Below are 144179 nucleotides of genomic sequence, written 5' to 3'. Positions count from 1 at the left end.
CCTGTGAATAAGCATTTCAAGAGAGTTAAGAAAATTTCAAGCCAAAAATTATAATGTTTGGAGGTGTTACAGATTTATTGTATTTATTTATTTATAAACAATTGATCTGATTTATATAAAACAAAATGTTTTTCTTACTTTGAATTTTTGTCTTGTTTCTAGTCTAAATAACTTCACTTCGAAGCTAAAACAAGATTATTTTACTCACCCCATTGGCAGATCATTTTGCTTCCTTTAAGGAACAACTATTCATTTTGACTTGTTTCTTCAGTTTTGTTCGTGAAAACAAAAAAATATTTTTACTTGATCTAAGAATGTTTAGATATTTGGATTAGAAATGAGGCAAAGCAAGCTAAAGAAAGCTTTTTTTGCGTTGTTTATTCAATTTTTCTTCCTCAGTACTGTTAGAAAACAGTCAAACAGTGCTATTCAAACTGGCTTGTGAAACTGTGTTCATATCACAGTATTTATCACTGAAATAAATATCACAATATCAAATTTTTCCAATTTCATGCAGTCCTACTGCTGAGTCAAACTCAAAACACTGTATGGGTTTTCTATAGGTGGATTTATCAAAGGATTTAACTCACTGGGACGGCCTGAAGTCCGAAGAGAAACACTTCATATCACATGTATTGGCTTTCTTTGCGGCAAGTGATGGGATAGTCAATGAGAACCTGGTAAGTGCATCTCATTCTAACCTTCATTCATCAATGTGAGACTTCAGGAATTTTGATTGTTTACCAAATCAATGTTTTTCGGTGAACATCTTATCCTCTGACAGGTCCAGAGGTTCAGTCAGGAGGTGCAGCTCCCCGAGGCTCGTTCCTTCTACGGCTTTCAAATATTAATTGAGAACGTGCACTCAGAGATGTACAGCATGCTCATTAACACCTACATTAGGGATCTGAAAGAGAGGTGAGATGAACATGAAAAAAGCTATGTCAGTTCTGGCTTATAATACAGTTGAAGTCAGAATTATTAGCCCTCCTGAATTATCAGTCCCCTGTATATTTTCCCCAATTTTTGCTTAAAGGAAAGAGCTTTTTTCAGCACATTTCTAAACATAATAGTTTTAATAACCAATTTTTACTGATTTATTTTATCTGTCATGATGACAGTAAATAGTATTTGACTAGTTGTTTTCTAATGTACTAGTATTCAGATTAAAGTGCAATTTAAAGGCTTAATTAGATTAATTAGGTTGAGTTCAGCAAATTAGAGTAATTAGGTAAATCATAACCGCGGAAAAAAAAAAAGCTGTCAAAGGTTAGAGCTAATTCATCAAAATTAGCTATATTAAAATACAGCATGTATGTTACTACAGGCAGAGTGTGAACAAACTCAAGGTGAGGCTAAGATATCTGTTTGCCTTTTAATGCATTTAAAAAGATTTGCTCCCTTTTTATAGGCTACAGGCTACTATGGTGTATAATAATAAATAGAAGTTTATTAATACTGTATTAGAGCTTTGTCTAAAACATTCAAAAAGAGTCTTTTCTTTAAGCAGGTAAAATTAAAGGTACAAGTTTTTCTTGTGTTGTGAAGAAAAAATCTAATTATGTATGGAAAGCATCGTCAATGCACTGTGATGCACCGAGATATCGAATTGAACTGAATCGATGGCATGATAATTGTAACCGAACCATGAGACCACTGTAGGTTCACACCCCTATAAATAATTGTATAATGATGGTTTGTTCTGTAGAGAATCCAAACAAATATATTGTCTAAGGCATTAACAAAATTGACCTTAAAATTGACCTAAAATTTTTTAAAACAATCAAGACTTTTTACAGAAGAAAAAATATTATAGGAAATACTGTGGGAAAATTCATTGCTCTGTTAAACATAATTTGGGAAATATTTCAAGAACAATTCACATGAGGAGAAATATTCTGACTTCAACTGTAATTGTTTTCACACAGGTGACAGGTGCAAGATTCAGTTGCACAGTGTTTTCTAAAATCTTCCTTATGTGGTTTATGAACAAACACAGCAAGATGTGTTTTTATTCAGCCACAGAAATATGCACAATACACATGAGTGTATAATAATACACATAAATGTCATTGTCAAATTTTACAAAGTTTATTTTGTTCGTGCACTTTGTTAGTCTTGAGGCTTGTAAACAATGGGTTGCTTTGCACTCAAACTTATCGTCAGCTTCTTTTGAGACATTTTTATGCATTCAAACCATAGACTGTAAAAGATATGAACATCGTATCCGTGGTGTCACCCATAGGTTTTTGAAGAACGCAAAAGAAGCTACCAGTAGGCGTGACCAACCGTTGCCATTTTTACTGGGGAACACCCATACACACTCATTTACACTTTTACACTACAGCCCATTTCGTTTATTCAATTCACCTATAGTGCATGTCTTTGGATTTGTGGGATCAAACCGGAGCACCCGGAGGAAACCCATGCGAACATGGGGAGAGCATGCAAACTCCACACAGAAAAGTCAACTGACCCAGCCAAGGCTTGAACAAGCGAGGTTTCACAATCAGTTTGACTAATGCAAGTTACAATGACTAGAAAATTTCAAACTTTTAACAATTTAGAACAGAAATTGTCATTTACAGTGTACAAATGAGTAAATCATGACCTGAAGTGTACTGCAGTAATGATGACATGTAATCGCAGTAATTGTTGTTAAGCTAGAGCATTTGCGCATGTAAATCTATGGTATTATTTGACCATATTTAATTTGAATCAAATTAATAATTCAATATTTAAACGCATCCACAGCATACAGATGCTCTTATTTTACTGAACATAAATTTACATCTACATTTTGCTTTTAATGTCAATAAATAAGCTTTTGTAATACAAAAAAAGTTACACAGAATTTGTAAAATGTTCGGATCAAAATGCGGGATCATCCGCATGTCTAGCAGGTATATAAGGTTACTATACCATGCAGTTGACCAGCCAAACATTAAAGCGTAATTTGCAGCGATCGTCGATTTCCCAACGTAATCGGAGCGATCTACTGCACGCACATTGCTATAAAGGCGCCATCTGAAGACGAATTTGCATACGTGAATCAGAAACATTTCCATTCAATAAATTTGCAAATAAAATGTGATGTTCAAATGCGCTTAACATAATACACACACTTATGAATGATTCCTACATGAAGAGTAGGCAAAATCTGATATGTAGTGGTGGAAAAAACAAGAATAAGTTCATCAGACGCTGGATTCGAACAGAGTCCATGATTGAACGTGTCAAAACATGTTGCCATGCGCTTTACGAGCTACGCCACTCACGCTGCTATAGACGGTACAAAATTTTACAGCTTTACATCAGACCATTTCTTTTTTAATTCACTCACAGTGCGATATTCAGACCCAACTGCGTTAACCATGTCAGCTAAACTCTCCCACTCTATTTGTTTTCCTTTTTTATTAATTCCGGAGGACGAACTTGCATATAACACCGGTTTTTTCCGGTCTACCTCCGATAGGATCACCTCCAATTCACATTCTGTTCAAAGTTTCTCTTTTTGCTTGATTTTGCCATTGCTGTTTGTTTGGTTTTGCCAAAGTAGAGTCATTAGCATATTCATAAGGGGGAGGAGGCAGGGAGGGGTTTTGTGCTCGTGCTCATGCACGTGCACACAGTTTCACATTAATTCGAATATGCGTGGGATTCTGCGTACGGAGTGTTTCATACATCTGATTTTTTTTTTACTGCATACGCACATTTACAGCTTTGTGCATACCCAATTTTTTAGTATGATTTCAACGCAAGTCTTTGTACATGAGGCCCCTGATGTTTGTTATTTTATGACAATGAAAAGGTAGTTTAAATAAACAATTAAACTTTTGGTTTCCACAATTTTCATAATGTAGAAAAAAAATCTGCCATTAATAGAGAAATACATAGAGACTTTTTATTGTGATAATGAATTATATTTAGTATGACTGGAAATGCTTTGATTATTTTTGGTCCAAAATGAACTACCACTGGATTTTTATTTATTTTTTATTTATATTCATTCTGATGTAATGATTCATTCTAAATCCAACCCTTTTTTCCTACAGGGACTATTTGTTTAATGCAGTTCAGACCATGCCCTGCGTGAGGCGGAAAGCAGACTGGGCCTTACAGTGGATTTCAGACACAAACTCAACATTCGGTATGTAGAAAATGTCCTTTTCCCTATAACAACGGAACATTATCCATTACCACACCTGTTAACAGCAGTGCTTGTGTCCTGTTGTTGTATTTTCAGGTGAGCGGTTGGTAGCGTTTGCAGCAGTGGAAGGCATTTTCTTCTCAGGATCATTTGCTGCCATCTATTGGTTAAAGAAAAGAGGCCTGATGCCTGGACTCACCTACTCCAATGAGCTCATCAGTAGAGACGAGGTTGGGAAATGCACTATTGTTATCAGTAGAACCCACAGGTCATGTTTTGATCAAGGTTTCTCCTCTTGCGTAGTGATAAAAGTGTCGAGATAAAGTGAAAAACTAATCATTCATGCATTGATTGTGGCTTTTGAAACTTCACAGGGCCTACACTGCAATTTTGCCTGTTTAATGTACAGTTACTTAGTGAAAAAACCTTCTGTTGACCGAGTGAATGACATTATCGCTAAAGCTGTGAGCATTGAACAGGTTGGTACATTTTCCAGTACTCTAATAATATTATTTCAAGCCCAACTGTAAATACATCTGTTTGTGCTTTAAAGGAGTTTCTCGCAGAAGCTTTACCAGTCAATTTGATCGGGATGAACTGTTCTCTCATGAAGCAGTACATTGAGTTTGTTGCTGACCGCTTGCTGACCGACTTAGGATTGCCCAAAGTCAGTATTTTATCAGTGTTGGCTAATGATTTTGGGTCTGGTAATCTTTATAGTTTTATAACAGCGCTTTATCATTTCTGTCCCAAAAGGCTTACTGTTCAGAAAACCCCTTCGACTTCATGGAGTCCATTTCATTGGAGGGGAAAACGAATTTCTTTGAGAAGCGAGTGGCCGAATACCAGCGACTTGGAGTGATGTCAAATGTTAAGGATTGTGAATTCACACTGGATGCAGATTTCTGAAGAACTAGATGATGTTGTTTATTTATTTGGATGCTGTTACATTATGTTCTGAAAGTGAGAAATTATAGTAAGCTTTTAAGGTTTGGTTTTATGAGTTTTGTTATGAGTTTTTCATCTGACCGGTGTAATGCTTCAACTTTTAAAGGTGTTTTAGATTAAAACGCAGCCAGTATTGAGTGCGAGCATGATGATAACCCATGATTACATTAACTGGGGCTACAAAAGGCTTTGGATTGAAAATGTTCTGTGTGAAATTCTATTATTTTGTAGGATTTGATTTAAAAAAAAAAGTGATTTTTATTTCCTGGAACAGCAGGAGACAAACTGATTTTGATAATCTCAGGTACCGATTATGTGCTTTAATGTTCATTTTGTGTGGTCTGTAGTACAGCCATACTGAAAGCGACAATGTAAAAATGATACCATCTTGAAAATGAAATGAATACATGAACATTAAATCTTTACATACTTTGTAAATAAATGTCATTTTATTTGTACATTTATTGTCTGTTCAGATGGTTGCATTTCAAGACGATTTGAGGGTTTTGCCCTCAGACAGTTCATGTGTGTGGAACTAGTTTCTTACATCTTCTATTTTGATTTGATTTGGACAGTTGTAGGCTGTGAAAGAACTAAAATCATTCAGTGTAGTGAAATTGAACTGTAATGCAGACTAGGCATGGGCCAGTCTTAGATTTTGACCGTATGATAACCTTGGATAAATATATCACGGTATTGAGATTAATGCTCTAAAATAGATTCTTCTTAAATGTCCGGGTAAAAAACAAAAACTTTATTCTCTTTTAAAAACAATATATTTTATTTGAAAGATTTAAAATATTTCAGAACAGTAAACATTCACTTCTGACTTCTGCTGTTTTCATTAGTTTCAAAAACATAGATTGTTAAACGGCATCTTGGGATTTTTTTTTTTTTTTTTTTTGGTAAAAATATTGTACTAAAAAAAAACGTAAATAGAAAAATCTTACATATACTGTAGGAACGGTATTTAAAAAAAAATAAATTGGCGTTTTCCAAGCCACGGAATACCTTGAAAATGGTTTTCGTCCCATGCCTAATGCAGACAAGACCTGACTGGAGCTACTTTAGCCATGTGAATTACTGAAAATAATTGAACACCTTTAAATGTTCATTGGCCAATCAGAATCGAGCATTCAACAGCCCTGTGGTATAAATCCTTTTAATAATGTTATAAAATAATTTTGTTGCAAGTGAGAACCAACCCTTGCCATTTTTTAAAATATATATTCTTGTCATGTCGGCTATGGACAGAAAATGATGCATTCAAAATTGCATACTTCTCTATATAGTACACAAGCACACAAAACAGTATATGACAGACAGAAGTGATTACAGCAGTAAATGCAAAATGTATATGGATGATCAACTTTCAGCAATAAGCTATTGCTGAAAAGAGGTCATATACTTTTGGCAGCTGCTAAGGCATTTGTTAGAAACCCATATATGGGCTTATTTTTTATCCAATTAGCCAACAGGTGAAGATTTGTGAATGGCTGTGAACTCCTGCCATTCACAAATCCTGCCATGCTGCTTGTTCCTATAAAGTTTAGTATTTTTCAACAGGCACAAAGTTACTAAGTGTGCAAAATATGCTAATTATATTGGTCACATAATTCCATGAGTATCAGAATTTGGTGTAGCTAAAATCTCTTCATGGCTATAATTGTCCTTGAAGTGGAAGGTGCGATGTCAGTCATAATTTTTTGCCTTCTCCTCTGGGTTAAAACGTTGCAAATTAAATTCAATAAGAAAAACAAAGTTGAAAGAAATTATAAGATATTGAAAAAGATAAAGAAAATACAGAAAAATATATAATAGGTTTGTAAATATGCTCATAATGCAAACCTTTTGATTGCATTTTCTTTTAATTCTAAAAAGTGTATTCTTCCATATATTTTTTTTTAAATGTGATCTTGACATTGGTTCATGGATTATTTAATGCAGTGTGCAACCACACATTTATTAATGGATGACAAATTTGACTCTTAATGAATCAAAGCAATTTATGAATCGGAGAGAATTAAAAAAAATTTCCTTCTTTCAAAATCATTGGTTTCATTTTGTAAGGCAATAAATGAAGCAAATGTTGTGTATGAGACATGAATCAATGTCACTGACTCCCCATTCAACATAAGAGCAAATTCAGATTGAACTTTTGTCATTCAATAGACTTTTGAATTTTTTTTTCTCTCTTTGTCTTAAACGTTAAAGTAGATTTCCCAAACTACAGTCCAAATGTTGTTTTCAAAGGAAAATGTAAAGGTAAAATAACTAAATTATTCAATAATAATAATAATAATAATAATAATATGAAGATCATTAGGCACATAATCATAATATGGACTAATTACATATTTTGATAAAATGTAATCTATATCACACCCAATTAGTTACTTTTGTGTAATCTATTCCTGGTGTGGCATTTTTGTTGCAAAGATGCCAGATTTTTGATAGATTTATGATTACATCTTTTTGTTGAAACCTGAATTTTCAGTCTACTAATAAAAGTAGTATTTTATTTAATTTTAAAACATACTTCTTTCTCCGAGTATTAGCAGTAGCTTTGTGAAAACTACTTACAATTCCCCTGCGCCCTCTTATGACGCCCAGAAGTGTTGTCTAGGAAGTCAAATCGATTTGCTTTGAGACACAGCCATCATGTAAGAAGGCGAGAAATTTGAAAGCCACTCCCTCCTGCCGTTCACTCTATCCCGCTGCCAGCAGCAGCTCTCTATCCGTCTCTTAGTGCGGTTCTTATCCGCCTGTTTAAAATGGATCAGGACTGGCAAGCGTTAGCCACACAGCGAGCCGAATACGTGTCTGACCGTATCCGCGGGCTGCTGTCCTCCGGCCTGGACTTCCTCCGGGCCGAGCTCGGGGTTGATCTAGGGATTAAGCCGGAGAAGTGTCCGTCGTGGCTGATTCTGAGCGCGGCGCTGATCGGGCTGCTCTTGCTGGTGGTGCTCGCGGCCTGCGGACGGAGGAAACGCCGAGCGGCTCCCGTTACCGCGAGTCCTAGAAGCATCGCCGCCGCGGCTCCGGTGAAGACCAGCGCACTGCCGAAGACCGTGAAGACCGAGCCGAGCGAGCCCAAAAAGAAGAACAAAAAGAAAGCAGCCGATAAGGTGAGCGGCCTGTGCTAAAGAGCTCCTAATGCTAATGGCAGCATTTTAAAAAGCAGTACAGCTGCCTTCATAGACAACGTTCTTTAACACTTATATGATCCCAAATGGTGGTGTCTAGCAAGGCATATTAATACGTTTTAAGAGTGTCTTTTTATAAAAAACATTTCACTTGAGTTTGATAGAGATTAGCATGCATAGCTGCTAATGTGCTAACCTGTCAAAATCACTTCGAAACAGTTGTTTGTATTAAAAATCGTTCTATATTAAAACAATTGTTACCAAATGGTGTTTATATGAATTAAAATTAATAAATCTGATATTGTTTCATAATCAGATTGTGTTTTATTGTCAGTATCGTGATAAGACGGCTTGACACGAAGGCGAAGTGAGAGCCACGTAGCACTATAACTACGTTAGCTGACTGGTTAACTCGAGCTTTCGTTAGCTGACTGGATAACTCAAGCTCTTATAAGTTTCGTTTATGCTGAACACCACCTTTTATGAGCCTAACTCGTTTTAGATCTATGCAGTCATAGCATTATTGGTCTAAGGTGAGGTTACATGCTCTGTAGGTTGATAGAGGAAGAAACTGTTGAGGTTGATAGTTGGTGTGTAACTGTCATGTGTGTCGCAGCAGAAGGCCCAGGCTAATGGACAAACAGTGGCTGAACCTCAGGAGGAAATCAAAGTCACTGGGGAGAAAAAGAAAGCACCTGCGCCAACTCCGACTAGAGCACCTGCGCCAGCTCCGACTAGAGCACCAGCTCCAGCTCCGACTCCAGCATCAGCTCCAGCTCCAGTTCCAGTTCCAGCACCAAAACCAAAACAAAAACCAGCGCCAACACCAGCACAGCCACCTGCTGATACTAAGGTGAATCCAGCCACTGTTCATGTTGGTTTTTGTTAAGGAAGTGTGTTTGTTTATATATTTGCAGTAACAATAGATGTAGTAATTAAGGTTGCCGTCATGTAGTTTAGCTGGTTTAGTTTAATTAAAACAAACTGAAAACAAATGCTGCCACCTGAACCCTGGTGCACACCAAATGATTAAACACAGACTACTGAATAGATAGGACTCAATACATTTTAAAAAGCCTCTGGTACATTTAAACTAAAATATGAATACAACACACATGGGATTCATCTAAACCAGGGGTGCCCAAATTCGGTCCTGGAGGGCTGATGTCCTGCAGATTTTAGCTTGCCTCAGCACACCTGCAGGGATGTTTCTAAAAAAACCTAGTAAAGCTGCGGTTACACTGCACTTTTCTCCCCATAGACTTCCATTCATACGCATGCCAATGCGCCAGACCGGAAATGCAAGGTTTTGCATCAAGTTTCGCAGTTCGCTGTGTTGGAAAGTTCAAGCTTTGTGAACTCTGACAAGCGAAATCGCATCACTTGACTGCGCGAGATCAATCGAATATCAAAACATGACCTCTCTGGACAGAAATTGAAAACATGGACCAATCACTTGCTTTTTTTAATGTCTAATCATCTTGTTTAATCCCGCCCCTTTTCGCAGTGCCTTACAACAGAATTTCTCAAGCACAAACACCAGTGTGACCGCAGCATAAGAGCTTGATTAGCTGGCCTAGATTTGTCTGATTGAGGTTGGAACTTAACTTTGCAGGACACTTGCCCGACAGGATTGAGTTTAGGCACCCCCGATCTAAACAAACCAAAAAATGTAATCGATGTGTCCATATAATGCTGAATCGCACCTAATCATAGTTCTGATGTTGCCCATTAAAGTGTGCTGGAAGCGCATCTCTATGCAGCAGATTTTTACTTTTGACTCCATCACATATTTCATAAACTCTAAATGAGCTTTCAGCTGATGAAAATACATCATGTGTACAAAAACCAATAGAAAATCAGTAATAATGTTGATGTCGAATGTGCTCTTTCGTTGGAAACTTTATTTTACAGTCCTGCTTCACATGCACACTTTGTATACTTGGTGTTTCATAAACTGGCTCATGAATGTGTACAAAATCCGAAACTACCCATTTTTGTTTTAACATTTGAAAACTAAAGCATTTGATTATTAAAATGTTAGTTTTGTTACTCTAACTTTAACTTTAAAGGCCATGGAACCCCCCCCCCCCCCCCCTTTCTCTCAGCAGGATGTTTTCAAGCACCTCTAGTTTTAGTTCAGCTCTGTTTTGGGAGAGTGTTGAGTGGCGAAAGAGGGAAGGGTTGGCATAAAAAGGGGAGTTTCAGTTCGAGCACATGCTGATTTTTACTCAGTCAAAACAACACACAGACGGAGAAAGACAGTGTGTTTACATGGACATCAGTAATCAAATTATTTGCCAAATTGTTCATATGTCAACTTTAACTGCAGTTTGGCACTTTCACTTTCATTTAGGAACCATTTATGCATGCCCCCCTTGACAAACAAGATATTGGATGAGAGGAACTGCTGGAAGAGTGTAGTTTTAATGTAATGTTTGATACCGCATGCCGTATGGGAGAAAAAAAACCTCTGCATTTTTCGGTAACTTAGACTTAGATGCACTCTGTAGTTAGTGTCAGAAAGCCGTGTGTGTATAGACCATCCTGCCACAAATGCAGCGAAAATCTCACACAACAGTAATAGTTTGATTAAGGTCTTTACATTCGGAGAGCAGCATTTAGAGCTGATCTTTCAGTCCATAATATTGTAGTGATATTAATGTACTGTAAACTTAGTAACTAAATCATTTTGACTAAGGTATGTCTTTAAAAACTGAAAGAGTACTGCTTACAATACAAACTAACTTTGTCTCTGAATAAACATAAACAAACAAAGATAACTGATCACACACTTACCAAATCTCTAGAGACAGGACAATTAACACGAACTGGAACTGCGTCTTTTTTTTTTTTTTTTTTTTATAAAGATGAGCGGCAAATCTGGATTTCACCATTCCCAGATGTGAAAAACTTTCGGGTAAAAAATGTTCCTTGCTAACGTATTTTTTTTTGCATGTTGGCAGACCACTGTAATCCCCACTATGAGAGCGCAGCTGGACTCACATGTGGAATTAAAAACAAAACCTTTGTTGCAGCATATTTATAAACGCAACACTGATGACTCGTGTCTCCGAACAATTCTTCAATTGTTTTAATTATGGTTGGCAACACAATGTGGCATCTCTCTGCCGTCAGAACACTGTAACGGGTAACGGGTCTTCGAAGCTATCATGCATATTAATGAAGTTGCGCCTTATTCACAATAGAGCGTGGTGATTGGTTCAAACTAAGTCTATCTTTTGAATTAATGCTGAAAGCTCAAAGACGTCACGTTGTACTCGCCGGTACAGACATCCAGTCTACACCCTGGAATTCACACAAGGATCTAATCGCCGTGACACAGCTTCTAAATTTCTTTTCAAACCAGAAGAACAAATTTGCTTGAAATATTTAGTGAAATCTATGCATCCTAATATTGTTTTTAGCAACGTGGGACATATACAGTTGAAGTCAAAATTATTCGCCCCCTTTTGAGTTTTATCTTATTTTTTAAAATATTTCTCAAATTTTCACAGTATGTCTGATAATATTTTTTTTCTGCTGGAAAAAAGTCTTATTTGTTTTATTTTGCCTAGAATAAAAGCCGTTTTTAATTCGTTAAAAGCTATGTTAAGGTCAAAATTATTAGCCCCTTTAAGCTATATTTTTACTGAGTCTACAGAACAAACCATCGTTATACAACAACTTGCCTAATTATCCTAACCTTAACCTAATTAACCTAGTTAAGCCTTTAAATGTCACTTTAAGCTGTATAGAAGCATCTTGAAAAATATCTAGTAAAATATTATTTATTGTCATCATGGCAAAGATAAAAGAAATATGTTATTAGAGATAAGGTATTAAAACTATTATGGTTAGAAAAAAATCTCTCCGTTAAACAGAAATTGAGTAAAAAAATAAACGGGTGCTAATAATTCAGGAGGGCTAATAATTCTGACTTCAACTGTAAATGACTGTCAGCATCTCGAAAATGTGTTTTGGTGTTTCGTGACTCCTTTTAAAGTGAAATGTATCATCGAATGTACCATGTCTTAATAAACAGCCATCAGAAAACCTTGAATATGTAATTGTAAATGTGTCAAATTTATAGAAATATTAACTTAAAAGCCATCATGGATTCAACAGACAAAGTTATAAATAAACATTTTATAATATAATTATGAGTTTATTTGTGTAAAGTTTCCCTATTCCTATATCATATATAGTACAAACTGTGAATATGACACGTACTGTAATTGGGCTTGGCATTTATAACTGCGACATTTCGAATTCTATTTTAAGGGAACGTCATACTTCTGTACACCGTTTTATGAAGTGTGTTTAACTTTTTTGGTCAGTGGTGCAATGAAGGTTTACGCCATCCTTTGTTCAGTCTGTAAACAGTGATTGGGAGAGGTTGGGTGTCTATATCAGCCTGTAATTTGAGAATGCAAATACAGCAAAAATAGGGTACATCCAGAGGGGAAACTGTACTTTGTCCAAGGCGTCAAATTTGATGCATAGTTTTTGTGAGACAAAATAAGGGTTTACAATCTAAATGTCTGAACTAACACTCTGTGTCAGTGAGAGTAAGGCGAAGACATTTAAAGGTTCTAAATGAGTGTTTTTGGTTTCTTTTGTAGACCAAGAAGAACAAGAAGAAAGCAAAGCCAGAGGTGAAGACAGCCCAAGATGTTTCCTCCACTGATGGAAAGGAACCCGATGAAGGTTAGAAACTAGAAAATCTTTAGTACAAATTAGTGATTCATCTCAGTGGTTGAAACGCAAACCACTTTGCTTTAATGAAATGTAAATGAGCTTCTTGGAGAAGATGATCTTTCAGTATGACTGTTCAGCAGGTGCTTGGGAAACTAAGGTCAGCAATCGAGAGAAACGTCAGCAGCGAAAAAAAGAGAAGGGCCCTGGCGAAAGCTCTGGCAGTCCTGAAAGCGGAGATCGTGCCAGCATGAAGGTGGAGCAACCTGTGGTTACAGCCACAGCTGGCAACAAGAAGAACAAAGGTTTGCATTTCCTTTATTTGAACACATTTCTGCAATTTATGTCCATGTTGGCATGTAATAAAATGGTAAAACACAGTTGTTGCCTATAAGCTTGTTTTGGTCATTTGAGTTCTCTTTTTTTTTTTTTTTTTTTTTCTCATTCATTATAGAGTCATCGCGTGTCAAGGCATCGAAGGGTGATGCCATCATTGCCCCAGGTAAAATGACCTATAGTTTTCCTATACTGAATATAGGATCTCATTTAAAGTGCATGAATTACCTAAATTTGACTTTTTTAAAAAGATATTATGGGTTCCACTTAGTTTTAAGTGGCTTTAACTAATATGTACTAATTAGTAATTTGTTACAATGTACTTATACATATCTTTATATATGTACATAGTAGCTATGGCCGCTTAATATAAAGTGGGAACATTTTGTGTACTAAAAATTAATTGAAAAAGAATGAGGCATTTGTTGAAAAATATATTTTTTACTCTAGATGAATGCTGCAACTACAGGACATAAAAAATAAAACATGATTTTTTTTTCAGCTAAATGAGATCAAATAGTTACAGTTATTGAAGATATCTAAATTTTTAAATACAACACACTGCACTTTTACTAGCAACTAAAAGCATATTCATAATAAATAGGCCCTGGTCAATTTTAGATCGATTCTCAAAAGCTGTAGATCAGTGTTTTGTCTATTCCAGTTCTGTTTTTTTCCTTCTTTTCATTAATTTATAATTTATAACCTTAGGCTGACTTATATTCTAGAAATCTCAATAGCATTTGTTTATAATCTACAGTAAACATATCTACATGAATTAAAAAAAAGAAACTACCCCTCAATAGTTCTGAGCTGGTAATTTAGAAATGAATGAAGAAATGAAAGAATTTTGTTAAAACTAGAATATAAGGGGTGTACTTTAACTTTGTTCATCAAGGAAAGTATTACCCATCCCCTTCCAAAAAATGTTCAACATTAGTAATAAGAAATGTTTCTTGAGCAGCTGATCAGAATTTTTATTGCATATTAGATTATTAATTAAAATATGAATAAATTAATATAAGTGATCTTAAAGGGATAGGTATCCCTAATGTTGGAAAAAGAAACTTATACGTTTTTCATCTGGTGGGATCAAATAGTTTTTCCTTTGTTGAATCGGTCACTACAGAATGACTCACAAGTTTTTAATTATTGTAGAAAATTCTCCCATAAACTCTATTTGTAAAATCTCTTTAAATATGAATCATGTGTTATTAGATTATGTTGGTTTTAATTCTGCAAGGAATTAATTTGATTCAGTGCGTTTTTTTTAAAAGATTTTCGAGTTTTCGAGCCAAAATAAATAGTAAAACCTTAATATAATCAATTTCTCTAGTACACATTTTCTCTGACCTGGCATAAAAAACTTTAACTTAAAGGGACAGTTTACCCAAAAAATGAAAAACTTAAGTCGATCTAAATCTTTAAGATTTAAAAAAAAATAAAAAAATTTTACACAAAATATGATATTCTTAAGAATTTTGTAAAAAGCTGCCAAAGACATCAAGAGTAGGAACAAAAATGACTATTAAAGTCAAAGACTATTTTTCCCCCAACATTCTTCAGTATATCTTCAATTGTGTTAAACAGAATTATCTGAATTTGCCTTAGAACAAGTGGATGGATGCATAAATGATGACAGCATTTTCATTTTTGGGTGTACTTTCTCTTTAGGAGAATTTGAAAAACAATATGCCTTTAACTTGTACAACCCAAACATTTAAACAGTAGAGATGTCAACACACTTTAAAAAATGCCTGCTTTTTTCATTTTAGTGACGTCTGCCTGGAATGATGTGAACTCTGTCAATGGTGGTGGTTTGACAGAGGTTCCAGTGAAGCAGGCCATCCAATCAAACGCTTTAAACAACGATAAATGGTCTGCTGGGAAAAAGACCTCAGGGCACAAGAACCGTGAAAACTCCACCTGGAAACAAGAGTCAGAGGGTGAGACAGAAGAGCTGTTTATTACCATGCCTTGACATGTTTATTCCAGTTTGTATTAGTGTTTCCTGGCAAAATTGCTGTTAAAATCCATGATTGTGTAAATGTACCCAAAGGCTATGTGGCTGAGCATGCTGTCTTATCTAGTCGAAGTCAAAAAGCATTAGCCCTTCTGTGAATTTTGTTTTCTTTTTCAAATATTTAGAGCAAGGAATTTTTGACAATTCCTATAATATTTTTTTCTTCTGGAGAAAGTCTTATTTGTTTTATTTTGGCTAGAATAAAAGCAGTTTTAAATTTTTTTTTAAAAACAATTTAAGGTCAAAACTATAAATTTATCTAATAACTGTAACATTCCTTATTAACCTGGTTAAGCCTTTAAAATGCACTTAAAGCCGAATACTAATATCTTAAAAATATCTAGTAAAATTATGTACTGACATCATCATAAAAAGTCTCCAAAATGTTGGTTTAACTGTGGTTGTAACAAAGCAAACCATTCAATGTGCTAGAACGTCAATGTTAAGCTGCTTTGACACAATCTATATTGTAAGAGTGCCATAGAAATACACATGAATTTAATTGAATTATATATTTTGGGAATGTATGTATTTTTAAGAATACTGGAAAGAAATACAGGAGGCTCTTGAACATATATTTGAAAGAGATATGCCCCTAAAAAGTAAGTAGTTATATTTTGGCTGTGTAAATCCAGATACTGCAGACAATAAATACCTGATACGTGCACTCATGGCTGCCTGTAAAAAAGCAATCACATGCAAATGGCTACAACAAGAGCGACCAACCTTAAATCATTGGATAGATGCAACTAATGAGATTTATACAATGGAAAAATCACTTTTTTGTTGTTTTAAAGAAGGATATATTGTACAGTACCTTGAAATCATCTCTCAGTTAAACAGAAATTGGTAAAAAAATAAAAATACTGAGGGCTAATAATTCAGGAGGGCTAATAATTCTGACTTTAACTGTATATATCATTTTTTTTTGCTATTTTTTATTTAAGAACACAACATTGCTAAAATACAAAAGTATTTAATCAATTTTTAAGCCGTCTTATTTTTTTTGACAGGGCCATTGACTGGTTTGGATGGTAGAATTAAGGCTGAACCGAACCAAGTGAACTTGACAATGCTTGGACTGAATCCATCAGGTGTTTAAAGCTATTCCTTTTCAACAAGATGTTGTCCTTCTATGTCACTCAATCCATGTATAAACATGAATCCTCTGATGTGTTTCCTAGGTGGAGAGACTGGAAGTAAATCTAGCATTGAAATAGGGAAATGGGACAAGACCCCCGTGGTGGACAGTGAATGGTCCAGTTTCAGTAAGATCAAAACTCATTTAGTCTCAGAAACAAGCCTCAGCGTTTGCATAATGAAGATTTTAATCCAAATTACACTACCACTCAAAAGATTGCATTTGGTAAGACTTTATAATGTATAATTGTTGTATAATTTGTCTTTATATAGTATATTTCTGTATAGTGTCTTTTACACTTAAAGCTGCATTCATTTGATCGAAAATGCAGGAAAAACTGTAATATATTATTTTGATACAGTTGCTGTAGGGTTTTTGAATCGGAAGTTTATATTACATTAATACATTACATTTGTACATGAGTAGAACAAATTGACTACCATAGTTAAGATAAGCCAAATATTATGTTTTTATGACATTTTTAATCAAAGCACTATTAGTACAAACAAAATTAATAACTTAAAACATTTGTAGAATCGAATGCCTCTAGCAAAGGTACTTGCATTGTTATTAGAGCTGCATGATATTGGGAAAACTCACATTGCGATTATTGAATTTTTCTGCTATACATATTGCGATATTAAGGTTACGTTGAACAGATTAAATGAGCGGCTCAATTTGGATAGGATTTACAATTCTAGATTGATTGAGCTGATTTTGTAAGGGGCCAATCACACTTAACACGCTTTTTTGCATTGAGAGGCGCCTTTTTTCTGGGATTTACTAACGAGTGTATTGCATGCTGCTCATGCACCCTGTGCACCTCGCATTTTAACTCGCGTTTTTGCCATTGCACAATGTGAGCTTGCAGTTGAAAAAAGTCAACTGAGCGGAAAAAGCGTGTTAGGTCAGTCGGGTCTTTGTCATTCTCCAATTAAAGGAAAGTAAAGGCAGGGTTTCCGTTCAGATGACAGCAGTGTTTGTGTTGTCAAGACTACGGATGCACCAATCCTTTTTTTTGGAACCAATCTTGATACCAAAATTCTGAGTATCGATCAATACAGATCTGATCCTTATACTGTGCGGGGTTTTTTTTTTTTTTTTTTTTTTTTTTTTTTTTTTTAAAGCATAATACAGTTTCTATAGCTCCGTTACTAAACTGAAATAATATATCTTTTTTTAGTAAAAAATAACATCTATAGGCCTACCGTATATAACAAACAACACTAATAACATGATGCTTGCTGTAGACTAAGCTGCAATATTCAAGCATTCATTATGACATTGATCTGTTGTGGTCCTTTTTTGGTCTTGTTGTGTTTCCATTTTTAATATTAAGATTTTCCTTTGATATCTGTAATAGGCTACCACTATTGACAGTAATTGTTATTAAAATAATCAGCCTTTTAGCAAAGCCTGATATTTTCCTGCAGGTTTGACGCAGACTAAATGCAGTCTGATGCCAGTTTTACTTTAATCCCTCGCCAAATCTCGATGTGAGACCGATAAAGTTCAAAACAAGTTCCACTTATATGCTTCAGCGCCAAAACACAAACTGGTCTGTTAAATAAAATTTTGATATAAATAAAATGACAGTGAAATATTCACAGATACCGAGTAGCCTATATTAGGCTAAATCATTTTTCTATTAACAACATTCCATAGTGCGCCCGTTAGTTTCACTTTTATTTATTTTATCAACTACTTTGACCACAATGTGCCAGACTTTACAAACTATTCGCAGCATTTAAAGTATTACCCTCGGAAGAATAATCTCAGTCAGACAGATGAGAGAACAGAAATTCATTGTGAGAATAATCGTAAGATCTTAAGAAGCAGCTAACATCGCGTCTGCAAAGCCGGTGCGTAAATGGAGCACTTTATGCATCGGAGACACTGCGTGCAGCCCTTCAGTATCTGCGGTCATTTCCAAAACAGCAGCTTAAAGAGAAGAAATCAGTGCGTTGAGGATTTGTCCAATGCATTATTAAGCATTTTCTAATTAAACATTTCAGGTAGGCCTACTTTATGTGTGAAGATCAGTTAATAACCCTCTCTTCTCCAGTATTGCGAATGCAATCTGCTGATCTAACAGACACAGTGCAACATGATTTTGAAACTCCTTGTTGCAGGTCAAAATAACCCATTTAATGCAAAACTAAATGCATTTTTCCACTGATTATTTAAGCTAACTGAAACAGATCGTCTTGGAAAAAGTTTTTTGAGTTGTCATGAACACGACGCGCAGTTTGAATTGTGAATGAAGAGAGTTATTGACGGGCACAGCGGCGGAAAGCGCTGAACTGAACATGATTGTAACCATTTAAATATTTATCTGTGCTTCTCATTAAACTATAGAATGCTTCAGAACATTTGGCATACAGTAGGTCTACATGACAAGCTTTTAGTGCCTTATAATAGTCTACCTTCATGGCTTAGTTGGCTTATAAACAGAATATAGTGCACACGCAAGATTGGATTTGGATCGGTACCACCTGACTGATACCCGGTCCAGCAAAAACATGCTGTATCAAACCGATATTCGATCCTTGTATATCGGGATCGGTGCATCCCTAGTCAAGATCACTACGGAGAGTTTTTAGGATGTAGTAGAGACTAGTGGTTATTGTTTTGAGTTATTCAGAGCTGTATGACTTCACAAATGACTTGACATCAAGCTTGACATGCTTATGGTGCAATCACACCATACATGGATGAAGCATCAAGCCCAAGTGATTTATATGTTAAGTCAGTGCAAAGAAGTAAATAGACGCGAATCGTGTGAATGAAGTCTCGCGAATTGAGCGTTTTGCTTTTTTGACGTTTGAACTCGAGTTGGAAAATGAACTTTAGTGGACATCGCTTTAAGCAATCAGGAGCTTGCTCTTGTATGGGCGTAATTATGACATGGCGCCTGTTGTTGATGTCCCAAGGGGAAATTCTGCTGTCGACATGAGACAACAGCTTATCAAACTGGGCTCCACTGCAAGCCTCCATCATCCAGAAATAGTTTCTGGAAGAGTTTAAAAACTCAGAACTGGGTGAATCTCTAAAAGAATCTAGTGAGATCCATGTTAGCCAATTAGCAACAAAACTAGAATCACCAGGTGGACTGAAACCCCGCTCATGATGGGAATCTGTGTCTATTGTGAAGCGAATTTCAGGCGCAAATAAAGTGAATTTGACCCAGACCCCAATTTGACCCAATGAAGCCAGTAAACTTCATGTTCAAGCGTCTATTTACGCGTGAATAGTGTGATTTATTCATGCAAGTGGAGTCTGGTGTGAACACCCTATAAGTCGCAGGCCATAAAAACACATGCAAATAATAAACTAATTAGTAAATTTATGGTTAAACTTTGCAATGACTCCACGAATTATCACTCTTCATCATTTACTGTATGCTTTCTTCTGTGGCTCCTGGTAAACTTCTAATCATGATTCCACATTGAAGAACCTATTGCGAATGTGCACATCGTGATATCAATGCTGAAATGATGTATAATACAGCCCTGATTGTAAGCAAAATGTCAATTTTACTTCTTTTTATCAATTTTAAATATTTTAAATCTTCCAAATGAATAGTGCTTGCTTTTCTTGGTTTTATATTAAGCTTTATAAACCTCATAGAAACCCTGACTGACATTGGCAGTGTCTTTATTTGATTTCAGATGGTCTTGGCTCTGTGGATCCGAGCTCAGACTGGAACGCTCCAAGTGAATTATGGGACAATTTCGAGGCCAAAGTAGATGCTTCTGCTCTGAAGGAGATACCAGTTTCTAAGCCGCTTGTGGTATAAAACAAATTCATGATCAATTCTAAATGGAGATGTACTGTTGTTTGGTACATCGACAAGACCTCCCTAAGCATTTTTTTTTCTGGTTGTAGGAATCAAATGATGACAAAGACAAAGAAGATCCTGCAGGAGGTGGAAAGTCCAAGCGAAGAAAGAAAAAGAAGAGACCGGAGGAAGAAGGATCAGCTGTTGAGGTAAGAACAAGTTAGAGCAGAGTATTGACGGGTGAGCACATGATTGTATTGACTGACCATAATGAGTTTATGTTCTTCCTGCAGGTGATTCCCGAGGTTTCTGCTCCGGCAGAGAAGAGTGTGACTGTCAAACCTCATCCTCCTCCTCATGTTCCAAAGGATGCTGGATCCAAGCAAAACATCCCTCCGCAGTCTTCACAAAGTGAGTAAATCCTTACACCCCGTTGGGGAAATCTAATGATTGCTTAAAACAGTGTGCATTTGAGCACATGTTGTAGAGTAGCTCCAGAAAGGTGGGACCAATTTAAAAAAAATTAATCCTAAAGCACCCTAACGCCCCATTCACACGGAAGCGTCAGCCGTCAGATTGCTGTATTCAAATACACCAGTTAGACAGTGGGCTACTGCTGACTGAATTTTATTGGCTGACGCTGCTATGACGATCGCGTTATCCCCAACTTAAGACACGCCTTCAGTCAAGTGTTGACACTGAAGCCCCGTGTGAATGGGGTGTAAAAGGCATAGTTTACACACAAAAAATAAATAAATCTGTCAGTCCGGGTGTCTTAAAAAATCGTACATTTTCAAAAAAAAACTTTAAAGTCTTAAATTCATTGAAGTATTGAGCTGAAGGTCTTAAATCATTTTAAACAGGTGCTAATTTTCCTATGTTCATGTGAAGCTACCCAATCAATACAACCAGCAATCCATCTCAAAAAATGTATAATGAAAGTTGCATTTTATAAACATTTTTAAAATATTTAACCAATATTGTTTAATTATCTTACTTACAAAACATTAGTTGATGACTGACCTGGACAGACTGTTGTACATATGGTTACTTTATTAGAGTTTTTAAACCTGGACTTTTTTTATGGAGGACCAGAAGTGCCAGTTAAAAATAATTATTAAATTGATGATTTGATTCTTCATTTTGAGTTAAAATTAAAATGTGTATGAATAAATAAATTTTAATAGACAAATAATGGATTTTAAATGTCATTTACTAAAGCAATAAAACTGTGAATTGGGTATGCTAAAATTGATCTTAGTGCATGTGTAGTGTAGTATGACTGAGTGTGTATGGATGTTTTCCAGTGATTGGTTGCAGCTGAAAGGGCATCCGCTGCGTTAAACGTGCTGGATAAGTTGGTGGTTCATTCCGCTGTGGCGACCCCGGAATAATAAAGGGACTAAGCTGAAAAGAAAATGAATGAATGAATGAAGCAATAAAACAATGCATTTATCTGCTGTTGAACACAGAAGACGATATTTTGAATGATGCTAGCTGATTGTACCCATTGACTTCCATTGTAATTGTTTTTCTACTCTGGAGATCAATGGATTTCAGCAACCAGCATTTTTCAAAATATCCCTTTTTATATTTTCTTATGCTTTTTCACGTTTATTATTTTAATAAATTAATAAATTTTTTTTATTTACATTTCAAATGTGAACTATCCCTTTAAGACCCTGGCGCAAAAGAAACATTTATAATATCCAACTTCTAATGATCAAGCTGAAATTAATTCTTTTTTTTTTTCTTTTTTGCTCCCACAGAGAAATCTGATCAGAATTGGGAACCACCGAAGCAAGTTCAGAAGAAAAAAGTCAGAAGGGAAACATGAACCCGCGAATGACACCCAGAATAGCTTATGCAACTAGATTGTTTATGCAATAATTTCACAGTACAGAATTTTATACTGAGGAAATTTACTGTGCTTTTAACAAAAAAAAATCAAATCAAAATGAACTGGGTTAGAGAACTCGGCGCAAAAAAAAGAGAGAGAGATAAAGGCAAACTCTAGAGTAAATGGTGAGCAGTCCATGGGCTGGAACACTACTTATGTGCACTATTACGCGACACTGAGGTTTGTTAAGGAAAAAAACAGATCGTCCTTGATATCAGACAGGCTTACAGTGGAGCGAAAACATTCATGATCATTATTTTCCAATCTAATTTCGAAGCAAGAGTGAGGATCTACTTTCTTCTCGGTCGATTACTGTCGCTGCTGTTACTGTTAGCGGCCACAAGGCGGCGCTGCGAGTCGGCGTCTCCTCCAGCAGCTCCGGGTGAAATACTGTAATGTCGTGATGGAAAACCAGAGAACGGTTTTATTACAGAGACCTTTTTTCCCAATGCTAGACCTATTTTCATAGTGCTTTTCTTCCGTCCTGAGTATATAAATCTATATTTTACCCATATAATTGGGTACGTGAATCTTGAAGACGTAACAACTTCCCTTTTTAATCAACTCCAGTTGACTCTAATGCTTTATTTCCTGCAGACTAAAGTAGAAAAAGCCACGCCATATGTATAGAACAATAAGGGCTTTTTTTCTATGGTAAAACTCTTTGTAATTAATTGCACTGTGCTGAAGGTTGTAAAATACCATGTGTATTTACTTAATTTTTCTTTTCTTGCACAATGTGAACATTTAATTTCTTTTGGTTCATGTTTGACTGAATAGATTAGTGTTTTTTTGATTGGGAAAGTCGATGATTTCTGATGATTAGCGCAGCTTTAATTCCACGACACTAAAACAGTCTCGGTATCAGGAATCTGTTGCCTTAATCTTGACTTAAGTAGTGCTTTTCTGTTCTCTTCCTCGAGTCGTTTTTTTTATTTTTTATTATTATTTACAGGTTTGGCTTTGCTGTTCATTTCAAATTTGATTGATGTCAGTGTTGCACTTGCATGAATTTAATATCCATTTATAATGATGAACAACGTCCTGATTCTCTGTCCACTCGTGCAAGTACCGCTCACTGTAAATAGGCTTTAATGAATGATGACGATGATGATGATGATGAATGGATGTTTTTAAATGCATATTCATATTTGGGTTGACTCGGTGGTGTTTTGCCCATGGTCGGTTTTTTTTTTTGTAAATTTGACTAGATGATGTGTTTTCTGTTTTCTGAGGCGTCAGATTGCCTGCCTTAGGTTATCATTCTAGAGGTTACAAAATGATGTATTTCTACCGGTTTCTGGATTTGCGGATGATCATGTTTACTTCAGTCGATGCAATATTTCTATGTTGATTTGTTCAATAAAAAGAAGGCCGCTGTTTGAGCTTAGAGCTGGTGATTTTGTTCAATAAAAGAAAATGAAGTTTGAGCTCAGATGCGTTTTCGGGTTTTGTTTTTACTTTTTCCTAAATTTTAAGTTTTATTTCAAGTCTGCAAGTATTTCAGCGTAAGCAATTTTTGCTTTAATAAATTAGTTTAAATTCAAAGAATCTTTGTTTTCCTGATTAGCTCTGTACTGTTGGGGATGTTTTTATCCACTGATTTTGAGTCTTAATATGGCCATAACTTTGTTTCAGCTAGAAGGACTTTCAGTGACAAATTTTATTTCTAAAGTTCCCACTTAGATATGCTTGGCGTTTTATAGTAGGTTTGGCATGCTCTCCCGTGAGAGAACCTTGAGCTCAGAGATATTTGAGCCCAAGCCTCCCGCCGGGTCAAATAAGCATATCTGGAGATCTGACATCAGGTAGGTCTTGAGAGAGCTCCCCCTTGGAAAAGAAAGGAAAAGGAAGAGACGAGGTGGAAGGAGGGATTCTTCCAAAACGAAGATAGAGCATTAGGGAGAAAACGATCTATTTATTGTAAATCGGGTCACTCTGATTAGATTATTACTGATTACTGATGAGCAGCCAATAGTGTTCAATCATATCATGTGCTCCTCTCGAAATTAGTTTATGAAACTTCACCTTGACACACATTTCGAATTTTTAGAAAAACTGAACGATACATTCTGGGCAAATGTACTACACCTATGTTGGAAATTCATCGCCTGAATTTAACTGACATAAAAAATGCAACATACATTTTTATTTTTTGCATAAATCTTTTAATCAACCTTAGTCCTGATTAAAACTACTATTGCTTAGAAAATTACAGGATTTTAATTTTACTCTTTAATTGCCAAGTTCATAAATGATGTCACTGATTTTGATGTAAAAAAAAAAAACACAAAATATAGCGTATTTTCAATATATAAAGTAATTGTGGACTATTTTTATTACCTTTTCTCAAGTCTTGGACATGTGAATTAACATTGCTTTTGCATTGTTTGATTCATTTAAATTTTTTCTCCCTAATTTACTGTTGGTGGCTGGTTTTGCTCTATTTACCTCCTTTATAACCACTTTTTTTATTGCAAAACCATGATACCATATAATCATCATGCAGTTTTGATTGTTGGTGGTTTTCCCTGTTGGGAGGTAAAATTAGTACAATTAGTCATTTTTACAATTAGTCGTTTTTACTGTTGATCGTCAGTTGGCACCTTTAACCCTTTAGATAGGCCGGTGCAAAAAATAAAAAGCTTAGTCCTGATTTAATATGGCAAATTAAAGTGTAAGTGTGTCTGAATGTGTGAGAGTGACCTTTATGCATTTACATTGACGTGTCTGAGAAAATTAAAATGTACATCTCAGCTCTCAGACATTTCTAAATTGAAATTACATCAATATCACAATGTAGATTGCCTAAATACTAAATCCTGCAGTGTAAGTTTTTTTTCCAATATCGTGCAGCCTTTATATTTATATATTGAAGTCAGATTTATTAGCCCCCCCTGAATTATTAGCCCACCTGTTTATTTTTCTCCCCAATTTTTGTTTAACAGATTTTTTTAAACACATTTCTAATCATAATAATTTTAACTCATCTCTAATAACTGATTTATTTTATCTTTGACATGTTGACTGTACATAATATTTGATTTGATAGATATTTTTCAAGACACTTCTATACAGCTTTAGTGACATTTAAAGGCTTAACTTGGTTAATTAGGTTAACTACACTGGTTAGGGTAATTGGGCAAGTTATTGTATAGTGATGGTTTGTTCTGTAGATTTCTGAAAAAATATATAGCTTAAAAGGGCTAATCATTTTGACCTTAATATGTTTATTAAAAAATTAAAACAGATTTTATTCTAACCAAAATAAAACAAACAAGACTTTTTCCAGAAGAAAAAATACTATCAAACATTCCAAGAAACCAGGAATAAAAAAAAAAATTCAAAGGGGGCTAATAATTCTTACTTCAACTGTATATATAAAACTTAAGGAAAACAAATATCTATCCTTTTTTCCTTATCTAACACATTTTAAAAAGGAATTTTTGAACATGATTATGTATGCTAGTTGTCCACATGAAACATCTTTAAAAATAATATTAGATCAAGAGTAATATTTCAGATGTTCTAGTTGAAATTAAGCAAATTTGGACTGATTTGAAGCAATCAAAAAGCAGTGGCCAAAGAAATATATAAAAAAAATTATTAACATTAATAAAAATAATTGTGTTTCGAATGAAAACATCCACTGAATTAAACTGCTGGAAAAATACATTCGATTAATATTTTTCAACCTTTTTTTTTCCATAAATTTGTTAATCAACCTCAGTCCTGATCAAAACTACTAAATTGTAATTAAGTAATTGTGGACTTTTATCACATTGTACATGTGAAAGATTAGTAACAACATTGGCTTTCGTTTTTTCTCTCTAATTTACTGTTGGTGGCTGTTTTTGCCCCATTGACTTCAATTAAACCACATTTGATGGTGCATAAATACAGTCTTTGAACTCCATGTAAAAGATGACTAAACAACTCTATTTGAGAAGAATTCACATCATAAACATCATGTAACAAACAAATTACTATAAGAGAGTAAAGTAGAACAAAGATGCAAATGATTTATGGTTTTCTGGATATTCTAACAGTATTGAGGTAAAATGTAACATAAAAATGTAATGTAATCAAACAATCCAAAGTAAATAGACACGGACATTGTGGTTTTTTTATGGTCATTGTAATAAAACATAAAGAATTTTTCTTGTTAAAGCTACATATAGTATTTTATCATTTCTTCTGACCAAATGATTTAAATTAAATTGAAATCTTACACAAGCATGCCTTTATTCTATTATTATAAATGCCTTTATATTGACAACATCTCTGAATGCCTACAATATGAATTAGAAACACAAGCGTCCACTAGAAAATAATATACTTGTACTAGACAACTGATGGTTAGGATTTGCACGACAATGATTTGTCACATGTAGAGACAGACTGACCTCTACTCCTGCTTTCTCTTTTCATTTCGTATCTCTGGCACATTAATCCTCTTCTATTGAGTTATGAAGGGTTTTTGATTGTTTTAGCAAACATCCTTTGCGTTAGACATGACATACTGCTGTTAAAACCTGACAAAGAAATATACGCATGAATGATAATATTTAGGGTTGGTGAGATTTAAAAATGTGTTATTGTTTTACTGTTGTTGTTGTTTATTTAAGTTTTTTAATGAAAATGTCTTCTACGTAACAAGGCCATTTAGCATAAAATAAAAAAAATACAATTTAAAAAAATAGATGTGTGTGTGTGTGTGTATACAGTTATAGTATTATTCTAATATTTATTATTATATGTTTTATTATGTTATTATTGAATTATATACAGTACAGTATATGAAATTATTATAATAATATCTCATTTCTTTGGTCAGACAAATGTCTAAAACATTAGTGGCAAATGAAGAGTTAAAATCTTGTTATCAAACGCTTCTAAATATGCTTGACAAGATTTTTTGTTACATAAACTGTTGTTACACAATGGCATATTAGCGGGTGTCCTCTGCACATGATGGCACATATAAATGCTGTTCATGATTGTTGTTAATCAGAAAAGGCACAGTTACGCATAATATCTTGCAATATATATATATAAATAGTTACAATTCCAGATGAAGCGGAGAAGATTTCTCTTGCCACCATGTTGTTTTGCTGCTGTTAAATGTACTTGATTGGCTGTGAGCTGTAAATCCCCTGATGCAGAGATGAAGCTGCCGCCCACAGAGGCTTACACACACAAACACACACTCTTCAGTGTTGACCATCTGCTGTCTTTCTCTGTCACGTACATCAGGTCTCGTCTGGTCACTTCTTTGATGTCACTGTATATATTAATAACTTCTCAAACTGGCCTCAGACCTGTTATAGAAATTTTTAATTGTTATTATATTGAACAAGTTAGAGATTTCAATAAATCTTGTTCCAAGACTGTACGGGTATTTCTCATATTTTTGCTGTAATAATACCTAATTGCCTAAAAATGGCTTGCTTGACTGATAGTGACAGTTTTTTGTATCTTGAGAGTTGACAGTAACAGATTCCAAATGCAAGTAGCACACTTGAAATTAACTCTGGACCTTTTATCTGCTCATTGTAATTGGGATAATGTAGGAATAACCATGGAACAGCTTAGAAGCCAATTGTCTTATTACTTTTGGACCCTTAACAAGTAGGAGGCACAAACAGTGCATCCTGAAAGTATTCAAAGCGCTTCACTTTTTCCACATTTTTTTTTTGTTTTGTTACAGCTTTATTTTTAAAATGGATTAAATTAATTTATTTCCTAAAATTCTACACACAATACCCCATAATGACAATGTGAATAAAGATTTCTGGAAAATGTTGCAAATTCATTACAAAAAAAAATCCTGAAAAATCACATGTACAGAAGTATTATTCACAGCCTTTGCTCAATACTTGTTTAATGCATCTTATGCAGCAATTACAGCTTGGCATACCTGTCTTTAGGAATTTTTGCCCATTCCTCTTTGCAGTATCTCTCAAGCTCTATCAGGTTGGATGGAAAGCGACGGTGTACAGCCATTTTCAGATCTTTACAGAGATCTTCAATAGGATTTAGGTCTGGGCTCTGACTGGGCCACTTAAGGACATTCACCGAGTTGTCGTGAAGCCACTCCATTGATATTTTGGCAGTGTGCTTTGGCTCATTGTCCTGCTGGAAGATGAACCGTCACCCCAGTCTGAGGTCTAGAGCAGTCTAAAGCAGGTTTTCATTCAGGATGTCTCTGTACATTGCTGCATTCATCTTTCTCTCTATCCTGACTAGTCTTCCAGTTCCTGCTGCTATAAACATCCCCACAGCTTGATGCTGCCACCACCATGCTACACTGTAGGGATGGTATTAGCCTGATGATGAGCTGTGCCTGGTTTTCTCCAAACATAACACCTGGCTTTCACTCCAAAGAGTTTAATTTTAGTCTCATCAGACCAGAGAATTTTGTTTCTTATGGTCTGAAAGTCCTTCAGATACCTTTTGGCAAATTCCAGGTGGGGATTGGCTTCTGTCTGACCACTCTTCCATACTATGCCTGATAGGTGCATTGCTGCACAGATGGTTGTCCTTCTGTAAGGTTGTCCTCTCTCCACAGAAGAACGCTGGAGCTCAGACAGAGTGACCATCGGGTTATTGATCACCTCCCTGACTAAGGCCGTTCTCCCCCAATCACTCAGCTTAGATAGCCTGCCAGCTCTAGTAAGAGTCCTGGTAGTTCAAACATCTTCCACTTACAGATGATTGAGGCCACTGTGCTTATTGAAACTTTCAGAGCAGCAGATATTTTTCTGTAACCTTCCCCAGCCTTGTGCCTTAAGACAATCCTGTCTCGGAGGTCTACAGACAATTCCTTTGTCTTCATGCTTGGTTTGTGCTTTGACATGCACTGTCAACCTTGGGACCTTAAATAGACAGGTGTTTATATGCCTTTAAATCATGTCTAATCAACAGAATTTACCACAGGCGATCAGTGGAAACAGAATGTACCTGAGCTCAATTTAGAGCTTCACGGCAAAGGCTGTTAATACTGATGTACATGTGATTTTTCAGTTTTATTTTTTATTTTTAATAAATTTGCAACAATTTCAAAAATCTTTTTTCACAATGTCATTATGGGCTATTGTGTGTAGAATTTTGGGGAAATAAAAGATTTTTTTTTTTTCAAATTAAATTAAAGAAGACAGTTAAAGCACATCTTGTTCGTTTTCCACAAAAGACATTGTGTTGGTGTGTAGAGCTAAAAATTATCATTTGGAAAAGGTGGATTTTTCTGATGAATCATCTGTTGAACTGCATCCCAATCATCACAAATACTGCAGAAGACCTATTGGAATCGGCATGAACCCAAGATTCTCATAGAAATCAGTCAAGTTTGGTGAAGGAAAAGTCATGGTTTGGGTTACATTCAGTTTGGGGTGTGCGAGATCTGCAGAGTGGATGGCAACATCAACAGCCTGAGGTAACAAGACAATTGTGCTGCCCATTACATTTCAAACCACAGCAGAGGGCAAATTCTTCAGCAGGATAGCGCTTCTTCTCATACTGCAGCCTCCACATCAAAATTCCTAAAAGCAAAAAAGGTCAAGGTGCTCCAGGATTGGCCAGCCCAGTCACCAGACATTAACATTATTGAGCATGTCTGGGGAAAGATGAAGGAGGAGGCATTGAAGATGAATTTAAAGAATCTTGATGAACTCCGGGACCTGACTTTTGTCAGGTCGCGTGTTAATAGTGTTATTATATAATAATGATTATTTTTGTTATTGTTTTTTTCTGTACTTATTTTGTCTTTAAAATGTTCATTTATATAGTTTAAATATTAAAAGGTTGATATAATTTATTATTAATGATAAAAAATACTCAGTGTTAGTACAGTTTTTTTAATAACGATTATTTTTGTTATAATTTTTTTAACGTACTTTTATTTTTACCCTTAAAATGTTCCACTGCAACAACTTGCCCCACGCAGGATGACAATAGTATAAGATGTGTTCAAAGGACTGTATCTTAAATGTTTTATGAGAGCTCGTCTGTTCTGGAAGAGCGACTTGCATCCTGACGTCACTCTAAATCCCCCTCCGGTCACGTGGTGCAGAGATGAGCTGGATTAATTCGAGCGAGCGAACGGGACGGAGTCGGAGACGGGAAACGGAAACAACTCAGGACTCAACGGCAACCGAATGAGCCGTAGCTCCCAAAAAGCCATCTAAATATATTTAAGATAACAATACTGCATCGAGCTGAAAAGGCATACATGTACTAGTCGTGCTGCGTTTTTGGAAGGAAAGATGATTTCGCCGTGGGACAGATGGTACACGACCAGCTGCTGCCTGTGTTGTCATGTACGGACGGGCACCATTATCCTGGGCATCTGGTATATGGTGAGTCCAGGCAACTCTTTTATTAAACAACACGAAACAGGTTTTAATAGGGTTCATAGGTAATAATTATTTGTTTATTATTTAAGTTCCTTTTCGCATACGTTTAATTGCAAACAAATACATTAAAATAGTATGTAATTAGTAGTTTATATATTAGTATTTTAGTATGTCTTCTAAAATGTTAGTTTTAAATGTGCAAATTTCTGTGAGTTTTTCTGTACAGGAATGTCATTTATCTGCTTTTCAGATTTTTGTTCTTGATTAAAAACACTTTAAAAATATACAAACCCTGCCATTGTTCAGTAGTTTTGTTATGCTAAAAACTGTTATTTAGAAAAAAAATACTTCAGAAATATCACATTTGAGTTGATATCATTCACATCAATTAATTAAAAACACAAAATTATCAACAAATTCAACAATTAAATACTACAAATATATAACACAAATACATTTACATTTGTCCCCATGTTTCTGTCAGTGTCACATTTGCCTCAAATCTAACATAAAATGTGTGCAATACACATTTAAGGCAATGACTCAAAAGTGACATCATTTAATAGAGAAGCTGACAGTGATCAAAGATGCTTTCTATCATTAAATTGTAGCACTTTATGCTTGTTTATGTTAGATTTTTTGAGAACGACAAGCTAAATGCCAGCCCCAGTCACATTTTTATAAGTTAAAATTAGGGATGTCCCGATCAGGTTTTTATGCCCTCCAGTCGGAGTCATTTGACTTTTGAGTATCTGCTGATACCAAAACCTGATCCCATACTTCTATAGTACATAAACAAAGAATAAAGAAGAGGGAAGAAAGAGATCCAGGATATTTCTTGTGTTTTATATAACATACCATATTTTAACATTCAACAAATGTTTGTTTTGTCAAATGAAGCCTTTTCCTTTCCACCTCTTGCGATCCCAAGATTACATATCTCACAGTGTGCTATGGCAATGTTGTCGTCATTGACTTTATAATACGTCCAGACCACAGACTTACTCGAACTTTCCGCTTTAAGCTGCTTTCATGTTCTACTTTGCCGACATTTAACCAATAACATCTCTGCAGTGATGTCATGTGTATGTGTGTATATATATATACACATACACACACACACACACACACACACACACACACACACACACATATATATATATATATATATATATATATATATATATATATATATATATATATATATATATATATATATATACACACACAGTTGAAGTCAGAATTATTATTAGAATTTTTTTCTCTTTTTCTATTATTTCACAAATAATGTTTAACAGAGCAAGAAAATTTTCACAGTATGTCTGATAATGTTTGTTAGATAATATCTGTTTAATGATCAAGTCTTATTTGTTTTATTTCGGCTAGAATAAAAGCAGTTTTTTATTTTTTTAAACACCATTTTATGGTCAAAATTATTAGCCCCTTTAAGCTATAATTTTTTTTGATAGTCTACAGAACAAACCATCGTTATACAATGACTTGCCTAATTACCCAAACCTGCCTTGTTAACCGAATTAACCTAGTTAAGCCTTTAAATATCACTTTAAGCTGTATAGAAGTGTCTTAAAAAATATCTAGTCAAATATTATTTATTGTCATCATGGCAAAGATACAATAAATCAGTTATTAGAAATTCCAAATATAGATATAAATAAAACTGCCTCAATACAATAGGAAAAAAATAATTTGTTAATTTGTTAACCAATTGATAAAGTGTGACAATAAAAACAAATAAAAGTGTATTTTTTTATTGTTTTCAATAAAATGCGCTAATAAAACGCTATATGAAAAACCAAAACTGAAAATAAACGTGTTTGTAATGTGTCATCATAAATTATAAAAAATGGTTGTCTAAAAATCTTGCGTGTGCTCAATCTATACAGTATTTTTTGACTTCCTTAATACATTCTACACTCGTATACGTTGCCTAATAATACTCTCTTATACCATTTGATGCCAAATATAAGAACTGCATGTAACCTCTGAAGTATTACTTAACAAATCATGTTTGCTCTTATTTTGTCATATGTATTTATAGTCGTAATCTAAAAATTGAGGCTTTGTTTTAGAAACCTGAGCTCATTTTACATGGTATAAATAGAAAGAATAATCCTTCATCTTATGTCTGAAAGTGTTTCTAAAGGACGTTTTGTCTTATCAAACTGTACGAATGCCTGGAATATTCTAGTCACCTCCGGTTTCTTCCGGAGCACAAGGAACGGCAGAATTCATTAACCTAAAAGCAACGGTGTTGTTTATTGACACAGAAAGGAAAATGCCTCGACAGACAAAACATTTTCATAGACGAGGAGTGAGGATAAAGGCAATGTGTGTCACAGATTAATTTAATTTTTAATATAAATGTCTGATGGTGGGAGCTAGAGTGTAATATGGCAGATGGGACTTAACGATGTGTGTGTATGAGTCAAATATAAAAAAAATATAAAAAGGGTAATACATATTTGTTTTTTGCCCTATACATTAGATTGCATCCTGTTTAATTGTGTTATTATTTATTTAATAATGTTTTTATAAATATATAAGAAAATTATGCTGTGTTTTTACAATCATTTACAAAAGACACACTTTAAAATGTAATCCGGTGCAAATAATAATTGATATAGCTACTGATAAAACATCTTGCTTATATAAAATCTGTATCGTTTGATGACATGTTATGAAATGACATATAACAATTTGTTTTTACTTATTTGTCAGTTTTTTTTAATCAGTTAAAATGTAATAACATTTATAATACATAAATTTATATATTGAAATATCGTCAGAGTTATGATATATAGTCAAGTATGTTGTATTATTTGAACAGAAATCATGACCGCATTATTTCCCTCATATTTTGACATTTTATTTTCATGAGCATATTTGACATTGTAAAACCAATTGACACACTGGCAAAAGCATGAAAAAAGCCAACAGCAATGTTTTTTTTTTTTTTCAGAAATTGAGGGAAAGCAATGAGTTGTCTGTTGAGTTTTTTATAGGGATAAAATAATTAAATAATTGGCAAAAAAAAGAATCTTTACAAAATAGTTTGTCAGAAACTGATTTTACATTGTGTCTATGAAATTCCCCTGAGTGAAAATAATTGATTGTAGCAAAAACTAGCAAGCATTGTATATAGGCCTGTCACAATATTTATATTTTGTTGTATGATATATTGCTCTGAAATATATTGCAATAAACAATATTATTGTCATTTTAAGACCATTTTATGCCACTCATTATATAATGCCAGAATGCCAATATAATATCAATTCAATTCAAGTTTATTTTTCAAGTTTATTATTCAAGTGTATAGGGCTTTTTACACTAATTACTGTTTCAAAGCAGCTTTACAAAGGTGCACATTAATGCATTACAATCAAGTTAAGTTAAAGTTACAATCAAATATAAATTATTATACATAAACATATTTAACCTGAAGTTTTATGGCATATAGGTGATGTCTACATGTGACATATAATGGAAGTACACTGCTTGAAAGAACACACAATATTTTATTTTTAAGAATATTTCATTTAATTTTTGTCATTTTACTATTTAACAATTATTGGAATTAGAAAGTGAAAACGCATATCCTAAACAAATAAATGTTAACAAAAAAGTGTAAGGTAAAAAGTAACAGAGGCTGTGACATCTGCAACAAGATTTATTTGTATTTGTCAGACACTCACATGAAAATATACTATAGTAATTTATAGTAAATACTATAGTGTTTTTAGCCATACTGACACCTCCGATAGAGCTAGAGATGTTGCACAATCAACTAAATGTTGCTAGAATTGGTTTTTATGCATGGGCGATATAGATTGCATCACCAAAAATGATTGAGGTCATGTCCATGTGTTGTGCCATGAGTTGATGTATCGATTATTGTGACTGGCCTAATTGTATACCAGTAATCAAGCAACAATAACGGCCAATGGTGATTTGTTAAAATCGGTACCGATATCAGGAAAAACTCAACTGAATAATCTTTGTTATTTACAGCTCATCAATGCAGTGGTTTTGTTAATCCTGTTATCGGCTCTTAATGACCCGGTCCAGTACCACTACCACCTCACCAGCTCCGAACTTGGCACAGATTTGGACGTCATGGATGATGCAAGTATGTCTGAGTCATTTAATCCTCCATTTACAACAGTTAGTAAAGTACAGGTGAAATCAAAACCAACTGTTTTCGTTTTGTTAGCTCATATTGCTAGTTTTGTGGGGAACGATTCATCTGTGCATGTTTATTTTTGTACGGGAACATTTTTTTTGCCCTTGTAATCTTGATTTAAAATGGGTCTTAAATGATCTTAAATGGGTTGTTGTTAGAACAGATATGGTTGCGGCTGGAAGTTAACGAAAGTGATTTATATTATTTATTAAATTTCCTATTAATTGTATGTTTTTAATGTCTACCACCACACCAACCCTATACCTTACTGTCACAGTAACGTAAAAACAATAATTGTACAAAGTATTAATTATGTTATCTATTAAATTACCCAATAAATTGTATTTTTTAATATCTACCCCTACCATAACCCTAAACCCAACCGTCACAGTAACGTAAAAACAGTAGATGTGCCGAGTATTATTTATATCATTTATTAAATTACCCAATAAATTGTATTTTAAATGTCTACCCCTACCCCAACCCTAAACCCAATCGTCACAGTACTGTAAAAATATTAATTATTGTTACACAGCGTCAGAAAAAATGCTGCTATATTGATGTGCATATCGCACTTCCGGTGTCATGAGAAATTAAGTCCCCCTGATAATTGAGTCCGCCTATAGGACCCAGAGTGATATTATTGTTTTATTGGAGTTCTAATAGGTATAGTTTGTAGTGCCTAATTATAAAGTACAGTATATGAAATCACCTTCATAATTAAATAATGTAAAAAGCGGGACCATTTGATTTCACCATTAAATTGGCATGTGTAAATGTTATATTGACCATTCCTTATACTTGTGTATAATTAAACGCATGCATAGGTTAAGAAAATGAGCATTTATCTTTTAAACTGTTAAGTTAGCCTAATCATAATCATGCTAGCGTAAACATACCCCTACCATTAGCTTCCTGGCTACAATAGGGTATATGCGGAAATATGCTAAAGGACTTTTAATTTGTCAGTAACCTGGGTTAAGCGCTTCAGGGAACTGTATGCCATTGCAAAATCGGCGCGTTTAAGGTCTGTTTTCTTTAAAACCGAAAACCACCCAGCTATAGAGTCCAGACAGCCTATAACAAGCACTGCATTAAATTATGTTCCCCCCGCCATGTCTTTAAAATATGAACATTTATTTTACCCCAGTATTTTCAATGGAGTTTCTGAACTAGCCTGCCAATTCTGACAGGCGCGTGTGCGAGTAAAAGGTTTTTTGTCTCGTTTTACGCTTGAGCAGCTAAATTAATGGCAAAGTCTATTTAACTGACTGCTAAATATAGGGGGTCTCGATTTCTCACCACACTGGCCAGCCGTGTATCCTTTCTAGACTTTACTCTAAAAATCCACTTCCTGTTTGTTTTCGGTTAAATTCTCAGATTACGTCAGTCTAAGCGTATTGGGCTTATCCACACCCCTCCGACTGTCAGTTTTGACATCACATTGACAAGAAACAGAAATGATGGGGATGTGGTGTCTGTTAGGATATAATAACTCTCCTGAAGCTCTTTTCCCAATCTTTCTTAATGAAATGACTACTTTTCTGCATCCAATCAGCTCCCAGTAGAAAAAACAAGCCACGCCCACTGTTTTCTCAGTCAAAATTAAATTTCTCTATTCGATTTGCATCACAATACAGGAAAAAAAATTGTTGCAGCTTTTGGTTCAAGCACACTTTAAAGACATAGCTCACCCAAAAATGAAATTTTACTCAATATTTACTCACCCTCAAGTGGTTCCAAACCTTAATGAGTTTCTTTCTTCTGTTGAACACTAAAGAAGATGTTTTTAAGAATGCTGAAAACCTTTATCCATTGATGCCCATAGGAAAAACTATTGAAGTCAATGGTTACAGGTTTCTGGCTGGCATTCTTCAAAATATCTCCTTTTGTGTACAACAGAAGAAATAAAGTCAAATAGGTTTGAAACAAGTAAATGCGAGTGAGTAAATGATGGCCGAATTGTACATTTTTGGGTGATATGTCCCTTTAAATTCCAGCACGAGCAAACAGATCATCATCAGCTTTTAAATTCCGCATGAACACGCTATCATATTTCCCAGTGGTCTCAGCATTGCTGTCTGTGTGCCTATAGATTCTGGCTCTGGTGACTTTGATTAAAAGCGACTCCCATCAGCAGGATTTAAACTCTGATTCCTTGTAATTGGTGTGGGCTTCCAGCATCTGGGCTCTGTTATACGACGCCGGTTTTATAATGGGTGCTGAAGTGGACAGGCTGTACAGTGTGGTGGTGTACTTTAACATATGGAGTGGATTAAGTGGAGAGATATATTTCAAAGATCAGCACCAGCGCTCTCGATATACTTTTAATACAGAGAGCATGAGAAGCTCAAATGAATGTATTACAGTTTCCCTTTTATTAGTGTCAGGGAGTAGGAAAGCTCTGGAATATTAACTATGCATGAACTGTAATGAAATGTACATCTATGGAAAATGCTTGAAAGTACTCGCTTTAGCTGGATTTATGATTTATGCTTATGTAAAATGTGGATGTACACATATTGTACTCATGACATTTGCTTTGCATTTAGTTTTTGTGTATAGTTTAAAAGTGCTATTTTGTTTTTTAGATCTGTTTATATTCGATGCATTAAGTGTTTGCACTTTATAAGAGTTCAGAAAATTGGGTGAAATATCCCTGATTTTCAGTCACAACAAATTATAACATGGTAAGATTTGTTGTTACATGGCTTTCTGGAATACTTAATTGTCATTGGCCAATCATGGCATTCAGAGATATGTTATACTCCGATAACAACATGGCAATTGTGAAGTTTCTTAAAAAAAAAGAAAAGAAAAAAAAAACCTGTAAATAACCTTAATAATATTAAACAATTATTACCATTTATCATATTTGTATTAAATCCATACATTATAAATATGTACATAAATAAATAATTAAATATAAGTTAATGATAAATAGGTAAAAAAATATTTAAATAATTACATAAATAAGTAAATTATTAAATAAGTAAATAATAATAAATAAGTAAACCATGAATAAATAACTAAATATAAGTGAATAATACATAACTAAATTCATAAGTAAATAATACATAATTTAATAAATAAGTTAAAAAATAATAACTAAATAAATAAATGTGAGTGAATTAACAATAACTCACTAAGTCAATAATTAAATGTAAGTACATAATTAATAAATAAATAAATAAATAACAAGTAGGTAAAGATAAGTAAATAAATAATTAAATTTATTATAAATGTATAATATGTAATTAAATAAGTAAATCTTAAATAATTTAATAAAAAGTAAATAATTAAAGTAAATGATAATTAGGTAAATAACAGTACATACGTAAATTGCAAATAAGTAAATAAATAAATACTTAAACAATTAAATATCAGTAAATTAATAAGTAAATAACAGTACATGCATACATTTCAAATAAGTAAATAAATAATTAAGTAAATAAGTACATAACTAATTAAAAGTAAACAAATAAGTAAATAAAAATGAAAAGTTAAATAATGAAATGGGTAAATAATAAATGTAAGTAAATAAATAGTAAATAATAATAAATAAATAAATAGCAAATAAGTAAACAATAAATAAGTAAAAAAAGTTATAATTTAATAAATAAGTAAATTAATAAGTAAATAATAACTAAAAGTAAATAACAAATAAGAAAACAACAAATGGGTAAAAAAATAATCAAAAATATTATTAGTGAATAATGCATAATTATATAAATAAGTAAATAAATAAATAACAATACATTACTAAATTAAAAGTACATAAATAATTAAATAAGTAAATAAATAAATATAAGTAAATAAATACTTAAGTAAATATATTAATAAATCCTTAATAAATAAGAAAATAAATAAATAAATCAGTAAATGGTCAATAATGAATAAATAGTTAATCCAGCAGAAATTGAGAATTTTCAACCTGCTCTTATTATCATTTTTTTTTTCCATAGCAGTATAATAGCAATTCAAAATAAGCCCTTTCCACAATACTCAAACAGTCTCTTATGTTTCCTCCACTTTCAGCTTACAGCCTTCATTGTTATCCATAAAGCTTCTGTGCATGCTGCTTTGTTTGTATTGCTCAATAATATGAGATATGTGCCTGTGTTTTGGAGAAAACGAGAGTCTGGCAGTTGTTTTGAACCAAAGCACTACAGATAGTAGGTCAGGTAACTAGTTCACCAGTGTCTGTGAGGTCTTACGGGCACTAGGCTGAACCGCTAAAAGTTTAATGTAGACAGGCAGTGTTACTGGATTATATTTCAGTCTCTTGACTCTTCTGATGAATTAGTGAGTTTGTTCTTAAATGAATTATTCAATAAAGTTAGCAGGCACATTCGGGAATAGAGAGTGATTTATTCTTAATGTGTATAATTATAATAATAGTTTATATAAATAATATTATTTTAATTTTAATGGATTTTGATAAGTGTTTCAGTGCTTAAAAATAGGTTACATAGATCTATTTGAATGCATTTTTATAGAAATTTCCACAACACATTTTTTTAGTTTTACATAGATGTTGCAATGTGTTTTCAGAATAGTTTTACATTTTACATAGATTTAAATGGACTGTAGGCTACACATACTGTACACAAAATTTACTTTAATGCATTTAAAATTAGACAAATAATACAGTACACAACATTTTTTCAATATTGTTCTACAGGAATGAGTGTTTCTCCATAGTTTTAGAACTACATTGATGATCCACTTCAAACTACTGTAGCAGATTATGCTTAATAAAATGAATTCCAGTCCACATAGATCATATTTCAATGAATTTGCTTAAACATTTTAGTATAACATTCTTTACATTTAATTTTAACCACACTTTCATAGTCATCTACATACACATTTTAAATCTTAAAATGTTAGTACTTGGTAATTACACGAATTTACTGATTTTCATTGAGCTTGCATTTGAATACTATTCAAATATATTTTATAGATTGAAGATTAAAAAGAGTTTAACCTGAGCTAGGTTTATCTGGGCTTTCTTTATGAGCCGAAACTGTAAACTGTACAAGGAAACCTCTGACTTAGCATTACATGAATTTTACAAAACTGTTCAATTCTGTAGCATTTTAGTTGACATTCAATTAAAACATGAGTTTTTTTTTTTTTTTGCAGTGAGCTGAAATGCACAGTGTTCTGAATGCCAAATGATGTATATCAAAATTATATTAATAATAAAATTTAAATTCAGTGATTTAATGTGTAAGAATTCATTATTAAGTTTTTAAAAAATCTATATGTCCATTCAATCCTTGGTTAAAGAGGATTGGTGAATGTCAGCTATTAGGCGCAATATCCCTTACACAAATCTGATGTCATGTGTTTTTTCCTCCACAGACATGTGCATTGCTGCTGCAATCTCGTTGCTGATGATTTTGATTTGTGGAATGGCAACCTACGGTGCATATAAGGTTTGACAACTTATTTCTTAAATTGACCCTAAACATAAATGAGCGTTCTGCCATTATTTAATCACCAGCACGTGCCGTTTCAATCCATCATGTTTTTACATTGAACACATACATGAGGGTTAGAAAATTAGACTGAATTCTCATTTTTCCTTGAAGGGTCCTTTTAAAGGTTAATTCATGTAATGAATGCAAATAAAAATCCAACATAATTTCTTTCTGACCTTTCAGCAACATGCTGCATGGATCATTCCTTTCTTCTGCTACCAGATCTTCGACTTTGCTCTTAACACACTGGTAGCAATAAGTGTTGTGGTTTACCCCAATACCATACAGGACTATCTTCAGCAGTTGGTAAGCATCTTAAGAACTTTGAATTAGTATGTCATTCTGGTATTGACTTAGTGTGTCTCTGTTTTAACAGCCTGGGACCTTTCCATACAAAGAGGACTTGATGTCCACAAACAACATGTGCCTAGTACTAGCAGTGCTCCTCTTTGTTGGATGCATCTTAGCTTTCAAGGTAACACACAAAACATTAGTACTTTCTTGAGGTTTAATGGAATACACAAGTTACGTAATTTTTATTAAAACACATTGCGTCTCATGTTAAAATGAAACTAAATTATAATTACTTTTTTTTATGGATAAGAAATCAAATGCTGAGAACTGCACTGTTTGTTCAAGCTACTTATTTAAAAAGAGTTTTTTTAAAGAGAGTTTTTTTGAGAGGACAACTTAGTTGTTTTATGTTCAATCTACCTAAATTTGTAAATCCTAATAGGTTAACTTAATTCCTTCATTTTGTCCCAACAGAAATCGATTGTGGGGAAAATAAAGGGTTGCTTACAATTCATCCATGCTGTCACAGTACACTGTAAAAAAGTGATTAGTTACTTAAAGCGAGTAAACCAATTGTTTTAAAGCAACAAGTTGACTTTACAAAAACTAATGTAAGTAAACTTGTAACTTGGAGCTGTTAACTTGACTTATTTTATATTATTATGCAAATTATATTCACTTAAAAAAAACACTTTTTAATACAAATTTATTATATTTGTTTTTTTTTTCCAGCTTTTCTGTATCTAGCAAAATGACAGTAACTAAAATAAATCTGCTCTTCCAGACTCCAGTTTGTCTTCTAAATTCAATCCAGGCTATAATTTTGTAGACTTAATGAAGCATTAAATAAGTAATATTGTAATAATTGCAGTAATTATTTGAAAACATACATGCTGAAATAGTCTGACACTGTAAAAAAAGATTAGTTGACTTTAAAAAGTGAGTACAATAAGCATAATTATAAAAATTCAGCTTAACAGTCCCAAGTGACAATGGGTTTACTTTTATAAAGTCAACTTGTTGCTTATAAGGCCTCTTAGGTTTACTCGCTTAAAGTAACTAATCACTTTTTACGGTGTACAAGTCCATTAAGTTAAATTTGTCCATTAACTAATTGAAATGGATTAAACATAAAACAATTATGTTTCCTCAAAAAATCTCCAGAATTGTTTTGTTTCAGCTCAATTTAAACAGGTAGTTTAAACACACAGCAAAAATCATTATTTGAGTGTATAGGGAGCCACTAATTGTAAATGAGTTTAAAATCATTAAAGGTTACAATTAACAAAAAAGAGCTAACTATAAAATTCTGTTTCTTTTAGATATAAAAATCAGCTCTTTAAAATAAAGTGTATGCAGACATTTAAACTGCACAAATGGCAGCTTTACATTAATATCCAACTAATAAGTGCCAAATAAATAAAAAGTATTAATCGATCAAGCATATTAAGTATAGATATGTGGCATATAATATTTAGTTTTTACTCTAATTTTTTTTATTGAAATATAACTTAAAGGGCTTACAGCAAGAAGGTTGCTGGTTCAAGTGCCAGCTGGCTGTGTGTAATTTGCATGTTCTCCCCGTGTTTGCATGGGTTTCCTCTGGCTGCTCCAGGTTTCCCTACAGTCCAAAGACATGCACTATAAGTGAATTGAATGAACTAAATGGGTCGTGGTGTATGAGTGGGTGTGTGAATGCGAGAGTGTATGGGTGTTTCCCAGTACTTGGTTGCAGCTGAAAGGGCATCCATTGCATATGCTGGAATAGTTGGTGGTTCATTCCGGTGTGGTGACCTCTGATAAATCAGACTAAGCTGAAGAAAAATGAATGAATGAACTAAAATAGGAGATTTCATAAGTTAGTTTTAATTAAACACAAGCAGTCGCCCCTAACATTAATTAAAAATGTCCAAATATGGAGTTTATTTTTCCAGCAAACCAGCACCGAACGACTTGCCTAAGGGAAATGTAATGCTACAGAACGTGACATACTTACAGTTTACAAGCTGTTTTTCTGCTATAATAGTGATGTTTCATTCACTCAACTGAAACCGTATATATCAAAAATGGATTTTGGAATTTAAGAATGGGTATTAATTTGCTACAATTAAGATATATACGTAAAACTACAAATTTCACAGTGTTTGGTGGACATGCAGGACCCCACTTTCTTTTATTATGATCTGTAAGATAAATTTGGGTTCACTATAGCTTGATGTGATGCACAGTGGCCTGTAAGATGACTTCACACTCAAGTGCTTCGGACGAAACCCTGTGTCCTTCTAGAAGGCTGACTTTTCCAGTAGACTTCAGATGTGATACAAATCGCTTTATGACAGCCTGCACGCATTAGAGAGAGGCAGATTACTGGGCTGGGATAAACACTGTGCTAAAATTAACCTCTTAGTTTGCCTCCGCGCTGTTGTACTGTACGCTTGAATTTAATGGCATGTTTAATTCACTGAGAGAATATACATTATTATTGAAGCTAGTGATAAATGTGTTGAAAACTATACAATTCTTGCTATCTATTATGTGTTCTATTTATATCTATATTATTCCTGCCTCGTTTTTTGAATGATGTTGTATGTTTTTTTTAATGTTCTTTTGATTATATAGTTTAACCTGTCCATCCAGTTACCTTGACATGCGCACACACACAAGCACACACACCTGGCTTTACCTGACTGTTTTAATTTTTCTGTTATTTACTTTTTTTCTGTTTTTTATTTGCATTTGACTCCATGTCATTTGTGTACCTCTTTGCATTATAATAATAATAATAATATTAATATTCGCCGGCAGCTAGCTTTCTGCAACTCTCACATGGTCACCCACTGAAGCTAAGCAGGGCTGCGCCCGGTCAGTACCTGGATGGTAGACCACTTGGGAAAGCCAGGTTGCTCCCGGAAGTGGTGTTAGTGAGGCCAGCAGGGGGCGCCCAACCTGTGTTCTGTGTGGGTCCTAATGCTCGTGTATAGTGATGGGGACTCTATACTGCTCAGTGAGCGCCGTGTTTCGGATGAGACGTTAAACCGAGGTATCTGACTCTCTGTGGTCATAAAAAATCCCATGATGTCCTTGGAAAAAGAGTAGGGGTTTCACCCCGGCATCCTGGCCAAACTGGTCAGCTGGTTTCAGTCTGGCGCAAAATGGCTGCCATCGAGTCAATGAGGAGATCCCCTCCCATTGTGTAAAGCGCTTTGAGTGTCTTGAAAAGTGCTTTAAAAATGTAAGAAGTTATTATAATAATTATTTTTATTACTATTAATAATTAATTTGTTTATTAATTTTCTTTTCGACTTAGTCCCTTTATTAATCAGAGGTCGCCACAGATGAACCATCAATTTATCCAGCATATGTTTACACAGCAGATGCCCTTCCAGCTGCAATTCAACACTGGGAAACACCCATACACTCTTGCATTTACACTAATACACTACAGCCAATTTAGCTTATTCAACTTACCTATAGCGCATGTCTTTGGACTGTGGTAGAAACCAGAGAACCTGGAAGAAACCCACGCGAACACATGTAAACTCCACACAGAGATGTCAACTGCCCCAGCCGGAGTTTAAACCAGCAACCTTATTGCTGTTAGGTGATCGTGCTACCCACTGCGACAGTGATGCCAAAATAATTATAATAATAATATAAATAATAATTATAATAAATATATATATATATATATATATATATATATATATATATATATATATATATATATATATATATATATATATATATATATATATATATATATAAAATGGTAAAATCAGATATTTGGTTGACCATTTTGTGATTTGTCATGATGGAATTGATTTTCATCAAACTGCAGAAAAATTTGGTCACGCCACCTTTTGGTCAGGTATTTTTGATGCATTTACTAAAGCCCTCAAAATCAGTAAAGACCCTGATTCTTTGCTAACCCTCTTTGGAGTATCCCTTGGTGTAACAACTCCCTTTTTTTCAAAACTTTTAATCCACAAGGAAACACAGCATAAAGAGGATGCGTGATTCCAGATTAGTCTAAACTAAATTTATTTATAACTAAACAAAAGCGAATAAAGAATTAAAACACACGTTCTCCAACAAATATCCAACGCTAACCTAAGACTAACAAACCCAACAAATAACAAAGCATAATAAAGTAAGACTTCGTCTGTCCATATTTATAGCCAATTTGCAATAATAAAAATGATTGTATGTAAACTTTTTCTTGACAAGTACATACAATAAGATTATTATGCCTCTGAAAAAGCTCAGATGATGGTGTCAAGGTTTTTGGACTTTTCTGATTGGCTTATTGACAACATTTGAGTTAATTGGAGGCACAACTGTAGAATAGTATTTAAGGAAAACCTCAAACACACTGCTTTCTTGTGTGACAACATGGGAAAATCAACAAGCCAGAATCAACAAAAAAAGCCAGATTACAATTTGCTAAATTACACTGGGAGACACATTTTGGAGAAATGTCCTGTGGTCTGATGGAACTAAGATTGAACTGTTTGGCCATAATGACCAGTGTTACATTTGAAGGATAAAGGGGAAAGCTCACAAGCCTATGAACACCATTTCAACTGTGAAGTATGGGGGAGGCAGCATCATGTTGTGGGGCTGTTTTGCTATAGGAGGGACTGGTCCACTTCACAGCATACATGGCATCATGAAGAAAGTACATTATGTAGAAATATAGAAAATTTGTGGGCAGAGTTGAAAAAGCTTGTGCTAGCAAGACAGCCTACAAATCTGACTCGGTTAAACCAATTCTGTCAGGAGGAATGGGCCAAAATTCCTGCCAACTATCATGAGAAGCTTGTGGAAGGATACCCAAAACATTTGACCAAAGTTATACAGTTTAAAAGCAAAGATAAAAAGAAAATACCAAGGAAATGTATGTAAACTTTTGACTGTCTAGAAATTAATAAACAATTCTCAAAAAAAAAAAGTTCTCTCAATATTCTGGCAATTAGCAAATGTAAATCATTTAGGTAATCCTAATGGACCTAAACTAGTAGACATTTAGTATGATTTACTATCAGACGTGTAACTGTGTGTGTGTATGTATGTATGTATGTATGTATGTATGTATGCATGTATGCATGTATGCATGTATGCATGTATGCATGTATGCATGTATATATATAAGCGGATTAAATATACACTATAAAATATGCTGGGTTCCACACAATCGATTTGTGTTGGAACAACATAAAGGAATTAAGTCAACTTATTAAAGTACTATAACAAATTTAAGTGGATTGAACATAAAAAAAATTAAGTTGTCCCAGAAAACCTCAAGAATTGTTAAAGGATTCAGCTCAAGTAGTTTGAATAAATGTCATTTTTTGTGTGTGTATATTTTTGGGACTGCATAAAGAAATTAAGTTAATTCATAATTTTTTTTTATTTAAGTGGATTGAACATAAAAAGATTACGTTATCACAAAAAAATATCAACATTTGTGCTCATTTTAAAATAAGTAGTTTGAACAAAAAGCAAATATAATTTTTGAGTTTTTGTTTTTAACAGATTTATTTCTTGATATTTGTCTCATATGTTCTTGTTATATTTATTTGCTATCCGTGAATCAAACCGTGTAGATGAGCTACAGTACTTGTGGCTCATTTTTATTGCTCAGACATATGTGTATGATTTATGGTGGTGTTTTATTTAGCATCATCGACGGCTGTTCTTTCTCTCTAGGCATACCTTATTGCCTGTGTGTGGAACTGCTACAGATACGTCAGTGGAAGAAGCACGACTGAGGTCCTGGTTTATGTCACTACAAATGACACTACAGTAAGTCAAGGGTTTATTTGACCATTACTGTTTAATGGAGTCTGTTTAAAGTTTTTTTACACTCACTTTTACGAATGTTTTTAGAATCATTTTCATTAATACTTTTATTCAGCAAGCATATATAAAGTTGTGAAAATTCACAGTAATTTAAAAAAATAAAATGATAAATAGATTAAAATGTGGCGAGCATGTTTTAAAGATGTTTCCAATAAGTTTTGGCTTGTTGCTGCTGACATGTTAGGGTAGATTCTTTGAGGTTAGGGTACAAACTTTGGGGTTAGTAAGAGATTTGGTTTTGAGTAAATTAATACTTTTATTCATCAAGGTTATATTAAATAAAAAAGGTGACAGTATTTGTATTGATTAAATGATTAATAATAAATTTAAAAAGTTGCTAACATGTTTTAAAGATGTTTCTCTATGTTTTATCTTGTTGCTAACATGTTTTAGCTTGTTGCTAACATTTTCTAGCATATTTTAAAACATCGTTTCATTAAAATCACATTTGCAAATGTTTTTGGAATAAACACACATAAACACATACTGTTACAAACTTTGAAATTAGAAAAGGTTTTGGTTTTAAATACATTCATATTTTAATTCAGCAAGAAGGTGTTAAATGGTAAAAAGTGATAGTTTTTTTAATTAAAATGATTAATCATGAATTAAAATGTTGCTAACATGTTTTATGTTTCTAATGTGTTTAGCTAACATGTTTCAGCTTGTTCCTAACGTTTTTCTAGCATATTTTAAAACATTGTTTCTTTAAATGCACATATTCAAATGATTTTTTATAATGAATACATCATTACATTATTAAATAGTAAAAAGCGACAGTAAATTCCTAGATTAAAATGTTGCTAACATTTGTCTAGCATATTATAACACGTACACTCACATTTACAAATTGTTTTATAATAAATACACATGAATGATGTTCCAAACTTGTTCAAATCAGTACTTTTATTCAGCAAGGATGTATTAAATGGTAAAAAGTGACAGAAATGTATTTTATTAAAAATGTTCTGTCATGTTTTACCATATATTTACTGGTGTGTTTTAAAACTGTTGTTTTAACACGCTTTGCATGCATTGTTTTAGCATATTGCTAACAAGTTCTGAGCTACATTTTAGCCTATATTTTAGTTTATTAGGTTTTCATAATTTCAAGAGAAAAGAAGAAATATTGCTTTGGAATTTATCAGAAATAATGTTTTTTTTTTTCAAGTCTTGGTTTTTATTTTCGAGAGAGACAGAGAAAGAATGGCTTCACCTTAGATTTTAATGCCATCTGTAACTCCAGAGAAAATGTCATCCTCCCTACACAGAAATAGACCAGCCAAAAACATTGTTCGTGTTATGAAAAGGTGAGCTTATTAGTAATCTGGTCATGAATGTCCCAAGGGAATCACATTCTCACCTTGTCAGGATGGCTGGAAAGCATCAAGGCAATGGATTTCGAATGAACCAAACAAGTTAGGACAGTTACGTAACAGCCTGCAGCTCAATGTTGAAAAAGCCCTGCGCTCCTCAATGGCCTTTTATTTAGATTCTTTCTGCCTCTTTTTTTTTAAAAAAGCATCCAACCGCTCATTGTGCTGGAAGGAAATCTGTGGAATTCAACTGAACGAACCAGGCAATCCAATTAGTTTGATCACCCGACTGAAGAAAAAAAGAGACTTGATTAAATATGTACAGCTAAACATATACAGTTATTAGCCCTCCTGTGAATCTTTTTGTCTTCCAAATATTTCCCAAATTGTGTTTAACAGAGAAGGGATTTTTAATAAATTTTTTTTTTCTTTTGGAGAAAGTCTTATTGTTTTATTTTAGGTAGAATAAAAGCAGCTTTACATTTTTTAAAGCATATTAAGGCCAATATTATTAGCTTCTTTAAGCAATATTTTTCAATAGTCTACAGAACAAACCATCATTATACAGTGCATCCAGAAAGTATCCATAGCGCTTCACTTTTTCCACATTTTTTTATGTTACAGCCTTATTCCAAATAGATTAAATTCATTTATTTCTTTAAAATTCTACACACAATACCCCATAATGACACTGAAAAAAATATATTTTTTAAAACTGTTGCAAATTTATTAAAAATAAAAAACCTGAAATTTACAATTACAGCCTTAAGTCTTTTGGAACATGATGCCACAAGCTTGGCACACTTGTATTTGGGGAATTTTTGCCCATTTCTCTATGCAGTACCTCTCAAGGTCTATCAGGTTCGATAGGAAGTGACGGTGTACAGCCATTTTCAGATCTCTCAAGAGATGTTCAATAGGATTTAGGTCTGGGCTCTGGCTGGGCCACTCAAGGACATTCACCAAGTTGTTGTGAAGCCACTTCATTGATATTTTGGCAGTGTGCTTTGGGTCATTGTCCTGCAGGAAGATGAACCGTCACCCCAGTCTGAGGTCAAGAGCACTCTGAAGGCACTCATTCAGGATGTCTCTATACATTGCTGCATTCATCTTTCTCTCTAACCTGACTAGTCTTCTAGTCCCTGCTGCTGAAAAACATCCCCACAGCACGATGCTGCCACCACCATGCTACACTGTTAGCCTGGTGATGAGCGGTGCCTGGTTTTCACGCCAAAGAGTTTAATTTTAGTCTCATCAGACCAGAGAATTTTGTTTCAAATGTTTTAAATTCCAGGCAGGCTGCCATGAGCTCTTTACTAATGAGTGGATTCCATCTGGCCACTCTACCATACAAGCCTGATTGGTGGATTGCTGCACAGATGTTTTCCTCTCTCCACAGAAGAATGCTGGAGCTTTGTCAGAGTGACCATCGGGTTATTGATCACCTCCCTGACTAAGGCCCTTCTCCCCTAATTACTCAGCTTAGATGGCCGGCCAGCTCTAGGAAGAGTCCTAGTGGTTTGAACATCTTCCACTTATGGATGATGGAGGCCACTGTGCTCATTAGAACTTTCAGAGCAGCAGATATTTTTCTGTAACCTTCCCCAACCTTGTGCCTCAAGACAATCCTTTCTAGGAGGTCTACAGACAATTCCTTTGTCTTCATGCTTGGTTTGTGCTTTGACATGCACTGTCAACCCTGGGACCTTATATAGACAGGTGTTTGCCTTTAAATCATGTCCAATCAACAGAAATTACCACAGGTGAACTCCAATTAAGCTGCTGAATCATCTCAAGAATGATCAGTGGAAACAGAATGTACCTGAGCTCAATTTAGAGCTTCATGGCAAAGGCTGGGAATACTGATGTACATGTGATTTTTCAGCTTTTTTATTTTTAATAAACTTGCTACACTTTTAAAAAATAATTTTTCACAATGTCATTATGAGGTATTGTGTGTAGAATTTTGAGGAAATAAATTAATTTAATCCATTTTGTAATAAGGCTGTAACAAAAAAATGTGGAAAAAAGTGAAGCACTATAAATACTTCCCGGATGCACTGTACACTTGCCTAATTAACCTAGTTAAGCCTTTAAATGTTACTTTTAGCTGAATGAATATTAGTATCTTGAAAAATATCTAGTAAAATATTATTTACTGTCATCATGGCAAAGCTAAAAGAAATCGGTTATTAGAAAATAGTTATTAAAACTACTATTTTTAGAAATGTGTTATTCATGTTCAACAGAAATTGGGGAACAATATACTAATAATACAATAGGGCTAATGAGTCGGACTTTAACTGTAAATCTCTATGGGGAAAAAACCCGACTGTCAGATGCATAAATGTAGCTCATCGTATAAGCAAGTTGTCAGTGACTGTAGGGCTGTAAGGGTCAGCAGAGCAGCAGGACAGACAGACAGACAGACAGGCAGACCGACAGACAGAGAGAAGCAGTAAGACAAGATTACCTCTGGCAGACAGTACTGGATTAGAGGCAGAGCAGGCACACAGCACATTGCCCTCTCTAATGCCCTCCATAAACACTGACTCAACGATACAGAGGGCATGGGGAGAGCGTCATCATCCTCCCGCTGTGATGCACGTCTCAATATCCATCTAAAACTGCACAGATAAACCCCACAGCATGACACTCGCGTTTCTCAGGACTGGATTTAGGAATGTCAGACATTTATTGACGTTATTGTTTTGTTAATGTGCAAGCTGTTGTTATCAAGTATGTCACTCATATCGCGAATAAAATTGCTTACAATGTTAACAATGATAAAATGCCATTGTTTAAAGATATGAAAGCCAAAATGATTCCTGTATGACCTTTTGTATTATATGCGACCCTGTACTACAAAACCAGTAATAAGTGTTCAGTTTGGAAATTCCCCAAATCAAAAAATTAGGACATAGTCTAGAAAACACAAATACAAAAAGAAAGTAGTGATTTCTAAATTTACTTTGACTTGTTTTTTTTATTACAACAGGCATTATTTATATTAATTTTATTGTTTATTTTAAAAATAAACACACATTCCAATTTTGGTTCCTGCCCACAAGGAACAGTAAAGCATTTACCACTTTGTAATGTTGCCATTCCTTTTCACAACAATTAAAAAGATGTTTAGGGACTGAAGACACCAAGTAATGAAGTGTTTCTGGTGTAATTTTGTCCCATTCTTCCTGCAAACAAGTCTTAAGGTGGGCAATCTGTCTTCGTTGTCACATTTTGTCACATTCTTAATTAGGGACAGGTCGTGACTGTAGGCAGGCCAGTAAAGTACCTGTATTCTCTTCCTCTGCAGCCAGGACATTTGTAATGTGTGCAGAATGTATTGTCTGCATTGTCTTGATGAAATATACATGGAACGTCCCTGTAAAAGAAGACTGCATATTGTACTGCAATATTGTCCCATATATCAATAAAACACATAATTGCGTAACGCCATAGAAGCAATAGTGACATTTTTTTAATCTTGGCATGCGATTTTGATTTCATATAACAAATCAACAGAAAATAATACTGGATTTGGTAATAATGCAGTAATAATTCTTCAACTGTAACGATGGTTAACGATGGTTTGTTCTGTAGACTATCGAAAAGTAAATTAGCTTCAAGGGGCTAATAATTTTGACCTTAAATTGTTTTTTATAAAATTAAAAAACGCTTTTATTCTAGCTAAAATAAAACAAATAAGAGGTAATAATAATGTCTGATTCCGATCGAGTCTTAAACCGCATGATCAGGCCTGATTTCCAATCACATAATTAGATCTGGACCTCCCTATTATGTGCTGTCATCATGGCAAAAATAAAATAAATCAGTTTTTAGAGAGGAGTTATTAAAACTATTATCTTTAGAAATCTTCTCTCTGTTAAACAGAAATTGGGGAAAAAATAAAACTTTTTTAGTGTAGTTTTTTATAATATGTTCAATTTCTTGTACTATTTATCAATCTAGTTGCCATTTCCATTAAAAAAACAACAATATTTAGTCTTAATCATTACACCCCAAACTATTATTTTACTCCCTATTAATAAAGCAAACAGAAAAGTGGTAAAAACATTGTAAACAGGAATCATCTGAACACTAATCTGTACTTGTGTGTTTTTTTTCAGGTACTACTTCCACCCTATGAAGAGGCGATCGCTATCCCGCCGAAGGATCCACCTCCTCAGTACGTTTCGGCTTGAGGATCGCACGCTCTCTTAACACAACACTCCTCCAACAAACCCTCTCCAAAGAAACAATCTTCTCTCACGAAGCCTATTGCGTCGCCCCGGTCTGCCGTTTGTCTCAGTGTGACGTAAGTCTCTTTCCTCTTCTCCGGAGGCAGCGGTTTGACTTTGAGATGCCCTTCCCTTCTCTTCGACAAGGCTGCCCAGCTGTCCTGGCAAACCCAACGCTCTGCGTCAGCTCCAATCTCAATTGCACTTTCGGCGATTATGTGTGGCACTGGCCTTTTCAATACTGTGAACTTGTCGGTAGTGTTGCCGTCTACTGATATTCCTGAGATTTGAATGCGGTGTGCATGATAAACACAGAAGTAAACATGTAAGAGCACTTTTTTTCAGATGGGAATTAAAAATATGCTGAATGTAGGAGCCGGCGTTTTCGCGTCTATTTCGTTGTACTGTACGAATATAAAAGGAAAATTTGCATCCGGTTAAACTAAATTGATTAGAAATAATTGTGAATCATTTCATCTAACAAAGTCTTCCTTTATTGACTTGATATATATATTAGGGCTGCACGATAGTGGAATAATCTGACATTGCCATATTTTATTTCGCTGCGATTTATATTGCATTATAAAAAAGATATAAATTAAAAGAAATAAGATACAGTAATACAAAACGATACGATAATGACAATCACAATATCAGCGATTAATCACAAGAAAACCATCCACAATATATCATGATATTTGTAAACGAAGAGGGAAAAATGCATCAAAAAGTTATAAGATGTACTTCTTTTATTAACAGCACATTTATTTTTAAAAATTGCAGCATTGATAAATGTTCGATCTGCCATTATGAGAAGCGCCACCTCATGCATTTGTCCTGCCCCTATTATTAAATAATGTAATGTAATTTTAAATGGAAACACTGTATTCATTGCTGATCAACTATAATAATCCCAGCTCCACATCGCAGATGCAGTGATGTGACTATTGCAAATGCACACATTGCGATTTCGATGCTGAAACGATATATTGTGCAGCTCTAATATATATATTAAAAAGTTTTAAACAAACGATGCAATCATATTCTCTTTTTTGATTAACCAATTGCTAATTATTACTTTTAGATGGTGTATAATGTGGCAGAGACCGGATGATTCTGCTGCTTGTGAGCTGTTAAAAAGCTGTAAACTCATAATATGTGACGACTCTGGTTTAGGTAGGAAATCAAGTTGAATTTTGATTCTGTTGACTATTTTTGTTGATATTAAAGGACTTGTCATTTATTTTCTTAAAAAAAAAAAGAAAAGAGATTAGGGTCAAATTTTTTGTGAATTTTCATAATTTCCAGGCATTATGTAGTTACAAGAAATAAAAAAAATGTTGATTAACATGATTTAAAAAAAGAAATCTTGATCATATTTTCAGTCCGGTTTATTATAGTTAGCTGAAACCATTAAACAACATTTTGTTGCTTGAAATAAATGTTAACTGAACTGAAAATTGATCAAATAAAATGTACTTAGTGTCAACATATTTATAAGTCATTCAGTTTAAAATAAAGCTAAAATAAAATAAAACTATATTACAGTTGTATAGACGTCTTTAAAAAGTTACAATGACCAAAACACATATCCAAATTAATAAAGCTTTAGTCAAAATAATAGTCTAAACTAATGTAAACAATTAAGACAAACTAAAGTCATACTAAAAACACAACTATGTATCCAAATAACTGTCATCATGGCAAAACTTGAAGCCTAAATTCATAAAAAAAATTAAAAAAATAAAACTAATAATGCACATTTTAATAATAAAATAAATGTTTCTAAACGTGATTTTTGAAAACAAGTGGCAAGACCCTTCATATTTGTGGTAATCAACAACATGCCACAAATACTGTCAACAAAAGCATTAAACCAGGCAGTGCTCAAATGAATAAATGGGAGTTGTGTATGTGTGTGCGCGTGTGTGTGTAAGAAAACACATCATTGTTGGGGGTTATTCTCTTGGTCTGAGAAGTAGCGTCCCTTTTTTTCCCTGTCATCATTACTATGTTACAAGTTGTGACCGCAGACTGCAATATTTTTGCACAAATGAATATTATTCATTCATGTTGTTGTCTGTGATGAACGATGTGTGTGTGTTAATCACGAAAAGCAAACGATGTGACCCTGACAGTAGATCTATGACACTGGCATTTCCACCAGTCCACCTTCTAGCTTGACGTAGCTTCTATTATTGGGAACATAATTGATTTCTTTTTTATATACAGTGGCTATGCAAAGGTATTTTGTAACATGTATCCATAGCTGAAAATGACTATGTCCTTGCATTTATTCATCACAGTTACATTTAGATATTAAGGCGTTAAGAAAAGTGTTCGAAACTGACAGATGTAGACATTCACTTTCATTGTTCTGTGCGTAGATTTTCATTTTTAATTCAGCATTTAGCGTTCAAAATGTTTGGAATATCGCTTTTTGGAATCGAGCGTGACCGGTCCGATTTGTTATAATATTCTCACGATATTTCTCAAGAAAATGAAGTAATTATCAGTGGATATTACTAAATGAAACCCAGAACAATGTTTGTCAGTAGGTAGAAAGTCTGTGAGTGTTTGTCTTTTGTCTTATTACACATTCTGTATTGGGTTGACACTGGCTTATGTCTCCTTTGTAAACAATAAAATATTCCAGTAATGCTTCATTATGGCTGGGCATATTTTTATACACACACACACACACACACGCTTGTACAGCTATCTTCACGAGGGCTTCTCTTAGATGTAATGAACTGTATATTTCCCCTCTACTTCATCGTCACGAGACACAATCTGCATTTTTACAGTTACAAAATACTTTATTCTGTGTAATTTATGAGCCGTTATCCTCATGGGGACAAAAAAAATGTCTCCGCAAGGTCAAAATTGACTGGTATTGTAGTAGTTTTAGACATTTGGATCCCTACAACATAAGGAATAGAAGGGACACATATACACACGATAATAATGACATGGCAGCCCGGAGTCCTGAACTAAACCTGATTGAGAAACTGTGGAAAATCCTTGGCAATAAAGTTATGTCCACAACTAAAATTCCATCAAAAATACAAGGTACGGACACAGTGTAGATCAAATTAGAGAGCAATCTACAATTTCCCAAATTTCAAGTTTCGAAGTTGTCCTGACACATGTGAAAGAGCAGATTTATATGCATATTACATGAGTTACATCCATTCCGAAGCACAGTATAAAAACTTGAAACATGAGATTTGGACTTAGGGCACAATCAAATTAGAGAACACTTTCAGATTCATATTAGTTGTTGTTAATCTTCACCTGACAAACTCGAATTTAATTGGCAGCCTAAATTTTCAGGTTTTATTGACTGCACTAGATGGAGAGCTGTTCTGAAAGCCTCCAACAGCAGGTTGTTCAGATGAAAACTAAAGAGACCATCCTTTCAGCCACAGGAAGAGAAATTAGATTGTTCTAAATCTGTGATTTACTGAATATTACATCTTTACATTGTCAAAAACGCCTTCAAATCCTCCAAAAAGGCTGGTCGTCCATGAAAGACAAAATACCTGAGAAAACAGGATAATGTGGAGAACGTTACTGGGTTCAACACTGATCATCAGATCAGCTCTGAACACGATAAAGATCTTCTCCACACACATGGTCTGAAAGTTCAAGAGAGTTTAGACTGAAAGTTTCTGCGGTGACCCAACCTTCATCAGCTGAAAGAATCGCAAATCTAACCTTTGCTGATGAGCGTGTGGATCGAGAACTGCTCCAAAGTTCACTTTAGGGATGAAAGTATTTGAGAATCTCATGTTTGTTGTCATACTGGGGAGAGACTAAACCTAAAGTCTGTTGAAGGTGGTGGTGGTGTCATAGTTTGGTAAAATGCGGTTCCTACCGTGTGCATAGGTCAATCGTTTTCAAACAGGATGTCAAAACAGGTAAAGCAAAACGTGCAAAGCAGCTTCTTGAAGTTAGAAACAGCAAAATAATGAAATGGCAGCCTGGAGTCCTGATTTAAACCTGATTGAGAAGCTCCACAATTACAGTAAGTGTCCACTACTAAAATTCCTTCAAACTTTGAAGAATAGAGCGACTTTGGAAAACTTTTTTTTATTTAAAACATTTGGTTACACAAGTTTAAGGACCAATTCTCTAATAACTAGTGGCTTATATTACCTGCCTGTTACGTATAAAGTAGATATTCTGCATGCTTTTATTCTAAATCCCTAACCCAACTAAAATTATGAGAGAATGAGGAGTTTATTGAGCTAAAACCAATAAGTAATGTTTTGTTAATATAAGAATTGTTGTTGAAGTGATTACAACTGAAATCTAGAAGTGTGTCGTTACCTTTGCGTGACAGAGACAGATTCACCTACATTCTGTGCTGGATAAACCAACATTTCTCTGTCAGGGTTTCCGCAATTACTTTAGTTGCAGGAATTTCCAATACACGATCCTCATCCTCTGACCTATTTTCAATGTATTCCAGCAATAAAACTAAACCCAGGGCCTGAGGTCTTTTCTGAAGCTCGTGTCCATCACTCCAGTTCCCCATTTATCTGTTCATTTCAGCTAGCTCACCGAACACGCTCGGCTGAGGCTGATTATGTTTATCTGTGTGGGTATTTAAGAATTAGACTTCAAAACTGACTGACTGCACGTGACTGAGGAAACTGGGGCAATCACTTCAGTGAAGAGCGTTTGATGTTCTATCTGCACAAGCGCTTTAGGCCTGGCAGATTTTTATTCCAGACTGAAAATCCTTACAGGAAAAAAGTATGTCAATGCTGCAGCACGTTTCAGATGCTTCAGCCTGATCCAAACGAGTTTATTTATGGGGAATGGTCATATATTTAATATTAAATGTATATTTGATATTACATATATTATTTAATTAAATTGCCATTTAGAGCTTTTTGTTCCAGAAAATGACTATCAGAATAACGTATTTTCATTTGTTGCAATTTGCAAATCAGTTATTCCACAGAACGATAGTGGTTAGCACTGTCGCCTCACAGCAAGAAGTCGCTGTTTCGAATAAACCAATAAACTAAACTAAACTAAATTGGCCGTATTGAATGCGAGTGAATGAACGTGTATGGATGTTTCCTAGTACTGGGTTGCAGCTGGAAGGGAATCCATTGTGTAAAACATGCTGGAAAAGTTGGTGGTTCATTCTGCTGTGGCGACTTCTGATGAATAAATAGACTAAGCCGAATTAATTTGGAATTTCAACCAAAAATGAATACTACAATTTCCACCAAACTCTCCTCAAGTGAAAACACTTCATCTAAAATCTATATAAACACATATTAATGTTTACTCAAACATACATAAATCCAGCAAATCTAGATGTTTTAAACATTTGTATTTATAATGGTCAAATTGTTGCGTAAACGCATGCCTGGTTTACAAATTACTTAAAACATGACTTTTGCTGCATCTTTAAACTACTTTTTTAAAATGAGTTGAAAAAACAGTTATGTTGTCTACCAAGAAACCTTAAGAATTGTTTTTATGTAAAATCCACTCAATAGAGAAGTTAACTCAATCGAAGGAAGGGATTCTGTGGAACCCAGCGTTTTAGGTGTATCCTGTTTTATTTTTTTACTGCACAATCCAATGATAGTGACATCACTGCAACATGAGGTAGGCTATAAAAAATGTGTTTCAATTAAAATTACTGGAATGAATCTACTCAAATGCTTTGCCTTTTTACCATCCTACTTTATTTCATTAACATAAATGAAAAACAAGCAATGGAGCAAAAGGTAACGATTTATGTTGTAGAACGTTTTAGGCTATTTTACCAAATGCATGACGTCTTTCATAAACATTTTGCGACTGTAAGAAATAGAATTCACTCGGTTTTGAAGCGAATGCATGAAACAGTGCGCCCTCCAGCGGCAGATCTTTAGTGCATTATTGAAAGAGTTTTTTTTCCCATTTGACTGATTCACTAAAAGCATCAAAATAAACCTATAATACTTGCTTGTGTTTATGTGTGCATCTTTCAGTGAAAAATACTTTAACCTACATTTTACTATGCTTTGCATAATACACCAAACAAACGTTTTACATATTAACTTTGGTATAAACATTTTAAATTGCAATTAACAATTACAGGCAAAGTCATTAAGGCAAATGGCTATTCTATAATCTTTAATACAGGTCAGAATAATTTTCAAGTTTTGATCAATATGTTGTGCTGAATGACTTTTACTTCCCATCATTTCTTTGTACACTATCACTTTAGTAAATTCTCTTTTAGTTTAGTAAACTCTACGTCTTTAGTATTCTATTTCAAGTTTAAAAGTAATACCAAAAATTAATTTAAAAAATATATATAACAGATAAATAAAAAAAAATGTGATTCTAGTTTGTGAATAAAATGATTCTGAATACTTTTATACTTGTAAATTGGTAAAAAGCATCTCAAAGCAAGAGCAATAGTGTCAAGGTGATTTTAATAAACAAAACTGATCAACAAACACTGTGGCTGAACATGTGGGACAAAAACTTCAGTTTCCCAACATTATCAAAAATTTGGTTTAGTATTTAACAGTGTCTAGCAAATAAACACGTCATGTATAAACAGAGACAGAAACCACAGTGACCGTTTCAACCAATTTTATTAGCAAGCAATAAGATGTGGTGGAAAAGGCTCTACTTCTCGCCCCCCTGCTGCTGGTCTGGCATACTCCTGATGATGTCAGAATCACCTGTAAACAACAACACAAACACCTTCAATACACAACACAAACTGGACACCTCACCATTCGGTCCGATGGCAAGCAGTTTTAGCATTCACAGCAGCAGTACTTTCACTTTTCTACTAGTTTTCCTATTATGTATGAATTCATTAGCTACCAAATGCTTAGTCTTTAGGCCAAATCATTTTGCAAATGATCCAATACAATATCTATGCATTTGATTAATATTATATATTAATTAGATACTAGTTCCTATTAACAAGATTATATAGTTAAATTATTCATAAGATACAAAGTACAAACGCAATACAACCGAGTTACGCTTGGTTTTATATTCGCACATTTGTTCATTTTAGAACTTGTGTGACCTCAAAACAACATTAGCACTATTTAACTAACTGAATAATGTTGTACTTTAACAGTCAATAATTGCGAATATAATTTTATCATTTAGAATTTGCAAAGAATATTTTTCTGAAATTGTATTACTGAAAAAGGGCAACCAAGCCAATATAAAACAAACTTTACCCTAATATGCAATGCACACTAGGCAACACTTATCTGATACTAGTATTATTTACAGAGTAGGATGTTTTGCAATCATTACTAGCTCTTTTTTACACTTGTCTTAGGAATATCTAGCAAGAATAATAACAGTAGAGCTTAAGCAAACAACGGGTGTTTTTTAGCTTAGGTTGACAATGAACTGCAATATATACTAGTCAAATATGAAATGAAAAAAGGACAGATCCACAGAAGTCAAAGGCAAAAATGTTTTTAACCTTAACTATATAATAGTAACATCACTAGCATCTAATGAATATAAACTGAAAATACTATGTAATGATTAATACTGAAAAAATGAACTAAAACCTAAAGAATAATCACTAGGGGCTAATTAATGGAATAGAAAAAATACTAGTACATATACACCTGTAGTATGAGCACAGATACCAGCACATTACATCATTTAAATGTTCATAATATATAATATAAATTGATACTTAATATTTAACTGCTTGCCAAAGTCTTCCGAACCCAAGCACAAAATGTAGCAACATTTTAAATTCGTAATGACTTTAACATGTTATTACCAATTAATCCAAATCATCTGGGTTTTTTTTTTACCCAGATAAATGTCTCCTTGTTAAGTGGATTAATGAACCTCCCAGTTTAAATCAATGGCTGCCTGCAGTCTGCAGCATAATCCCACTTGAGGCTAGAGCTGGGGGATGTCGACCAATTTGGCAACGTACGATGTCTTATGTAAAACATCGCGATGGAAGATGGCATCGTGGCCATAGGCGGCGGTGAATTAAGTATTTACAAATAATTAACTACTTATTTGTAGCCTACCATTTCAACTACTTGACCTGCATGGTTTTTGCTTTACCCATAAAAGTGTCATCCAGGTGGATGCTGCACACTGGTGGTGGATGAGCAGATTCCCTCCATTGTGTGTAAAGCGCTTTGAGTGCCCAGAAAAGCGCTATATAAATGTAAGGAATTATTATTATTATTATATTCACTCTGGCATGATTAGGCAGAGTGATCTGTGTCGTTATAATGGCATCGATAAACTTGGTTGGTAAAAAACAAAACAAAAAAAAACTGCAAAACCAACAAGAACAAACCAAGAGTATCTGAGGTTATTACTAAAATGACTAAGTACAAGTGTAAAAGTGAAAGATTGAAGCAATGTTGACGCTGTGACACGTAACCTGATATATTTAAAAGACAGAGTCGTTAGATAGAGTCAAGATTAAATATCACGTTTACCAACTATAGTGAGACGCGATCCAGCAGTACATCCTTGATAAACTGTACGACGTGCACTGCTCTCTGGGCTGACTGCTGGAGCTCAGACGCTGCAGCACATGACAGAGTTTGGGGTCACGTGATTTGCGTTTTCAGCAATATAGTGTGGACGGAGAGATCTTTTCAGAAATGCTTGATGAAACGTCAGTGTGGACGTGGATCATTTTTGTTCTTAAACGCCAATTCAAAACGAAGACGCATTAGTGTAAACAGGGCCTTAGTGTGTATTTTTCGCAAGCTGGATGATGCTGTGAAGGGGGCAGGGCGGAGGATTGCGATGCTGGCTCAGCATCGTGATGTCTATCAGCCATCGGCAATGGCATCGTCTATCGACTCAACCTCACTTGAGGCTTTCTCCACAACTATGAAGAACAAACCTTTCCCATTTTATCGGACCTGAGATCCTTTCTTTGGTATCGGGGAACCTTTAAGTATCTAATGCCATTCACACTAGATGTGGCAAACGCAAATCAATCTCACTATTCGCACATAAATAGACACGTTAACATTGAGTTTACTCACTTCGTTTCGCATGTCAACTTTGCTTCAATTGCGTGTCAAATTCACTCCACAATAAGCACAGATTCACATCCTGGGTGGGGCTTCTATCTGCCCAGTGACTCTAGCTTTGTTGTTAAATGGCTAACATGGATTTTATTGAGAGAATAGCTGTTTATGTGCTTCAGAAAGGCTTTATTCATTCGCCGTTGTGTACTTCTGAATGAACCGAGCCCAGTTTGATGAATGGTTATCAAGGTGTCGAAAACAGGATTTCATCTCATGACACCAACAGGCACTAACATCATAATGACGCTCCTATAATAGCAAGCTCTGATTTGCATCGCCTCATTCACGTGAATCGTGCCGCAGGATGTCTATTCACATCTTTGCATTGACTTAACATGTATATCGCTCGCATGTGATGCTTCATCCACGTATGGTATAAATGCAACATAAGACTAAAAGCCTGTCTGTTAAGACTCAGCCAGGACAAAAAGAAATGTAATCTGCCTTTTTGTAAAATAATTTTGCATTTTATGTCCTTATTTTATCAGTTTAATTACAATTTAATTTTATTATTATTTTTTTAATTATAATTTCTCATGCAGGGGGTCAGGATTCAAATTATATAAACAATGGATATTATCTAAAAAATGTAAAATTCTTACATGTTTTGCACTAAACACTTTCAATAAAATATTTAAGCAAACAAAATAACTAATGATCCTATTTGAGTCTGAGTTCTATGGATTTTCTGACTGAAAGTAGTAGTGATGCATGAACACACACCGGGGTCAATGATGGCCAATGTGCAGACCCTGTAGTATTTGCCACAGGCTGTGCCGAGCTCGATGTTGTTTCCACTGTAATGATGGACACCGGTTTTTGCCAACATGGCATAGTACTCGATCTCGGACTTCCTGGGGAACAAATATCAAAAGTCGTTTATATCGACACTCATTAATATCCTCAGTATGGTGTAGGCTTCATGAGCGCAGACGCACCTCAGAGCGGGGCAGTTGTTGGCCAGGATCACCAGCTTGGCTTTTCCTTGGCGAATCATTTTCTGCGACTGTTTGTATCCAAGAACGTATTTACCGCTCTTCATCACGAGCTGCAGTCTGGAGTTGATGGACTCCAGGGACTTTTTCTGGAAGGATTGAAAAATTAAACCATGAATAACACACACCAACAGCACAGAGAGATGAGAAATAATCTTGCGACTAACATGTTTTACTTGAGATCATTGCTTCCATATGACTCAAGTTAATCAAATTAAATTTGTTAGACTATAAAGTTTTCCAATTAAATTGTAAAAATAGCATATGAAGATTAAGTATGTATTAAAGGCATCCAATAAAAAAAAAAAAATCTTCACCCAAAATGTAAAAAGGTCATCGTTTATGCACCCTACACTTGCTAAAAAAAAAAAAAAAAAAAAAGTTGAACTATGTTGGAAACCAGTAATCATTCACTTCCATAGTATTTGTTTCTTCTATGTTAGTCAACCTATTGAGTAAATATTTATTTTTGGGTGAACTATCCCTTTAATACCAAGCATCACAATAACACAAACATATGAAATAGTGTTTCAGGTATGATGGAAAACTTTTTTTATTACTTAATACTAGACATGCGATAAATGTTTTCAAGGTAAACTGCTGTAAGGGAAAAGGTTTTAAAACCACAAAAGGTTTTGCTATACTGCACCTATGGTACATCTAAGATTTTCTTCACGTTTTTTTGACAACAGTATCTCCAGCAGAAAAGATATCCAATGATGCTGTTTTAAATTGTAAAGAAATATGTTTTTTAAAGTAATTAAGACAGCACAAGTCAATAACGTTTAATGTTACAAAATACTTTAAATGTTTCTTAAAAAAAATTATATTGTGTTTAAAGCGGAAAAAAAAAACTTTACATTTAAAAGAATATATTTTAGAGCAGTGGTCACCAAACTTGTTCCTGGAGGGCCGGTGTCCTGTAGATTTTAGCTCCAACCCTAATCAAACACACCTGAACAAGCTAATCAAGGTCTTACTTGGTATACTTGAAACATCAGGCAGGTGTGTTGAAGCAAGTTGGAGCTAAACCCTGCAGGGACACCGGCCCTCTAGGACCGAGATTGGTGACCCCTGTTTTAGAGCATAAAATATTTTAGAGAATATATATTTTTAGATTATGACAATATTGTAAAACAATGATATTTTTATTCAAAGTTATCATACAGTAAGGATCTTGTGCCGGCCCATGTCTATTTATTACTTTACATACTTCAGGTATTACTTTATGCAATATGGCTCATCAAATCTGATCATTTGTAATGTAGCGTGCCAAACATCTTCCCAAGTTTTTATTAATGTAATTAGAATCTGGTCAAGTAAACAAAAGCATTTCAAATATGTTTAGTCAGTTAAATAAAAGCATTTCATGGTTTAACGTATACAAACAACAATTTTTGTGGATATTTTGTATGTAACGTTACTGCAAAATATGTATGCGAGTAAAACCAGTTTAACGTTAGTCACTTTTAAACGCATTTACAAATGATAAGTGATAAATTAGTTGACATTACAATAATTTACATGATTAGTTGAAATATAATTTGAGAGATCAGTAAAGGAGATTTTGGCACCATGATACTGTTTATAGCAAATACACAACCTCACTTCACGTGTATCTGCAAATCAAGTTATTTTACTGACACTGGAGGCATCTTCCGTGCTGTATAACAAATTTTGACGCGGAAAATTACTAATCTACATGTGTGTTCATTAATATTCGTATCTGATAAAGCCTGATTTAGGCAAATACAATAATACGAATAACGTTACTCTCACACATGCATTTCCTGATCTATAAACTCGCTGTCAAGCAGCTGCGCTCGTCGACTATCATACATACGACCTACACAACAACAACATAGCAGCGACCAGACACAAACACATGCACAATACAAAACCTAATATAACACTTTAACCGCCTAACTGTAACCACATATATCAATATTTCTGCGTGAAAACTGTGCGTCTGTGTATTCAGGCCTGTATGGCGCTTCCACGTGAACTTCTGCGCTCCACTTACCGTCTTCTTTGCGGCCACCATTTTTCCTGATTAGTCCGATTTGGCCAACCTGAACACAGAAGAGCAACAGATCAAGATTCACGCTTTCACAATATCGCGTGTGTACTCTTTCTAAACGTCTGAAAGATTAATATTTTTGTAATTTCCACCAGAGCCGCGCTCACCTCCTGATCACACCAAGATGGCCTCGTAGAGAAAGGGCTTCCCAGCGTGCACCGCGTGGCTAAACCTCACGCGCGCGCATCGCGAGAACTCGGAGCATCGAGACGGCTGATCTCAGAACAGTCATTCTGGGACATGTGGTCAATGTAGTTTAGGGTTAAGTCTCGCTAGGGACGGAGGTTTGGTGAAAAAAATGTTCTATTAGATTTTTGAGATAGTGACTACCACGTTCGTTCTCCAATATTTGTCATAATCTAATAATATGGGCGAAGTAGCCTACAGCCTACAATCAGGACTAATTTTACACACTTCCTGCACTTAAAAATCTTGAACTATATACAGACACGACAAAAGAAGAAAAACTTAAATATCAGAAATATGAACTTGACTTTTTTTAAAGTGTAACCATCTAAATAGGCTATTCAACTGATTATTTTAGTATTAATAATAAATTATAGTATATCTTATGCAATAATGTTTTTTTTTTTACTTTTGCTAATTTTTTTATTCATTCATTTTTTTCCGGCTTATTCCCTTTTTTATATTAAGTTAAAGATTAAATCAACATTAAATTAAAAATGTTTAATTTTTTCTAAATTGAAGGTTTTAAAAAAAGTTTTCCATTAAAATTCTATTTAGATTTCAGAGATGAAAAGCTTCAAAGCAAGAATCACAACTACTGCGCCACCACACCGCCCCTAAAGCAAGATATTTGTACTTTTTATCAGAGCATTTTGCTTTTGATTTTGTAAAAGCAAATATTCCTCTGAAGAGTTCGGCTGCAGGTTATGATGTTTAAGGAAGGATGAAATTAAAATGTTTTTCTAAGAATGTTCTTGTCCAAAATGCCCCAAAGAACATGGGACAACAAAACCATTATAAAGTCCATCCATAAAAGTTGTAAGATATTATTATTTATTCATTCAGTTTCTTTTCGGCTTAGTTCCTTTATTAATCTAAGGTCGCCACAGCAGAATGAATCGCCAACTCAACCAGTATATTTTTTATGCAGCACATGTACTGGGAAACATCTACACTCATTCACACACATATACTACGGACAATTTAGCCTACCCAATTCACCTGTACCATATGTCTTTGGACTGTGGAGGAAACCAGAGCACCCGGAGGAAACCCACGTAAACACGGGTAGAACATGCACTCCACACAGAAACGCCAACTGACCCAGCCGGGGCTTGAACCAGCGACCGTCTTGTTGTGCTGCGATTGTGCTACCCACTGCGCCACCATGCTGCCCCTTATTATTAATTTAAGTTTAATATGTCATTTTTAGGGCGAAGCAGTAGGTAGTGCTGTCGCCTCACAGCAAGAAGGTCGCTGGGTCGCTGGTTCGAGCCTCGGCTCAGTTGGCATTTCTGTGTGGAGTTTGCATGTTCTCCTTGTTCATGTGGGTTTCCTCCGGGTGCTCCGGTTTCCCCCACAGTCCAAAGACATGCGGTACAGGTGGCTAAATTGTCCGTATGAGTGTTTGTGTGAATGAGTGTGTGGATGTTTCCCAGAGATGGGTTGCAGCTGGAAGGACATCCGCTGCCTAAAACATATGCTGGATAAGTTGGTGGTTCATTCCACTGTGGCGACCCCAGATTAATAAAGGGACTAAGCTGAAAATAAAATGAATGAATGAATGAATGAATGAATGAAGTTTAAGACAGCGTCTCTTGAACTAATTCATCTCTTTTGTACATGAGGAGGATTTCATAAAAAATGTAACTTGTACCTTTATTTATAAAACTTGTATTTCTCTTTGATTGTTTTATTTATAAAACTTGTATTTCTCTTTGATTGTTTTATTTATAAAACTTGTATTTGTCTTTGATTTTAGTATAGATTTTGTACAAATTTCATACTGAAAGTCCTGTCTTGAAGATGATCTTTTTAAGGGAAAACCATTTATTAATGCTACCATCTCTTAAAAGTCTTATTTTTCAACATATTGCAATTGAAATCTTCAATACTCAATGTAAAATCTCGATTTCTGAAAACAACAAAAATGTCCTTTTAGTCGTTTCTAAATCATGTATTTTGCAGCTGTACTCTTCAAGACGCAATATAAAACATGATATCTCAAAAAATTTGGGAGTTTAGTAGACTGGAATATTATTTAATATTTTTGTCTTTACTGATTAACTATGTCAATGTTTGTAATTAACTATAAAGACCTGCAGATCAGTTGAAACAGCCTATTTTTTTTAGGTACGTCAGTGTAGGACTTTTTTATGTTGATTCTTATTTTGCTGTCTGATTTTGTCCTGCTCCCAAATTTATCATGCTATTTGTCTGTTACTTTCTTTATGTGATGCATAATTTCCATCCAAAGTATTGATTAACTTCTTCATTATTAATCAATTTTCTTGTTTGATCTCAAGCCTTGGCTACATTTTTATGATGTCATGATGTTGACTTCTTCCAAAGTATTTTACAGTATTTTAAAAACACAAAAAATACAAGACAATAAAGTATTTTGAAACAAAATATTAAGCCATTTTCATTAACAATTCACTCTAAAAACCTTGGGTTATTTTTTAAATAATAATAATAATAATAATAATTGGTGCTTTGTTGAGTTATTTTTTAACCTTTATTGGGTTATTTATTAATAATTCAACCAGTTGGGTTAAATATTTGGTGCTTTGTTGGGTTATTTTTTAGTTTTTATTGGGTTATTTATTTAATAACTAAACCAGTTGGGTTACATTTTTTAATTTTAACAGTCAACTGATTTAACTGACACAAAACAGCTGTATTTATATGTTTGCATAATGTTGTTTTTGCATTATAAAGTTTATTCAAGCTCTAATGCAATAATATTGTTGTTGTTTTTTTATCAGATTACCTCTCCGTGTTGTGTTTGTTATATCTGTTTCACCAGCACTCTTAATTTTATGATACAAACACACGCTTCAAAACGCTTTATAATGTTTTTTTTTTAGGAAATGATGCACATATTTGAAATATTCAGCCATCATTCTCGCCTTTAGGACCCAGCAGAGACATCAACCCATTAATAACAATAATTTATTATTATATAGTAGTTAAGCCAGTTTTGTTGGCAAAATAACCCAACAAATAAATTATTTTTGTAACCCAAATTGTTGGGTTAACCTTAACAACTCAATGGACTGGGTTAAAATAACCCAACAGCATTATTATTAACCCAACAGTTTCCTGAGTGTAAATGCAAATGACAAAATACTGTTTTGTTTTTAAAATACATTTGAAATACATGTATCATAAATACTGCCCATCCCTTATCAATGTATACAATTTTTAAGAGCTACATGTAAATCTCTCTCTATAGAAGGGTCGTTCACCCCAAAATAAAAATGATATTTAATCTGTTTGACTTTCTTTGTTCTGTTGAACACAAAGGAAGATATCTTGAAGAAAGTGAATGGTTACAGGTTTTCAGCTTTCCTTAAAATATCTTCCTTTGTGTTTAACAAGAGAAAGAAATGGGTAAATTTGAATAGACACTCGAGTCGAGGGAGAGGAAATATTGAGTAAATGTTCACTTTTGGGTGAACTATCCCTTTAACGCAGCTCTCTGCTAATGAGCTAATGGTCTGATGCAGGTGTTGTAATTAAGCACTTGACAGAGACCAATATAAAGTGGGTCGCTGGTAGGCTACAAAGTCCAAAAACAACTATTGAAAGTTTACTCACGACAAATCATTATCAGATCAGAAACAGCGCTTAATAAACAAGATAACGCCATGTATGTGGACAAATCTATCTTGACCGAGGCGATCTCTGCCATCACGGGAGTCACCGTGAAACTTAAATCAGACTGTAAAGATTTAGATGGAGCCATTCAACTGCATATTGTCAATCTGCCATCTCTTTCCTTGCTTAATAATGAAGCTCGCTTGGTCGAACCCGACTCGCTTCTGGCCTCTCATATGTGGGGTTTGAGAATCCATGATCGGTGGGACTGGGACACAATAGAAGAAACCCCTATGAGAGAAACCTCGAGATCGTCACTCAGAAAGCAGTTATTTGTCATTTCAGATGACTTTTTCGACCCAGCGTATGACTTTGACTTCACCAATATGTCCGAGTTAGATGATGATTCTGGTTGTATGCGCGGGGGCGAGCCGTACATGCGGCCCTACGGGTGGATGCGGTTCGCGCTGAAGGTGCGGAACAAATACCCGGACGGGAACGCTTGGCTGGGAACCGGCGGATGGAGGAACCGTTCCGCGCCGGGTGAATGGCCAGTGTCCTACCATGGAACCGATTTGAAAGGAGCTGAGGGCATCATTCAGTCTCACTACAAGGCTGGAGACCGAGAGGCTTACGGAAGAGGGATCTATTCATCTCCAGACATCAATGTGGCAGATGGATACGCGACAACCAAGAAATTCACATCGCAAAACAACGGAAAGACTTACAAAGTCATTATGCAGAACAGAATCAACCCCCAGAAGAGGGAAATCACTATTAAGAAGAACTTTTGGTTGGTTCCTATACCTAAAGGCACTTCTGCTGAGAAAGAGAGGGAAATAGTGGAGAGCACAATCCGTCCTTATGGGCTTTTGCTTAAAGAGGTGTAGTAACAAGGCTGGATGAATGATGATTTGGCCTGTACTCCCAGTAGCTACTCGAGCTTGCTTTTGGCTTTTTTTTCATAGCCTATCTTCACATCTCCTGATTATAGGCCTATAGGATGACATTTTTCAAGAAGTTCCCTTCAGAATTGTCTTATAGCCTGTTTGATATCCACATTTTCAAATTTGGTCACAGAACTAGCCTATAGCCTAAAGCTTTATCATAAATTATTATTCCAATAGGCCTATCTGCTAAAATATAGGCCTAAATATGTAATATGTCTGTGTTATGTTCTGTTAAACTAAAAAGCCCTTATGTAGAGGGACAAAATGTAAACGTTGCATTAAAAACAGCATATGAAATTTTGTTTGTTTTGCACCTTATTATGGAAAATATTTCTATTCAAACTAGAGTTTTTCTTTAGAGTAATTAGGCCATCAAAAGTCTATTGGGATGCCAAAAAAACATTAAGTAAATTTTATTTGTATGTAAGAAGAAAGATTAAAGCATATTGCCAACATCGATTAAATAGTACAATTTAGAAGGGTCTCTCTCTCTCTCTCTATTTTTTTTTTTCTATTAACCTTTTAATTATCTAAATATTTTTATTTAATATATTTATAAGCGTATGCATTATTAATAAGAGCATAAAGGTCTTATTTTGACAAAAATAATATCTTTGTAGTACAATACCTTAGACCCGAGATGCCCAAAGTTTGGCCCATGGTAACCTTTGATCTGAAAAGAGTGGAAGAATGGAGGGATGGTTTAAGAGATTGTCATTTCAAATCTAATATTGCCTTTCGTTATATTGTTAAAATCTAACTGAAATTAAATGTTTTGATTAAATATTGTAAATTAATCAGATTTAGTTTAAATGCACTGTCACGTGATGGAGGACAATGCAGAGACTTTGGTAAGCAAATCAAGGCTAACTCTACTGTTCACTGTTAAGTGTTTATTGCAATAAGTTATCTTTTTAAAAGTTATACAGCATTAGTTAATACAATTTAAAGTAATGTTTACTTATTTATTTTTAAATATTATGAAATAAACTAGGAAGTTAACCATGGCAACTTGTGAAATATGGTTTGGTATATACCTTCGATCCACGGCTCATAATGGTGTTTGGTTTTGGCCCTTCATATAAAAAAGTTTGGGCACCCCTGCCTAATAAGACTAAAATACATTATTTAAGTTTTGACCACTGCCAGTCCAGATGTCGCCTATAGATGTCGCCAAAACCTTTACTTACTACGTGATGCCATTAATTTTAATGCATTTTCTCTCATTTAAACAAGTATTTTTTAAGTTTAGATAATTACTACAATAAAACTCACGTTACGCTTAAATTATCACATATACAGCCAAATTATTTACAAACATTTATCTTTTTAAATTAAGAATCGGGCAAGAGATGGATGGGTGCTTCAGCGTTAGCAATGCAAACTGAACCGTGACCTGTAAAGTTACCTCGATTAAGAGCAGGTTTGCATATGAACGCCACTCAGATACACCCAGTGTGTTCCCTGAGCAGGGAATGACTGCTGTCTCTTATCAAGTGCGCTTCTTCCTGCACTTGAAGTGGATGTGTGACGATAACACTCACTGTCAAGTGCTCGACTTCAGTCCTGTCAGAGGAACAGGACACGATGGGCTGCACTTCCAGCACTCAGACCACGGCTCAAGACACAACAAGACCCAAACACGATGGATGCGCAGCAGGTAAGACTTAACAGCACACAAATTCCCATTTGAGCTTTATTTGTCTTTTTTCTGGACTTTCTTGAGGTTCAGGAAGCATTTCAGGTATTTGTGTCAATGTTGACCATGTGAATACAATGTATACAGCACCAGCAATGACAAAATGGATGATGGGATGATTTTGTTTTAGTTACTTTTCGGATCCGGACTCACACTAACTTGAAATGAAACACTCAACCTTTGTGTAAGTCACCCAGATCTTTATCCAGAGGGCTGTCATCAGTTCGCCATGCAGTTTAGATCTACTTGACTCCAGTTTCTCTTCCAGAGGAACTACAGTATTCATTACACTGAAAGTCTCTCTGGTGAATCCTAAGGTTAAATGGCTTGCCCAGATACTAAAACATTACACTTCAAACGAGTATGAAGAAATGCATGTTTTATGGTTAAGGTGACAACTTCAGATTTCAGATTCTGCTTTTAAATATAAAACAGCAGGACTGTAATATACAGTTATTTTATGTAACGCAACATCCTGACTTACCAAAAACTAGTGGTTATGTGAATTCACTGGATGACCTAATAATTGTGTTGTTAAAATAAAATATAGATAAATATTGTAAAAATATAAATATTGTAGTGTTTATTGTTGGAATGTTTTACTGTTTTCTTCACTGTTTTATTTAGTTCTTTGCCTTGTAGAGCTTTGAGTCTGAGAAAAGCGCATTACAAATAAAATGTATTATTAAAATAAATGTTAAAAACAGGTTTGAACAACTTGTGTATATAAAAATACAATGTATTATTTTAAATGAACAATCAAATAATATGCATCCATATGTTTAAAAAGCATTATAAAATGGCCAATTAGTGATGCATTTTCTGTTAAACCAATCAGGGAAGTTTACATTTTCTCTTGTTCCTATTATGTTTATTCTCTGAACCATCATTGTTGTGAATTTGTGGAACTTAAAGTATAAAAACATAAGTTTTTTTGTTTTTAGAGTGGTGCCATAGAAGAAACATTTACACTTTTCATTTCACTGACCTTAAAAATTTCTTTCTATTTTTGAATTTTTAACAACATACAGAACGCTTTGCTTAATGTAAATGTTCTGCGGATATTAAAAGATCTTCACTGATGCTAATAAAGATATTATATTTTTAAGAGGGTGGTCAGAGGAGATCCTGAGCCCCATCATGTGTCCTGATGCATGTCAGCGGTGACATTTAAACAAATAGTGTTATATATGGAGCTGAGAAGAAGGTTTCATGTAAATGTTGTGTACTTTCAGTCTGATGTCATAAACCTCTGCTAGTTTGCCTGCTTTAGTGCATCCTTTCTCTCTAAGCACTTCAGCTTTCATCATTTATCCAGGATGTCCATGTATTGCTTACAGTGTCATAAAATTAATCAACAATAGACTAGTTTAAGGGTTTCTCATGTATTTTAAAGGTCACTTATGAAAGAGTTAACTTGCTGATACAGAATTTGAGAAAGGTCATGACATAAAACATTGTGTTTATGAGACGAGAATTCTGTGGAAAGTATTTAAATATAGTAAAATGTGTTGAACCGAGTATACTTTACACTCAGATACTAAACTCATACTGGCTGATAAAAAAATTATTAAATGAAATTTAAATTGAGCCATATTGATACAGCATTTTGAGACAGCTTTATATAACATTTCAATATGCAGTTATGAAAAAGACTGAGAATAATCACACGTGTGTATCATGGCTGTTTTAAATCTGTTCAGTTTTCAAGTGAATTTTTGGTCACAAAATGTATATAAGCCTTATTGTAAGCTATTTAAAATCTGCCTAAATGTGTGATCAGTAAGATATTAGGCCGATAATAGTGACAATACACTTTATTAGTATTATTACTTTGATTAGGATAATCATGTTAGGGGTAAATTGTCAAAATGCTATTTTATTATGATTAATATGCTGCTGTAGATTTTGACAGTTATTTTTTTTATGTATCGATTTTATATAATGATTTTGCTGTGTGTTATTATTTTAAATAACATTTAAGGTAATTTTTTAGTACTTACAAAAATTCTATATAATTTTATTTGCTGATTTAAATCAAATCTTAAGTAATAAAACCATTTTCCTTTGGGTTGACATTTAATTACCTTGTTATTTGTATTAATCTCTAAGGAACGAGTAATGAAAATGGCGGCCCTGCAGGAGACAGTGAGACAATCCTAGACCTAAATGAAGAAGTCCAATGCTCTGCTGCTGCTTCAGCTCACACCGAACCTGAAGCAGCTGCTGCAGAGTCCAACCCCGACCAGCCTGAATCCAACCCGCCTGCCACAGCTGAAAATACTGAAGATCCAGCACCCAGTGGTATTGTTCACATTTTAAATGATATTTTTCCCAGGTTTCATTGCTTAAAGAACAGTAACTGCAGTGTTTTAAAAACCAGGCTCAGAGCAATTCTTGCACTTAAGATACATTGTATTCTTCCTCGCGTGGGTGCTTGTATATGCAAATGACTTTGGTACTTTTGAGGGATGTATCTCTAGATGCAAAACACCTCTATCATTCACTTTAGCATTGAGGGCTTGAAGTAACTTTGTATCAGTTGACCATTTTACACATTTATACTTAACATTACACTTAAAGCAAAAGGTGATGGCAGTGTACTTTAAGTAAGCTGGAAAGTGTCCTACTAACTGTTCTTGACCCAATAATTCAACTCTGCCTTTCATAAATGTAATGTGTATTTATATAGCACATTTGTTGTGTATGGCTATACACCCAAAGCACTCCCCAATCATGAGAGGGATCCCTCCACACCAACACCAGTGTGCACTTGGATGATGCGACGGCAGCAACAGGACAACAGCGCCAGTGCGCTCACCACACACCAGCTAATGGTGGAGGGGAGAGACAGTGATAGAGCCAGTTCTGTGGATGGGGATGATTGGGAGGCCATGATGGGTATGGGCCGACTGAGGGAATTTGGCCAGGACACAGAGATTACATCCTTAGAGAAGTGCCATGGGATTTTTAATGACCACAGAGAGTCAGGACCTCGGTTTTACTGTCTCACACCTGTTTCACACCGCAAGCGTCAGCGGCGCGTGAGCAGCGCGTATAAGTCGAGCAGTAGCAGCACGCAGGCGTTTGCCTTTCACACCAGCTGCGTCTGCAGCGCGCAGCTCTTCGGCAGCTGCTGCAGAGATCAACCTATCTCTGTCTATTTTATCGAGTTACCCATGTCTCTCTATATACAAATACACTTTTTAAACTTTTCATCTGTCCAGCGGCAGAATAACAGCTCGTTAATTCATGCTCGTGCAGATGATGAGATGGACAAAAGTTACCAATGCATGCCATTCTTTTACTTATTTTCGTGTTGTCAGATTCACAGTGCAAACAGCTCCCGGTAGGAATAACTCGAGTGAACATAAAACAAAGCCGATTAAAACTTTCTTCCTCTGCTCAGCTGCACAGCACACAGCGAGCTCACATAATCCAGTATGCGTGTCGCACTACACTACCCACAATACACTTCACTATGGACTACAAATCCCGTAAATATTCTATTTCCCCTCTCCTACAACACTAGTGTGCAACTTAAGCAAAACTGATACTAAAATTGTTTTACATTTGGTTTTGTAGTTCGGGCCTAAATAAATGTTTGTTGCCGTTTTTAATCGTTTTAAGTTCATTTGAATGACTATATGTATACCATTTGACATTATCAACGTATTTATTGGGTAAAATTGCTACTTTTTACTGTCATTCATTGTGTTTTGGTCATTATCAATGCACTGTCACTTTAATTGAGCGTGAGCAGCGCGTCAAAAATAGACCCAGCGCCGAAACTATCGCTGCACAGCTGCTTCGGCGACGCTCACGCCTCGCACTGACGCGCTGCTGCTGCGTGCGGTATGAAAGCTCTAATCTGTTAACATGGATGCCGAAAACACACGCGCTGCTCACGCTCTGCTCACGCGCCACTGACGCTTGCGGTGTGAAACAGGCGTCATACGAAAGAAGGCGCTCACTGACAGTATAATGTTCCCTTCACTATACTGGGGCATTAGGACTCTAAGGCCACAGTTTGAGCACCCCCATTGGACTCACTAACACAACTTTCAACAGTAACCTAGTTTTCCCATGAGGTCACCCATGCAGGTATTGACCAGAATCAGCCTTGCTTCAGTAAGTAGCCGGTCTTTGCCTGCAGGGGGATATGGCTGTGGCCATTTCATAGTGTTATTTTCCAACCCTTGTAACTAAACTTTTTCTAGTATTTCTAGCATACAATTACGCTTCTATCTGATGGTCTGACAATGTTGCGATGAACTGAATCTTGAAAAAATACTCTACTAAATCCAGGTTATTAATGGTTTTAGTAGTAATTTCGGGTTCAGACTACACAGTATTTTTGTCATGTAAGTCAGATTATGCAATTTTATTTCTGAAGCGTGTCATGTTGTGCATTAGAAACATCAAACCACACATCGATTCCTGACTAAATGTTGCTTGCCATCTTTAATGATGTGTGATGTCATCAAAAAGGCAGAACTAGTGACAGACTTCAAGAAAGAGTGCATAAACAATCTATGGCTATAGCTGTAGGGTTTTGTAAGGGTCCATCTATTAGTCCTATGACGGAACTAACAGCATGGGTGAAGGTTAAATGCGTGTAAGCCTTTTTAGCAAATGTGAAAAGAAATAATTTTATTCATTAATTTATTTTAATTTGTTTCCAACTCTGAATTTTAATCTGACTCCAATTTATAATAATTTTTAAATTTTGATTAATCTAATTCAAGCTGATTTACCCGAAGTCGTTTCGAGTCAGTATGCTGGCCAGTTATATCTGCTCACAGACACATCCTCGCCAGTTTTGGTTCTTAGATAGAAGATAAGCTAATTTCTAAAGTAATAATAGGCCGCCCATGCTTGCTTATACTTAAAAAAAAAGTTTGATTTAGCTTAGCTAGAAGATATAACTGTAAGCTAATTTCCTTTAAGTAATAATAGGCCGCCCCCATGCTTGCTCATACTTAGAGAAAGTTTGATTTAGCCCCTAGATTATATCATACCAAGTCAGTGATTGTCAGAAATCAACAGGTCTTTAATGCTCTGCCTATGCTCCTTCCATTGAGCCTGAATGTATGACTAATCCTGGCCGTAGGCTGCGGAAACATCAGCCTAAACAATCTACTAGACTTTACATTTATTTTACAATTTTACATAAATTTTTCAGACAAAGATATTCCATTCCAGTTCACACAATTAAACAAAAAAGCCAATTAAGATTGTACAACATCAATTACTCAAAGATACATTTATAAGTTAGAGATTAATACCTGACCATGTAGAAATACATTCAGTGCTCAGAGACTTATACACTGCAACGGGGTATCCTGGCTACAGAATCCCACAGACACTTCTCCACATTTCCCTTAAATACTTAATTTACCACAATGTCAAGACAATAAAAGCTTCACCAAGACTCTTGCCTGGTCATGAGTTGATGTGAAGACCATTTTCTCTGGAGTAGAGAATCTGGCAAAGATCTTATCAAAGTCAAAACCCAAATTAATCGATATAAGAGAGATTGTAAAATATTACAGTGAAATTAGAACCACTTTACCAATCACACAGAGACCTTTAAAATGACACCAAACATGAATATAGAGCCATAAGATGCACCATATTAAAAACTTGGACATTCCGTGTGGAGCTGCTCTGGTGGAGAAGGTAAAGTCCAGGGAAAGGAGGGGGGATGCATGATTGAGACAACCTGAACAACTGGTTTCCTAGCTGCTCTTCTTCTCAGATTAGAACGTTTATTGTTTTAGTGCCTGACCATTCTCGTGGTCTTGTCTCGTGTGGAGTTCCATAACAGTTTTCAGGGTTTAATATTATGGAGAGATATAGCCGTCCTTAGTTTTGTACTTGCTGTCTTATCAGAAAAGCCCCCATAAGAAACAAATCTCATGATTTTCCCATAGTAATTCCTCATAATAATAGATATTTTCACGTTTGAAAGCCGTTTAAACAGAGATATCCCAGATGTAACCACAAGTGTGTGTAAGTCCCTGGCAAGGCAAGTCATTTCACTTGACGGCCATCTTTAAACCGCCTCTGCAGGCAGTATGCTCGGGGATTCTGCTTGAATGGGGTAACATCAAATTCTACAAAATAGATTGCCAAGCGTCCGATTAAATTTCATATTATGATCATTATTTAAATTATACAACAACTGTCACTTCAGTTTCATTTCTAAATGTTTGATTGACACAAAATCTGCAGAAAATCACATCTGGTCCATTTGTCTCTTCCGGAGAATCATCAGTCTATACCGATCAATGATTGGCTCCTGTACTAGTAGGTGGGGCTTCATTTGCCAAATTGACTGTTAGTTTTCCCCATTCAAATCTTTATAAGTGACATGTCTTGTGTATAACTGCAGCCCGGACACCTTAAGTGGAATGGACTTAAAACACAGGTTTAAGGTTAGATTGGATATAGCTGTGGCTTTTAGGTATGCGGTGTGCACTGTAGTTTATCAGTATAGTGTAATTTTTGTGACCATGTAAAACAAGAATTACTGTAAGGGGTAGATGTTAATAAAACACAATAGGTAGACTATTAAGACATATAAATCAATCAAAAGCCTTAAGAAATTTTGTACAGAACAATTAAAGCTCAAGTCCTGCCTATTTGAAGCAGACCTGCCCAATTGGAGCTGGCTCTGACCTCTGCTTATACATGACTTAAATGACACTTTACTGCACTAGATAAAAATATACTTTTTTAAAAATTTTTTTTTTAAAGATTTATTTTTGGCCTTTTTGCCTTAATTAGATAGGACAGTATTGAGACAGGAAGCGAAGTGGGAGAGAGAGAGAGAGAGAGAGAGAGAGAGAGAGAGGGGGGGGGGGTAGGGTAGGGAAATGTCCTCGAGCCGGGATTCGAACTCGCTATTGCACCATATGTCGGCGCTAACCATTAGGCTATTGCGCCGACAAAATGATACTTTTTTATTTAGATACCCAGTTTTGCCCATTTCTGAATTAACCCGATAACCTCATCAAACACTAAACACAAAAATTGGGCTGATATTGTGTTGCTTGAATCCACAATTAGACTAACAGGTTTCATTTTGTCCTTGTAGATTTATTACAAACAACTGAATTTGGAGTAGTGGATTCTTAACAGTCCTTCTTTTGGGCAAATCTTCAATGTGGCGAGGGCCACAGCATGCCTCGCTGTCTGAATTTCAAATGTAAATGACAGATTATTCACTGATGCAAACACCTTGGTCGGTTGGGTGCAATGTGGAAAAAAAGCTTTGACATTTCCAAATACATAATGAAAAAACCACAGAACAGAATACAAAATCAAATCATGCATCTTCTGGATTCAGCAGGTGAATTAAGAACATTTTATACTAGGTTTAACCCATCATTAGAGACCAGAGAAAATAAACCTCGCTTTGGATTGAGATCTGCGGACAGTGGAGTGTTAATAGCAGCCTCCACAAGATGGACGCTGTACGGATGGATTTGGGTTGCAACAGTACACTTGTAGGCTGTTGAGCTTAAATGATGCTTAGCTTGTTCTAGGCATGCCAAAAAAAAAATGAAACCCCAAACCATTACATCACCAGCAGAAGCACAAACTGTTGATTAAAAACCCCAGGATGGACCCTTTTGATGCTGTAGTTCATCTGCTTCAAGTTTTGGCATGTTGTGTGTTCAGAGATGCTCTTCTGCAGTTGTAAAAGGTGATTATTTCAGCTTCTATCGGCTTGAAACTGTCTGATCTTTCTCCAGTGATATCTGGCAACAACAAGGCCACTTTGTCCTCTTTTTTTCTGACCATTCTCTGTAAACCCTAAAGACAGTTTTGTAAGTTCATCACAGTAGATCAGCAGTTTCCCGTTTGGCACCAACATCTCTTGTTAACATGTTAAAATCTCTTTTATTCCCTATTCCCTATTCTGATGCTCAGTTTGAACTTAAGCAGATCTAGATGCCTACGTCAGGATGACCACATCTAGATGCCGAAACGTTGCTGTCAAGTGATGGACTGTGTCTATATTGTTTGCAACTTTATGACTAAAGTTGAAATTGAAAATTAGAAACAACATATGGAGTTTTAATTAATGATGATTACATCTCTATTTTCACAGAAAACGCAACTGTAGATCAAGCAGAATCCTCTCCTCCAGAGGAAACACCAGGTAAGTAGGGTAATATGATGCAAAGACAGATCTAACAACGTCAGCTTCTCGTGAGGATAAACGTCTGATTTCCCATTATTCTCTTTCAGCCTCTGGTCAAGATGGTTAAATGTGCATTAACTGGCATGGCTACTACAGGATCCAGATTCTACCACCTGTTTTTGGATTTCATGCGAATGGTTTAAATATAAAATTGAACATTAGTTTATTATATGCAGTTCAAGTCAGAATTATTTGCCCTCCTGAATTATTAGCCCCCTTTATACCCCCCCCAAGATTTTTTCCCCCAACACAAATCTAAACATAATAGTTTATTATCTGTAGTAACTAATTTGTTTTATCTTTGCCATGATGACAGTACATGTACATATTTTTTCAAGATACTAGTTTTAAGTGCAATTTAAAGGCCTAACTAGGTTAATTAGGTTAAATAGGCAAGTCATTATATAATGATGTTTTTTTTTGTAGACAATCGAAAAAAAAAAAAGATATTGCTAAAGGGGGCTAATAATATTGACCTTAAAATGGTTTTTAAAAATTTAAAAACTGATTTTATTCTATCCAAAATAAAACAAATAATAAGAAAAGTTTTGTAGGAAATACTGTGAAAAATTTCTTGTTCTGTTAAACATCATTTGCTCAATATTTGCAAAAGAATAAAAAAATTACAGGAGGGTGAATAATATTGATTTCAACTGTATATTATAGATATTGCTTGTCTGTTGCCAAGATATAGACCATGTGGTCTTTAAAGACTTTGTGCCTGTCTTTATGTACACTAAATACAAGCACCCCAGTTATAGTTTTGTGAATTATAATGGCTGCCTTCAATTAATTTTCCCTTCCTAACATTTCATATTAGTGGCTCATTGAGAAGCTGTACCTAGACCTGTCATGATATCAATATTTGTTGTACAATATATTGCACCAAAATATGTTGCGATAAACAATATTACTGTCATTTTATGGCACTAATTATATAATGCCAGAAGGACAATATAATGTCATCACGATGCAAGTACAGTCTTCAAAAGAGCACATCATATTTATTCATAAGAATATTAATTAAAGTTAATTTGAACTATTCAATAGTTTGCCATTGGAATCAAAATGTGAAAACGCATATCCTAAATAAATAAATAATAATAAATGTTAACAAAAAGTGCAAGGTATACAGTAAAAGAGGCTGTGATATCTGCTACCAGATCTATTTTGTATTTGTGTTATCAGGCACCCACATGAAAATATACTATAGTAGTTTATATAAATGCTATAGTGTTTTTTTATCATACTGATACCCCCATTAGAGATAGAGAAGCTGTGCAATGTTAAAATCTTGCTAGAATTGTTTTTTATTTATGGGCAATAAATATTGCTTCACCAAAAATGATTGAGGTCATGTCCGTGTGTTGTGCGAGAAGTCAATATATTGATTATTGTGACAGGCCTAGCTGTACCACCTGAATAAAAGTTGCAAATAGCCAAAAAAATAGATAAATAATGGAAATTTTTCAAATAAATGTTATTTATATATGTATATTGTTTAAACTGTTACTGTAATCATAAAAATCATAATTACATGTTGTATACATTTACAATGACAATATTTAATAAACAGGCCTATATTATATGTATGCTAATGTTTTCCAGCGAATAACAGAAGAGATCAGAACGCTACGAATGGAGGAAATATTTTGTGGTGGGGTTGGATCTCATGTGATATTGACAGATTTGTTGGAGTTAAGAAATAAAGTTTAACTTGAACGTTGTTTGAATGGTTACTGTAATAAATCAAGTCCATATAATGATGAAAGATCAACAATAAATCACAAAGTAAAAATCTTTTAATGATTAGTGAAAAAGGCCTCAGATGATGGAAGGGAATGATTTTCTTTCTATGGTCATCCAGTCATGCTGGAATTTGTAATGCGTTATGTGGTTAATCTCCAAATAACGAACTGTATTTACAATTTGTGACGCATGCTGGGATCATATAGTCAGGAAGCCTCTGTAATTGGTCCCAGTACAGCGACTGCTTCAATCTCAACAAGCCCCCCCTGTGAAACAGAGTGAAGTTAAAGCACAAGTACTATATTTTACTGCATTTTATAAATATTAGTGGAGTCATCACACACACACACACAAAAAAACATTTTCCAGATTGCAGCTTGTAAATTTTCAGACATTCCATGATCTGAAAATAGATGATTTAGAAGTTTGTAAATTAGGCTATATATTATTATTATTATTATTAATATTAATGGGTGTTTTTAGTAGTGCAAAGTTTATTAGACCATTTTATTTCTTTTTTAGAGGTCTTGTTGTTCATAAAAATACAGTGAAAACCCTCCTGAATCACGTTTATGATTTTATGGAGAGCTTTATAAATTAGATGTATGGTTTGTTATGACAGGACAATATTTGAGTGTGTCCTCGCTGCAGCATGATGGTGTATTGGATCAGGTCCAATATGAAGTGACCGTGCATGCATAGGCAATTATTGCGAGAAATGTGAACTATTTCTTTTAATTATTGAAGTGCTCATTACATGGTGTGTTATTAATATGTACACCAACCCTAAACCCAACCATTAAAGTAGCATAGTGGGTGTTACAGTATGTATTGAACTTTTTGTATATCTGGGTAAACATTTTTAAATGACCTTTACCAAATTGTCCAAATTCAGCTCTTAGCAATTCATATTAATTAAAAATATCTATATATGTTTTGATATATTTACATTAGGAAATTTACAAAATATCTTCATGAGACATGATCTTTAGTTCATAGTTCAGGAAAAATCTATAATTTTGACCAATGCAAGGTATTTTTTGGCTATTTCTAAAAATATACTTGTCAAATTAGGAGTGGTTATGTGGTCCAGACTAGAGATAATATTAAAATATAAAATAACTGTTTTTTTATATATTACTCCTGCAACTGCTTAATCAGTCATGTGATCCTGATTGGCTGCTCTTTGGAAATAAATGAGCAAACTATAATACATCATTCTCCAACAAGATTCTACAATGTATTCTACAAGTATTTTAATACAGCTGCAGTAATTTGACATAATTTTTTTCTTAACATTATCAGCGTCTTTCATTTTCGACAAATAAAAAAAATTCCTGCAAGCACAATAGGCCGACTTAGGACTTAAGCTTAGGACTTTAGGGTTCTTTTGTACTCAACACAAAAATGTCAGTGAACAACGGTCTTGAATCCAAAGTTCTTCGTTTGACTGTTTAATGGTAAATCTTAAAGCATAAATACGTAGGATATTTATTATATTTAAATATTATATTTATTTATTTTCTTACAAATTAACTTTGCAGTTAGCATAGGTCAAAAGACTGTGTTACTCTAAAGTCCAGTGCCTTCTGACTGATTTGCGGGGTTCTAAATCTAACAATCAATCAAATTACGTTATGCTACATCACTGGTTAACTGTTCACATTACAATTTCTACATTTCATTTGCAACACATGGACTTTACTAAAACTCTAAATATTATTACATCCATAGAAATGGCTTCAACAATTCATTTATGATCAATAGTTAACTGGTTCATTTGGCAAATGCCTCAACTAGTCTGCTCTTAAAGGTCCTGTGAAGTGCTTTGAAATATGGATTTTTTATTTTGATTATTGGTGTAATCTCAACTAAAAAACATAAAGAGGGCAGGACATAGATTAGCTCCTCCCTTTTAAAAACAGCAGCCAATAGGGTTTTGTTTTATCGCAGCTCTGCCGGTGAGAGTGGTTGAGCTCAAGAGCATCAAATGAAAAGAAAATGTCAAGCATCTTGAAGAGGGCGGGGCATGTTAGATACTAGAGAGCATCTGATTGGTCAAGATTTGATGAGAAACTGAGGTATGCGGTGATGTGAAAAAAAAGTTGATCCATATAGTGGCAAACTACAAGCTTTACATCAGTTTTATATATTTTAAATGTGAATGTTGTCATTGTTTTGTACCACACTAGCTTATAGATATCCTTAGAAGACTAACATACTAATGCTAACATTTAAAAAACATTATGTTAATTTCACTGGATCTTTAATACTTACTCTGGGCAGGGCCACGACTTGATAAGCAGCTCTAGCTGGGAAATTGCTCTTGAAAACTAAGAAAAACAACAGAATGTAAATAAATTGACAACTTCAAGTCTTGTGAAATAATAAAAACAATCCTTCATCACTACATTCATATGTCTAATCAATTACATGATGAGTATTAAAGCGAGAGTCGGCACGAGTGTTTGTTCAAGCTGTAGGTTTTGCATGTCATGGAAAGTTCAGTGAGGTGGAGGCAGAGATGATGGGCTGTCCTCATTGCAGAGGAGGCTTTCGTTTCACAGAATTGCACTATATCCTTTTACACGCAGACAGGATAGGATTACCCATCGCCATTGTATTAAAGAGGAAATACCCGGAGGGCCACACGGAGGCATCATTGTGTGACATTTGAATAATCAATAACTTGCTTGAAGAATTATCACCCAAGTGCATGATGGGAAGCAAAGGTATTTTAGGGAAGGTATCAACAGGAGTCGTGTGTTTTTGAAACCGCAGCAATTTATGCCAACATCATTCCTGATTATGTGGGTTTCTAGCTTAATTAGACTATTAAAAGTGTAAGGAAAGTCTGTGGTTGTGTGTTTAGGGTTAAATGTGACACTGTGGTGGATTATGAGTCCTTCATTTATTCATACTCACACTGCTTGTAAACATCATTGACGGTATTGAATTCATTAATGTCTGTCATCAGCACTGTGGCCTTGACCACTGCAAAAAAAAATATTTGACTTTATAAAGTGCCTGAAACTTGGAATATCATGACAGGTAAAGCAGGTTAAGCTCAATGACTGACCGTTTTCATATCCACATCCTGCAGCTTTCAGAATCTCCCCAATGTTAATGAGTGCCTGTAAGGTTGTAAGGTAAAACAATGTTTAAATGAGCCCTAAGGACATAATTATGAAATGATAATGAAAAATACACGCTTTATGCTTAAGTTGTTCCTAATACTTTGTTTTTTTGTTTTTTGTACTTTAAAAAAACATATTTCTATGTATTATTGTGATGTATAATAGGGGTTTGGTGAAAAATAAACTGAATTTCAACGTATTATTTAATGAAAATCCTGACATTTATATTTTGTTGATGACTGTGTTTTTGTAAACAAATTGCAAAACAACATCTGTAAAATATGTCATGTTCTTAATCAAAGAAGGAAATAATGAAGGATGGGGCACATACAGTTGAAGTCAAAATTATTAGCCCCCCTTTAATTTTTTTTTCTTTTTTAAATATTTCCCAAATGATGTTTGGCAGAGCAAGGTTGTTTTCACAGTATGTCTGAAAATATTTTTTCTACTGGAGAAAGTCTTATTTTTTTATTTTGGCTAGAATAAAAGCAGTTTTTAATTTTTTAAAAACAATTTAAGGTCAAAATTATTAGCATATTTAAGCTATATATATTTCTTGGTTGTCTACAGAACAAACCATCATTAACTTGCCCTAATTACCCTATCCTGCCTATTTAACCAAATTAACCTAGTTAAGCCTTTAAATGTCACTTTAAGCTGTATAGAAGTGTCTTGAAAATATTTAGTCAAATATTATTTACTCTCATCATGGTAAAGATAAAATAATTCAGTTATTAGAAATAAGTTATTAAAACTATTTAGTTTAAAATGTGTTGGAAAAATCTGCTCTCCGTTAAACAGAAATTTGGGGAAAAAAATAAACAGGGGGGCTAATAATTCTGGGGGGCTAATTCTGACGTCAACTGTAGCTTTGGAACAATATCAGGGTGGCTAAATAATGACTGAATACAGTGTGTGAATTACACATTGACAATTGGGGCACCTTTTTTGGTAATGTTAGTTTATGTAATACATGCTTCAGTGAATCAAATGCATGTGTTTATTTAAATTACATCTCATTTATTCATAGATTGTATTTAAGTTTTCAGTGTTTTGTGCGTTGTTTCTTACTTTAGAACAAACTATGAGCCTATTTAGGCAAAATGTAGAAACACACATCTATTTTATGGAAAAACATGGTTTTCTCCAAGTTTTGTGAACTCTTTCGGTGTCTATCGGTGCTCTACATCTGCCAGTTTCAGACTGCTCAATGACTTTTTTCTTGCATGGACTGATTGGCATTATTATGCATTTACAATGGTATGAACCATTACAGGGGTGCTCAAATGGATGTCTATCATTTTTATTTATAAAGCACATTTAAAAGCAGTCACAAGACTGACCAAAGTGCTGTACATGAGACAAGATAAAAAATAAAAGACAGAATATAAACACAAGCAAGCGAAACGTCTGTAAAGATGTAAAAAATTAGCGATAGAATGAACTATTAAAATAATCTTAAAAAGCCAAGCTAAAAAGGTATGTTTAAAGACGTGATTTAAAAGTGGATAATGATGGAGCCAATCTAATCTCAAGGGGCAAGGTGTTCCAACCGAGGACCTGCCACAGAGAAAGCTCTGTCCCCTCTACGTTTTAGCCTAGATTGTGGAACTGACAGAAGATTCTGCTCACTCGACCTGAGAGATCTCACAGGAGTGTAAGGATGAAGCAGCTCTGCGAGATAGAATGGGGCTAGATTGTGGAGGGATTTATAAACCAGTAAAAGCACTTTAAAATCAATTCTGAATTTCACAGGCAGCCAATGAAGGTCTCTTAGAAGAGGGGTAATGTGGTCATACTTTCTGCAATTACATATAAATCTAGCAGCAGCGTTTTGGACCAGCTGAAGGCGTGAAACCTGGGATTTTGACATGCCACAGTAAAGTGCATTGCAGTAGTCTAATCGTGATGTGATAAAAGTGTGGACAGCCATCTCTAGAGTTGTGGGATTTAAAGTGTTTAACTTTAGACAGCAGACGTAGTTGATAAAAACTGGAGCCAATAACCGAACTGATCTGTTTGTCTAGTTTCAATGACTCATCAAAGATGACACCCAGATTGCGGACAGATTGATCAGAGTGATCTCAGATTCAAAGCGCTTACCACACATCTTGTTTTACGTCTTTCAGGGGGGATCAAGCCTTAATTAGGAGGGTCAATTCCCCCAAACCCCCCCATGTAATCCGCTTGTTAAGTCATGACATATGGAATACTGTTTTCCGGGTTCAAGTCGCTACTCATTTGAATTGAGAAAATATTAGTTTATGATAACTTTTTATTCATGTCACACATTAAAGTGACTTTTATATAAAATCATGTTTACACAACAGTCTTTGGACTTGCTGCATCACAAATACCAGAATGTTAACAATTTATAAAAAGTGAATCACTTTTTAGGCATGGATATATATATTTTGCGATCGTGATTTTTGAAAGCATTACAGCGCTTTGTAAACGTTTATTATTACCATTTGACAAGTCTCCTCATACAGTTTGATATAGTGCTTGGACCCAGAAACAATTAATAGTTTTCTTCTCCCTTGAAAGTGTAAACATTGAGCCTCCCTGGCACTATCAAAACGTTTGAGATTTAATTGGCAATCATTTTTATATCTCGACCAATAGCATGATTTTGGGGGCGTGGCTATAAATAGCAGGTGAGTCAGACTTTTGTTGTTACTTATACTGACTGACATTACATGAGGAATTTGCTTATAGAGCAAGTCAGCAAGGTAAATATTAAAAGACTACAAAATTTTCAGAGGCAGACTGTTGAATTAAGCTAAAACTAACAATGCTTTTACAAAAATGAGAAATTTAATGTAATGTTTGGGTTTCAAACAAAAAGTTTTCATTAACTTTTTATCAGTGGTGTGCTTCCGAAAACCATCATTAGCCAACTAAGGTTGCAAGTTGCATCGTTACAAACATAGTTCGCTGATTTGCCGTTTCCCCAAATCCGTCGTTTTAACGAACATTTACAAACTGCGTTGCAAACTTGTATGCTTGCAACTACACCTCTGGAGCTGTAGTTAGAAACATAGCTCCTGGCTGTGTTCTATTCCCATTTGCATGTGTCAAATTGTAAAAGTAGACTTTTCAAAAAATAAAAAATATCCTACCTAATAATAATCGTTACTATTATTATTAAAGGAGGATTTTTTTTTACATTTCCCTTATAAATAATAAATATAAAATTTCATTTCTTAATAAATAGCCTGATTATTAATTTATTTATATATGATATTAGAACATGTGTTAGCTTTTGTAAGTGATTTTATGTTTTAGAATAGAATATGGAATGTTCTCAATAATATTAATAAAGGAAACATAAGCCCTATACGTGTAATTTATATCTTTTTCAATTAATACTGAAAACGAGTGCATGTTTTAACCAAAACTAATGTTAAATTTTTTTTAAATGCTTGTGCGTGTAAAACAATACAATTTGCACAAAGAATTTATGGGGTTATTCTCTAAAGAAGTTATTACTCCACCCTGTTTAGAGCATCATTATAGGCATTTTACGTTATAACTAACGCGATTTTAATGATGGATAGGGATTCAGCGGGATTTAGTTTTTGGGCTGGAATTAGTCAGCTACTGCTCTGGCAACCAATGACTGTAAAAAATATGGACGATGCGACAGCCCCTTTACCCATTGAACGCCTTGAGGGCAAAACGCCTGCTTGACGGGCACAAACTGTCGCAAAAGACTGCTGAAATTGGAGCCTTGACATGCGCAGAAGGACTGTCTGATGGAGCCAGAGGAGGAGCCGCGAAAATGAGCGGAGTCGAGCTTCCAACCAAACGCTTTATGTAAAATCAACCAGGCCCCTGAACTTCTCAGCATGCTGAGATATGTGCTGTCATATCAACACAAACGGATGTAATAACGTTAACAAATATGTGGGTTTTATATATTCAATCGCGCCAGCTCCGGGCCGCAGCGCATAACCTACTCGTGGCGTCGCGGGCTGATTGCGGCTCGCATGCGGCAGCACCGGCTCGCTCGGCCGCCGCATCTGGCTCGATTGACTCGGGCTGGAATCGGGCAGTAAGTCCAGGCATCCGGAGTAGGTCCAGCAGAGGTAGTCAGTCTGAGCTCTGAGGGGTAAGTTTCCGGCAGGCGAGAATCTAGCCGGAACTGGCCCGAGTGTATTTTGCTATCTGGGTGGCTAGGCGTGTATCAGCAAACTAGTAAAGCCCGAAAAAAAGCCTCGACCTTAGCGAATAAACAGTGTTCCACCAGGATCATGTATGTCAGAAATTATAGTTTACTGCTGAACTTATTTTGTCAAGGTAAAATAACATAGAAATCGAATAATAACACTTCAGTCTCCTGCCGAAGCTCAGACGCGCTGCTTTGAGAAACTGTCAATCACAGCTGTCAATCACGATGACACGCCCAGCATTAAATTACTGCTGAAAACAAACTGTTTACAAAAATGAAGATCTGCACCTATTTCAGCACAATAACCAGTGCCTTAATCGACCAGAACCATCTTTCGGGACATTTTATTGCAAGTGTAATTATTTTTTTTATTTGGGCTCAAGTCTCCTTCATTAACACGGAGGAGGCGGGCTTTATGACTTGTACTGCAGCCAGCCCCCAGGGGGCGATCTAACGGCCGAGACCTTCACTCAAACGCAGGCTTGCGGCACACTTGCTGGCAACATAGTAGTCACTAACGTTACATCATTCATTTCCCAAACGATACATCGTACTATGATAGTTCAACCGAGAGTTACGTCGTTGTTTGGGAAACACATCCCAGGTAAGCACTGACTAAGCTAGCACGTTTTTTACCAAAAGCTAACTTTCACTGTATAGCCCTATGTAAAATAACTGTTAAAAGGGTAATAATAATCTTATTAAAGAACAGGGTTTATGGGAAGGGTCGTCTCTCGACTTCAAATGTTCTGAAAAATATATCTGCCTCATAGTTTACTCTGCTGTGTAGCACAGAAACCATACGATAACTTTAATAAGTCCTAGTATGTGATATTGCGAATGATTCATTTAATGGTCTTGTCACCTGTTTGGTTTGAGCCTGAACTCCCGCCGCCAGCTGTCCTGATGCTGGATCCATGCCCAGCTGTCCTGAGATGTACATTGTGCGGTCCACCAAAACAGCCTGGCTGAATGGGAAAGCAACATTATTTCAAGCGTGAGTTAAATATTTGCTTTCATTTTAGACAAATACGGGTTTGATATACTCAGAAAATGATGTGCTATTTCGCCCACTGCTGGTAGAAAAGGTACATTGCTGTTATAAACAGGTCACAGTTTTCCTTTCTTCATTTTGTAAACAAGATAGTATAAAAACTAATACTGTAAAGTTGTCACGATGTGTCACTAGTTCAGCTTAAGATATCAGTCCAAGACAAGACTAAGTTTAAGTTAATATGTATCTAACACAAAATCAAACAAGAACGTTAGATAATTATTAATGGCAGTTGTTTGCAACTGGAGAATTATCACTTTGACCATTACCACATATATTTCATGGCTGCACAATATATCGTTTCAGCATCAATATTGCAATGTGCACATTCGCAGTAATCACACCGCATAGATACCAACATTATGAAGCTGCAGGCCCGAAGACCCACCTGCATGCTTAGACCTGCAATTCCAGACCTATCATTTTCCCAGGCAGTGCCACCTGCTTACATGTTTTTTCTACTATAAAATATTACGCTATGATTAAATAAATTATTATATAAAATATTAACCATACTAGATTATGATTTAATGCATTAATTTTGTTGTGTTTTTATTAATTGTATTTGTACTAAGAAATTGTTTAGTTATTTTTTTATATTATTTTATAAAGATATGCAATGTCCATTCTGAATTATAGTTCAGACTGTATAGTTCACTATTACTTCCGGTGGCGCTGCACTGCTGGCGACACTGACACATGTTGCTGCTGACATCTATGTGTAATTACTTTTTAAATTTACTAGTATAAACATTTATAGTGGTAATTGTTTTTCTGTTTGTTTTTATAAAATGTCTGCAGCAATGTGGTGATTCCCATAACAAATTTCCTGTCAAAGACAATCAAGTTTTACTACTTTACTACTACTAAATTATAGTTCACGAGGAGCCAAATAATTGTATTTAATTTCATGAAGTTGATGCATGCAAAAACAAAAATTCTTACTTACATTTTTTTTGTCTTGTTTCTATTCCAAATATCAACATTTCAAAGCAAAAACTAAATTATTTCCCTTAATCCACTGGCAGATAATTTCCTTAAAACAAGCAAAAAATCTCATAATTTTTACTTATTTCTTCTGACTAGATTTTTACTCTCAGAATTTTTCGATATTTGGACTAGAAACAAGACAAAGCAAAGTAAGAAAAGCATTTTTTGCATACAAATTTTCTACCTGAATACTGTTAGGCTCTCCAGGAAACCATCAAATAGAGCGACTCAAACCATCTTCTAAAACTATATTCATTTCAAAATATTATTCGCAGAAAATTTTAATTTCGCAATATAAATTTTTTCCAATATTGTGCAGCCCTACTACATGTTTTTTATGTAGTGTAAATGTACTTTGCATTTCCTAATGGCTAAGCTGAATTTTCCTCATTTTGTCTTCACCGTAGTTTCATGTGATCCTTCAGCGTCTGTTTACTATACCAATTTAGTGCTCAAAAACCATGAAACATTAACAAAATGTTTAAAAGCTTAAAGTAATTCAAAATGAATAATACTACTCATTGACCAAATATGCATTTACCCTTTAATTACACCACCAAGAAAAAAAAAATGTTGGATGGCATTTCGTAACTCCTAATGTCGCTAGTTAACACACTCAATGCATTTTTTTTTTCCAACACATCCCATAATTTCTAATATATCAACCTCTACCATATGGTTGTTATGTCGGTTCATGGTAAAAGTACCGGAATTAATACATTACTATGAAAAATCTGAAAATATGAATTGTAAGATACAAATAAAACATTTTTGAATACTTAGTCAAATTTATACAAATTTAAAATATTTCCGATTCTCATTTACATGTCTTCTTGGTTTTATGTTTTTTTCAATAAAAACAAAATCATGTCTTGTAGTGCAACAGGATTATGTTTGTTTGATTTTTTGTAAACCAACAATGCTGTGTGTAAACCATTGTTTAAAACAGTAAAAACATGGTCAACCTTTGGTAAAGCGGCAGTCAAACTGATAAAAAAAAATTAAATATCTTATCTATAATGTTGCAAAAGTTGTTTTTTTCCACTCACACACACACACACACACACACACACACACACACACACACACACACACACACACACACACACACACACACACACACCAATCATTATTTTGTTGCAGAAATGAATTACTACAGCAAGTTTAAACATAACCAGAAGCCTCACCTTTGGTCAAGTCATTGAACCGGACACCTCCTCTTACTGACTATTGGTTAAACCACAAACACCCTCAAATGTGACATTCAAGCATTTTATTTACAAATAAACAATAATACAAATTAATCATTTTTGATTTTTAATACTGAGAAAATGCAAATAAAGGCAGCGTGAAGAATTTACAGTACAACATTCTTTATTAATTCTCTGTCAGCTTAGTCCCTTACTTATTAGGGGGTCGCCACAGCACAATGAACCAGCAATTATTCCAGAATATGTTTTACACAGCGGATGCCCTTTCAGCTGCAACCCAGTACTGGGAAACATCCATACACACACTTTTACACACACACATACACTACAGCCAATTTAGTTTATTCAACAACATCTTTTAAAACACACGTCTTAAATTTTACAATTTAAAATTTTAAAATTACTACAATTTTCTGAAATGCTACCTTTATTGTAGAAGAATCTTACCTGTATATGCCTGATATAGGCGTGTTAGGTGCATGTATGATTTTTTTAACAGAAGACATTTCGTCCAGACGATATGACAAGTTGCACCAAAAAACTGTGTGTCAGAGTGTCTGAGTGCGCTTTCTGAAGGACCGCCCCGCACAAATAACTGCTACTTTGGCTGACTGTTAATGCATAACTGCCGGAGCTTTGATAAAATCAGACTTCACCATATGCCGTAGCATGTCACGTGTGCGTTTATGGAGGAACATGAACAGATTCTCACCTGTAGGGCCCGATAGCGGCTGGAGCAGCTGCAGTGTGGATGATCTTCCTAATAATAGCAGACATATCTCAACACTCAGAACTTAACTAAAAACAGAGAAAAGCGAGTGTCAGTGAACCTCCAGCTGAGCAGATGAATGAGTGTAGCGCAGCAGGTTTGTAGGGATTCACTTCCAGTGTGTGTCAGCGATTATTTACCGTAACGACACACATAGAGACACTGCATATATAGAGAATTTCGCAGTGGTCACTCGAAAGTATACCTTGTAATGGTTTTTGGGAAAGGAATTGTAGACTTCATATAAGCAAACATGCGTCATTTTGTTTAGATATACTTTGCTAAAGTATGTTAAAAGTGTAATAGGTTATATGTAGTAGGGTGATTACGGTAATTCTTAAAAAACCACTTTGACATTTTCGACAATCCAGGCTGGTGAAAGGAGTGTTTTTTAATGTGGACCTTTTTGCAGTTATTAGCCTCATTTTCTATCAAATTATAAGGTTTGAATAGTTTCTAAGCACATTCTCTTGCTGGATTAGCTTGTCAGATCAACCACGATGTAGCCTACCAAAAACATTTCCTAAAGTAGAAGAAAAATATATGATAATAATACTTATTTTTCAGAAAACAAACTTATTACATCATACATGATTAGTAAAAAAGGATGCTATTTAAGTTTAAAATTAAAAAGTAGCCTATTGTCATTTATTAGGCAATCTGGCCAGCACATTCAACTTTCCTCAGTCACGTTGAAGCAACAGGCAGAGAATTCCGCTTGGTCTTAGCCTTATTTCCATGGTTATATTCACAATTTATTATGGCATAAAAGTCAAAATAAGTCAAATCAGCTCATGTATGGGACAAAATCTGGACCATTGTCAATGAGGGGTCACCCTTGAACCATTGTTTGTGGGTATATTGGAATGGCCTTGATTACTTTCTCTAAACGAGGAAGATTACATTTAGCACATACATCGCTTAAATGTAAAATTTTGCCACAATTATCCATCAAATGTGATACAATTCGTATAACGCATCAATAAATTGTGACAAGTTCATATTTGAAACAATTTTAACAGAATACGCCCATTATTTTGCTGATTTTATTTTTTACATTCATTCATTTATTTTCATTTTGCCTAAGTCCCTTTGTTAATCTGGGGTCGAATGAACCACCAACTTATCCAGCATATGATTTATGCTGCGAATGTAACCCCACCGGTCCTACTGCACTCAACCCACTCCGAGCTGGGATTGAACCAGCGACCTTCCACATGGGAGACAGGTGCTCTAACAAGGAGGCGAAAGACCATGGCCTCTAGCATAAGTCGCTAGAGCACCTTTAGAGGTAAGAGGACTAAGGTTTACCTGCACAGCACTTACTAGCAGGCCTCTGTTATAAGGATGCCCTTCCAGCTGCAACCCAGTACTGGGAAATTATTTTTTACATAGTTTTAGCAAGTAATAGTTAAAGAATTGTGTACATGTATGCATATATATATATATATATATATATATATATATATATATATATATGACTAATATTTAAATATACATATGATTTGAATGTAACAAAACAGTTTTGTACACTGTAATGACATCTGTCAATGTATTTTGTGTTTACTGTTTATTTGTGGTTGTGAATTGCATTATGGGACGTTGATCTCTGCGTTCTAGACTTTTGATGTTAAAAATTCAACTCTACAGTTTAAAGTGATATTTATTGACATTTTAGTAGCTTAAAATAATGTAGCATAATATATAAGACAAAAAAAATATAGAAATAAATCTGTTAAATATCAGAAAATGTACTGGCGGCTTATTACAAAGTTTTTATCGTAATATACAACCCCAAGCCAGATTATGTATCACTTTAACTATTAAAAGTGTTAATAAGTCACTTTTTCCAACTTTTCAAGGTTAAAGTTGTCAGAGGAAAGATCAAGGTCCCATGCAATTCAAAAGCATAGATAAATGGGAAAAATAAAAACATGAATCACAAAATACGGAACAACTGCCAATGTCTGGATTATTAATTAGTCTGTGTATCCCATATCCAAAATAAATATATAATACACACACACATTTTTGGATGTGATTGATCAGTGCCCCGCATCAAAAAACATTCTAAAACAGTGAAATTTGATTTTTCCAAGACAGGAAAACACTTAATCTCTCTGTTTTGGTGTTTCTCGGTATATTATAGCCAAAATGTATTGTTGTTAAATAAAAGTCTAAACACATGCTTAAGGGAGACAAGTAACAGACCTTTATTCAAACTATGCAGAGTGCAAAAATAACATACAATAAGAATAATGCACAATAAATTAGAGTGTTCAGTAAAAATGTGCCTATGTAAATGTCAGAGTATGAAATAAACTGATATAACACAACTGCAGGAAACGTAAGGCATTGGTAACATCCCTAACTATCTTACTAATACGCTTTTGTAAAAAAAAAAAAAAAAAAAAAAAAAAAAAAAAAAAAGAAAAGAAAAAAAAGAAAAAAAATTAACAGACTATACTTCAGAGACATCATCAGTCCATAATAAGAGTTCTTGTGAGACTTTTAAGGTCTATTTAAATCAACTCATCCTTCTCTTAAAAGAATCAGCAATGTTTGTAAGCCATTTACATTACTCGTATTGTTACATTACTACATCCTTGAGTTACCGTATTGCTTTTTGTAGGTATAGAGAGAGACTCAATAGGCCTAGTATTGATGGTACCATTACCATAATCGGAAATGCAAAATCACTGCATTGTTATTATGTAGAAAGAGAGACAGTTCAAAGCCAAGCAACCCCTGAGATAAAGCGAGAACTTAAAAATGGGGCACGGGAAAAGTAGTTCTCACTTCCTCACACAGATATGACCGTGAAGCAAACATAGGGAAGACGTCACACAGAAACATTCAGAAAGTGACATTCAGCATAAATAAGCCATGCATATTTACAAAGCCGTGGACTGATGTGTTCAAAGCTCACTTTGTGCCGAAGAGGGAAAGATTGCGATGGAATGGAAAGCATTTCTCCTTCTCTTAAACTTGATTCCAGTAAAGACGTTGTACATTCTCTACTGTAACATGGTCCCATATTATCCGAATACCACCTTATAGCTTGGCGATGCAAACTTCAAAAATGAGGGTTAACACGCGCTCTAAGGCATTCTCTATGTCTGATTGTCTTTGGTTTAGTAATCTATTCACACCTAAAAAAGTTCAACCAGCATTTCGTATGAATCCAGCCACAAAATCTTCACAGTTATTTTTCAACTTTGTCTGATTTACAGTAATAAGAAAGTATTACCCATTGATGCTAAAATGGCTGAATCGGAAATTAAAGAGCAACCGAATTGGCTAAACTTCATAATAATAACAGGGTGAGACTGATTAAGATTGTGAATGATTTTAACTTCAACTAATATTAAAGATCTTTGAGTAGGAAAAGTGATTTGAATGTGGGAGCTTCTTCAAACGTACAAACAGCAGGAATCTAGAGTAAGATGCAGATCAGTACAAAGATTAAACACATTAGATCTCTTCTAAGCTTCAGCAATAGTTAGAAGTTTTGCTGCCGGCGTTTCTTTGCATCCATGGCGTCTAGAATGGGTTGCCTCTTGGCTGTGTAGCGCTGTCGCAGCTCTTCGATCTCTCGCTCCATCATGGGATCCAGAGCAGTAAGACGCATTTGGAGCTCCTCGAAATCGAGGTTTTTCAGCTGCGTAGACAGAAACAAATGTCCTTTTAGAAAGCGAGTCATGAAAACAGATGTAATTAAGATTACTATTATGGCACTTACGAAATCGAAATCTCCATCTTGAGGCACTTTCCAGTTATCAGGGAAAGCAGTCTTGGAGATTAAACACGGGTCCTGCTGGTTGTGATTGAATCCTTCTTGTGCTTTGTTTGAGTCCTGCTTGTCAAAGTAGTCCATGAAAGATGGACGCTGGATTTGTTGAGACGTAGGATTTCCTGTTCAGAGGATAAAACATCAGATTAGTCTACTCTCAAAGTAGCACAAAAATGTGATGATCAAAACATTTCAACCTTCAGTGAATCACTTTAACAACAATATTTGTTAGCTAATGCATGCTAGGTTCAAACTACACAATATCAGCCTGATTTTTTTGGTGACACGATTGTAAATGACTGAATTTGCCGCCAACTAGCTCTGCAACTCTCACATGGTCGTAAACTGAAGCTAAGCAGGGCTGCGCCCGGTCAGTACCTGGATAGGAGACTACATGGGAAAGCTAGGTTGCTGCCGGAAGTAGTGTTTGTGAGGCCAGCAGGGGGCGCTCAATCTATGTGGGTCCTAATGCCCCAGTATATGAATGGAGACTTTATACTGCTCAGTGAGCACCATCTTTCGGATGAGATGTGAAACCGAGGTCCCGACTCTGTGGTCACTAAAAATCCCAGGATGTCCAGGATTTGCCCACAGGCATCTGTCCATCATGGCCTCCTAACCATCCCCATATCATAATTGCCTTCATCAGTCTGTCTCCTCTCCACCAATCAGCTGGTGTGTGGTGAGCGGTCTGGTGCCGTGTCATCCAGGAGGATGTCGCACACTGGTGGTGGATGAGGAGATTCTCCCCCAATGTGTAAAGCGCATTGAGTGTCCAGAAAAAGTGCTATATAAATGTAAGGAATTATTATTTTTATTATAATTATGAATAAAACAAGACTCAAAAAATCCTGTTTTATCTGGTATACCATGTCATTGGGGAAAACAACCAACATAGTCACTAATTCCACTTTCTTGATGACATCACACAACCTATTAAAGACAGCAAGAAATTACTGGTCAAAATGCAATAGCTGCGTTTCCACTCCTGGTGTGAAGCTTAAGGTATTTACTGTACTCTAACCTGACTTGACTTCTGCAATGGCATTTGGTAACATTAACAAATATTATACATGTAGGAAAAATATAGTGTTCACAATAGTTTACCGTTTACTCACCCTCAGGATGTTTCCAAAATGTATGAGTTTCTTTTTTCTGTTTTAGATATTTGGGAAGATATTTTGAAGCATCTTAGAAACATTCACTTCAGTTGACTTCTATTGAAAGTCAATGTCTTCCAGCTTCTCAGTAATCTACAATATATCTTTTATGTTCACAGAAAAAAGAAACTCAAACTATTTTGGAATAAGCAGAAGAAGAGTATATGATGACAGAGTTGTAAATTTTGGGTGTGCTGTCCCATATGAGTCATATTAAAACCTAAAATGGTTTGGGGAATATTGGAAGAATTATTATACATGACTTATCTGGGACATTCTTCGAGATGTTGACAGTCATATGTGTCCCACACTGCTAAAAAAACACTGTTAGGACACATATTTCACAAGAAAAAGTGAAAATTGGGTCATCGTTGTGTTTATAAATGTGCCACAACGAAGGTTTTGTATTCAATTCCTCGGTATGAGCCCACAGCTGGACTCACATGTGGATTACAGTGGTCTGCTAACACGCGACAAAAATAAATAAATGTCAATGCTGCTCTCAGAATGTAAACATGTAGTCCATACACACACGGCTTTCTGACACTATTCTTTGCACCTACCGAGTGCATCTAAGTTACCTAGAAATGCAGAGTTTTTTTCCCCCCTATATTTACATTGCATTAAAACTACACTCTTCCAGCAGTTCCACGCATCCAATAGCTTGTTTGTCACAGAAGCATGCATGAAATGTTCCTGAATGAAAGCGAAAGAGCCAAATTGCAGTTAAAGTAGACAAATTAATAATTTGGCAAATAATTTGATTATTGAAGTCTATGTATACATAGTCACTGTGTCTGTGTGTTGTTGTGCCTCTGTGAAAATAAACGCATGCTCAAACTGAAGCTCCCCTTTTCATGCAAACCTTTGCCTCTTTCGTTACTCAACACTCCCACCTAAACAAAGCTGGATTCACCCACTTTCCTGACTTTTTTTAAACTAGAGGTGTGAAAACACCCTGCTGAGACAGGGGTTTTTATGGCCTTTTAAATAAAAGAAACACGCTCTCTCATGACATCAACCAATAGCCAACCACAACCATCCATCCAATTAAACTCAACAGACAAACATCAAGCCCCATCCTACATTTTATCGAGACATACACTAGGTTCCAGTTGGAAGGGCTCATCCCTATGTCCTAATCTCTGTAGCATGTCCCTTTGAAGAGATTAGAGCATAGGGATGAGCCCCTCTGAATGGAGTGGAGTATGACACCAAACAACTACCTGGCGTTTTGGTTTGGAACAATAATTCAATATGGCGGCTTTGATTTTTGCACTCCTAAGTGCCCTTCAGAGGGCAATATACAGTGGTCCTACTTTATTCGTAGGAGTTACGTTCTAAGAATAACCCGCAATACACAATCCATGCATTAGTCAGCTTTAATATTTACAATTACTATAGATGCTTTAGGGCGGTAAAACCTCTTATTACACTTTATACACTTTTCTCAAAACAGGCATTAACATTTTCAAACTTTACTCTCATTTACACAGTCTTAAAGTTCAAACCTTCGTAGAAGATCTAGTATTATAGAATGAAACCAAAGATCAAAACCATTTGATCCTCATCTATCTATTCCATAATAATGCCCTACAGCTGCGTAACTTCTACCTTCCTTTAGCATGTCCAGAAGTTCAACTTTTTATGCGATGGTTAGAATCTTCCTCTGCCTTTTGGGTGCTACCACAGGTGCCTTTGACGGCGCAGAACATTTCGTCGACATTGTGGGGAGAAAACATGTAAACATACAGTTCAGCACTTCAGAATCCCACTGCTAGCGATCAAAGATTTATGTAAATTCGGCAAGCTGAACGCATTCTGAGCTGTACAGGAGACACGACACAAAGATTGATTGACAATGGTCTACAGCCAATCAGGACGCAGAACACAATGCACTAATCAGGACGCAGAACACAATGCACTGTAGAAAAAAAGCACGTCAAATTGCACGAAAAAAAAATTTCCGAAATTGCAGGAACACAAAAAGTGAACTGTATTATAGTGAGTGAGGGACCAGTGTATCCTGTTTTTGACATTTTCGCTTCTATATGATTTAAAAAAACTACAGAGTTCTCACTCTTTCATAAACAGCAGATTCAAGGACTTTAAAGTACCATTCATTTCAAATCAAGCACATTTCTTAATTCCCTCAGCATATGTAGCACCATGAAACTCCTGACTGTTTAAATCAGTCATCTTTAAAGGACTTTGATAAAATGTGTTGAATTCAATACTGGTAATTTTCAAATGTGGTTTGTGAAATATTGCTAAAATGTGCATTATTTGTCATAGTTCTTGTATAATATTGAAAATTAAGATTTTTAAATTAAGAATTTATCATACAATTTAGAATATCATATAATATAATATCATATAACAACATATCACATAAATTAGTTTTGTTTTTGACAGCAGCACAGTACAATTGCTGAAATATCATAAGCTAATTTTATTTCAAATTTCATATAAGCACATTTAATGACCTATCTTTGTTTTTAAGAACTATGTATGTAAAAAAAAATAATTATTTTCAAGTACTTTTAAGAAGTGTGGGAACCCTGATACTATCACTTCTTTGTCTTAAGCGTTATGCTAAAAATTTTATCAAAAAGAAAAAGGCATAAGCGCTCACTTCTCATTGAGCCAAGATCTTCCTCTTCTTCCTCATCATCGCTGTTGATAACCATAGTGCCCAGGTTAGACTCCAGCATGGTGCTGCCATGTTCAATCATAGTCTGAGCCCCGTCACTCATGGTTCCCGTGGCTCTCATAGTGCCAGCACTCTCGGAACCAGACTTCACCATCGTGTGGGAATCAACTTCCACTTCCTCCTCCTGTAGAAGCCAGTCACATTCAATATTAGCTGAAACACAAATGCTTTGCTCATCGTAAACCAAAGTAATATGCAATGTCAGTGAATTCTCTCACCGAGTTCTCATCATCCTCCTCCAGCTCTCTCTGCTGCTCCTGCTGTCTCTTGGCCTTCATATCCATCGCCTCTGTGATCAGGTCACGCAGGATAGACACCGGCTTAGCACCGACTATAAACGGATGCTGCAGGAGACAAAATGTGAAGTGTAGGAATTTTTTACAATCATGGTTAGTTTTGTTTATTTATTTATTGTGACATCAACAAGCTATCACTACTTAATGGCAAGATAAATACAGATTAGGGCTGCACGAAATTAGAAAAATGTAACATTGCGATATTTTGCATTCTGCAATATGGATTGTGATATGAATACAATTACACCAGGGGCCTTATGTTTGAAGACTTGCGTTAAATTCATACTAAAATATTGCGTATGCACAAAGCTGTAAATGTGCATACGCAGTAAAAATTCTGATGAATGAAACACTGTGTATGCCGAATCACACGCATATTCTCTTTGTACATCAGAATAAACGTGAAACGGAGCGCAATATGCACGAGCGCAAAAACCTCCCTGCCTCCTCCTCCGTATGAATATGCTAATGACTCTACTTTGACAAAACCAAATGAAGAAGCAATGGCAAAAGCAAGCAAAAAGAAAAACTATGAACAGAATGTGAATTGGTGGTGCGCCTATCGGAGGCAGACTGGAGAAAATCTGTGTTTTTTGCAAGTTGGTCCTCCGAAATTAATAAAAAGGGAAAAAAAAGAATGGGAGGGTTTAGCTGACACGGTAACGCAGCGGTGTCTCATTGGACACCTTGGAATGAGCTAAAAGAGTGATAGTTGAGCAGACTTCAGCAGTGCGAGTGACGTAGCTCATAAAGCGCATGGCAACATGTTTTGACACTATCATTCCTGAACCAGGTTCAAACCCAGTGTCTGATCAACTTATTTTTCTTTTTTTACCCATTACATATCAGATTTTGCCTACTCTTCATCACAAGGAAGTAGGAATCATTCATAAGTGTGTGTATTACGTTAAGCGCATTTGAGCATCACATATTATTTGCACATTTATTGAATGGAAATGTTTCTGATTCAGGTATGCAAATTTGTCTTCAGATGGCGCCTTTATAGCAATGTGCGTGCAGTAGATCGATCTGATTACATTGGGAAAACCGGTGATCGCTGCAAGTTGTGCTATAATGTTTGGCTGGTCAACTGTATGGTATGGTATGGAAACCTTATATACCTGCTAGACATGCGGATGATCCCGTCTCATACAGCTGCTATTGCACAGCTCAAAGGTGCTTTGTGGTGTGCAATTTAACATAATTGCCTCTCAGAGTCGCCAATGGAAATAAAACAAACACACACAAGAAATGCACGTACGCCAGGCATGAAAATAGCGTGGACCAACGCACATTCTCACGTTCATTTCATCTTTAGCAAATTTAGCAAACTTGAGCGTGAAACCTGGCGTACGCAAAGTTTTTGTGCATACGCAGAATTGATACATGAGGCCCCAGATGACTTGAATACCTCTTTGGAAAGAATTTATCATTTTGGATTGATTGGGATGATGCAGTAGGGCAGTGCATCTGTAAGTAATCTCCAAGCATAGATAAACGCAATAAAATACTGCATAGTCTTTGTTTTATAAATAATCCAAAAAAATGAATTGTTATTAAAGTTACAAATAGTGCAATTTCTTCGGCCTGAATACATTTGATATCCTCATCCAAAGCCTCAAAAACACATGCAAATGATAAATTATAATCCAAACTCAATGTTGCAGCTCCTGCGATGTGACAACTCCAAATGAGCACATTATGATATCAATGCTGAGACAATATATTGTTCAGCCCTAATAGAGATAAACATATATTACATATACATATATTACATTTATACATATATACATATATTAACTTCATAACTCACACATAAATTAATTCTACAATAAAAAGCTTTTCATTCATCATAGCACACGTGCTGCTGATGATGTGACAATAAAAGTGATTTGAAAACATTATATATGATTTTTCAATTTAATATATGATAAATAACAAAATTCTTCTTGGGGATACTTTTTTTTAAAAAAACATCCAAGTATCATGGTTTGATGGAAAGCATCCTCTCAAATAATAAATGAGTATCTGCACGAGTCACAAATAGGAACTATTGGTTGGTAATACTGCGGAGAATATAAAAATTGAACCTGTCACCATTTTTCTCAGAAAACATATTTCTAAAGGTGCCGTTGACTTCCCTAAATGTTTATAACAACTAAAGAAATACATATATGCAAAAAAAACATCTAATTAGTTTCAAATTTAGTTATGCAAAATAAAATTAAATGACGCAGGGAAAAAGTATTGAACACATGAAGAAAGGAAGGTGTAGAAAGGCAGTGAAAGCCCAGACAGCAGCTTAAATCTCAGTAGTTTTTCAGCAACCCTCTGCCCTTCCTCATTGTAAATTAATATTAGCTGCTTCAGTCCAACATTTACATTACCAGGATGATGAAGATAAAACCAAGGTGGACATTTCAGCAAGACAATGATCTAAAACACAGCCAAGGAAACCTTCAAATGCTTTCAGAGAAAGAAAATCTAGCTGTAGAATGGCCCAGCCAATCACCTGACTTGAATCCAATAGAAACCATCAAGATTTCTACACTCTGTTGAAAAAACTCACACCTGAGCAATTCATGCGACTTCAGTCTCCAAATGAGAGGCATCGCCAAAAAAGCCTTTTATACAAAGTGTGAAATACGTTTCAGTATTTCAGTACTTTCTCATTGTGTCATTTTATTGTAATTATACAACTAATTTTTCAGATTTTTTGTTTTTGTTTGTATTGTTTGGGTTTTTACCAAAATCTGGTTCAATTCCATGTCAATAGTTCCTTAGAAATATTATTCCCAGGAAAAAAACAGGACGTGTTTGATGCTTATTTCCCCGCTGTATGTGGTTCTTAGTTCTCATACCTGCAGCAGTTGAGTTGCCGTTGCTCTCTGTTCTGGGTTTTTCACCAGACATTTCTTCACAAAATCTGTGAAATCGTCACTCCAATGTTCTGGCTTGCGGAACGTGGGTGGAGGGTTTGTGGGAATCATAAAAATAGCCTAATGACAGAAAAAACAGATATAGTCACCATCATCCAGCATTTACTCAATGTTTTTAAGTCATAGACTCCTCTCAGTGTTCTCCACTCACTCTCATTGGATGTATGTCTGCATACGGAGGCTTTCCTTCAGCCATTTCTATGGATGTGATGCCGAGAGACCAGATATCTGCCACACAGTTGTACCCAATTTCTTGGATTACTTCGGGCGCCATCCAGAAGGGTGTTCCTATAACTGTGTTCCTCTTGGCCATTGTGTCCTTGTGTGGTTAATATAAACAAACAGGATTACAATGATTCATGAGACATATACAGAATTGGCTTGGAGACATTAAATAAATGACTGTCGATGAGAGAAAAAGTTTTGAGTTCCATCATGTAAGAGTCTGAGATACAGAATACAGAGATTTCTGAGATACAAAAAAAAAAAAAACACTGATGGAAAACTCCCATATTTCATTGGTTTACAAAAAAAAGTAACTGTGAAAGATGTAAAATAGTATATGTAACTGTAAAACTTTACCTTGAGAAAGTTTTTTTGATTTCAATAGCAAGCTTTTAGCTGAATTAAATTTATCCAATAAAATAAAAAAGAAAACAGAAAATATTCTTATGAACGCTTATGATTAAATGAATTTTATTAGCTCAGTAAACAATATATATAGTACTATGTTTTTTAGGAAAAAAAGTAAAATGATGTTTTAATGGATGTTCTGAACAAGCATTATCAAATGTTTTTTCTTCAAATAGATTTTTATTGAACGTTTTAGTGCAGTTTGACAAAGCTAAAATACAGAATTTAACCCAAAACTATAATTCACACATTTCCATGCATGTTAAATGATATTATATGAATGTTAAATTTCGGGATTCACCGATAAGGGTTTTTGGTGATATCGATAACCAATAACTAAAGATCTGGAGGCCGATAACCGATATATTAGCCGATAAATATAAATATCTCAAAATGTTATATTTTATACAGTGAACAACTGATTTCATTTTTTTTTTAAACTTTGTAAAAGTTTGAACTGATCTTAAGGCCGGCTTTCACTGTGCGATTGTTTTTTTATAATCCTAAATGATTGTAGCATGTCAGACTGCTCGAACATGGCTCCCATGCCACACTGTAAGATCTCAGCTGTCATAAAGTCAGACTGAACGACAATGAAAATGCACCAAACATGAAAGAAAATGCCCCCGGAGTTTGACGTCATCCACCCGTGACACTTTCACTATCCCACTATCCCCGCAATCTGTAGCTGCAATTTTGCACACGGCGTGTCTCAATAATAAAACCAGAATGAAAAAGACTCTTTGACATTTTCACATGGTCATTTGAATTGTTGCATAGATTGTGACATCAAATTCTGAGGTCCTATTGGTTCTCAGATTGCAGCTGTTGTCACAAAAAAAATCTGATCGCAACGGGCTTTAAGCATCTGTCACTGAACATGTCAAACCAACGATCAAAGATCACGAATTTCAAGAATCTTTTAGGATTTCCCATCGTCTCAGATGACAAAATTGTGGCTGAAATCTTAGTGTGAGCAGGGCTTTATGAACTGAATAGTCTATACTCAAAACAAAAAAGCAATAATTTCAAAATTGTAAGGTGATTATATAGACCAGGGATGTCCAAACTTGGTCCTGGAGAGCCGGTGTCCAGCTAAGTTTAGCTTAACTTGCTAAAACACACCTGCCAGGAAGTTTCTAGTATATCTAGTAAGAGCTTGATTAGCTGGTTCAGGTGTGTTTGATTTGGGTTGGAGCTAAACCCTAAAGGACACCAGCCCTCTAGGACCGAGTGTGGACAACCCTACTATAGGCCTAAATTTATGATTTCACATAAATAAGCATTCCAAAACTTAATGGTTTCCCTTTCATTGCTTAGAAAATTAACATCCAACTAGACCGTTGCATAAAAACAATAGGTTAAATAACAAAATCAAACCGAATACAATCTTACATCAACAACGAATGGCAAGCAACGCGTTGATAATAACAAATAATCATATTAGATTACAAACAACCCAACGAGTTGCTTAGCATGTGTGCATCGCTGCTATTATATTTACACATTTAATACTTTGCCTGAGGCGATTTAAACCAAAATACACAATGATACTCTATCAAACATATCTGATAAGGGATATGGTTACTTACAGAGTTATTTGCGCACAGCAATACCACACAAAGAAAGGATGGATGAATAAACAATGTGAGATAAGCTACGTTATAGTGCACTGGACACGTCTGAACAAGGTCGACCAACGCATGCGCAAGGCAGGCAGGTCTGTACAATTACGTAATCTGTCGGCTTTAAGATATTGGCCTAATTTTGATTTCGGACCAATAACAAAATAAAATTTATCAGCAATAAAGATATGGCCGCCGATATATTGTGCATCCCTAGTTAAATTACTTATATCAATGTATTTATTATAATATTATTTATTTTTTAACAAATAAAACCACATCAATCTATGCAATCTAGCAGGTAGGTTGAAAAACTCACGGTAAGTTGTCCAGCTACTCCGAAATCAGCTAGTTTAGCATGACCTTCAGTGTTGAGGAGAATATTCCCGGCTTTGATGTCCCTGTGGATTTTCCTCATAAAATGGAGATATTCCAGACCTTTCAGTGTGGATTTGAGGACCGTGGCAATCTCATCCTCAGTAAGCTAGTCAAGCAAATAAAAGTCTCTGTTATGAAGCTCTATTGATACATCAATATCTCTTAGATATAATAATCTAACTTAAATTACACTGATGATGCTATATAGTGCATTCATAGTATTTTTATTCACCGTTTTGTTGCGCAGTCTAATAATATCAGACACAGATCCAGCACCACAGTACTCCATCACAATCCACAGATCTGTGTTTTTGAAATAGCTGCCATAGTACTTCACCACATATGGGCTGTTAAAACACAATGAGGAATGAAAATGTTGTTACGTTCTTCACACACATCCAAATTTACATTAATAATAAATATATAAACTAAGTATGTTGTTTTACCTGTCACATTGCTGCATTATGGAGATCTCCTTGATGATCTCTTGCAGGTCTGATTCGACAGGAACCTGTTTAATGGCCACAACTTGGCCTGATTCCTTGTGAATGGCTTTAAAAACACTTCCATATGATCTGAAGCAAAGTGCATTTGAAATGTAGAAGTGTCAAACAAAACATAAGCATTCATATTCACTACCTATGTTGACAAATATTATGCTACCCACCCTTCTCCAAGCTTTTCAAGAACATCAAATACTTCCTCTGGCTGCTTGGTAAGACTGTCTTCACTGAGTTTCTTCAGCTTACTGTTGATCAAAACAGTCGAAACGTTACTTTATTAAATGCATAAAACATCATTGGATCCCACACTAGCAGTTATAACGTAAAACTAGAATCTACAATATAACAAAACTGCATGAAGTCAGACTGCGTTGAAGTATTGATCATGTAGTTATAAATACGAACATCTAAATATAAACCAAACGATCTTTTATAGTTCGGTCGGCGATCTGAAGTGTCAGTTTCGTTGCTCAGATGAGGCCTGTAAATATTAGCTTAGCTGTTAACTGGTTAGCCGAGATAGTGACTTACTTTTTGGGCACCGAATGCTCCATTCTTGTTATTCAGATAAAAATATAATTTGCGTAAAAATGTAAAAGTTGTTTGCTCAAACCCTAAGGGAAAAAGCAATAACGCATGTTTTGTTTGGAGTTTAAGGAAGCACTGCTATGTCTTTCCGTGCCGCTGCTAACAACGATGTGAAGCCAGCTGACGTGTGTAATTTTCCATGAAAAACGACTCGTCAAAGTAAAAGTCCTACAAACGTAATATTTTACAGTATGAGATACTACAATTTTCACTCGTTTGACGACGAGCTTGCAAGTTGCGTGTATCTTTGAACGGAGTTTGTTTGTTTTGTTTATTTTAAGAACTATAAAAAATACGAACAAACTATCTGAGAAATACTTGCATACATTCTCTCAGTTTTATCCTCTTAATATTATCTTCTTTTTTTATTGACAAGCAGACATCGGCCTGTATAAGATTCTGACGGTATGATAACCTTGGATGAAAATATTATGGTTACACGGTACCACTGCTCTAAAATATATTCTTTTTAAAGAGCCCATATTATGGGTTTTTGAAAATTCCCCTCCATGTATTGTGTAACACAGCTCTAAGTGAAGTGAAGTATCCAGCTAAGGCTTAAATCTGTTAGTGTACAGTGTTTAAAACGGTTGATTCATCTATAAAAGAGTCGACTCATAGTGCTTCAAACGAGTCGCCTTGATACCGATTCATTAGGTGTTTCGCCATGACGTACGAACGAAACCAAGTTATTCACGTGCACGCGCAAACCCGGGAGATTTCAAACCTGAGGCCCCGCCCTCTGACGCAGAAACCCAGACACACACACAAACACACACCCACAAACACACACACACACAAACATGCCGGTCGATTGAAGTCACACTGCAGATGGATATATTGAGTCTCTACCCAAACATAAAACCTCAGCATTATAACCAAGCAGTTGGAAACTACTGGAAACTTCTGGAAGCTACATGCTACAAAGAATACTTCATCAGCGTTTGTTAAAGGAAGGATCAGTAAAGAGTGACTTATTGATGGACGTCAGGATTTTTCTTCCTCCATTTCTCAAGTGTAAGTACGTGCGATTAAAGTTGCCTCGTTGACTCTAGCTTGCAAATGTATTTAGTTGTGATTTGTTACTTGTAACCGCGTGTACTGTATCAGGTTAACTGGCTATATTCTCTTATCGCGTGCAAAGTCACGTTAAAAACGCGACGCGTGCTGCGTTAACGGAGCTCCGTGGACGAGGAGTAGTGTGTGTGTCTGTGTGTGCGTGTGCTGTCGTCCGGAGGTGTGTGTGTGTGTTTGTGTGTGTGTGTGTGCGTGTGTGTGCGCGCGCGTTGTCGTTCGGAGCAGGGTTAAGTGCGTGTGTGTGTTTGTGCAATATGTGTGTGTGTGTGTGTCTGTGAAAAGAGCAGAGTGAGAAGCTAGGAGATCTCCTCAACTGCTTTTGGAGTTTTTGCTCAATAAAATAGTCAGTCGTTTGTATTTTCAAGTCCATAGTCTGTATTTACATTGACCCACTGGCAGCTAAACTCCACGCCTACACCATCGAGCGTGTATGAACTGTGATTACTTTTATATTGCTGATTAGCTGTTGTGCATTTTACTCTCTGACTGAAGGCAGTCGACCAATCGCGACAGACTGTCATTGGTCCAATCAGCGCAGATTAGCTTCGCGCTAAGGAGGGGTTTGGGAACAAATGAATCACTGGACGATTCATACAGGAGTCGCTGGGATAATTAGGTAAAAATAAATGCAGATTATAAGACCATGAAAGTGTTTTTTGACCTTGCATGCATATTAAACTGTTGTTGGAGACCCTTACAACCAAGATATGACCCTATTTCATGTATAATATGGGCTCTTTAAATGTCTGGGTAAAGGACAAAAACTTTTTTCCCTTTTGAACACAAAGTATTTTATTGTGAGTAACATTTAAAATATTTTGGAAAAGTAATCATTGGCTTCTGCTGTCTTCATTTGTTTAAAAAAAACTGATTTATTAAACATTTAAATGGCAAATATTCTGCATTGAGATATGTTGTTTAAAAAAAAAGTTAATAAAAAGTCTTACACATCCCTTAGGAACGGTTTTACAGAAAATTTAGCTGGTTTTAAAACCTGACTTTTCCAAACCGGGGTATACTTCGAAAACGGTTTTCGTCACATGTCTATCGACAAGTATAAACAACATAACACTAGGCATGGGGTGATAACTAAATTTGGAAAAGTCAAGGTTTTAAAACCACCAAAATTTCCTGTTACACCATTTCTAAGGTATATGTAAGACTTAAAAAAATGTTTGTTTTTTTCATGTTTTTGACAACTATTTTAAGAAAAAATTTTAGGGCAACGATATCTTCAGCAGAAAATGAACTTTTACAGCAAAAGCTAGTGGTCCAAAATACTTTAAATATTTCTCAAAATAAAATATATTGTGTTCAATGAGGGAAAAAGTTGTTTTTTACCCATACATTTATAACAAGAACTTATTTTGGAGCAGTAATCACAATACCGTGATACCGGGAAACCGAGAAACCATGGTGTTTTTTTATCCAAGGTTATCATACCGTCAGAATCTTATACCAGCCCATGTCTACAACACACTTACACTGAGTCTCTTCATTCAATTCATCTTTAAATATATAGAGCTTTTTGAAATGTAGATTGTGCCAAAACAGCGTAACATAAATAAGGGAAAGAGAATAAAAAGGCAATGTTTCAGACTGTAGAACATTCCAGCATATCAACAGACAGGTGAGTACTGAATGTGTAGTTCCAGTTAAATTAAAACTGATTCAGCTCAGTTATTAACACAAATGTCAGAAGGCGTGGACAGTTACAGAACTCCACCAACTGATGGAAATGCAGAACAAACTTTTGGATAAATCAGGCTTAGCCGAGGTGATTAGTTTTCCTCTGACCAAATGTAAAAGGGCAAAGCTGCAGTCTATGCGCATCTATTGTGGAGAGGGTGCAGGTCAATGTTCAGGTGTTCATACTAGCCGACGGGATCAATGCAGAGATTCGTCTGCCACTGGAAGAACCTTGCACTCTTGACTCATCAATGACCACAACAACCATCTGCTCCAAATACAGCCTGGATCCATGATTATGTGAACCTTGGGATAAGAAGAAACAGACAGACATGAGCATGAATATGTCTTTTAGGGAAGTATTTCCAGCGCCACTTGGCCTAATGAATGCAGCCTAACAATCCTTTTAGAAGATTAGGATTTTAAATGAATGCCTTCATATTTTCTAGTGCAAAGAGTCTTAGTAGTCTAGATTTAAACGGAAAGGATTATGCACAAAACATACTGTATTCATTTGAGCACAGATGATGCAGTTCTTGCATCAGCCAGCAGAGGGAGGACAGTGTGGATAATATTGTGTCCCTCGTGGCCCCAGGCTGTTGTCAGGACTGCAAGAAACCAGCCAATCTCTGGCAAGGTCCTGCATGGGGTCGAAGCGCTGCCTAGCAACTGATTATTGGGTTATGGGCTCTTTCACCCCATTATATCGGCATCAGGGGGACAGTGAGGAGAAACAACGGTTGAGTTTGTGTTTTTATCTATCTGTCCATTCATCCATCCATCCGTCCGTTCGACTGTGCCTGTCTATCTATCTATCTATCTATCTATCTATCTATCTATCTATCTATCTATCTATCTATCTATCTATCTATCTATCTATCTATCTATCTATCTATCTGGGCTGCTTTCTACAGGACAAACTGTATGTGGACTGGGAAGGACAGCTGTCAGGGAAACCCATTACTCATTGGCTGATCCTATCAGAATATGTAATATTGCGTTCTGTTGACTGAGAGCACATGCGGATTTCCGATAGCATGATACAGAGGAAAGGGGAGGAGGACAGTATGTGCATGAGCGAGGGATAAATGTGGAGGGAAAGAGAGTGAGAGAGAGAGAAGGGGTTAGATATCATCCGCGTCACAGCAGCAGATTGCAGGCAGAGCAGAGAGGATATAGACAACCAGAGCACTCAGTCATTAGACGCTGAAGCAGGAATACGGCATTGGGGAAATACACCGAGTGTGTGTGCATGAGAGCAGAGCTAACAGTACAGCGTGAAGCAGCTCTGGATCACAGTGTGCCATTGATGATAAGAGTAGGGAAGAATGAGTCTTGACCCTGTTCAGGTCATGAAGGGGCAAGAGCCTATGCCCAACACTTGCCCATCGGCCTCAAACGGGGATACCAAAGCATCCTGGGAGGACAGCAACAAGGATATGCTTGAAAATGTTGGTTCCAAGAAGCCCAAATCAGTAAGTGATGTTCTCCATCAGTTTGCATTTCATCTGTGATGCCATTTTCCTATTGCCCTTGTCCTTTTTATTGGCAATTTCAGACCTTTGATGGTGTGATTTGCTTATACAGTAGTCCACGTGTATGTGTGTGTTGATTCACTTTTCCCACTCTGACACCTGGATTTTGTCAAAGCGTGGTGTAATTATGTGAAATATGATTATAAGTAGCTGTTGGCTTTCATGTTGTGATGCCTGGTTGTGGTGTCAATGTTTATAAGCCAGAAACAGAGCAGGTTTCATGGAAAAGGAGGGGCTGATGGCATTATTAGGTAACAGTCCTAATGTAAGGAGATAATGCCATCTGAGGTGCAGCAGGTGCAGATCAATTTAAGTCGTCCACTGCTTATTTTGACTTCTACTAACACCGCCATAAAGATATGGAAATACCATCTGTAATATGCAGTGGGTTATCAAAGTAATGACACTGCTTCCAAAGAGGTTTTACCACAGATTTTAGTGCATTAGAAAACTTTTACATGCACTTTGACAGGCTCCTTTAGCGTGTGCAACAGGCAGCTGGTCAACACCATGTGTATAATTCCTCTCTCTGCGGTAGCCTCTATACTTACTCTAAGCGTCACTGGCCTTTTCCAGATCTATTAATAACCCGCAATGCCGTTCTCCTCTTTGTTATCCTCTGGTATTCTCCCATTTCCAACACTTGCACTGCTTGCCCCAGACTGACCCAGCAGTAAATCATGGCTGTGGTTCGCTGCAGCGTGTAGTTAGTGGGTATATAAAGTCATCACCCAAAAATTGTCACTTTCACCTGTGACCTACACTAAAATTCTAATGTGTCAGTATGTTAAAATATTACGCTGTTAACAATCTACAGTAATTTACTGGCAGCAGTTCGCTATAACTTACTGTGAATCAATTACAGCAAAAATACTGTACATTTACAACACTATTTATCTTGCTGTATATGCATTTACAGTATCGCACTCTATATGTTTACTGACAACTAATTTCCCAATTATTTAACATAAATGATGTTTCTTGAGGAATAAATCAAGATTTTAAAATGATTTCTGAAGGATCATGTGACACTGATGCTGGAGTAATGATGTAGAATATTCAATTTCACCTTCACAAGAATAAATGAAAATATATTATAAATGGTTAAATTTTCAACTTTGCATCTACACTACCTGACATTAGTCTTGTTGCCTATCCTGGTTTTAGGAACAAATAATAATAACATGACTTTTAGTTGATAATTTTATATCAGAAGTGGCTTATATGAAAGACAAATGCTTCTAGATTACACTTATTTTACTAAAATAAAACATGATCATGCCTTGATTTTTAAATATTTAATTCGGACAGTAAGGTCTGACTTTGTCTGGACAAAGGTCTTGTCACTTAACAGAAATAATGTCCAGTATAGATTATAAAGTCATGGTGCAGTGGAAAAATAATTAATATTATGCATGACTCCCATGAGCTTGGAGGACTGCATCCATACATCTCTGCAATGACTCAAATAACTTATTAATAAAGTCACCTGGAATGCCAAAGTAAGCCTTCTTGCAGGACTCCCAGATTTCATCAAGATTCTTTGGATTCATCTTCAATGCCTCCTTCTTCATCTTACCCCAGACATGCTCATTAATGTTCATGTGACTGGGCTGGCCAATCCTGGAGCACCTTAACCTTGTTTGCTTTCAGGAACTTTGATTTGAAGGCTGAAGTATGAGGAGTGCTATCCTGCTGAAGAATTTGCCCTCTCCTGTAGTTTGTTATGTAATGGGCAGCACAAATGTCTTGATACCTCAGGGTGTTAATGTTGCCATCCATCTCTCGCACACCCCGGTTATTTCTGTGAGAATCTTGGGTCTATGTTGGTTCCAATAGGTCTTCTGCAGTATGTGTGATGATTGGGATGCAGTTCAACAGATGATTCATCAGAAAAATCTACCTTCTTACTAGTCAAAAATACTAGTCAAGTTAGTATTTGTTGCTCTTACTACTGGGATTAATGACAAGACTTCAGTCAGGTAGTGTATACTTTCCTTCAACATCAAAGCCAGGACCAAAATCTATCCATCATCAAAATCTCTACAATGATTGTAGATGTTCTATCAGTGATATCCAAAGTCACAAATTAATTAAACAATTTATTTTCCTCTCATTTTAGGAGATATAAGGCAATAACACAACAGAGGAATGGTGCCTTTCTATATCCACTACTTACAGAAATTGGGGAACAATGTACAAGGGGGCAATCAACATCATAAGTAAAGGCTGCATTGTAAATGAGTGCAAAGTTTTTTTGTTTCCACTTAATTGGCGAAAAGGGAAAGAAAGCAGTTTGTTAGTTTATTTAGTAGGAGATTGTTTTCTAAGGAGAACTGATACGGGCTATGCTCAGTCTTGAATCTCTGTGGTCTGTAACTGTATCTGTGCCAGTATAATTAAACGTCTCTATATCAAGAGTTTGAACCATGAATAACATCACATACTACTGACCAAGCATTTGGGGAGCTTTTTCAAGCACACAGTTTATATAACACACGGACAGCTAAAACCTTCTATATAAACTTATTACAAAGTGCAAAAAATCACATCTTAAATCTTAGTGTAACAGGCCAATGTTCACACCTGGTATTAAGATGCAGTTTGGTTGATTTGATTTTGATCATAAGTATTTACGAGGACAAGAAATATTTATTTACACATGGTGTTTCTTTTTTTGTCACCTTGTCAAATTTTTACCATTTTCTTATAGCAAATCAAACAAAACATTTAAAAAATTTTCATATTTCATATTATTGATAGTATATTGTTAAACATGCATATTTAATTTATTTTTTGGCAGATTTTTAGACTATAAACATGCCTGATTATTGTTCTTATTAGCAAAATTGTGTTTACAGTATTGTATTCTAACACTCTTCATCTTTAAATTAGAGATACACAGAATCTAAGCTTTTTAAAATTGTACTTATTTTCTAAGGTTATTTAAAAGTTTTTCAGTTTTTTATATCTTAGATTAAAATTTTTTTAAATACATATTTTGAGGGGTTTTCACCTTTAATCGATGGGACAATAGAAAGTATACGCAGGAAAGGGTGGGTCGCCGTGAGCACCAGAGTGCCATGTGTCAATATACTAACTAGATGCCATTGGCGCTGACATCTTAGATTGTTTTAATTGGCTATGTGTATTTTGTATTTTTGTAAACATATTAAATAATAATAACAATTATTACTACTACTACTACTATACTCAAAAAGTAATTTGTTGAATAAACATGATTTAATCGTAGCACCCATTGTGCATCTAAACAAATTAAGTAAACTGTAAATGTGTAAATTAAGCATGGCTTTAAAAGGGTCTGTGTAACTTCTTTGCAGCTAATTTGATTATAATATTTATGTTGTGCTTATCTGATTGAATTGATTCTTATTTATTCAATGTCAGCAAAGCACTTTAACTCAACATTTTTGATTGATATTGATATTGTTTACATTTTTTGATATTGTATTTAATAAAATACCAATTACAAAAAAAAAAAAAATTACTAAGCATCTATGATTGTTCCACTCCGAGCTTACTTGCTCTAGCACCCCATTTAAAGGAACAGTGTCAACCACTGGCTAGGAGAACTTCTGTCCAGCTACAAATATGCATCTTCTTCATTTAATTACACCTTGCTCATGCACCAGTGGTCATGCCCCAGCAGCTTGTTTGAAGGGGTTAGTGCAAAAATTAAATCGTCAACATGCAAAAGGAACTCCAAGTGCATTTATGTTTTATGTCTTTAAGTTACTTGTACCAAAAATAAGTTGTCCATATACAGTTAAAGTCAGAATTATCCCCCTTTGAATTTTTTTCTTTTTTAAATATTTCCCAAATGATGTTTAACAGAGAAAAGAAATTTTCACAGTATGTCTGATAATATTTTTTCTTCTGGAGAAGGTCTTATTTGTTTTATTGTGGCTAGGACTAAAAGCAGTTTTTAATAAAAAAAAAACATTTTACTTTTAATATTATTAGCCCCTTTAAGCTATTTTTTTGACAGTCTACAGAACAAACCATCGTTATACAATAACTTGCATAATTACCCTAAACTGCCAAGTTAATCTAATTAAGCCTTTAAATGTCACTTTAAGCTGTATAAAAGAGTCTTGAAAAAATATCTAGTCCAAAATATTTTAATAAAATAAATAAATCAGTTATTAGAAATGAGTTATTAAAACTATTATGTTTAGAAATGTGCTGAAAAAAACCCTGCTCTCTATTAAACAGAAATTGTGGAAAAAATAAACAGGGGGGCTAATAATTCAGGCTGTTTAATAATTCTGACTTCAACTGTGTATGTGGAATATCACAACTGCAGAAATTTAAACTTTAGTCTGTTAAGCTAAGCATGTGCAGTGACTTCTTATGCAGTTGTATGTGAACCAACTTACCGCCACCTACTGTGATGGAGGCGCACAGTAACTCAACAGAGAGAGTCATTCACATGAAGAGCCTAAATCTCTTTGAATCAACAAGTTCTCAACTCATTCAATTGATTATTTCTTCATTTAGTTTTAAACAACTAGAATATATATATAATTCACATTTTAGTGTTCTTATTTAAAAACTTTTCAGTGTTTCTAGTTTCATCTGCATCTTAATATCATGGTTTGATGGTTCTGTCCTCAACCAGTTTCATCTTTCGCATTCACATATTCTTCCATCTGTGTTTTCCAACCATGGCAATCTTTCCCAACCAGAACATGTATGTATTGTTATTTGCAAAAATTTGTGACATGGAGGTTGATATGAAATGTCATTCCATGAAGGGACCTGTGAGACGGGCCAGGAAGGTGGAGGGAGGCATATTTTTTGTAAGTATTTTCAAATGGGTCATGCAGATTTTCATCTCTGCCGTCTCTCATTAACAATCTGTTCTGCTTGGCTCTACTAAACGCATGACCTGTTGACCCACAGTATGGACTTATCCAAACAAATATTGTAATGCATTCCTGAGAGCTCTGCCTAATGGTGCTTTCAGATCATTTGACAGCTATTTTTGTCACATCAGGTTTTGAGTGTGCAGAAAAAAATATTTAGAAATCAATGTAAATCTGTGTTATTGGAGATGTAGTGTGTATGTTAAGGTGTTTACTGAGGCCATTTTTTGTTGTTTGCATTATAGATTTAGTTTTTTTATGACTGATGACTTGCTTTCCACAGATTTTTAACCCATCATTGAGTCTATTTATTTACTTGAGTAAATATGTGTACATTTATATTTAACTAGTTTTGAATTTATTTTAAGTAATATCACTGACTAATATGAAAATGTTCATTTTATTTACATACAATACAGTTTCTAAAGTATTATTTTCTGTCTTTTAGTAGATATATTATATGAGAGACTTGCTTTGTTTACCAAATAAGTGGATCTAACTGGATTTGAATTGTAAACATTAAATAAAAGTTAAAAAGGTATTCTATTTAAATTGAATATATTCATTTTTCACATTACAATACTCCCAAAATCATTCACATAAATCCGCAGATTTATTTTAAAACTCTGCGCAGGAAATAGCAAAAAACGTCTACAGATGCTCTCTGGCCCTACTGATGACACAAAAACAAGCACAGAAAAATTGGTTGAATGAGAAAACAAAATAAGTAGCATAACCACATTATTATCACACAATAGCCCTTATGTCCATAACTAAAAATTCTATTTATTTCAATTAAATTCAAGTTTATTTGTTTAGTGCTTTTAGCATCTTTACAAAAGTTGCAAATTATTGCATTACAATCAAAATCAGAAAAGTTAAGGGCATTTTAAAAAAGTGACTGAATATAATAACATTATGTTTTTCATTACAAATGAAACAATCATTTATTATACATATTACTTGAAATAATATCATTCTTGATATGTATTTAATAACTTTAAAATTGAGAGAATAAAATCAAAGAAGAATAAACAATATATTCAGTTGAAGTCAGAATAATTAGCCCGCTTTTGAATTTATTTGTCTTTTTGATATATTTCCCAAATGATGTGGAAACAGAGCATGGAAATGTTCACAGTATGCCTGATAATAATTTTTCCTCTGGAGAAAGTTTATTTGTTTTATTTCGGCTAAAATAAAAGCAGTTTTTAATTCTTTAAACCCAATTTAAAGGACAAAATTATTAGTCCCCTTAAGTTATATTTTGTTTTTGATTAGTCAACAGAACAAACCATCGTTATACAATAACTTGCCTAATTACCCTAACCTGCCTAGTTAACCTAATTAACCTAATTAAGCCTTTAATTGTCACTTTAAGCTGTATAGAAGTGTCTTGAAAAATATCTAGTCATATATCATTTACTGTCATCATGGCAAAGATAAAATAAATCAGTTATTAGAAGTAAGTTATTTAAACTATTATGTTTAGAAATGTGCTGAAAAAAAAAAAAACTTCTCTCAGTTAAACAGAAAATGGGGAAAAATAAACATGAGAGCTAATAATTCAAGGGGGCAAAAAATTCTGACTTCAACTGTATAGGAAATTGTGTGGCACGGTGATGCAGTGGTTAGCAATGTCGCCTCACAGCAAGAAGGTCTCTGGTTTGACCGTCGGCTGGGTCAGTTGGGATTTCTGTAAGGAGTTTGCATGTTCTCCCCCTGTTTGCATGGGTTTCCTCTGGGTGCACCAGTTTCCCCCACAGTCCAATGAGTGAACTGAATAAACTAAATTGTCCATGCTGTATGAGTGTGTGTGAATGAGTGTGTAAAGGTGTTTCCAAATACTGGGTTGCGGCTGGTAGGGCATCTACTGTGTAAAACACATGCTGGAATAGTTGGCAGTTCATTCAGCTGTGGTGACCCCTAAAATAGAGCCTGAGGCAAACAAATTTAGCTATTTACTCTCCCTCAAATCTTTATGAGTTTCTTCATTTTATTCAACACAAAAGAAGACATTTTGAAGAAAGCTAACCACTGACATCCATAGTAGGATAAACAAATGTGGAAGTTAATGGTTACCAAATTCCAGCATTCCCCAAAAACATAATCTGAAGAGTAAATAAATACAGAATAGTCCATTTTTGGTGAACTACCCCTTTAAATGGGCAGAACTGTTGCAATCCATGGACAATTAGGTCAGACTCTCAATAGCAGGTCAATGTTCACTTTTATTCCTGATCAGTAAAGAGCTTTTAGAGTAAATGTTTCCTTTACCTTTATGCTGAATAATTGAATCCAGGTCTCACTGCTCCAGCCACTTATCCACTTTAATTTTCCTCTAATGCCTCATTTCCACAAGTGATAGCCCCCAGAAACACCCAACCATGAAAACATTTCCCAGACCCGCTCAAACCTCTTAGGATCTCTGTAAAGCAGTGTCACGCCTTACCTGCAATTGCAAACTCAGCTACCAATCTGCAGGAAAAGAGACTTTTAAGGCAAGACACTGCAGGTGAAGAGGGTAAAGAAGTCATTATCATCTCAATTATTCTCCAGTTGATTGATTACTTTATTTTACATCACATTTTGGAGTATGTTTTGTATTACAAACTTTCTAAAATATTGCTTAAATATGCAAATGTGTCATTATTTAAAAATATGTGCTGATTTGCATACAGTAGCACAACAATCTGAATATTTGATGAGGTTAGGTTAAAAATAAAAGATTGAAAGATTCTCTTTTCATCACTCCATAGTTCAGAAAACACTGTAAACAGCCTGAAAAACAAACTCAGAATAGATATAGTAGAATGTAAAGCTGCTGAAGTAAAGATTTATGCCAAAGGATGGGAAATTTATTAACATTTTATTTGAAGATATAATTAATTATACCGTTAACTATGACCAAAATCAAACAAAAAAGTGCTCAGGGGTAGCTTAATTAACGTGTTGGTGCTCTTCGAGTCGGATATTCATCAGAATAAACAGCAAAAGTAAGTACAAGGCACTCGAAAAATGTGAAAACCAATGTTAAAAAGCCTTTATTGACATGGCTATTCCTTAAAACTATGCCTATGCCTTTCGGCAAACACTTGCCTTTATCACGGTAACCAAATGATTAATAGTTATTAATGTAGTAGTTGGTTTATTAACGATATAGAATAATATAATGTGTACTTTTTAAGTACAAATAAACAACCATTATCTTAATAATAGACAGGTAATAAGCCACTATTGAAGAGCCCATATTTTGCATTATAAAAGGTCATATTTTGGTTTGGTGGTCTCCAACAACAGGCTGATATACATGCAAGATCAACAAACACTTGTTATGTCTTATAACATGCATTAATTTTTACCTGATTATCCCAACGACTCCCATATGATTTGTTCAGTGGTTCATTTGTTCCCAAAGCCCTCCTTAGCGTGAAGCTAATCTGCGCTGATTGGTCCGAAAATCCAGTCTGTTTTGATTGGTCAACTGGGTTCAGCATAGAGATAAACACCCACCATGGCTATGAAGTAGCACAGAGTATATGTGTGATCCCAATGCAGGAGTGCATTAAATCAATGCAGTTAAACACCAGCATATTACTCTACTCTTAAACCTAACCCCAAGTAATAACAGCGACACACATTCAGTATTAATCCACACATGCTGTGGCAAAAGTTGAACTATTTTGAAAATTGACTGTGTCGCTCTTGTGAGAAACAGCTGATGGCGGCCATAGCAAAGATGAGCGGCAGAGGATCACGAGTTCAGAAACACATTTAAATCGCTAAAGGAAGAAGCATGCGTCGCCTTTTTCAAACCGTGCAGAGTGACAACACAATTAAACACATTTTTGCAAACAGGCAAAAACTTTTAATTACATGTTATGATCCAGAGGAAGAAGAAACTGGTCCATATGAACTCTAACAGTTACTGACAAAGTCCCTGTCAAAGTCTGACAAAGTCCTATACATAATAGTCTCTGCTGCTCCTTTCTTCAATAGGGTATATGCCGAAGCATGCTAATAGGACTTTTAATTTGCCACTCACCTGGGTTAAGCGCTTCCAGCGAATTGTATGCCAATGCAAAAACCGGCACATCTTTTTTCTATAAAAATCAGCAATCTCCACTAGCTGAGTGTTGTCTGATAAAAAGTAGGTCTTAGATTGTACAAGAAGCACTGCATTAAATTACATTTTCCCTCACCATGTCTTTATAATTTGAGCATTTATTTTACCCTAGTATATTCAATGGAGCTTCTGCACTAGCCTGCCGATTCTGACGGGCGCGTGCGAGTAAACGGCTTTTTGTCTCATTTTATGCTTGAGCAACTAAATGAATGGCTAAGTTTATTTAACTGAATGTATTTTAATGACATTACAACATCAATGCTGTAAAAGGAACCGTATAAAATGGAAAAAAAGTTCACAATAATGCTGTGTTCACACCAGACGCGGAATGCGCGGATAAATCGCGCTATTCGCGCTAAAATTGCTGCGTGAACATTTGAGTTTACTCGCTTCATTCGCGCGTCAAATCCTGCATCATTCGCGTGTCAAATTCACTTCAGAACAGACGCGGATTCGCGTGATGGGCAGGGCTTCTGTCTGCCCGAAGACTCTAGCTTCATAGCTAAATGGCTAACATGGATTTTATGAAGAAAATAACAGTGTTTATGTGCTTTATGAAGACTGAAAAACAGCGTCGATACGTTTAGGGTCAAGTCTGAGTCCACTACATCCTTTCAGAGGTGCATCCAGGTCTGTGAGCTCATAAATTCCTCCAGAAGCTGAACCTGGATGACGGAGGCTTTCAGCGGTGCTTCATGCTTGAACACGCGTCAAGTGCGATTGATTTACATGTTAAGTCAATGCAAACGCGCGAATAGACATCCTGCTACGCGATATGAGCGAATGATGCAAATTGCGCGGGGCGAATTGAGCGTTTTGCGCGTTTGACGTGCTTAACGAGTGTTTCGTGCGAATCTCTCGAGTTTGAAAATCTGAACTTCAGCATACATTTGCGCCGCGTTAACCAATCAGAAGCTATTCGCGCAATTGCATTGACTTAACATGTAAATCACTCGCGCTTGACGCGCGTTTCGCGTCTGGTTTGAACCACACAGGTCACCGGAAGTTTATCAGTATGGGAAAAACACTAGCTTGGCATATACCCTATAGCAAACGACCAGCGAATCTCGCGTTGCAGTGTAGGTTATTGTTTAAAAAAAACAGAAAAATGGCAGGAACAAACACAGGTTGGCTATACTGTGGTATTGTAGTAAAAAAGAACATGTCAGTGATTGTCATCTTCATGTGATGATCAGTCCTGTGATCCCCACGCTACGCTAGTTTTTGAAGGGATTGGTGCATTTACATTTTACCGGATCTGGCACTAGTTGGTGACGTACCTTATTGACGTTGACTCGTTCAGGCAAAATATCTGAACCCAACATGATTCATTCATTCAATTGAATCATTAAATGAATAAATTTAATCGACTATTTTGTTAAAGAATTAATAGTTTTAAACAATGCACTAGTAGACTCAAAACATAGCTGGATGTTTTCATTCACTTAGTGCTGTATTACACACTGCATAGAAGTTCATTTTCAAAAGCCCATAACAGGGGCTCTTTAATAGTGAAAATGAAAATTGAAACATACAAGCCAATAGAAAGCCATTACATATACAGTTGAAATCTAAATCATTAGCCCTCTTGTGAATTTGTTATACAAATTTTACAGTGTTTCCAATAATATTTTTTTTTTCTGGTGAAAGTTATTTTATCTTATTTGTTTATTTTGACTAGAATAAAAGCAGTTTTTAATAATGATAATAAAAAGTGTAAATATTATTATCCCCTTTAAGCAATATTTTTTTGATTGTCTAAAAATCATTTTAAAATCCTAAAGATTAACAGGTGCAATAAAAAAAAAGTTTTTATTTGCCTGCTGTGTCCAGTCTTAACTCATGACAGATCAATTTACACAGGCTTGTCCTTTTCCCATAACCCTCCAGGCAGTGTGTGTGTGTCTGTTTGCTCGGTTGACGGCGTGTTGAACAGCACGCACAGAGGCTCCGGCTGCATCATCCAGTAGCCCCTTTCCAAAATTAACTAGCCCTGATCTTCCTGCTGCTTTGTGTGAAATATGGAGCAGCCATCGGTCAGCTGATGTATATGAGCTGTCATATGATTTTACACTAAATCACATAAACAGCACTTGCAACTAGAGAACATAATGCAATGAGTAGGAAACATTACTTGGATGTAAAAGGGAAACACTGAAGAAGCCCCTTAAAAATGATCAGTTTCTCTGGATTTATGACGATTTATGTTTTTCCAATAAAACAAAAATCTAATATGTTTAAACTTTTCATTTTGTCCAAATTTTAAATAAAAGTGTCATCATTTAAAGTATTGTTTAAAAGTAAGATTATTCATTTGTGCATTAAATAATTTATGCATTCATTTGTTTATTTATTCATACATTCATTTATTTATTTATTTATTAATGTCTCTATATATTCATGCACTTATTTATTTATGCATTTTATTTATTAATGCATTAATTAATTTATTTATTCATGCATTTATTTATTTTTAATGCATTTTTTATTTATGTATTTATTTATTTATTCATGCATTAATTTATTTGTTCATGTATTTATTTATTCAAGCATTTTTATTAATGCATTTTTATGTATGTATCTAATTAATTATTTATTCATGCATTTATTTGTTTATTTATTCATGTATATATTTATTCATTAATTTTTTTATTGCATGTTTTCCATTCCAATAAATAAAAATATTTGTTATGTTGACCATTTGTCATTTTTTGGTAAATAAAAATAAATCTACAGTAAATGACAATAATTATATGTGAAATTCGGAAGAAATGTTATTGAATAAAACCAATATTAACATTTTACATAAACCCATATATCTAATAAATCCAGAGAAAAGATCCAATTTTTAAGCAGCCTTTTAAATTCTCCCCATATCTGTATTAAGCATAAGCTGTCCACTGACTTATCCATTAGCTAATCGAGTGCATATAATATTTAGTGATGACAATTTGATTTGCAGTTCATGTTTTAGTGCAAAATATTCAAAATATATTGTATTGGTTTCTAAAAAAAGATGATGCAATGATACATATATATAAAAAACTGATTAAAGTATATGTTTTAAAGGATATTCTATGGTAAATTGCCATCCATTCAGGATTTTGTGAAACCAATGGTTATTTAGATTTAAAAAATTAAATATTTTACTCTATTTATTGTGTATTTTCACAGCGAAATACATGAATTGAAGCAAATAATGCCATAAGTTTTGAGAAAAGCCATCACAACATCTTCATTTAGGCTGATACATTTAATATCTAAAAATGAGCAAAACCCGACTGCTTATTGATCTTATTAGGAGCATATTTGTTTTTTTTATATGTTTATTTAATATTTATTTATATTGATTATATTAATTTTGAATGACTTTTTAATTGATTATTATTCACTGATATATTGATGCTTTTGACATTTGCCATTACAATTTTATTTCCCCCTTTAACCAAAACATTGTAGTTCTGTCTGACAAGTTACTTTGTGATATTTATCTTTCATCCATCGATTTGGAGGATGATTCAATAATTTGTCTTGTTTTATATTGATTACTTTTTTATAGTCAAAATGTTAGTTCACCCAAAAATGTAAAATTCTGTCATTATTTACTCAGTCTTGAATTATTCCAAACCGGTTTGAGTTTTTTTTTTTTTGTTATTCTATCAAACACAAAAGAATACATATTAAAGAATGCAACCATTCACTTCCATATTTGTTTTTTCCTACTATGGATGACAGTGGTATGACAATAAATAAATAAACAAATAAATTTGCAAATATATAAATAAATGAGTAAATAAATCCATAGATTACTGCAAAAATAAATAAATACACAAATCAATTAATAAATGTATATAAAAAAACACAAATTCCTGCGTAAAAAAACAAATAAATACTTCATAGTGCTGGCAGGTAAATAATTAAATAAAACACACAAATGTCTGGGGAATAAGAAAATGATGAACTGAAAGTTTATTTTTACCCCCTTTCAAATGTTAATTCATTCTTAAATATTTATTTATCTGTCCGCACTATTAATTATTTATATATTTATTTAAACAGGAATTTGTTTATTTTATATATACATTTATTAGTTTATTTGCATATTTATTTACTTATTGTTTTATTTATGCAGGAATTTTTACATTTATTTACTCATTTATTTATATATTTACGTATTTATTTATTGTTTTTGCAGGTTTCATCCTCCATACAATGGTTATTGGTTTTCAGTATTCTTTATAAAATATTCTGTTGTTACTTAAAAGTGAGTAAATGATAACAGAATTACGTATTTTGGGTGAACTCATTTAAAGTACAATTTTTTTTCCTTTTTAATGTTAGCTTAGTATCTGTACTTTTTACTCGGTTACACTGAAAAAAATATTTATTGGATTTACTTAAATTTTATAAGGTAAGTGGTTGCAAACAATTTATATGGGCTGGATTTAAACAAACAAAGGTAAACCTTACTCAATTTAATTTGTTTAAATTTAGCCCATATAAATAGTTTGCAACCACTTACTTTAACAAAATTTTAGTAAACCCAATGAATAATATATTTTTTTCAGTGTAGCTTTTTTTTAAATGCTATATTTACACCGCTGTGATTATGTGGGCCTACAAAATTGATGAACAGAGCAGTCGTGATGATCTGGATAATCCCAAATGTCCCGGTCAAGTCTGATCTGCTCTGAACACCGAGATCCTAATGTGCTCTTCATTAATCACGCTATTCTTGCCTCCTCACTTAACAAGATCATCTGGAATGACGCATGGCTGCCTACTCTGGAGAGATGATTGTTTTTCATATTGTTCTTCCTACTGCTTTATGCACTTTACAGAATTCACTTTTGCTGTGGAAAATAACCCAATACTTCTCTCAGCCTGATGTTGTTCTTTCAGCACAAATATGTTTTGCAGAATGCTTGTGCTGCACAAAATAAGGGGTGCGTTTGAATTGAGTTGAATTTTAATTCATGCAATATATTAGTGTTGTTTATTATTTTAACATGTGTGTTAATATTAATAATAGTAATAATAAATAATTAATAATAATATTTTCTCCACATATTACACGAGAGTGAGTAAATGATGACATAATTGATATTTTTGGGTAAACAATTGTGTTTTTTTTAATCACCAAACCTAAAATTCAAATTTGTTTGTTGACTGAGATTGAATTAAATATGTCATTAAAATGAACTGAAATAACGTAAATTCTACCACTGAAATAAATATAAATTAAAGATAAAAAGAAACTTTTTCTATAATAAATTATTTAAATTTGACAAAATTTTCAGAATTTTTTACTTAATCATGTATTAAAAATAAAATAATACATAAAACAACAAAAATAATATGTTACAACAAGCTTATAATATATTTTATTGTAAAATCAGTGTTTTATTTCCATTTTCTTGTGCCTAAAAAAATAAAATAAGTTTAATCTGGTGTAATTTATTTTGTGTGTGTCACAATCACCAGCAATCCTGGGGTTTGTTCTTTGATAGATTTGACAGATCTTGGATCATTTTATCTTGATACTGATCTCTGGCTAATTTGGTTCTTCAAACAAGTTTGATTATCAGATTAAAATGTCTGGATGGGCTGATCTGAGATCTCTGCATGTGTTGTGAAAATGGCAGTGCAATGATTGGCTGACAGCACAGCAGCATAATGACATCATCTGATTAATATTTAATTATTCATATTACTTTTTTATATAAAATTATATACAATTTGTAGTAAACAGTTTGTTAAATATGATACGCAATAACTTTCATTTGTTGTGAGCTGCGGGCTTTACACTTTGTTATGTGTCTAGAATATTTAGCAATCTATTTAGTTTTACATTTTAGATCGCATTTTTTTATAGCCTAGGCCTATTTAAGTTTCTTAATCGGCATAAGCAATTTAAATTAATTTTACATAAAGAAAGCATTTTAATATCGGTAAAAGTGTCTGCAAATTTTGCAAAGCATCAAATCCCCATCATTTTAGCTGTCAAAACACGTGCATGACTGCATCAATTATTTGTCAGCTAGCTCTGTCTTGTCCTGTTTTTGTCATTGTGTGTGTCTCTGTATGAGCGCTATTTGTGAATGCGATTGGACCGTGCGCATTCCCGCTTGATGCGGGTGCGTGAGGTCTGTGCGTGTTTGCAATTGCGCGCTCTCGTCTGAGTGTCCCCGTTCGTCTGTCTGCAGCGTGGTGTTTCATTCCCAGCGTCTCAGTTTAGTTGGTTTTGGTCGGTGCTGGGATGAAACATGCACGCTGCGTGTGTGATTGCATGGTGAGTGTTTTCATTCATTGCGTACTCTTGTCTCACGTTCAGTCTTCTGTTGGTGTTGTGTTTAACACGTGGTGCATGTTTACATGTACATAACATTTATTAGATTCACCTGTTTGTTCACCTGTGTGTTTACTTCTGCTTATATTATCCTCATGTCTGCGGTCCTGTGCCAGTTCGTCATCATATGTCATCGTATGTTGCCTTGTTCCAGTCCTGATCCCCGCCAGCCTTTCCATCCTAGTTTGTTTTCATTATTTATTTGTTTTATTAGTTTTTCCCGCCTCTGGGTTGTTTATTTTGCCTTTTAATTTATTTTATTATAAATAAATACTTATTTACTCGGCACTTGGGTCCTCGCTTCTTTTTCCCCCAACCACGATTGTGACATTACTATTTTTTAAAAATAAACAAAAAACCGGTCAAATATTGTGCATGTCTATTATCATACAGAAATTGTACGCTAAAAGGAACAGAAGCCGACGGCGGTGTTATACCACCCCATAGCGTTTATTTTAAAGATGAAATGCAGCCATACATACCTCTGACTACATAATTCACGCTCTCCAGAAATTTGGACAGGGGTACATATTCACAATGAGCCTATGCTGATTTTTTGACTGCATGATTTCAGAAGACTTCTAAACAGTCAGTCAGACAGTCCAACTTGATAAAAACATGCATGTTTTTTAGGAATATATACCCAGGTATTTGCCTGCTAAGGGCTAAAAATGTCTTTGCATTTGTGACCAATGTCTCATAGCCATTTCCTCATCTCTGTTCAGCCCAAACCAGAAAACGCAGTGACCATAGCCGTGTCTTCCCGAGTTATGTTCCGCACAGAGAAAGAGCAGAAGGTGTTTGAGCAGAAAGGCATCGAGGAGTACCTCAGGTATCAGGTGGAGCACGAGAACGAGCCCTTTGCTCCTGGCCCAGCATTCCCATTTGTCAAGGTAAAAATGCACAATGATAACTAATCATACTTTCTAAAAATATGAAGCATTATTAGATTATTTTAAAAAAACTACACGTTAGTTTGCGATTGCTTCATTTTATTGTAAAACTTCTATTACATGTTTTTTTTGCTCTCAGGCTCTGGAGGCAGTAAACACCCGGTTGAGGGAGCTCTATCCAGAAAGCGAGGAGCTTTTTGACATTGTGCTGGTAACTTACAACCATGCCCATGTTGGCGTCAGACTCATCAACACCATCAATTACCACAGTAAGTGTATTGCTGACCTTTTCATAACCTGCATTTGTACTACCTATTTACATGTACATCAGTATTAAATGATCAAAAAGAATTTTGTGGAACAGCTATTAAAGGAAAAGTATGTTATTTTTGCCACAAGAGGGCATGTATTTACAAACAATATTTTAAATATTTTATTAAAATTGTAATTTAAAACAATGCTTTAATATATCCTACGGGATGGATGAGCTAAAGTATTCAAAACTTAAAATCAAGGTAGTATGATGCAGATTTACACTGAAAGCTGTCGAAGTGAAATGAGGGCGATGAGGCAACTGCTGACGAGCGCCACACAAAAACAGCAGAGCTTTTATTATGCCACAGTCAAGCACATTATTTCTTCTGGTTGTGATCATGAGGAGAAGAAGTAGTTTTGTTATATCATATGATTCTGTAATAATGCTGCTGTGTAGTCTAATAAAACGCGCAACATATTACAGCGTCTTTGAATTTTCCTGATTTCTATAAAACTGAACCAGAAATTGAAGGTGTTACATCATTAGCATGTTGATACAAGAGGAGAACTTCCATGTTACAAGTTAAAATTTAAGTTTAAATTTGGGATAATGTAGACATAAGTCAGCAAAATATATAACATTGTATAGTAGTTATGGATATTTTCATGACTCAAATTAACTGTCACAAAAAACTTTTAACACAAGGAGAAGTGAACCGCGAGAAGATTACAGACCAGGAAACTAGTGCACAGGGGAACTCAGAGCGCTCGCATGATCTTCAGTTCTCTCACTCACTCGCTGGCTCTTCTCTTTGCTCGTGCAAAATTTTTAGGATTTTTGTCAGTCTTGGGGCAGGACTTGGTTTAATTGTTTTCTCTAATGCTCTTGGTTACCCTCCCTTTCCGGAAATTAGCCGGGATTGGACGCAGGTTTAAAGATTACGCCATTAGTAGAGAGAAGAGCCAGCGAGTGAGTGGGAAAACTGATCGCGCACGCGCTGTGAGGCATAACCTCGCTTGCGAGAGCATACATTGTGCGCACAGATGATAATGAAAACATTCCCTGTGCGTGCGCGAGCACTCGTTTCCTCATGTGTAGGTCTGTAATCTTCTTGTGGTTTACTTCTCCTCGCCGCAAACATCACCGGTTTGCTCGATTATTTTGGCCATCATACTGTTAACACAGACTGAAGTTGTTCCAAACCTTTATGCGTTTTTTTCTTCTGGTGAACTAAAACAAGCAGATGTTTTGAAGAAACCTGAAAACTGGGAACCATTGACGTTTATCGTATGGAGAAACAAATATGGACGTCAATAGTTACAGGTAGAGATGCTCCAATTGATCAGCCGGAGATCGGTATTGGCCCATAATCACATTTCATGACTCAATCAGTACTCGCCAATCTCATGAACCTATCGCAAATGTTTGTTTACGAGTTTACAAGCAGAGGAAGAGGCATGTGTGCACCTGTATATTATACATCAGCAGCGCCACAACATGTTAGGAGGTATATAATGCGCAGAGGCATGAGCGATCGCTGTGCTCACGTCGCAACAGCTAAATAAAATATATCCAGATGTGGTGCAACTCGTGCGAGTGATAGTCTCTTTGTTGCAGCCATTGTATATCCAGTGTTTTGAGCTGCTGTGATGCGAACAGAGCGATCGCTCCTATCTAGTGTTCAACCGCTGTCCTACCTCCGTGAGTCTCCCGCAAAGTGGCTCCACGACACCCGCAAATCAGAGAAAATACCCTGCAAATAATGCCGATGATATTGAGTGAGCAAGAGAACGGATTGAGAGAGGCACGGTGATGTTCAAAGCATTACATTGGTTAGATTAACTTCTTATGCATCATATATGTGCTCCATACCTTTTCTTGATTGAGACATGTAGAATGCTTCTTTCATTATTTGCAATGTTTCCAAATTGCGTTGTTAATCATTTCTTACCAATTTTTAAAGCTGTTTCACCTATTATTTTCTGTAACTCTCCTTCTGACCATGACATGTCCACATTAATGGTTATAATACACGTGTTTAGGGGATTTTATGCAGATCTTTAATTTATTCTCTTAGGTAAGGAGGAAACTCCACTTAAGTATCATACTTAAAGGGAAAATGTGCTTTATACATTATAAAGCTTGAAGCATCAGAATCGGTTCTCGGTATCTGGCGATCACCATGACAAGGAATGTACTCGGTATCCGCTGCAAAAATCCTGATCGAGCATCCCTAATTACAGGTTTTTAGCTTTCTTCAAAAAAATCTTTGTTTTCAACAGAAGAGAGAAACGTTTGTAACAAATGAAGAGTGAGTAAATGATGAGAATGTTTTCATTTTTGCGTGAGCTATCCCTTTAAGTAGCTTCAAAACTTTGAGGACACAGAACTGTAAATGCAAATGTTTTCTTAGACGATAGATCTCCAGCTGGCCAATCACATCTTCCCACAGAGATGCATATGACTCCTGTAACCTCTGTATCACAAAGCAGCCACTTCCTGCTCAGCTCCCTGCAGCGCCACAGCTGGACTGGTTTTGATCGTTCCGGTGGCGAACTGCAGAGAAAACAAACACCGCTCCATCTTTTGGCCTCTCTTTGGACAAAACAACAAATATGAGGATATGGACTGACGTTTCAAGAACTATTTGAAGTCAGAACTCCATGTTCTGAACCACAAAATATGTTAGATGTTAGTTGGAAGATAAATGCAAGTCTTAGAGTTCCAAAACCCTTGACGGCAAAGCCAACAACAAAAATCATATGAAAGAAAATGAGAATGGGCCATTATTAATATTATTATTTATTCCTTTCATTTAAAGCATAGTTATTATTCTCCAGCTATTTTTGGGCTCACAAGCAGAGCCAGTCAGATTGCATGAAATACTATTTGATCTAAAATACTAAGTGCATTTTTTGTGGGGAACATTAGTCCCATTAGCTTCCAGATGTATACAAAATATTACATACACATCACTAATAAATTCATATTTTATAATGATACACGTTTTACCTGATTTATTTAGTAGCCAAACAAAAAAGTCATTCATTAAAATTGGCAGCACAGGCTCAGTGGTTAGCACTCACAGCAAGAAGGTCACTGGTTTAAGCCCCGGTTGGGTGCTCCGGTTTCCCCCACAGTCCAAAGACATGCGTGAATTTCATAAGCTAAATTGGCCATAGTGTATGTGTGTGAATGAGAGTGTATGGGTGTTTTTACAGGGATGGATTGGAGCTGGAAGGGCATTCACTATGTAAAACATATTCACTGTGTAAAACATATGCTCGATAAGTTGGCGGGTCATTCTGCTGTGGCAACCCCTGATAAATAAAGTGACTAGGCCGAAGAAAAATGATTGAATGAGTTAAATGAAATCAAAATAGACAATTCTTATTTTTTTTTAAATATAGTTGTGCTTCTTGTTAATGATTTTTCTATGCAGACATTTTTTAAAGGCACATTATGTAGTTTGCCACTAGATGGCGCACATTCACAACAAACAAATATATTGATGAGACTAGTTTGATGAGGTCATGGCTTGGGGAATCATACGAGTTGTCACCTTTAGTACATCCTATGGGACTCCTACAGCAATCACATTTTTGGATGAGCTAAAGCAGTGTTTCTCAACCACGTTCTTGGAGGAACACCAGCTCTGCACATTTTCGTGTCTCCTTAACCAAACACACCTGATTCAGATTTTCAGCAAATTAGCAGGAATTAGCAGAATGGAAGACCTGTAATGGGTGTCGGGCAAGAGAGACATCCGAAACATGTAGTGTTTGTGGTCTTCCAGGACCGTGGTTGAGAAACACTGAGCTACAGTATTTAAAACTTCGGCAGTAAAGAAAATAGGTAATATAATAACAACTATATAGGTAATAACTATATTTTTACCATCACTTATCCCTAGCATCTCCCTTGGTGTTTCTCTAATTGCATTCAGCAGTTTCATTTTTCTGACAGGATAAAATGAATGTGTTTACATATTTACAAAGTAGCCATATAATAAGTGTGATAATGTAGAGTTATTGTGTTATATAAAGCTGAAGTCAGAATTATTAGCCCTCCTGTGAGTTTTTTCTTTTTCAAATACTTCCCAAATGATGTTTAGCAGAGCAAAAAATTGTACACAGTATTTCCGATAATATTTTTTCTTCTGGAAAAAAGGTCTTATTTGATTTATTTAGGCTAGAATAAAAGCAGTTTTTATTTTTAAAAAAAAGGCATTTTAAGGCCAATATTATTATTTTGATCATCTACACAACAGACCATTGTTATGCAATGACTTAATTACCCTAACTTGCCTAAATAACCCACCCTGTAAAAAATCCTAGTTGCCTTGAATTTTTAAGCTGAATCAAATTAACCTGACTAAAAACTGACTAAAAACAGCATGCATAACTTATAAAATTAAGTTAGAACATGATTACTTTAGTTTAAAAGGTTACAATGACCTAAAACATATGCTGTCAGGACTAATTGATCATATAAACCTTAATATTAGTATCTTGAAAAATATCAAGTAAAATATTATCATGTCAAATATAAAAGAAATCAGTTATTAGAAAGGAGGTATTAAAACTATTATGTTCATAAATCTAATAAACAGAACTTGGAGAAAAACATACAGGGTGGCTAATAATTCAGGAGGGCTAATAAAGCTGACTTCAACTGTTTGGTAGCATTAGCATTTAATATTGCAAAATAAACCCCTTCAGGATTATGTGAGACCCAGCTACTCTGCGTCAGAACTGGGGTTCATTTTACGATAATGGTCATCTGACTGTACCTTATCCCTTGCTTTACCCCTGGGCAAACTTGGCCCTGACGTGTCACGTAAATCAAACCTCCTGCTGATGTTTTACTGAGCTGGCACTCGTGCACCAATGTGTCAAAAGCTAAAAAGAGCACATTAGCTTAACATTTCCCATCAGTGTTAGTTTTCCATCTGCTAAACAGTTCATGAGGTGTCTAAATAGTCAAATCTTCTCACAAACAAACATTATCTTAAAGGGATAGTTTAAAAATATTTACCATTTACTTGTACTATTAAGTGGTTATAGATAATTGTTGATTTCTTATATTTTCGTTCAGCACAAAAAAATATATGAAGAATAGTTTAGTTTAGTTTATTTTAAAATTTAGGTAACGCTTTCTTTTACAACCAGCAAAGTACCGTGTAAGTACCTGCTCGGCACAGAAAGGAAATTTGTCTTTAACACTGGTAACACAGATACAACCATTCACCAATTACATAATAGCAACACTCATTAAGACAACAACATAAATTAAAAACTTAAAAAGCAAATTAGCTTCATACATATTACTGCAGATCATTCTTAACAACTGCACCATTCACATTAAACTGTGATCCGATTCAATACTATGACTGCAATCGGGATAAATAACTTTTAATAAGCCTTTCTTTGGGCTTTGGGAATTTTAAACCTGCGTCCTTATGGTAACATTTCCAAAAGCTGAGTGAAGGGGATGTGTATTATCTTTAAAAAAAAATCACAATTTCTGTTTTTTCCATAAAGGAGCCAAACAGAATCTGCAGGGAATGTTGCTTGTAACCAGTTATCTTGTCTGCCTGGTTGATAATTTGCGATAGTTTCTTCTTCTGTTTAAGTCTTGTGTTAATATTATATGTGATAACACTCTCTATTAATGATCTATATGACATGTTTAAAGTTTATTTTCAATAATTGTGTATAAATACTTCAAATTTGAGAGCTGCTCAACTATATTTACATCTATGATGACTGGTTTATAAAATCTAGGATCTGCTGCTCTTGTTTGACTCCATTGACATAGCTCTGTGTTATTTTTGACGGAAGCTCATTTTGATTAGTATTTAAAGGCACAGTTAACCCCAAAATTAACAATTTGTCATCGTTTGTTCACCCTTAATTTGTTCCAAACCCGTAAGACTCTTCAGAACACAAATTAAGAAATTTTTACTCAAATATACGACTTATGTAAAAGACTCTATTTACAATAAAAGTACTTTGAAGGGGTGGTTGTGTTTATAAGATGCAAAACAATTTATGGGTTTCATTGGTAAAAATGCACATTACTTTTTCATATATCTTACTTAGATTATGCACAGCTACTCAGCTGAAATGAAAACGACAATCATATTTCCTATAGTTGGCAACGCAGTGGCGCAGTAAGTAGTGCTGTCGCCTCACAGCAAGGTCACAGGTTCGAGCCTCGGCTGGGTCAGTTGGTGTTTCTGTGTGGAGTTTGCATGTTCTCCCTGCGTTGCGTGGGTTTCCTCTGGGTGCTCCGGTTTCCCCCACAGTCTAAAGACATGCGGTATAGGTCAACTGAGTAGGATAAATTGTCCGTAGTGTAAGAGTGTGAATGAGTGCATGCGGATGTTTCCCAGAGATGGGTTGCGGCTGGAAGGGCATCCGCTGCGTAAAAACATGCTGGATAAGATGGCGGTTCATTCCACTGTGGCGACCCCGGATTAAAATAGGGACTAAGCCGAAAAGAAAATTATTGAATGAATATTTTCTTGTTCCTTCAAAAGCCCGCCCTTAAGAGGCTCTGATTGGTCAGCTAACATAAAATTCTGTGATTTGCGGATTGCCTCCACGCCACCAGGATGCATCACTAGGGTTGTTGCTAGATCAGATACGATTGCGGCTGGAAGTTAGAGAATTATCATTATTCATTAAATTTCCCATTTATTGTATTGTAACGTCTACCCACACCCCAACCCAAAACTCAACCATCACAGCAACAAACAAAAAATTTGTTGTACCGAGGATTATTCATTTTCCCAGAGATGGGTTGCAGCTGGAAGGGCATCCGCTGCGTAAAACGAACTGAATAAGTTGGCGGTTCATAGTCAAGTGACTAAGCCGACAAGAAAATAAATGAATGAATGAGCATTATTTATGCTATCTATTAAACTACCCAATAAATTGTATTTTTTAACACCTAGCCCCACCCCAACCCTAAACCCAACCGTCACAGTACTGTAAAAATATGAATTATTGTTATGCAGTCTCATAAAAAATGCTGATATATTTCTGTGCATATCGCACTTCTGGCCAGACGCATATCAGATCTAGAATTTAACATCTACTAGCATGTAAGCCTGAATTAGACAGAAAATGAAGAGGACACAGCTGAACAGTGATTTCACTAACCCAGATGTATTTTTTGTAGTTGCCAAACTTTGCTTAGCTAACTTTGTAAAAGCCAATGTCTCCCTTTGCATTGAACTTTGAGCGTATTACATTTAGAGATGTTGTTTATGTTCACACAGATACATTACACATCAACTAAAGTTAAAAATATGATATTGTGGTGGACCATTCCTTTAAAAGTCCACAAAGAGGCTAAAAGAATACATTCATAAAAATCAGACCATTAATCCAAACTTTCTGAAAAGACAGTTGCTTCTTATGATGAACAGATTTAATTTAGGCTTTTATTCTCAGGGTTCACTACTAATTGCATTTCTACAATGCCATTCATAACTCATTTTCTTCTAAATATAGTGACACCACTAGACTACTTCCTTTTTTTGACCTAGCAGAGTACTCTAAATAAAAATAGACAAAAATAAACAAGAGATTATTTAAATTTAAATGTACCCACTTTGGATTAAAGTTTCTGCCAAATGTACTACTGTAAATGCAATAATAACTGGCTCTCATGAATAGTTAATATTCTTCTCTTGTCCTCAGATCTATTCATCGAGCGGTTCTGCATGACGGGAGGCAGTAGCCCCATTGGGTACCTGAAAGCGTTTCATACAAACTTGTATTTGTCTGCCGATGCCGAAAAGGTTCAGGAGGCCCTCTCTGAAGGTTAGGACACTGTCAACGTAAACATGTGATAACTACAGCAGGTGTTTTGTACTTAATCTTGTAGCACATTTTATTTCAACAAATCAAAAGAGAAATGTGACATTTTATTGCAACATGTGCTACATGTTTCACTTTTATAACATGCCCAAAGTTACCTTTGATGTTAAAGGTAATAATTATATGACTTTTTTTAGACTTACCAATAAAGGTGTCAATCAAATTTGATTCACAAATAATGTGTAAAAGTTATATTATGTGCCTCAATGATGCTACGCACTTGAATTAAAGGGATAGTTTACCAAAAAATGGAAATTACCTCATCATTTACTCTCCCTCATGAGGGTCTAATCCTTTATGAGTTCCTTTCTTCTGTTGAACACTAAAGAAGATATTTAACATAAATGAGTGCCAGCTACCAGCATTCTTCAAAATATCTTCTTTTGTGTTTAGCAGAAAAAAGAAAGTCAAATTGGTTTTTGAAGTTATCGGTAAGTAAAATGTACATTTTTTTGTGTGAACTTTCCCTTTAACTCAGTGAAAAATTGTTGAACAGTCTGAACAGGTGTTTTTCAGACATTAGGCTTGTGGTATTTTTGGAGAGGTCATTTGAGAGGTGACCTGTCATTGATTTTGAATTATGAAAATGACTCAGTGGTCATAGGAATCACTCTTGCGGTTTTCCATTTCATTAAATGACTGTGCGCCACGCACTGTGTGTTGCTTTGTTTGGTATCACAGATTGACATATTAATTACTGCACAAATTAATTTCAAAATCGAAATAAAGTAATTGAAATGTGGGAAAGCATTGAGCTCCAGAATGACTGAATGCTTAGCAATCCAATGACCTATTTGTTTTGCTGAGGCTTAATGGGCCCTAATCTCTTTAAAGAGCACACTTTAAATGTCGTTCATCACTGTGTTTTTCCTCTAGGCTGGTGAGATTTATTTTTGTTTTTGTGTCTTCTTACAGGAATTGCAGCAGCCACCATGTTTATGCCAGAAAAACAGATCGAGGTGTCCGAGACGCAGCTGAGAGTGGCATTTGATGGCGATGCCGTTCTCTTTTCTGATGAGTCTGAGCGCATTTTTAAAGCCCACGGCCTGGACAAGTTCTTCGAGCATGAGAGGGAAAATGAAAACAGATTGCTGGATCATGTATGTAGTTTTATAGTTACCCATCTGAGCTGTTTGTAACTGAAAGCTAAAGAGCAGAGTCATTTTTATATTTAAAATTGTAATTAGTTTTTACTTTATTAGATTAGATTACTTTATTTAATTACTTTATCAGATCTCAAAAGTGTGGCACACTTAAAGCATTATGGGTCCTATCATACACGCGGCACAATAATGCGCAAGATGTGTTTGGAGTGATTTGTTGCTATTTTTAGACCAGCACAACACTAATTCTCGCGCTTTGCACCATGTTTTTAAATAGCAAATCCATTTGCGCCACTTTGTAGACTCATGGGTGTGCCGGTCTAGAAAGGAGGTGTGTTAAGGCGCATTGTTGGCGCATTGCTATTTTGAGGAACTGAAATAGACTGCGCCATTGACCAACTGAAAGCAGGTCTTAAGTCCTAAATCACAGAGCTCGTTAGTTATGTGCCTACGCAGGTTCAAGCGGTTACACATTGCTTAATACACACAAGATACAGCAATACACAAATATCTCTACATTAAAAAAAAAATAAGGATCAAAATGTAAAAAAAAATACTATTTTATGCATAAATATAAAAACCACTGCCTCCATGCCTACTTCATCTTGTGTTGGCTTTTTTTATTATATTCATGAAAATTTGCATTTGTATGTTGTTATTATTATTAGCAGTATTATTTATTATATGCATATTTATATTTGTTTTAATAAAAACAAGTTTAGATTTGTCCACCTGGTTTTGAAGACATCTGCATAACCATATGGGGCTTAACAGCAGGACGTGTGCTTGGATATAACTCAGTTTTTTGACCACACTGTGTTATTATTGTTCATTCATTCGTTTGCTATTAATTAAAACTGAATTACAAATAGATTTGAAACAAATCTTTGCGCTTAACAAACAAAATTAAAGCTGTAGATGACCTCATTAATGATGGGTGTCTTAAGTGTAGTGCGTACAACGCCATTTCCTTATCCATTAAAGTAAAAGAGTAAAGAGGAAAAGTAAAGTAAAAGTAAAGATGCAAAATGGAGGAGGCTCGTTCTTTATCCTTGCGCTGCAGATGGTCTGTTAACTGTTTTCTTGCTAGTGAAGTGTTCAGTTTTTCCATTTACAAAGTCCAGCATGTAAATAGCAAATGCGCATGGCGATGCAACTGACTCTTAAGGGGAATGTGAGATGAGACTCTGATTGGATTAATGCACATTATACTCAAAACACACCCATAAATCATTAAGAGAATAAGCACAACCCAGTTAGACCATGCGCCAGGGTGCAAACCATATTTTTTCTGCTCTTACAATAGCAAAAGTGAATTCCAACACATCCTTAATGCTTTTGTGCCATGCACTTTCGACTGCGCCGAGATCATTATAATAGACCCCTTTATGTTTATAAACCTTTAAAGACAAACCTGTTGTGAACTTTGAGATTATTTACAGATTCTGCATGCCTTTATTGAACCTAAATATCTAATTCAACTTTAAAATTCAATGTTGAAAAATTAATGAAACTTTAAAAAAAAACGCACTTGTGCTTGATAAATTACAAAAATTCTACAATAACCATGATACTGTACAAAATATCCACCAATCAGATAGCTGCAGCTAAAAAAAAAATTAGCACCAAATTATCTTTAGTTTTGTTCTCTTCCATGAAGTAGTAAATGACATAACCAAATCAATCTACCTATGCTCTATATTGACTCCACAGATACAACCACATTTTTAAAGTAAATATATTTATATTTCTCTGTGATTTTAATTTAATTGTCACATTGGCAGTGCTTAATAGTATTAAAATATAGCAATAGTATCCCATCCCCCATTAAACAATATGGGAAGGCTGCAGACCTGGGGCCAGGCAGATCCTGACCCATGCAGTGTTATGCCTGTACAGTAATATTAAGAGCCTTCAGAACATTATCATAATAATAATCATGATCAAAAATCACTTATTATATGGCCCTACACCACCCCTACCCATAAACCCAACCGTCACTGGAAACTTTGGATTTCTAAATAGACTGTAACGCATGATTTTCCAAATCCAGTATAAACTTCACACTGTATTCAAATTATAATATGGCTGTATATCTGCCACCCCCTACTGGCCGCATTAAGAACAACAGAGATGTACAACTTATATCTTCTTTTTTACAGCTTCTACAGCTACCAATTAGCACCACTATGTACTATGATCGAGTTATTAATGAAGTAAAAGCGATAGTTCACCCTCCCAAAAAAGCAAATTTACCTACAATTTACTCAACCTCAAGTGGTTTCAGACTTTTAGGAGTTTCTTGTTTTGTTCTGAACACAAAAGAAGCTATTTTGAAGAATGATGTAAAGTGGTAACCATTCACATCCATAGTAGCAAAATAAATACAGAAATCATTAATGCTATAGAAGTTAGATGCTTTCATAATTACAAAAATATCTTTGTGTTGAACATAAATAGCGGAACTCAAAAAAAGATGACAGAATTTACATTTTTAGGTGAACCATATCAACTTGTGCCATCTAGAGTTTCATGACAGAACTTTCTATTTATTAAGCTACACTTCATATATGCTAAATAATGTCTCTGTCCACTTCACAGGGGCCACTGAAGGGTTTTCTGGAAGTGCTCGGGAAGCTTCAGAAGAAATTCTACGCTAAAGGCCACCGTTTGGACTGTCCCATTCGCACCTACCTCGTGACGGCCCGCAGCGCAGCCAGCTCAGGCATCCGCGCCTTAAAGACTCTCCGTGCCTGGGGACTCGAAACAGACGAGGCTCTTTTCCTGGCCGGGGCTCCAAAAGGCCCCATGCTGGAGAAAATCCGGCCCCACATATACTTTGATGACCAGATGTTCCATGTGGAGGGAGCCGTGGAAATGGGTGCCATCGCTGCCCACGTGCCCTATGGGATTGCACAGAAATACCCGCATAAAAAAAGCAGCAATACAGCAAAATAGCAAATAGAGACATTCAAATTGCAGACTTTTTATTTTTATTTTATAAACTCGGTTTGGATCAGGATCGCAGTGTATTCTCTTGGCCTTTTTTTCCATGTGACCTAAACAAGGCTACATACAACATGTAACTTAAAGACTACAGTAATTTATAGTAGCATTTTTGAACCATACTATAGTAACGTGATTTAAACTGTATATAATATTGTATTTACAACACTTTGTGAAAGAAAGCTACAGCATGATGTAGTATTAACTATAGTGAACTGCTAACTGTAGTAAATACTGTAGTCTACATTTGTTTTTACAACAGTATACTGTGGTGTATTGTATTATAATGTACCTTATAGTTGTACAAAATTTCATTATTAAGTGATTTCTTAATATTATTATATGTTGTGTTATTATAGCAACTATATATTTACCACAACAGATTGTTTTAAATACTGTACTACAGTGTGGTTCAAAAACTCTATAAAGTTTATTTTAAAATACAATCCTACTATATATTAGGTGGCCTACTACTTGGATCAAAAACATAAATACAATGTACTTACTGTGTTCATAATGCATTTCAGAACACTTGAGGTGGGATTTGGGTAGGGTTAGAGACAGGTTTGCGTGTATGGGTAGGTTTAATGGTGGGTTAGAGTGTAAGGAATGGGAGAGGGGTCTGGATGCAGACCTGGTGCAGTGCAATCTGAGCTGCATCCAATGCTTTTAATGGGCTCACCTAACCCTACCCCTCACAGTGACTTCACTCGCTCCATTTGAGTGCATTGTGTCTGACAATGTATCACTGAGTGATGCAATCTCAGCTTGCATCATAAAGGCTGCATCCAGATACTATTGAGGAATGGTCAACAGTGTAATTAAAGATGTAATTAAGAAATAAAAATTGCAGAAATTAATTGCAGATGTAATGTCAGTGGATATTAGTTAACGCCACCTAATATAAAGTGAGACCTTAATTACTATAGGATTTTTTCATTTGGGTTAACCCAATGTGACTCTTGAAATATGCATTATGAATGACCAACGTGCCTCTGGTGAAGCACTGCGACTAATGGTCATTTTCATATAGGCATACACTTTTCTATGATATTTCATGGAAATACAACCCCAAATCAGAAAAAGTTGGAGCATTATGGAAAAAACACAAATAAAAAAGAAAGTAGTGATTTCTAAATTAACTTTGACTTGTATTTTATTGCAGACAATTTGAACACCAAATATTTCATGTTTTGTTTAGTCAACTTCATTTAATTTGTAAAGAAACATCCTTTCCTTTCATTCAGACCTGCAACACATTCCAAAAAAGTTGGGACTGGAGTACTTTGTAGCTAGTAATCAGGTAAATTGGTTTAATATGCTGTGATTTGAAACAGGTGATTGTAATTTTGATTTGGTACAAAAGCAGCATCCAGGAAAGGTCTAGTCCTTTAGCAGCAAAGGTGGGCAGAGGAAATCTCCAGATTTCCAACAAATACATGATAAAATTATTCAAATGTTTAAAAAAAACAATCTTCCTCAAAGAAAGATAGGAATACATTTGGATATTTCACCTTTAACAGTGCGTAAAGAACAAGGGGGCAAGCCTAAACTGAACAACCGTGATCTCCAATCCTTCAGGCAGCACTGCATCAAGAATCATCATTCATTAATAAGCAATATCGCCAAATGGGCTCAGGTCTACTTTGGTAAACCTTTGCCAAATAACACAATACGTAGTTACATCCATATTTGCCTGTGAAAATCATACTGTACCAAAAGGAAGCCATATGTTAAGTGTCTAGAAGCATCGTCCACTTCTCTGGGCTTGGAGGCATCTGAGATGGACCATCAAACAATGGAAACATGTGCTGAGGTCAAATTAATCAGTATTTTAGGGTTTTGTTTTTTTTTTGGAAGAAATGGACGCCGAGTGCACCGGACCAAAAAAGAAAATCAGCATCCAGACTGTTACCAGCAACAAGTTCAAAAACCAGGGTCTGTCATGGTATAGGGTTATGTCAATGCCCTTGGCAAAAGTATATGGCACCATTAATGCTGAAAAGTACATAGAGATTTTCGAGCACAATATGCTGCCTTCTTTTTCCAGGGGCGACCAAGCATATTTCTACAAGACAATGCAAAACCACATTCTGCACACATTACAAAGTCCTGGCTGTAGAAGAAGGAGATACAGGTACCTGACTGGCCTGCCTGCAGTCCCGAGCTGTCTCCAATAGAGAATTAGTGGTGCGTTTTGAAGTGCAAATTCCAACAATGAAGGCCTATGGTACTGTTGCCAACCTTAAGACTTGTTTGCAGGAAGAGTGGGACAAAATAACCCCTGAAACAATTCATTACTTGGTGTCTTTAGTCCCGAAACATCTTTTAGGTGTTGTGAAAAGGAATGGCAAGATTACAAAGTGGTAAATGCTTTACTGTCCCAACTGTTTTTAAAATGTGTTGCAAGAACTAAAATTTGGAATACAAGTAAATTTAGAAATCTCATCTTTCTCTTTGTGTTTTCCATTCTGTCTCAACTTTTTCTGATTTGGGGTTTTACATCATCTTACTGTTAAAACTGAATGCAAGCTGCTATTCTTATGTAAAGCGAATGTGTCAAGTGACAGGACAAATAGTAGTGTTTACACAGTGTGTGTTTGGACCTGCACTGTTATTCAGCAATGGACTGTGTTTTGTTTATTGACGGTGTGCGAGCAAAACAACAAAATAATTTTACGCAATGTATGTGGTTGTGTATGATGGATAAAGCCTGTAATGTAATGTGCGATACTTAAAGGAAGCCATAATATTTTTACGTTTCAGAAGATGAAATGTATTGAGAATCTATAGATATATTTAGAAACTTGAAGTATATTTTCATTTTTAAAGTGTTACTTGTAAGTTTATGTTTTTCTCATCTGCATTCAATATAGAATGTCTTTCAAAAGTATGGGGTCAGTATTTTTGTGGGGGAAAGGAATTAATTGATCAAAGACAATTAAAAAGGAAAAAAAGATCACTATTTCAAATAAATGCTGTGATTTTTGCATTTCTTTAATCCTAGTAAAAGTGTATCACAAATATTAAGCAACATGACTTATGATTTCACTGTTAATCAATTTAAAATTAGTCAAAAGTGAGTGAACCCCTTGCGTTAAATGTGACAAGTTGACTAAAAAAGTGAGTAAACATGTTGGAACTTGGAACTATTAAGTTGACTTATTTTTTTAAATTATGCACATTGCTCGATTTTAAGTCAATGGGTTTACTTATTTTTTTAGGTAGTCAACTAATCTCTTTTACAGTGAACACTGATATTATAAAAATGCTAATCAATTCAGCCAATTAAAATGATTTCTGACACTGAAAATTCAGTTTTGACAGTTAATAAATTACATTTTACTATATATTCAAAAAGAAAACATTGTAATGTTATATTCTGGTATTGACAGAAAAAAGTTGTTGAAAATAATGTAGCAATTTTAAGTGATTTATTTTTTGTTCTACATGAAGCAGAAGACAAAAAAAGTTACCAAGGTCTGATCTATTTTATAAATTAAACTGCATATTTATGTACTTATTTTAATTTCACCACAGACAAATGAATATAGAGTTTCATATAAACTTTACATTTTGGAAAAATACAGCATTTCAAAGGAAATGAATGTAAGTAAAACCAATGCAAATGAAAAAGAAGCGGTCTAATATGTCTACATTTGTCAATAAAATGCTGTTGCTATGGCCTATTTAATATGTCAATACTGAATCTACATTACTTGCCACTATTTTCCCCCAGATACAGTTAAAGACGGAATTATAACTTGCCTAATTACCAGGTAATTATAACTTGCTAGTTCACCAGGTTAAGCCTTTAAATGTCACTTTAAACTGTATAGAAGTTTCTTGAAAAATATCAAGTAAAATATTGCTAGCTGTCATCATGGAAAAGATAAAATAAATTAGAAATGATGAAGTCATTAAAACTATTTTGTGTAGAAATGTGTTGAAAAAAACCTCTCCTTTAAACAGAAATTGGGGGAAAAAAAATAAACAAGGGGGCTAATAATTCTGACTTCAACTGTATTTTTAGTGTACATGTAGTTAAATATCCTTATTGTTTTGCACAATCCAAATAAAAGATATCACCATTGTCCTTTAGGATAGTAAAGTAATAATTTTCTAGTTTATTTGTGTTTCATTCCCTTGCTTTCTTTTTCTTGTCGTCCTGTTTAGCAGGGTCTGTCCTTAAATAAACATTACCGAAACAAATTGAGTTGACACAAGTGATTAGCCCGCCTCTTTAAATTAATCCACCTCTCCTCAGTAAATCTACAGAAATGTGAAAGATAAGCTGCCTCCTCCATAACCGTCTGTTCATTTACAATGATCTGTAACAATTGAACTCAACAACAACAACATTATTTACAATAATATCTGTCGTTTCTTAAAAATACATAAAAAAACATCTATGTGTACAGTTTACCCCTGTATACAGGGGTTATTTATTTCCTAACTTATATAGCCTGTCATTAAAGTGAATGAATGAGGTGATCTAAATCATCATTAATGATAAATATTGTCGTCCATGGATAATCTGAGAATGTCAGTATTATGAAGGACAATATACATAATAATTATAGATTTATAGATTATGTGATTTGAGGTTTATTGACACAAAATAGGTCACTTTTTGATCAGGATGACTGTCAAAAGAAGGTCTAACTTACTTTTGTTTATCATATTTTAAGTCATCATAATGAAAACAGTATAGTTAATAGGTCGACGCCATTTTAAAATGGGAAGAAAATTACCTAATAACATTCAAGATAAAGACATAATAGCAAATAACACCATGAAAAGCACTTCCAATAGGCCTACTGAATAACTCTCCTTACGAAACCGTAAAATAGGATAATAAAGTCAATAATAGCTATGAAAAGTAAAGAAGATAAATCATCTTAGCTTTTATTGTGCTAATGCTAACTGTCAGTGATGGAAACGTGGAGAACATT

The 144179-nt window shown here is 35.0% G+C and overlaps 9 protein-coding genes and 1 long non-coding RNA gene across 24 annotated transcripts in view; 7 read left to right on the top strand and 3 right to left on the bottom strand.

The window, feature by feature from the left end:
• rrm2b (ribonucleotide reductase M2 b) overlaps positions 1 to 5235 on the top strand; it is an 8835-nt gene extending 3600 nt beyond the window's left edge. The window contains exons 3-9 of the mRNA NM_001007163.3: positions 564 to 680; positions 785 to 918; positions 4056 to 4150; positions 4247 to 4380; positions 4525 to 4629; positions 4704 to 4817; positions 4907 to 5235. Of these exons, the coding sequence (NP_001007164.2) occupies positions 564 to 680; positions 785 to 918; positions 4056 to 4150; positions 4247 to 4380; positions 4525 to 4629; positions 4704 to 4817; positions 4907 to 5059 (852 nt within the window). The 3' untranslated portion in view covers positions 5060 to 5235. The remainder of the gene's footprint in view (positions 1 to 563; positions 681 to 784; positions 919 to 4055; positions 4151 to 4246; positions 4381 to 4524; positions 4630 to 4703; positions 4818 to 4906) is intronic.
• Positions 5236 to 7804: 2569 nt separating this feature from the next.
• On the top strand, positions 7805 to 23558 carry mtdha (metadherin a). 8 transcript variants are annotated; one of them, XR_015515767.1, is made up of 12 exons: positions 7805 to 8226; positions 8864 to 9097; positions 12870 to 12954; positions 13083 to 13247; positions 13397 to 13444; positions 15054 to 15224; positions 16315 to 16395; positions 16486 to 18277; positions 18381 to 20235; positions 20331 to 20432; positions 20517 to 20634; positions 21993 to 23558. XR_015515767.1 is itself a non-coding variant. In XM_087294057.1 (12 exons), exons 1-12 carry the CDS (start codon positions 7873 to 7875, stop codon positions 22058 to 22060), a joined length of 1632 nt encoding a protein of 543 aa, XP_087150183.1. In that variant the 5' UTR covers positions 7805 to 7872; the 3' UTR covers positions 22061 to 23558.
• A 6637-nt stretch (positions 23559 to 30195) lies between these two features.
• On the top strand, positions 30196 to 54549 carry laptm4b (lysosomal protein transmembrane 4 beta). Of its 2 annotated transcripts, none has more exons than NM_200098.3 (7): positions 30196 to 30480; positions 34510 to 34627; positions 40052 to 40125; positions 40354 to 40476; positions 40547 to 40645; positions 46174 to 46269; positions 51773 to 54549. In NM_200098.3, exons 1-7 carry the CDS (start codon positions 30388 to 30390, stop codon positions 51845 to 51847), a joined length of 678 nt encoding a protein of 225 aa, NP_956392.1. In that variant the 5' UTR covers positions 30196 to 30387; the 3' UTR covers positions 51848 to 54549. The 2 variants fall into 2 exon arrangements, 1 of the variants encoding a protein (NP_956392.1); XR_015515770.1 differs by having other exon boundaries at positions 30234 to 30480; positions 46174 to 48102; positions 51333 to 53250.
• A 3774-nt stretch (positions 54550 to 58323) lies between these two features.
• Positions 58324 to 64186, bottom strand: rpl30 (ribosomal protein L30). 2 transcript variants are annotated; one of them, NM_200028.3, is made up of 5 exons: positions 64152 to 64185; positions 63988 to 64036; positions 61908 to 62053; positions 61693 to 61823; positions 58324 to 58593 (listed from the first exon to the last, which is right to left on the bottom strand). In NM_200028.3, the coding sequence occupies exons 2-5, from the start codon at positions 64006 to 64008 to the stop codon at positions 58538 to 58540; spliced, it is 354 nt and encodes a 117-aa protein (NP_956322.1). In that variant the 5' UTR covers positions 64009 to 64036; positions 64152 to 64185; the 3' UTR covers positions 58324 to 58537. The 2 variants fall into 2 exon arrangements, with proteins under 2 accessions (NP_956322.1, XP_087150137.1); XM_087294011.1 differs by lacking the exon at positions 58324 to 58593 and having other exon boundaries at positions 61054 to 61823; positions 64152 to 64186.
• A 3618-nt stretch (positions 64187 to 67804) lies between these two features.
• On the top strand, positions 67805 to 69080 carry LOC137488533 (uncharacterized). Its single transcript, XM_087295883.1, has one exon. The coding sequence runs from the start codon at positions 67884 to 67886 to the stop codon at positions 68721 to 68723; it is 840 nt and encodes a 279-aa protein (XP_087152009.1). The 5' UTR covers positions 67805 to 67883; the 3' UTR covers positions 68724 to 69080.
• Positions 69081 to 70255: 1175 nt separating this feature from the next.
• On the top strand, positions 70256 to 78852 carry si:dkey-284p5.3. Its single transcript, NM_001044842.2, has 4 exons — positions 70256 to 70443; positions 72595 to 72786; positions 78605 to 78655; positions 78745 to 78852. Exons 1-4 carry the CDS (start codon positions 70371 to 70373, stop codon positions 78762 to 78764), a joined length of 336 nt encoding a protein of 111 aa, NP_001038307.2. The 5' UTR covers positions 70256 to 70370; the 3' UTR covers positions 78765 to 78852.
• rida (reactive intermediate imine deaminase A) lies at positions 77241 to 91866 on the bottom strand. 2 transcript variants are annotated; one of them, NM_001012315.5, is made up of 6 exons: positions 91725 to 91866; positions 88623 to 88725; positions 83526 to 83580; positions 83372 to 83440; positions 82724 to 82779; positions 77241 to 80712 (listed from the first exon to the last, which is right to left on the bottom strand). In NM_001012315.5, the coding sequence occupies exons 1-6, from the start codon at positions 91787 to 91789 to the stop codon at positions 80653 to 80655; spliced, it is 408 nt and encodes a 135-aa protein (NP_001012315.1). In that variant the 5' UTR covers positions 91790 to 91866; the 3' UTR covers positions 77241 to 80652. The 2 variants fall into 2 exon arrangements, with proteins under 2 accessions (NP_001012315.1, NP_001002576.2); NM_001002576.6 differs by lacking the exon at positions 91725 to 91866 and adding an exon at positions 91460 to 91552.
• LOC141379139 (uncharacterized) lies at positions 89357 to 91630 on the top strand. Its single transcript, XR_015517021.2, has 2 exons — positions 89357 to 89769; positions 89961 to 91630. It is a non-coding gene; the product is annotated as an uncharacterized LOC141379139 (long non-coding RNA).
• Positions 91867 to 93970: 2104 nt separating the features above from the next.
• stk3 (serine/threonine kinase 3 (STE20 homolog, yeast)) lies at positions 93971 to 106521 on the bottom strand. Of its 2 annotated transcripts, none has more exons than XM_087293992.1 (11): positions 106353 to 106521; positions 105986 to 106066; positions 105765 to 105893; positions 105551 to 105665; positions 105050 to 105424; positions 102834 to 104987; positions 102605 to 102742; positions 99666 to 99791; positions 99370 to 99571; positions 95524 to 95696; positions 93971 to 95442 (listed from the first exon to the last, which is right to left on the bottom strand). In XM_087293992.1, the coding sequence occupies exons 6-11, from the start codon at positions 102993 to 102995 to the stop codon at positions 95284 to 95286; spliced, it is 960 nt and encodes a 319-aa protein (XP_087150118.1). In that variant the 5' UTR covers positions 102996 to 104987; positions 105050 to 105424; positions 105551 to 105665; positions 105765 to 105893; positions 105986 to 106066; positions 106353 to 106521; the 3' UTR covers positions 93971 to 95283.
• A 3764-nt stretch (positions 106522 to 110285) lies between these two features.
• Positions 110286 to 142200, top strand: nt5c1aa (5'-nucleotidase, cytosolic IAa). 4 transcript variants are annotated; one of them, XR_015516031.1, is made up of 8 exons: positions 110286 to 110650; positions 115489 to 115533; positions 126800 to 126967; positions 127107 to 127236; positions 134936 to 135058; positions 136031 to 136215; positions 138820 to 139686; positions 140134 to 142200. XR_015516031.1 is itself a non-coding variant. In XM_087294647.1 (7 exons), the coding sequence occupies exons 1-7, from the start codon at positions 110504 to 110506 to the stop codon at positions 139174 to 139176; spliced, it is 1155 nt and encodes a 384-aa protein (XP_087150773.1). In that variant the 5' UTR covers positions 110286 to 110503; the 3' UTR covers positions 139177 to 142200.
• The last annotated feature ends 1979 nt before the right edge of the window (positions 142201 to 144179 follow it).

The sequence above is a fragment of the Danio rerio genome, chromosome 19 (genome assembly GCF_052040795.2).
Source record: "Danio rerio strain M-AB ecotype USA chromosome 19, GRCz13ab, whole genome shotgun sequence".
Classification (NCBI taxonomy): Eukaryota; Metazoa; Chordata; class Actinopteri; order Cypriniformes; family Danionidae; genus Danio; species Danio rerio.
Note: the sequence above shows the minus strand (reverse complement) of the source record. Positions and strands in the feature narration are given on the sequence as shown.

What these genes read in the sequence shown, in the direction of transcription:
- mtdha (XM_087294056.1), top strand. Translation starts at nt 7,873, where the DNA reads ATGGATCAGGACTGGCAAGCGTTAGCCACACAGCGAGCCGAATACGTG. An exon ending in TGATGCCATCATTGCCCCAG is followed by an intron (nt 13,445 to 15,053) that starts GTAAAATGACCT and finishes TTTTCATTTTAG; the next exon opens with TGACGTCTGCCTGGAATGAT. An exon ending in CAGTTTCTAAGCCGCTTGTG is followed by an intron (nt 20,236 to 20,330) that starts GTATAAAACAAA and finishes TTCTGGTTGTAG; the next exon opens with GAATCAAATGATGACAAAGA.
- laptm4b (NM_200098.3), top strand. Translation starts at nt 30,388, where the DNA reads ATGATTTCGCCGTGGGACAGATGGTACACGACCAGCTGCTGCCTGTGT. An exon ending in GGACGTCATGGATGATGCAA is followed by an intron (nt 34,628 to 40,051) that starts GTATGTCTGAGT and finishes TTTCCTCCACAG; the next exon opens with ACATGTGCATTGCTGCTGCA. An exon ending in CAACCTACGGTGCATATAAG is followed by an intron (nt 40,126 to 40,353) that starts GTTTGACAACTT and finishes CTGACCTTTCAG; the next exon opens with CAACATGCTGCATGGATCAT.
- rpl30 (XM_087294011.1), bottom strand. Translation starts at nt 64,008, where the DNA reads ATGGTGGCCGCAAAGAAGACG. An exon ending in TGGTGGCCGCAAAGAAGACG is followed by an intron (nt 62,054 to 63,987) that starts GTAAGTGGAGCG and finishes CAATCCTTCCAG; the next exon opens with AAAAAGTCCCTGGAGTCCAT. An exon ending in AACAACTGCCCCGCTCTGAG is followed by an intron (nt 61,824 to 61,907) that starts GTGCGTCTGCGC and finishes TTTGTTCCCCAG; the next exon opens with GAAGTCCGAGATCGAGTACT.
- LOC137488533 (XM_087295883.1), top strand. Translation starts at nt 67,884, where the DNA reads ATGTATGTGGACAAATCTATCTTGACCGAGGCGATCTCTGCCATCACG.
- si:dkey-284p5.3 (NM_001044842.2), top strand. Translation starts at nt 70,371, where the DNA reads ATGGGCTGCACTTCCAGCACTCAGACCACGGCTCAAGACACAACAAGA. An exon ending in ACACGATGGATGCGCAGCAG is followed by an intron (nt 70,444 to 72,594) that starts GTAAGACTTAAC and finishes TTAATCTCTAAG; the next exon opens with GAACGAGTAATGAAAATGGC. An exon ending in TCCTCCAGAGGAAACACCAG is followed by an intron (nt 78,656 to 78,744) that starts GTAAGTAGGGTA and finishes ATTCTCTTTCAG; the next exon opens with CCTCTGGTCAAGATGGTTAA.
- rida (NM_001012315.5), bottom strand. Translation starts at nt 91,789, where the DNA reads ATGTCTGCTATTATTAGGAAGATCATCCACACTGCAGCTGCTCCAGCC. An exon ending in TTCAGGCTCAAACCAAACAG is followed by an intron (nt 83,581 to 88,622) that starts GTGACAAGACCA and finishes ACAACCTTACAG; the next exon opens with GCACTCATTAACATTGGGGA. An exon ending in AGGATGTGGATATGAAAACG is followed by an intron (nt 83,441 to 83,525) that starts GTCAGTCATTGA and finishes TTTTTTTTGCAG; the next exon opens with TGGTCAAGGCCACAGTGCTG.
- stk3 (XM_087293992.1), bottom strand. Translation starts at nt 102,995, where the DNA reads ATGGCCAAGAGGAACACAGTTATAGGAACACCCTTCTGGATGGCGCCC. An exon ending in AGGAGGATGATGAGAACTCG is followed by an intron (nt 99,572 to 99,665) that starts GTGAGAGAATTC and finishes TGGCTTCTACAG; the next exon opens with GAGGAGGAAGTGGAAGTTGA. An exon ending in AGATCTTGGCTCAATGAGAA is followed by an intron (nt 95,697 to 99,369) that starts GTGAGCGCTTAT and finishes TCCTCTGAACAG; the next exon opens with GAAATCCTACGTCTCAACAA.
- nt5c1aa (XM_087294647.1), top strand. Translation starts at nt 110,504, where the DNA reads ATGAGTCTTGACCCTGTTCAGGTCATGAAGGGGCAAGAGCCTATGCCC. An exon ending in TGGAGGGAGGCATATTTTTT is followed by an intron (nt 115,534 to 126,799) that starts GTAAGTATTTTC and finishes ATCTCTGTTCAG; the next exon opens with CCCAAACCAGAAAACGCAGT. An exon ending in CAACACCATCAATTACCACA is followed by an intron (nt 127,237 to 134,935) that starts GTAAGTGTATTG and finishes TCTTGTCCTCAG; the next exon opens with ATCTATTCATCGAGCGGTTC.